At 41.5% G+C, this 144,179-nt stretch overlaps 1 protein-coding gene across 1 annotated transcript; it reads left to right on the forward strand.

Moving 5' to 3' along the window:
• The first annotated feature begins 39,056 nt into the window (after nt 1-39,056).
• Nucleotides 39,057-110,669, forward strand: PDLIM4 (PDZ and LIM domain 4). Its single transcript, XM_083600166.1, has 7 exons — nt 39,057-39,534; nt 53,795-53,946; nt 66,879-66,963; nt 101,086-101,264; nt 102,824-102,981; nt 106,083-106,203; nt 107,295-110,669. The coding sequence occupies exons 1-7, from the start codon at nt 39,442-39,444 to the stop codon at nt 107,497-107,499; spliced, it is 993 nt and encodes a 330-aa protein (XP_083456292.1). The 5' UTR covers nt 39,057-39,441; the 3' UTR covers nt 107,500-110,669.
• Nucleotides 110,670-144,179: the final 33,510 nt, after the last annotated feature.

A 144,179-nucleotide genomic window follows, 5' to 3' on the forward strand; every position in this document is an offset into this window, starting at 1 on the left:
CAACTCGGGTTCCCGTGGCATGGCCCTAGCCCAGCCCCAGACTTCGGACAAGATCCACACCCCTGGATTCCTTTAATGGAATACCCTTAAGCTTGGAGGGGCAGGTGATGGCCACACCTCCCCTCCCCCATCATAAGATCAACCAATGCCTAACCACCAAACCTGACAAAGCTGTGACGATTGCTACAAGGTAGGCGAAAGCCAAATGGCCCATCCCAATTTGCCAAGTGGAAAAATTCCTACCAGAAAATATCCAGGGGCAGAGAACATCCCAACTGAAAATACTAAGGTGGAAGCCAGTACAGTGCAACCTGAACAGCAGGAAAAGCTGGATGGAGGGAAATACATATTGAAAGCAAATCCCCTATTAGAATTGTTAAAAACTAGCTGCACACACAGTGCTGGACCCCTTCAGGTAGCTATGACTTTAGGCATGATAGTAGAGGTCCAAGAGCATTTTGCCATGCATGGCTTTCTGAATGTTCCCCTTGGTTAGCCTTCGCTGTTGTTTTGAAAGCACCTGTATGCTGTTATTGCATTTTATGCAATATTTTATGTTATTGCATTGCATTTTGGTACATTTAATACCAAAGTCTGTACAAAGTACAAAGAGCGCTCACAAAGTAGATGGCATAAGGTTTCACATGAAGATGCTTTTATCTTCCTTTCTATCACGAACAGGAAAAAAGTGTCATTTGGCTTAATAAATCAAATGCAAGAGCTATCGAGGAAAATAAACAGAAGCTGTATTCTAGATAATATCAACCATTGTGTATTGTGGATGACTTGACTTTGTTCTCTCTTGGAAAACCAGTACAACAGGTAACAGGATAGACTTTTTGAGTTCTTGTTGAGGAATGGGATAGAATATTAAAAAAAAATTTGAAAACAGGCAGGAAATACTAAGCACACATCTGCAAGAAGGCACAGAATGAGTTAATAAATTTGTGTGGCCAAATTTTGAGGGAGACTCTCAGTTTTAGCAGATGAAGCAGCATACATTTCTAGCATAGGACTGTCTCTTGGTATGAGGTCTGTGGTTGACAGTGATGGGAATGCATATGTACATGCTGAATTCTTTGGGTTCATTTCAATCTCAGACCAAACTATGGTAGGCATATAGGCAATGCAATTTGATATACTTTCTGATTTTGGACTGGTGGAGGCGGAGTGGTCCCTTGTAAGGGACCGTAAATACAATAAACACCAATACATCCATCTTAATTCACACATACGGATTGATTGTATGCCACCCAGAGGTGCCTTTTATGCCTCTTTTCCAACTCTGCAACAACCTTAGTGAGAAGCAGTGAACAGAAACTTGTTGGTGTTGAAATACCTTTTTGTATGGAGGAGCATATAATTGTGTGAGCCCCCAGCACAAATAGAGTGGCTGGGGAAACCCAGCCAGATGGGCGGGGTACAAATAATAAATTATTATTATTATTATTATTATTATTATTATTATTATTATTATTATTATAGAACAGCCCAGACATATTTTTACTATTTTGGTGCCCAGCTCTAATTGTTGACACAAGCCTCCAGGGTGCAAGCCAAACTAACAGTTAAAGGATTTGTTTGTTTTTTGCTCCATTGCCTCCTGCTGTACACTGTAAATTATTCAAAAAAGGCTCCCTGCCAGCTTTTTTTTTTTAAAGTCTCTTCATTTAAGCATTATTTATTATCAAGGTTTATAAGCACAGCTGGGCCTACCGGTATCTCCAGTGGCACCCACAAAAGGTTTCAGTAACTGTTTCCTCAGAAATCCACAGCACACAAGAGACTGTTTGCTTTTCCTGCTCAGTTCTTGTCTGCACTGCCTCAGTTGCTCTTATGTTGAACGCGTCTGATTAACATGCCTATGTTTCATTGGATGCCAGGATTGAATGCTCACCCTCCCATCTGTTCTGAACAAAGAGCTTATCTCTGTGGGCCTGCACAGTGGTGGCTGATGCAGGTACCTCCCCACCCCCACCCCGCCACCGACATTGATGGGGTGGCTGATGTGGGGTTAAGGGTTGGTGAGGTATCCTTTTCTGCTCTTGTAGACCCATTATCCCATGGCAACCATTTTCTCTCATGCCACATGCTCCACATCAGCCATTTTGTGCTATGCAATTCCCCCATGGCAGCCATTTTGTGATCTATCTGGCCTGGTGCCCATGGCAGTCATTTGTAACTAAAACTAGAACTTTTTCAATACTCCTCTGGCTCAAAAAGGTTGGCAACTCCTGGCACATATGATTCCCTTACCATCACTGTTATGTATTGGGTTTAACACTTTTTATGTTACGAGGTGCGTTCTAACCAATTGTATAAGTGTTGGGAGACGAACGTTCTAATGGCAAGTAAGCGCATGCACTTTCAACTGTCAACTGTCAACTGTCAACGGTCAGTTCATGTTGGGGCTTTTATTGTGTAGTCCTGTGAGTTCGGGTTTTGTTTTCCTATGAGTGAGCCATTGTCACTGACAATGTTGAATAAACGTAGTTGAGGAACTTATACTGCCTTGGGCTTCTGACTTTTCCAAACATTTAACATTGGCAATGAGGATGGGATGTATGAGCTCCCACCGACTGCCAGAGGCCCAAGACTGCACCGCAGCACCGCCGCCTGCCACCTCGCAGTAAGCGCGACCTCACCGCCCCGCTGGACTCACCAAATAGTCCCGGAAACAAGACTGCACCTGCTGCGTCTTCGCAACCACCCACAAATGCACAAGTGACTGCTCCAGGTCTGAGGATGGCCACCAGTCATAGTCTTCGATATGAGCCATCCTGCAGAATGGCTGCAGTGGCTCCGCTGAATAAGGAGCTATGTCCGACTACAAGGCTTCACTAGGGCGGCAGACAAGGTGGAAGTGCTACTGACAGTGCTGGGAAGTTCCACCATCACTCTACTGGAAGGTCTGATGGCACCCAGGGACATAGAGGCATGCACTTTCAATGAGCTGACACAGGCTATGACAAGACACCTCGCGCCCCAGCCAACTAAGAACCACCGCCACTATGACTTTGCTCACAGAGAACAACAAGCGCAAGAGTCAGTGAGTGAATACATCACAGCGCTCCAGGCGATTGTGATGTATTCAAGAGAGCAAATTCAGAAGGATCCCTACCTGCCAAAATCCTGTTGTTGTTTTTTATTTGATGGGGGAATCTTCAACAGCAGCAACCCTATTGTAAATAAACCATTGACTCTGTGCTATGTGTATATCAGATATCACTTGTGCAGGAAAATTGAAGGGCTGGATGTATAGTAATTAAATATATTCTAAAAAGTGGCAGTTTTTTTATTTTAAAAAATCAGCCGTGCCAAGGAATTCCACATTTTCTAATGTCATTGCAAGCTAAAATGACACAATGCTCTTAAGTGTGCCTGTGTTTATCAGGTTCCTGTTCCAAGTTTCCAACTTTATTTTCTGGGAAAGGGCACTATTTCATAGAAGACACACCAGAGAAAGACAAAATAAAAGTGAAGGCAGCATAGTGTATGTTGTCTTGCTTATAAACAGAGGGGTAACTGTAAATATGCAGACTGCAGGTCAAACGTCTGCCAGAAGTTGATGAGAGCAGCAATTTATATGGAAAAGGTCAGAGTGAATTAAGAGACTAGCAAGTGAATGAAAGTGGTAATTAGTCATTCATATTTAGCTTCTTAGTTACTTTGTTTTCCAAGACCAGAGCTCACTATGTGGCCGGCTCAAGATGTCAGCCTTCTTCACTGTAACCCTTTGATATTTTTGGTGTTCCCACAGCAACAGACGTTGGGCCATTATTGTTTTTTTCCATCTGCTCACACAGTTTCCACTAAGCTTTGGAATGGAAACCTATGTCACCATGTCTGTGAGAGAAGCAGCATGCCTGCGTACAGGATCTGAAATGCTTGCACAAAGAAAGGAGCTCAGGAGGAAGCTGAGTCAGACCCTCACCAGGTATAAACTGCTGGAACTCATTTGAATACTCAGATGCTAAATTTGATTTCTAGCACCTTGGTTTGGTTCCTATTCAATGTGACAGCAATGAAATATGGAAGCTAAAGACAATACTAAATGGAATAAGTTTTTCAAGAGCTTGCTTAGGTATTGGCCAGATCATGAAGGGATGCAGATCAGTGCATGAAAAGGTCTGGGAGAGACACTTATCCAGAATCATGGATAGTCGCTGCAAGTCAGCGTGGACCAGCTTCACCCTTATGTTGTTGAACTCCAGATCCAGATCATGAGGAATGATGGGAGCTGTAATCCAAGAACATTTGGAGGATACCAGAGTGCTGTAGACAACATTGAGTTTGTGGTCCTTCTGTACCATTTCCCCTGATTGTGGGATTGGCTGGGTATCTTTAGAGCTTGTTTTGTTCCTGAATCGTATACTTGCTTACATCTTGACAACTTATAACTTGATCAGTCAGTAGAGCATGAGATTCTTAATCTTAGGGCATACTGGGCAAAAGATTCCTGCATTAAGGGTAGTTGACTTGATGACCCTCACAATTTCTTCAGATTCTACAGATTTTATTATTCCCTCTCTTCACTGCAACATGCAAGAAATAAAGATCAGGTATCTGATGCCCAGAAGTCCATGTCTGAAATGATAGCTCCAAGGTAGTTGCTAGTTTCTTCAGGATTCTGAAGGAGAAAAGTACACCCAGTGCAGTCCAGCTAATTGGGTATGCCCACATTATGAATAGCTTAGAAGTAGACAACTTGCCAACTGAGAAGAGTTAGAACCAATCAGCAACTCTCCCCTCTTCTACTTCCCCACTGAGCTCAGACTGCTCCAGAGACAGCTAATGAGTGCTTCACACAGTCCCAGGAAGATAGTTCCCTAACACCAGAGGCATTTTCAGGGAATAATGTTGAAATATGAGATGAGCCAAAGGCAATTTATTGTGGTCCGAGGCCGTTGCAATCCTTTCGTTGAGCATGCTTATTCTACACAAAGGCAGTTAATATGGAAACTGGCCCACGGCCAAAAAGGAACAGGAATCAGAAATAGACTTTCTGGTCCAACAACATGTTTATGTTTGGGGATTTGGGGTTTTTTTTGGCGGGGTGGTTTCAGATGCTGTGAATCCCTTGACACTACATATCACTGTCTGCTGAGTTAAAGCTGAAGTCATTCTAAGGTAGGAGGATGTCAAAGACTGTTGGGAAGATGACTATTAGAGTTAGGAGCTAACAGTCATTCACAATGCATTCAGTGATTTTTCAATTAGGGCATTTGTTATAGGGGGGAGGCAGAAGGTGAGGAGGCAGAAGAGTTGGGTTTATTTGAGGGCAAGGGGGTTGGAAGGAAGGCTATTGACAGTGTTTGTCTGTTTTTACACTGCCATCCTTTTCTACACAATTGTAGCATAGAATTCTTAGGCCGAGTTGTCTCCTGAAAACTAATGACACCATGCCAAATAGTTCAGAGCAGCTGAAACCATATTTTGTGTGATCAACCTTCTGCAGGAACAGACTGCCAAAACAGCTAGCAGCAGGCATGCAAGCAATGCTGTGGTTGTTTCACACAATAATCAGATCTGATCCACTCAAACATGCTTTAATTTCAGAGAGCAACTGTTGTAGCACTGTGGCAAGTCAGATGGTTCACATCAGCACAAAATCAGCAAAGCAGCATTGCCATTGCTAACTTCATTCCCATGGTTTAGATTTGGACCTGGTCCTGCCATCGCTGCCAATATGTTTAATACCTGCCAGAACCACCACTGATGCACTGACATCCAGGCTGGTGGAACCTCTGTGATGTGGTTGCAGAAAGTGCTATATGCTGCTGAGTCCTTTAATTGGGATGGGAATGAGATTCTAGAGAAAGTCACTCAAATATATGCAATCTCCTTTCAAAGAGACACATATGCACCAGAGAGTATATGGACAAAGTGATGGGGAAGTGCATATGTCTATTAGAACACAGAAAACTGCCTTATACGGAGTCAAACCAATGGTCCATCTCACTTAGCATTATAAACAGTGGCTCTACAGAATCTGAGACAGGAATATTTTACATCCCTCTACTGAAGATATTAATGAGTGGGAAAGTACATACAGGCAGCAATACAAGTATCTTGGTCCAGAGCCATAAAGGGTTTTGCATTGGGCTCAAAACCAGTATAACTGGTATAATATGAAAATAGCACCCGGGCAGCAATCTAGCTATCATGTTCTGAACTACAATTTATTGTACCAGCTTCAAAGACAGCCCCACATAGTGTGAATTATAGCAATCTGTTATGGACTGGTTGGGTGCAGAGTAATGGTGGGAGGAACCCTCTGGGGAACCCCCAAGGGAAGAAGGCTCAGAGTCAGGGCATTGGTGGTGGGACAACAACGAGTGGTCAGAAGAAGAAGAGGGAGCAGACTATCAGAGGCAGAAGCTGAAGGAGAACAGGAGGGAGGCCAAGAGGCAGAGATGTGTCTGGGTGGTGAAGAGGCACAGGTGTCGCCTCCCTGCTGGTCTCCCAAAACCAGAAGAGACATGAAGCTGGAGGAGCAAAGATTGACATGCAGGTGTAGTCTCAGATTGCTTGGGGACAAACCCTGAAGAGGAGGGGACTTAGACAGCTATGAGGAGGTGAGGACCTTCAGTCTCCACAACTGCTTCATAGGGGCCTACCGAAGAAGAGTTGCTGTGTTTGTTAGGGATGACACTCCTGTGCAGATCCTGTTTTCTTTTTTTTCTAATAAAGAGTTAACTCCACTTACTTTGTGTGATTCACTGCTGGCTGGCTTGCTCCTGGCACAATCTAACCTGGAGGTTATCAGAGCATGGATCACTGAGGGATGGAAGTCTCTGCCCAGGGAGTATTGCATATGGCACACCAGCATAGACTGTTAAAGGGTATTCCATATCACAAAAGCAAAATGTGCCTCCGGTGTCAAAGATGGATCATGGAGCACCCTCAAGGGCCAACCTGTTGCTTTAGGGAAACTGTGGCACCTTCTGATAGAGGATGAACACACTCCTTGGGGAAAACGAACCAACATCCCATAGTGCCGCCTTCTTTCTTTTTTAAAAATTGAGGTTCAGTTTAGTTGTCTCCAGCCCACCAGTTACTGCAGTTAGGCACTGATTTAGCACTTTCAATATTTCATTAGAATATGATTTTTGGGGTTGTTGTGTTTGTTTGTTTCTAGGTCTTTTTTCCTTTTATTGCATTTTGATATTTTTATTGTAATTCACCATGCTGCTAATTTACGAAAGGTGGTATAAAATAAAGGATGCCCATATAAACAAATACACATACACACAAGTAAATGTGGGCTTTTCTTAAAGTTGGGCCTCGGTTTCCTGCTGTGAGAAGGCTAAATTAGTATCTGCCCCTGCTTTTTCTGCTTTTGTATATGTAACATGAGGTCCTGGAAGTCTTTACGTTGTCTCTGTTTTCCAATTGGAACATTCCTGTCATTTTGCATCATTCCTGGATCATGTTTTCCATTAATATAAATTAACATAGCAACACACTGGCTTCAAAACTGGCTTTCCCCGGCTGAACATCTGTTTCCTTATGCACAATTCATTTTTGTCTTCAGGAACCTGGTAAAAGAAATGCCACAAGATTTCTAATCTTAAACAAATCCAGGCAACAGATTTTTATACCCACCTAAAAGCTTGCCTCTCAACCCTCTCAGTATGCAGAAATGGATACAAGTGTTTATTTCAGAATGTATGCCTATATTGTTTCAGGCCTATCTAATGTGTGAAGTTGGAAAGACTTCTTCTTCCCAACAAGCCTGATGTTCTTGTAGTTTAGAAAGCAGCTTTGCTTGGAAGAGATGCGCATTTTTTATTTTCTCTGCTCAGAGGCGGTTTTATGGTAGTGCGACCGATTATAATAAATAATAATAATAATTTATTATTTGTATCCTGCCTATTTGGCTGGGTTTCCCCAGCCACTCTGGGCAGCTCCCAACATAATATTAAAAACTTGATAAAACACTGAACATTAAAAACATCCCTAAACAGAGCTGCCTTCTGCCTAGTTCTGCTTCTCGCAGTGAGGGAACCACCATAAGGCCCTTGGTGCTGGACCTCAGTGGCTGAATGATGGTGATGGACACACTCCTTCAGGTGTACTGGGCTGAGGCTGTTTAGGGCTTTAAAGGTCAGCACCAACACTTTGAATTGTGCTCGGAAACGTACTGGGAATCAATCAGGACCAGTGTTATATGGTCTCAGCAGCTACTCCCAGTCACCAGTCTAGCTGCCACATTCTGGATTAATTGTAGTTTCCAGGTCACCTTCAAAGGTAGCCCCACGCAGAGTGCATTGCAGTAGTGCAATTCCCTCACACTGGGCACTGAGTCGTGTCTGGTAAGCACTTTCCTACCTGGCTACGGGGAAGGAGGCATGAGGGCTCTGACAGGGTCCTAGAGTCCATCTTCCCCCTTCCCAAAGCCTATTTCAGGCTTCCTCAACCTCACCCTTCCAGATGTTTTTGGCCTACAACTCCCATGTTCCCTAGCTAGCTGGACGAGTGGTCAGGGATGATGGGAATTGTAGTCTCAAAACATCTGGAGGGCCAAGGTTGAGGTAGCCTGGCCTAGTTAATACTTGCCCAACTTTGGGAAGGAGATGGGAAGGCTCTAGGACCCTGCCAGAGCTGTCAGACCTCCTTCCCAACACCTGACATGGTGTAAGAGGCTGGGCAGGGTGGGAAGCAAATATTGTCCTAGCTCAAGGAGCCATAGTATCAAAGTCCACCCCTGCTCTGCTATTGTCCAGTATCTGTCCAGTTGCATGCCTTCCTGGCTACTACTCATTATGGCTGTACCCTACTAACCCAATATGTGTGAGCCAAGACATTGAGATAATCGGATCACTGGATCATCACACTTTTCCACACAACTTGTTACAAATTGAAAGGCAGTCTCCTAAAGTGGGGAGCCTTATCTACTTCTGAAGGCTCCCTGCATTATTTCTTTAAAAAGTTAGAAGAGGAATCCATTGGATTTGAACTAACGTGCTGGGTAGGGTTTTATAATCCACTCCCTGCTGTTATTTTTGCAGTAAAAAAAAACCCCACCAGAAGCTATTTTCTCCATAAGGGAAAAGTTCCAAGTAGTATAGGAGAAGGAAAAACCTTTGCTTTGAACAACACTATATGGATTCCTTAACAAAAAAGCCACTATAGGTAAATAAGCACCTTTTAAAGGTGATTTCGATTGGGGAAATAGCATATGCTGAAGAGGCTGGGAAACCAAAGGAAAGTGTGGCTATATGGAGGTTAAGTTGTAATTAAGCAATCACAATATGACATGAGGAGAAGTTTCCTATTTATACTGCAGGAAGGAAATTAAATCCGGCATTTTAACTTGCTATTTCTATGTTTTTGGATGCAGGAGTGAATTTGCAAGCACCTTAATTGTTAGAGAATTTTAGAATTGTATTACATCTGTTTCTTTAGCTGTAAGGTAAAAGGACCCCTGACCATTAGATCCAGTCGCGGACAACTCTGGGATTGCAGCACTCATCTCGCTTTATTGACCAAGGGAGCCGGTGTACAGCTTCCGGGTCATGTGGCCAGCATGACTAAGCCGCTTCTGGTGAACCAGAGCAGTGCACGGAAACGCCTTTTACCTTCCCACCGGAGCGGTACCTATTTATCTACTTGCACTTTGACATGCTTTCGAACTGCTAGGTTGGCAGGAGCAGGGACCAAACAACGGGAGCTCAGCCCGTCACAGGGATTCAAACTGCTGACCTTCTGATCAACAAGCCCTAGGCTCAGTGGTTTAACCCACAGCACCACCCACGTTCCCACAGCGTCACCCACGTCATTAGCTGTAGAGATACCTATAATTGCTAGGCCCAGGTGCTAATATCTATAATTTGGCACTTATCAATGGAATAGCATGGAAAGCCCCAGTTTAAGCTGGGGAGGGAAACCAACGGACTCCAGCCTTTGTTTCGGGTCCAGATACTTGTGTTTAGTTTCCTGTTTAGTTGCTTGGTTATAGATATGTGATACAAAGGCAACACTTCTCCTTATAATTAAAAAGAGAGCTCATATAAATAATACGCTGGGAGAGAAGCCTAAGAAGGTGTTACAAGAGATTTACTATGGAAGAGAGTTCTAATGATCCATCCCAAGCTAAATCCTTGTCCTCTGAGTGCACGTAACTCCCATTAGCATTCCTGGGAACTTTGCCAATGCACCAGGAAAAAATGGAATAAACAGTGCTGTTTGCACTTGAAAATAGTGTTGCTTAGAGAGTGCGGCATAATCCTTTAAAACAGCTGGAGCACGTGTGCAATCGATCTCCCTACCACCATGACACTCTTTGTTTATGCTGAACATCAGGCTTTCCTTGTCAGCCCGCCAGGGTTGGACCAGACCTCTTTGAGCAGATACTCAGAGCTAAAGTAGTCAAATATGCATGTGAGGCACAGCAGATCTCAACTTATTGTTGGCTATACAGATATTTGACAGCTGCCATTTGCCACAATTGTGCTTCAAGGAACGTCAAAACCCAAATTCTGCATGACTTTCATTTGTTTCATGGAACAAAGTCCGGTGGCCTTTCCGTCAAGAAATTGCCAGCCTTGGCAGCTTGAATTAGGGCGCACAATCCAAATGGTATAAGAAACACTGGTAGGGAAGATCCATCTTTACTAGATAGGTAAAGAGGTAAAGTAGTGCCTTCCAGATGTTGTGAACCACAACCCCAGCGAGCAGGGTCCACAACATCTGGAGGGCAGCAAATTGCAGGCTCTGGTATAGAATCATCTCAAGGCACATTCATGAGTATTTCACCAATAAGGTTTATTAAATCAGAGCATTATGCAACCACCTTTCTATATCTCACATGCAGGTTTTTATTTCAGGGACGAATTTGCAGAGAACTTCTAAGAAAGAGCTGTCAGCCTGACACTAGACTCAACTTCTGCTCCTAGATGCTTCTTGTAGAAGCAATATGCTTTCGTATTGACAGCACAACATTTTTCATGTGAATATTCCTCTCTGCTGGGAGAAACAAAATTTTCATCAGAATCAACATATTTTAATTTTCTTTAAAAGGGGGTTTCCCCTGAGGTAATTCAAAACGACGGTGCACTATGTTATCCAGAAGTCCGTAAGATTCTTCTGCCTGATTTATGTTGGGAGGGCCAAATTCCTCTTAATGCCACGGGATGTTTCTGTGCTTTGCACCTCCAGAATTGACATGGGAAGCTTTTCACCTTATTACAACACTGATACAGCAAAGATAGCGCAGCTGCCTGTGATGGGAGAGGCAAAGCAGGCAAGGCGGTACCTTTTCCTGGAGCAAGAATGTGCAAGTTCCAAGGAGGTCATCTTCAAACAGAAAAAGAAGTTGGATGCAAGGAGAGTAAGCAGGTTTAGACTGCAATGAGGAGTAAGCCTTGTTGAACACAATGGGCCTCACTTTGAAATATGCATGCCTAGGACTGAGTGGTCAGGAAGCAATGGAGTGTTCGAACAAATGGCTGAAATTCTGGACCACCACTGCAGTCCCAAGGAAGTCATAGGCTGTGCACACATGACAATGGCATCTTTCCTCCAGAGAGGTCAAGGTGGCATACATGGTTCTCTCCCCACCCCCATTTTATCATCACAACAACCCTGTGAGGTAGGTTGGGCTGGTCACCCAGTGAACCTCATGATTGAGTGGGGACTTAGTGCACTCATTAAACAGTTCCAGCAACTCCTCCAAGCTAAATTCACACACTCCACACAGTGTGCTGCCTTACACCAGATGAGAATTTATGCCACAGAAAAAGACCACTTGACAGTTTATAGTCAATGAGGCAGAAACTGATTTAGAGGACAGCTTCCAAATGCCTTAAGAAAAACCTAATAAAAAATGCTGTGTCTCCTAATCCATGTCTACTCATTTTTTGGGAAAGAGTTGAGAAGATCCAAAGCCAAACCTCCCAGCTGCAGTCACTGTGAGAAGACAGGCCAGAGCTCATGGTCTTCCATCTGAGAGATGTATGGACATGTTTTCTTTAATTCTAGGGTGCAGCGTCAGCAGGCCTGAAAAAAAGAACAGCTGGAAAGACACATCATGCTAGCAGCTGAAAATAAAATGCCATTTCAGCTGTCTGAATGTAGCCCAATAGCAATGGAGTTGTGTTATAACAGTCTTCATCAGCTAACCCCATTCGTAACCCACACCATCCCTACCTGGGCAAACGGGTGCAGTATTCTGCTCCAACAGCAAGCACTAACTCATAAAAAGTTGCTGTCCAAGATCTGAAATGGGTTTTTCTACCAAGTGAGCAGAGGCAATGGTTAGGAAACTGCAGGCTACATCTGGATAATTTGGCTTCTTTTCTTTCAAGAAACAGAACCCCGGAAGCCATTTGCTATGGCAGCACTACAGTTTTTCTGTTGGTATCTTGTAAATATCTGGCAAAACAAGTGGAACCATTCTTTACTGCTACATGCATGTTATTATTTCCTCCCTCCGGGATGGAAAAATTATGGCACAACACGCGATCAACTTCTTGCTTTCCTTAATTGCACAAGTAGATATAGTATGAACTTGGAGACCAGAATTATTGATCAGTATCACCTCAACTGGAAACTTAATAGCATTCTGATTGCATACTTCACAAATTCCTTATTGTTTTACACACACCTATGATGGTCTGGAACACACCATTCAGCAAAGGCAGAGGACAGCCATCTTCTGTGTATTCAAGGAGCATCTAATTAGTCATTTCTTTGGGAACACACAATGCTAGTTATGATGAAAGAATCACGAAACATGGTCTTCAACTGTTTTATGTAATCAGTTTTTTTGTTTTTTGCTTGTTTGTTGTTTGCCTGCAGCCTCAACAAAAATTTCTTTGCCCCCCAGCCTGAAACGGCACCTCAGATTAGAGCATGAAATCTGATGAAGTCTAGCCAAGACGGCAATCTCTGTAGGGGGAGAACTACAAAACACAGACCCCAAGAAGCTGATGACACATCCATGAAGTGGTAATGACAGAGAGACATGATACTCTGTTGTAATTGCTGCAAAATATTTAGGAAGCCCGAGCAGCATTTACATGGAGTTGAAAGGTCAAAGGTCAACACGCGTGAGAGCGCACATAGATCCCACTGGACTAACACATTGCTATAGCATAAACCATTCCAGATGTCCAGAAGAACCTCCGGCGGATATTCATTTGTGTCTGGGATCTGTACAGCTGAATTCCTTGATAACATCTGCCCATTGGTGGTCCAGGAAGACTATTTCCTATAAAAACAAAGAAATAAGAGGCAAGACCTAGACTTTTACAGGTCATTTCATGGCTATCTTTGACAGTCTGCACAACTAGAAAAACAAAGGCATGACTCGGCATGCTTAAAAGCACAAAGATTATGATCTAATTATGATCTAAAACACCACTATGTTTGTTTACTTTGTTTCCAGTAAAGAAGTTCATGAAGCAAACCATGCACAGTCTAATATGAAACTGAAAAAAAATCCAAAATGGTTATAAATAATAGCTGTGTTCAGGATTACCTTTCAGTGTTCAGCAAACAAGTGAGGGGCAAGAAGTGGGAATGGACGTACTCCCTCCCTCCCACTCATCATCATTTCATTCATCCTCCCTCTCAGTGAGGGCAACTTTCTGAAGCCAGGAGCCTCCTAAACCTTGGGAAAGCAGGGTTCAACTAAAAGGTGTGGGTTACCTTCATTAGTTAAGAGTGCTTCCACTTCTGCAATGGTTTCCCTCCATTAGTTGGAGAGCAGCAGAAAGCATAATTGAAGGGGTCGAAGGAGACTGGGAATGGAGGATGAGAGGGCAAGGGGTCAAGGCCTGACATTTCTTATTCAACATTCAGCTCTCAGTGGGAATGAAGAGCTGAGACAGTACTACCTCCAAACTCCCAGCTTTCTTAATGCACTGTGCCAAGCTAATCTCAGTGAGGATAGCTTTTGCATATCAGATAAGTTGATGGTGATTTTATTCAGTGATATTTATTACAAGGGCATGCAAAATGGGTGTTCTAGCTATGGATATCCTTTTTCAAGCAGGGGATTGGATTTAGATGAGCTACAAGGCCTTCTCCAACTCTGTGAGACTATAAAGATTCATGGTTGTGTCCAAAAGCTTCACCCCACACCTCCCACCCTCCTCTTTCATTGGAAAGATGTGGTAGAACAAAATACGTCAGATCTGATGTCATATTACATCCTTTGTTTGAATGCATATTATGAGGAGATAAGAAGAAGAGACACAAGACTGTGGCTTTTGGTGGCAGCCACACAGTTCCAGCAAAACCAGGTCTTTGCACCCAGAAATCATCACTAATCTTCAATTAGAAAGTGATTTGATTGCATCACACTGTTCAATGAGTAGGATAGCATATGAGGCAGATTCTTGTTCATTTAACTTTTTTTTTTATAAAAAAAAGGTTTTTTAGCAGCTAATAGTGGAGAAGTTAGAGGTTATCCCTTTTGAAATAACAGTATATAAGGATAGAAGGTCAAGCAGTACAAATACAGCTTCAGTGAATCTAACAAAGTCACTACTGAGAATCTGATATTTTTAAGTAGTCTCCCAGCTGGAAAACTGCATATAAACCTAGCACTTAAGGAGTTATTTGGGGGGTACAAAATGAGCCTCCTAACTTGACTGGATTATCATAAAAATTTTCTCTCATCTCTAACAGCCACAAAGTAATGCAATATCCGTGCTGAAGTAAACGAACTCCATAAATGGAAATATTAGCAAGAGTTCAAATTCAGACCAAAATCAGCTCTGTGGTTTTGCATAGGCTTTGTGCCCTGAATATTTCATCCCGTGATTAAGTACCAGAGAGCAGCTCTCTTGCTCCAGAAAGTTCTAACCCTCAGAATTCTTGCTGAGATATTATGTTCTGTGTCTTTCATACACATTTATAGAAAATAATTAACAGAGTAGCAGCATAAACAAAAAGGAAATAGCTTATGACAGACTGGCAAATAGGCAGTCACCAAGTAAAAGAAATATCACTTTGATCCATCTTGGTATATCTTAGAAAGTAATGTTTCCTAGTAGGAAATTCCTACCTTTATTTCAACTACTTGCAGCTACTACATAAGTGCATGTCGTTTCAAGATATCTGTGAAGCCTGAAACAGTGCACTTTTGGAAGCATTGAATTAGGCTAATGTATGGAACAGTGCCTCAGGGACGCGGGTGGCGCTGTGGGTAAAACCTCAGTGCCTAGGACTTGCCGATCGTATGGTCGGCGGTTCAAATCCCCGTGGCGGGGTGAGCTCCCGTTGTTCAGTCCCAGCTCCTGCCCACCTAGCAGTTCAAAAGCACTCTTAAGTGCAAGTAGATAAATAGGGAAGGTAAACGGTGTTTCCGTGTGCTGCGCTGGTGCTGGCTCGCCAGCTGCAGCTTTGTCACGCTGGCCACGTGACCCGGAAGTGTCTTCGGACGGCGCCGGCTCACGGCCTCTAGAGTGAGATGAGCACGCAACCCTAGAGTCGGACACGACTGGCCCGTACGGGCAGGGGTACCTTATGGAACAGTGCAGGAGTGGGCAAATTTCAGGCTTGCAGGATCTGCTTTCTTTTTCACTAGAATCTGAAGATCCACCAGCTGGAGCCCAATGCAAAAGACATAGACTTAGAATTAAAGAATTCTGAGCCAAAGATTTTTTATTATTATTCAAGTGCCAGAACTAAACAAGAGTCAACAGGCCTTCCACACAAAAATCAAATTATTGTTACCATCTTCCAGCTTTCTTTATTTCAGGAAGGTATATAATTTAGGGGAGGAGAATCACTCTGCTGCTACCATTGTTAAACACTGGTAATGATAAATCCTTGATGATTTCATATCACCCAGAGATCTGATTTACTTCCTGCCCACCCTTGCTTTAGGAAGCAGGGCTTTGCATCCCCAAAAAATGCTTATATCCAAGAAAACTCATGGAAAAAATTGACTTGCAGCATCCAGTGAACTTTTACAAGAGCCAACTATCCAAAATATCCAGCACAGAGGATGATTTTAAGCCAAGCCAGAACCAAACCTATATTTAAGACTGGACATGGACTGCACCAAAGCAAAAGTTTGGTTGAAGTACTGAGCCACAGAGACATCTGTCTATCCCATAAGGCCAGAGGGCATTTTATTCAAACTGACGAAAGCAAAGCATCCTTTTTCTGGTTCTAATACAAGAGAAAAGTGCAGGCAATGAAGAAACAACAGAGAAGGACTAAATGAGTTGTAGAACACGAGGGAATAGGGTGATAAAGAACAGGACCAGAGAAATAAGGAGCTTTTGAAGAAGTTCAGAAGATGAGGCATTTCCTAAATTTAGAGTAGTCGGATCCCAGAAACAGTTGAAAAGTTGACCTTGAAGGGTAAGTATTGACTAGAAACTTTCACACCAGGTAATATTTAAAGAGTGCTGATGTGTTTGGTGTTTCCTTTGTGTGCCTAATAAAAAGTTACATCTTATTTGCAAAACTGGCCAAAATCAAATATTGTCATTGGAAGTACACATGATTATCACCTGGCCTGTTCCTGCACTTTGCCATTTGATTTAACACAACCAACAAGTCCCACTTAACAGGAGGAGCTAAACATTACCACCCACTAATTGTTGTTCTTCATGAAGCTGTGAAACGTTGTGTTAAGTCTGCACTTGTTTAAGCATGTATGACGGCCGTCTCAAATGTTCACTCTCTTCCAAAGTATGAAGTGAATGTGGCTTCGGTTTTCTAGCTGGACTGAAGCTGGTTTGAGAGGGGTGCAACAAATAGCAGTATTTGCCAAGAAGCTACAAGATCACTATGGATTGTGGCCAACATTGTGTGAACGTGGCTTCAAAAACTGGCAATTGGAACACAATGGATGCAGAGTAAGCAGTAATTTATTTGTTTTTAAAGGCATATATATATATATATATGTGTGTGTGTGTGTGTGTGTGTGTGGATCAATAAGCTGGAAAACATCCTCCTACATATGTTTCAAAGGCTTACTCTTTTTCCTGAGATGTTCAGAGCATGCATACTCTCATAACAAAAGCAAATGACATTATCTGCCTATCTCTCCCTCTCTCTCTCGCTCTTTCTCTCTGTCAATGTGTAGCAAAATTGATACCTATCAAAGTAGTTGTGAAATGAAGCCTCACTGAGAAATATGATGCTCATTATTTGGGGTGTCTCTTTAGAATTCCAGATAGAATACCAGGCCACTGGTAAAATGGGAAATTGCCAAGTTCTTTGATGTTGCAGCATTCATAGCACATGCAATGACAAAATATGGTAGTTTACTAGCATTTTACTCTCAAGAAACATTCCAGCCAGTGGTACACTGACATAAACCTTCTGGAAAGTGGGGGGGGGGGGAGGGAGGTAACCTGATCGTTAAAAGAACATTAAAGCCAAGCTGAAACTTTAATCTTCAAAGCTTCCGAGATGAATTAAGTACCTAACTTATTCGAGCTTGCCATTTTATGAGACACAAAATTACTAGCTTTTGCTTGATCTTTGTAACACCCCCCTTGCCTTACCATTCATAAGCACCATAAAAAGCAATATTCCTTAGCAATCTTCTCCTATGTTCCATATCTTAATGATATAATGCAATATTTATTTTGATGAATTAAGATCCCTTCAAGTACTGCAAATTAGTGGCTTTCTGTGTAGGTCATGTCAGGGAAAAAACACTTGGCATATAACCTTTGATGTGCATTACACTCTGCTTCAACGAAAGATGAAAGCTAATAGAGATGTGTTCCTTAGCCTTAGAACTTATAAAGAAAGCTTTTACTTAGTTTTGTACAACACTGGAGTTCTTTTAAAGACCTTTAAAGTGAGTTTGGATTAATTTGTTTTGTGGGGCATGTTTTGATTAATTCCCAGAGAAGTGAAACACTGTGGAGGTAACTGTCTGGCCCTTGACCATATCTGGTCCCAGTTCTCTTCTCTGCTGCAAATATTCCTCCTGGAACTTACACAGGGTGACCAGGGGAAGAGCTAGCACACTCATCCACACGCCTCTCCTCATATGTTCATTTAAGCCCCTGTATCATGTGTGCAAAACCTTGCTTGCCTGGATGAAAGAAGGAGGAGAAGTGTGTGTGTGTGTGTGTGTGTGTGTGTGTGTGTGTGAGAGAGAGAGAGAGAGAGAGAGAGAGAGAGAGAGAGAACACCTCTACTCTCTGCCTGTTTGGAATCCACCCTACTATACAAGGGTAAGAATCATAGAATTGTAGGGTGGGAACAGATAATGACAGTCATGTAGTCCAACCCCCTGCCCAACATGGGGCTTGAAACCACAACCTTGAGATTAAGAGTCTTGTACTCCTGTCTGTAACAGATTATAGCGAGTGGCTGGAAAAATGAAGAAGAGGAGCTAGGGGTGAACCAGTGGAGGAAAAAACTGAATAATATTATAATTTTAGAATACCTAACTGTGAAGATACATAAAATGAAAGGGTTTAAGGTCAGTGAGAAAGAGGAGGATTGGTTTGAGAAGATACTGAATTATTTGAGTAGGTTTGAACAATCTGGGATAATTAAAATGTTAAAACCTTGTGGAAGGAGGAGTGTAAAGGTATATAGAAGTGTACATATGGTTGATTTGAATATGTTATTATTGAATATTACTGAATATGTATATTATTGAATATTGTATACCTAATGTATCAGCTGCCTGGAGGGTTTCACTGTTTGTGTTTTGATGGTTGATAAAAAATATATATTAAATATTAAAAAAAGAAAGAAAGAAAAAGAGTCTTGTACTCTACTGACCAAGTCTCCTCTGTTGCTGCTTTACTTACTTTTTGCTTCAGGCCACTGACATGGGGTATTAATTACCAGGCTCCGTAGTCAGCACAGCCCATATTCACAATTTAAAAACAAGGTAAATCTCTATCCCTTCTACGAAAATAGTTAAGAAACAAAATGTGCAGGTACAATGGAAAAGGGCTTCCATGAAGTGCTCGCTTTCTATGTATAGGACTATGGAGGAGGAAGAGCAGCAGCAGCAGCATTCAGTTATGGAAACCGGGGGTGGGGCACCTGTAGCCTTTCAGATATCAACGGACTCCAGCACTGGAGCCCCAGCCAGCATGGCCAAGAGACAGGGAGGATGGGGGTTTATAACATCCAGCAACATCTAAAGGTCCCCCAGCCTGATGTAATTTCTGAAGACTGAAGTGGTACCTGTGGGACTCAGGATTGCCAACTTAGTGTGCTACGTGAGACTTATGCCCGAGTATAAGTTATTTTATATAAACTCTTTAAAAATACTGCTTATATTCTACAGTCCCTGGATATACAGTGCAATGTTAAAACATTTCACTTTCACAGTTCAATTTTTAGAAAATCTATATACACAAAAGCCAAATATAAAATGCTTAAAATATTAGGATTTATATGAGGCATGAGGGACTGGAGTTACAGCTGGATAAACCTAAGTCTTTCCTCTGTTGCCTCGAGTGAGAAATAATATAAACATTTAGACAATTCTCCAAAGCATAAGTTGCTCATTTAATAAGAGACAGAATTCTTTATGTTCTAACATCTCTCCTAATTTATTAACAATTCTCACCTTTAATGCATTAAACATGTTGTCATTTTCAGGATCAGCATGTGCCTCAAAAGCCCTTAATCCAACTTTAAACTAGAAACAAGGAAGAGTAACATGGAATACGTGCAAGGAAATTAATATATTACAAACTAGATTTCTTTGAATCCCTGCCAAAATGGAAAGCAACACTTAATTACAATTTTTCCTCGATTTCATGGCTATGAAAGGCAGTCATATTGAAAACTGATTTGTGACTATTTGATTCCAAGCATCTTCAACACAAAGTTAACTTAGAATTGCTTATCTTTAGACTGGACGCATCTGTGTTTTTTTATTATTTTTCTCCAAGAATGACTCACTGTTGATTTAGATTTCTTTTTTATCTCCAATTTGATGGAAGAGTCTAAATCAACTAATAAAAGCTGTGAAACTAAAGATCTAGAGCAGCCTTTGCCAACTTGCTTCCCTCAGTCTAGCTGTTTTTGGATGAACACTCCCATCAGCCCAAGCCAGGTTGGAAAAGGTTTGCCTAGTGAGAGGTATGGGAGTGGTAAGGTGGTGATTTCCGTGGGATGGCCAGCTAAGGTTGCAAAATGTTTCTGAAAGTCAATCAAAGCAAAAACAGTCTGGAAGTATTTGAAGCAGGGAAGAAAATAACATGGGAAAGAGTAAAAGCTCCTACTCGCTCACTCCCAATCACAGCCTCTGGAAGCAGAATTTCCTCTTCTAAAGAGCTGTCAAGGTATCAAACATTTTGAGGTAACATTTAAAGGGTAAAAGTAAAGGGACCCCTGACCATTAGGTCCAGTCGCGGACGACTCTGGGATTGCAGCACTCATCTTGCTTTATTGGCCAAGGGAGCCGGTGTACAGCTTCCGGGTCATGTGGCCAGCATGACTAAGCCGCTTCTGGCAAACCAGAGCAGCCCATGGAAACGCCGTTTACCTTCCCACCAGAGCAGTACCTATTTTTCTACTTGCACTTTGATGTGCTTTCGAACTGCTAGGTTGGCAGGAGCAGGGACCAAGCAATGGGAGCTCACCCTGTTGCGGGGATTCGAACCGCCGACCTTCTGATCAGCAAGCCCTAGGCTCTGTGGTTTAACCCACAACGCCACCCACGTGGGTTTAGCCCTATTTAGGTTAGCCCTAAACCAGAAGACACACAAGACTGATTACAGAAGGACTATTTGACCTGGTAGCTCTAGATTTGTACTTAGGTCACTCTATATCTGTGTGAACATTCACATGCATGCCCACACACGTCCAAACACACTTGTGTTTATCTTTATTTCTCCAGTCCTGGAGCACTCAAATCCCCAAGGCTGGGATCCTCAGACATGTATGAAGTGTGGCTAACACAGCAGAGAAACAAAATGCTTCCTGAGGTTTAGAAAATTTCTCACTTACAAAATACAACAGTAATGCATGTGTCTGAAACAGAAATAGAACAAAACAGGACAGAGAACCATTGTTCAGCACAATACTATCCTGCAATTTATATCACATCAGACTTTTGACTTTCCTCACCCAACTACTGTTTCTTACAGGAAATGGATCAGTTTAATCCCATAATAAGAGTAATTAATGTTTCCAGAAAACCCGCCACTGGCATAATTATATTGTCAACTTTGAAAATTACAATAGCATTTTCTTGGCCTGTTTTGCATGTGTGCAATCATTTGGTTAGCTGCATAATTTATGGAAGCTGTGCCCTTATTTGTCAAACTGACCTTCCTATGGTAACTCATGACCTGGTGACCCCAAAGCCGAGTTCCCTGTAATTACCTCCTGTGTCTGTTTCTCGGACTTGTTCAGAATGTGCCAGCATTGTTACTACTTTTCCAGGCATCCACGACCAGCTTATAAATTATGCCCATCCTGGATGTCAACAAGCAAAGTCAATAGGAGCTTAGACCAGAGTGGGGAGTCTGTGGCCCTCCAAACCTTATTGGACTCCAACTCCCCAAAGACCTAACCAGCATTCCCAATAGCCAGATATGTTGGGAGTTGTAGAGCTATAGATTCCCCATTCTGGGCTCAGGATAAGAACACAGATCATCTGATTTGTAATGTGCTGCAAAACTAGAAAATAATAAATGGGTAGAAGTGAGAATTTTGTCAGGTGGCAACACTAATGGACCTTTCCTTAATATCTGACCACAGGCAGTAGATGATAGATATAATTAAACAGCACCAATGTTTTAAATGATCATTTACCCTCTCATTTCAATATCTCAGGAATGCGAGAAGAGGCAGGACAAGGTGGAAACCTGTAAACAGTAACTCCCTATCCACATCTTTATTCAGTTCAGTGACCTTTTAGCCAAAAAAGAGCAAAAACTGACCAGACAATTCATTCTACATCCTAAATAGGTAGTAGTGCCGTATCAGCTAGGAACCTCTGGGAAATTAGGATGAAAATTAAAATTATGTACAGTAAAATAAACTTGCTACACTGTAAATGGTTTCTCCTTTGAGAGACTCAAGAGAGATATACACACCATTGACCGAAGTGAGGTGGTGTGAGTAAACATGCATAAGATTGTTCTGTATGCCTTCTTTTACCAGCCTTGTTGACTTATCACACCTTGCCTGGTACTGCTGGTGTGAACATACACACACAATGAAATCTGCGACCATTTTTGACCCCTACATACACTCTGGTAGCCCAGTTTTGGGTTACAATCAATGATTAAGAAAGTATTTTGTGAAGGATTTGACTTTTTCTAATGACATTCAGAGGAATTTGTAAAAAATAAAAAAGTAAAAGCCCTTCAGCTTTAGTTCTAAGTACTACACAATGCAAAACATTGACTGACAGGTAGAAAAAAATGCTTGAGCAACTATACAAAGAATATCTTCAAAGTAACTGTCAAGTTAAGCATGTTTAATAACATACCTCTTTTTTTCCATTTTGCGTAAACACATAAATTTTCCTAACAAATGCCTGCTTCTCATTGCTTTGACTTGTTTTTGAAAATATGGTTCTGTAGGCAGATAGGTACGTGAAAATGTATTTGGTCACCTGTTTTAGATTTGTGTTCATTATATTTGTGTTCATTTTCATTTGACTTATATGTGTACTGTTTAAAATGCCTCAGGGGCCAGAGCAGTTTAGAAACTCAATAATATGAAACATTGCTATTCATCAAATTGAGGCTAGATAGGACCACATGTCCCTTTCCACCCCCACCGCCAGCCAGAAGCTAATTCATTTCCCAACCATTCATTTTCTCAAGTTCTTCAGCTGGGTCTGATGGCAATTTGGAAGAACCACAGTTGTTCCTTTTGTACGCCGCCAGATGTGTGGCCAATAAGTTTCTTGTCTGAAGGTTTGAAAGGCTTAAAGAGCACCACTGGGGCTGACACTGATCCTTTTGGTCATTACCTGGATATAAGAGCAGTTGGGTTTAGAACTAATGGGGGAGGGGTAGAGATTGTTGAGTATTGAAATGGAGAATAACTCTGTATGTGTATTGCTAAAGGGAACATGGAAAATTCCAGTGGAACTAAGTGGGGCTCTCTGAGTGCCTGATGGGTTGGTAATTAACTGAGAATGTATCTCTGCTGCTCCCTCACGTTGTGTTTAACTCAGATCACATGGGAGAGGTATTCAGTAGCAAATCTCCGTTTTGTGTCAGCTCGTTGTCTTTGTTCTCAAGCCACCAAAGAGAAAGGGTGTGCTAATGATGTCTCTCCTGGAGAGAAAACAGCCTCGGGCTGTAATGGAGTCTATGTGGAGAGAAAGAAATTTGATTTCAGTTCTGTTTGAAATAATTTTATATTTCTACGATGTTCAGACTGTGCTTGGATTATTTGGATGCATCAATACAGTTGAAAGTCTGTTTTGGAATAAGTTCTGTTCATAAAGCTTTGGTACCATATTTTTGGTCTGGATAATTTTTATCTCAAGAGGAGTCTGTTTTTATTCATCCTGTTGCTTCCATATGTACAATATGAATAACCACATGGACAAATATGTTGACCTACCTGCTCAGCCCCAAACCTATTGCTGGGCCTGCCCTGGATATATCTCATTTCTGTTAACTATAGCTCAAATGTAAGCCACATAATTAGAAGCATATCCTATTCTGGGACAGGGCATGACTAACCAACAAGCAAAGTTCTGGTGTCCTGAGAAGGCCTAGACATTCCCCAAGGATGTTTTCCTCCAACGTTTTGATCAAGTCCCTCAAAACCTGCAGCTTGTCACATGACAATCATGAATTCCCTACATGTTCCAGCTCCACTGGCAGGAAGTAAGCCTGGTTACAGCTGCTCCATATTTTCATGGGTTACAAGAACGCTTGACTCCTCTGCTGATTGATGGCATGCCTCCAACATGTTTGCACAGACACCCGTTCCCTTTTGCCCTGGAAGTAAGACAATGTCCAAGTAACATGTACCTGCCTAATTGCCTGTTTTCATCCTTGGGCACCATTCCAAAAACATACTAAAGCATTTAAAGGCTGGTGAAACAGCACATCAGCATGGATTTGTCAGTATAACAAGCCTGAGCCCTTCAAAACTGAACTTCAGCAGATGCATGGGCAGGAGCCTCTGTATATAACTGGGCCAGTAAGACCCTAGGTCAAAGGGCACATTTGACCCAACAAGTATTCAATTATGTTTTATTTAGAGTAGATGTGTGGGTTAAACCACAGAGCCTAGGGCTTGCCGATCAGAAGGTCGGCAGTTCAAATCCCCGCGACGGGGTGAGCTCCCGTTGCTCGGTCCCTGCTCCTGCCCACCTAGCAGTTCGAAAGCACATCAAACTGCAAGTAGATAAATAGGTACTGCTCTGGCGGGAAGGTAAACAGCATTTCTGCGCGCTGCTCTGGTTCGCCAGAAGTGGCTTAGTCATGCTGGCCACATGACCCGGAAGCTGTACGCCGGCTCCCTCGGCCAGTAAAGCGAGATGAACGCCGCAACCCCAGAGTCGGTCATGACTGGACCTAATGGTCAGGGGTCCCTTTACCTTTATTGACATTAATTAGCATGACTAAGTTAAATTCATTAATTTCAACATGTCTACTCTGAGTCAAACTTACCGGTACCTGAATACCACCTGGAGTACTGAATCAATAGCATAATTCACTGAAGCCCATCAAGGATGTGACAAGATATTTTCCAACCTGTATTCCCAAAGGACTTTCCTTGGCTCCACCCCAAATGGGGATAGGCACAAATTTTGTATTTGCAGGCCTATTTATGCAGGCCTAAGACCCTCCCCCTCCTTGAGGTCCTTAGTAACCTGCTACGTTTCTTATTAATTGATTTAAGGAAATTATACCTTGCTTTTCACTATAGCATCACATCTTGCCTGTGGGCCAGAAGTTCTCCACTCCTAGTTTATAGCATAAGAAATTCTAATGTGATATATAAGTGTTTAAAGTTATTTAATCTTTTACATTACATTATAAACATTTTATAAATGTTTTAAACACACATGTGCAGCCACAGCTCTCGGCACATGAGGATGTTCCAAAAACCTTTCAAACGGCAAAATAACTCTAAGCTGAAAGCTTCTGCAGAGCCAAGCCTATAAATTAAGTAATCCTTTTCAAATCTCAAGTAAATTCTGCCTTAGGGTTCAGGTTTGCTGGGACATAGTCCAAACAATGAGATTCAAAGATTTGTCTATAAACTCTCTTGCAAAGATGCCATAATTTGAAAGAGTTATTATCAGGCTGTTCATTTAGGTTGAATTATTGTCAAACTGCTGAGTTTGGGACTGGGTCACTGAAGTATATGGGGATGAACTGAATTATACTAAGTAATCAAAGCATTATTGTTGGTCAGACAGTGGACATAATCTAAAAAGAAAAGACCACCAACTAACAAAGAATTAAAAATACTGTACGAAAGGAAGAAGGATGGTTGAACCGGAAGCTTAAGTTGGTGTAAAATGTGATGGCTTGACTGCTCATCGGAACACAATATTGCCCACTTTACCCCACTGTTGAAAGAATTGCACTGGCTTCCTATTTTATTTTATTTTATTGATTTTATATACCGCCCTATACCTGGAGCTCTCAGGGCAGTTCACAGAACAAAATCAAAATATAAAACTACAAAATATATAATCAAAATGAAAACAACAACCCAATTACCCCCCCAAAAAACCCACATTTTAAAAGGGCATAGGATGTCAATCAAATCAATATTATGTATTGGCTAGCAGACTAATTTTGTAGCACTGGCAGGGCTTTTTTTTCTAGAAAAAGAGGTGCTAGAACCAAAGCCGTTGAGCTTACCTCCTCCTCCACATAGTCCCAAGCGCAATGCCGGGGAATGGCTATGCAACATTGCAGAGGTGCTGGAATGCATAAAAGAGATGCTGGAACTCAGTTCCTGTGAGTTCCAGCTGAAAAAAGCCCTGCAGCTTGGGACCAGGGTACCTGAAAGATTCTGTGACCCCTTATATACTAAATCCGTCACTTCCTGCTGTTGTTGGTTGGCATCTGTCTGTCTCGAGAGATAATGGAAAAGTGTGCCTTCAGGGATGATGTCAAACCATTGGCGAGTTACAGTGCCTGTTGTGGCTGTAGAGATCAATACGGGAGAGGCTGGTTGTGTTATTGTTGTTGTTGATGATGATTTAATGCAGGTGTACCATGGCGTTACTTCTTTCTGAACCCCTCCCAGTGGTCATTCCTCCTCTGGTCACTGCTGTGGATACATAACCTGACTGTCTCCAGGCGCTTTGGTCTTCTGCAAGGGATTCCCACATGGCAGGCCTGATGTGTGACAGCTGTCACATTTGCAGACATCTTTGTAATGCAGAGTTGGAGTTCCAATGGGCCTGATGTCGGAAGCCAGCTCCTCACAGTGCACGTCCCTGGGGATCCTGCCACCTTCCATTCTGGTGACCAAGCCGGCGTAGACGTTGCTGAAACAGGAGTGTGAACAGGCTGGGAATGTGGACTTAGGACAGCACATCTTTTGTGGGATGTGAAACACAAGAGCAGTCAAGTACAACATCCCTAGAGTGGACATAAAAGAGGATGTCTGGACCAGCCAGTCGGAACTTCCTGTTTCTCCTAGGCTGGGACAGACTTCCTCTGCATGTGACTAGAGGTGGGTGTGACCTCACCTGCCCAGGTAACAAAAGAGCAGGACTGGTCAGCCATCTCTCTCTCTCTGACGACATTCGTCGACGAAGCAACATCTGCTTAGGACAAAGGGACTGTCTCCTTATGGGATAGTTTCCAGGTGTATATTACTTTTGTAACTTAAAGTCTGCCTTCTGGGATCCATTTGTGAACAGAATGTGTGAGTAAACTCATTTTATACTTTTATAGAAGACTGTGTCGCATCTAGTTTTTTATGAGGGACTAAAGGGGAAATTCTCCTGCCAACCTAGCACTTCGAAAGCACATCAAAGTGCAAGTAGATAAATAGGTACCGCTTCGGCGGGAAGGTAAACGGTGTTTCCGTGCGCTGCTCTGGTTCGCCACAAGCGGCTTAGTCATGCTGGCCACATGACCCGGAAGCTGTACGCCAGCTCCCTCGGCCAATAAAGCGAGATGAGTGCCGCAACCCCAGAGTCGGTCATGACTGGACCTAATGGTCAGGGGTCCCTTTACCTTTAAAGGAGAAATTATAAACGAAACGTATTTTATTTTATTTTTTAAAAATAATTTTTTATTCAAGATTTTTATAACAACACAAACATATAACACATACATAAACAAACAAAAAACAAAAACAAAACATAAAACATGTACCATTTCATATCTTAGTTTCTTATACCTTTCTTCCCCGACTTCCTCATGCCTCCCTTTTCTGTATTCCAAATTCTTATCGATTACTCAGCAAATCTTCCCTTATTTTAAATTAAATTTAAACTAATCTTCCTTATTTTCCTTGTCTTAACCATTGCTAATAGTAACCATTTACTTTCCAGTCCAACATCATTCTAACTTTCGTTAATTTTGTAATATTTCTTTAAATAGTCCTTGAACTTTTTCCATTCTTCTTGCGCTGCTTCTCTTCCCTGGTTTCGGATTCTGCTCGTCATTTCTGCCAGGCCCATGTAGTCTATCACCTTCATCTGCCATTCTTCCAGTGTGGGTAGTTCTTGTGTCTTCCAGTACTTCGCAATAAGTATTCTAGCTGCTGTTGTAGCGTACAAAAAGAAAGTTATATCCATCTTTAACACCCCCTGTCCGACAATACCCAAGAGAAAGGCCTCTGGTTTCTTAGGGAAAGTATATTTAAATACCTTTTTAAGTTCATTATAGATCATTTCCCAGAATGCCTTAATCTTTGGGCACGTCCACCAAAGGTGAAAGAATGTACCCTCCTTTTCTTTACATTTCCAACATTTATTATCAGGCAAATGGTAAATCTTTGCAAGCTTGACTGGGGTTATGTACCACCTATATATCATTTTCATAATGTTTTCTCTTAAAGCATTACATGCCGTAAATCTCATCCCGGTGGTCCACAACTTTTCCCAATCAGCAAACAAAATATTATGACCAATGTCCTGAGCCCATTTAATCATAGCTGATTTAACCGTTTCATCTTGTGTATTCCATTTCAGCAGCAAATTGTACATTTTTGACAAATTCTTAGTACTGGGTTCTAACAATTCTGTCTCCAATTTTGATTTTTCCACCTGGAAGCCAATTTTACTGTCCAATTTAAACGCTTCATTTATTTGATGATAGTGCAGCCAATCTCTCACCTTCCCTTTTAATTTCTCAAAACTCTGCAATCTCAATTTGTCCCCTTCCTTTTCCAAAATTTCCCAGTATCTTGGCCACTTCGACTCCATGTTTAACTTTTTAACTGCCTTAGCTTCCATTGGCGACAACCACCTTGGAGTTTTATTTTCCAGCAAATCTTTATATCTGATCCAAACATTTAATAGTGCTTTTCTGACAATATGGTTTTTGAAACTTTTGTGTGCTTTAACCTTGTCATACCACAAATATGCATGCCACCCAAAAATGTTATTAAAACCTTCCAAATCCAAAATGTCTGTATTTTCAAGAAGCAGCCATTCTTTCAGCCAGCAGAAAGCTGCCGCTTCATAGTATAGTTTAAAGTCTGGCAGGGCAAACCCCCCTCTTTCCTCTGAATCCGTTAATATCTTAAATTTAATTCTGGGCTTCTTACCCTGCCAGACAAATTTAGATATATCCTTTTGCCACTTCTTGAAACAATCCATTTTATCCATTATTTGCAATGCTTGGAACAAAAACAACATTCTTGGCAATACATTCATTTTTATAACTGCAATTCGACCTAACAAGGAAAGCTTTAAGTTTGACCAAATCTCCAAATCTTTTTTCACTTCAGTCCAAGTTTTTTCATAATTATCTTTAAATAAATTCACATTCTTAGCTGTCATGTTTATACCCAAATATTTCACTTTTTTAACCACATTCAACCCTGTCTCATTCTGAAACCTTTCTTTTTCAACCTGTGTTAAATTTTTCTCCAATACCTTTGTCTTTAGCTTATTCAATTTAAATCCTGCCAATTGACCAAACTCTTGGATTATTTCCAAAACTCTTTTCGTACTAGCTTCTGGCTCTTGCAATGTAAGTACTAAGTCATCTGCAAATGCTCTCAATTTGTATTGTTTAGCTCCGACCTGAATCCCTTTAACCAACTGGTCCCTCCTAATCATATTAAGCAAAACCTCCAGGACCGATATAAAAAGTAGTGGGGAGATAGGGCACCCCTGACGTGTCCCTTTTTTAATCTTAAATTCTTCTGTAACCATATTATTTACAATTAATTTTGCTTTCTGTTCAGAGTATATTGCACCTATACCATTCTCAAACCCTTGGCCTACCCCCATCCCCCGGAGGTTCTTCAACATAAAACTCCAAGAAATGTTGTCAAAGGCTTTCTCGGCATCCACAAATATCAAAACAGCCTTGGTGTTTATATTCACTTCCAACTTTTCCAAAATGTCAATTATATTCCTTACATTGTCCGACAAATGCCTTTTCGGAAGAAAGCCCGCTTGGTCCCCGTGAATCTCCTCCATCAAAACTCTTTTCAGTCTCTTTGCTAAAATGTCAGCAAAGATTTTGTAATCCACATTCAATAACGAGATGGGTCGGTAGTTTTTAAGTTGGGTCTTTTCAGTCTCTGTCTTTGGTATAAGTGTAATGTAGGCCTCTCTCCACGTATCGGGTGCCCTTCTCCCCTCCATAATCTCATTGCAGACTTCCTTCAAAGGTTGTATCAGCTCTTCCTTCAAAACTTTGTAATATTTGGAAGTCAGTCCATCCGGTCCGGGGGATTTGCCCAGCGTCAAGCCTTGAATGGCATCTTCTATTTCTCGTGCTGATATCTCCTGGTTCAAAATTGTCTTACTTTCCTGCGAAACCTTTTTCAGTCCATTTTCCTCGAGGAATTGTTGTATATCCATTTCTTTCTGCGGCCCTTGTGTGTATAGTTGTCTAAAGTAGCTCTGAAAACAGTTCCTAATTTCCGCTGGGTTACTTATGTTCTTTCCTTCCACTTCTATATTTGTTACCGTGTTGAGTTTTTGTCTCTTCTTTATTTGCCAGGCCAGTAACTTGCCACATTTATCAGCAGATTCAAAGGTCTTTTGTCTCATTTGCTTAATTTTCCACTCTAATTCTTGATTCATCAGTTCCATATATTGTGTTTGATAAAATTTAATTTCTCTTAGGATCTCTTGCGATTTTGGCTTCAATCTTAATTTCTTTTCCCCTTCTTTTATCTTTTCCAGGATTTTTTCCTTCCTCTCATTTTGCTTTCTTTTCTTTAATGTATTTTGTTGTATCAAAAACCCTCTCATCACGGCTTTACTTGCGTCCCAGACTATTCTTTTTTCTACTTTAGTCCTTAAGTTAATTTCAAAATAGTCTTTCAAAGCTTTTTGGGCCTTCTTGCAAATCTCCTCGTCTCTGAATAAGGTGTCATTCATTCTCCATCTGAAGGACCCAGTTGTTGTTTGCCTCATCACCATCTTTACTGCATTGTGGTCGGAGAAAGTTTTTGGGCAGATTTCCACTTTCTTTATGTTCGGCGCCATACTGCTAGTCACCCAAATTTGGTCAATCCTTGTCCATGTCATTTTGGCTTCAGAAAAGAAGGTTCCCTCTCTTTCTAATGGATGTTTTGTTCTCCAAATGTCAATCAAGTCCATATTGTCAGTCATTTCAAAAAAAGTCTTTGGTAATCTTCCATCTTTTGTCACTACCTGTCTTTGTGCTTTGTCCATATTTGTTGAAACTACTCCATTCATATCTCCCATCATGATTAAATTGTAATCCATATAGTCCATCAAGGTCTCATGCAACTTCTTAAAAAATTCAGCTTTCCCTTCATTTGGTGCGTAGATTCCCACTATCAGATACTTTTCTCCTTGAGATTGAATTTCAATTGCCAAATATCTTCCTTGTTCATCTTTAAAAATTTGTTTCGGTTGCAACTTTTCCTTTGCATAAATCACCACTCCTCTCTTTTTTACTCTGTCTGAGGATATAAATTCTTGTCCCAATCTTTTGTTTATTAATAATTTTCTATGTGCTCTTGTCACATGGGTCTCTTGTAAACAAATCAAGTCCAATTGGTCTTTCTTTAAGGCATGAAATATATTTTTTCTTTTTCTGGGAATATTCAAACCATTACAATTCCAGGTTAAAAGTTGCAGAGCCATGATGGGATTATTTACTCTTTCCTCCTACAGCTCCCAATTTTTGTTCCTCGTTTGTCGGTGGTTCCGTATCCGTATCTAATGAAGGATGCCCTTGTCCTGGAAACGTCTCTTTCTGTAGGTCTTCTTCGTGTTCTCCTAAGAACTTGTCTTTATCACTCACTGTCTTTATTCTTCTTTTCTTCCCCTTGTATTTAAAAGACAAGCCTTGGGGAAACTCCCACCTGAATGGTATGTAGTTCCTTTTCAGCAGTGTCACCAAGTCCTTGTAGAGTCTTCTTGCGTCCAAAATACTTTTGGGAATGTCTTTAAAAATCTCAATATGAAAATCTTCAATTCGAAGGGTTGTTTGGTAATGCAGGTTCAATATTTTGTCTCGCTCCTCCTTTGATCTTAGAGTTATTAAGCAATCTCTGGGTCTGTTCTTCCTCTGCCTTGTTCCCAGTCTAAATGCACTTTCTATCTTAAATTCTTCCTTATCCAACTCCTGCTTCCAAAATTCAGAAAATTCTTTTGTCAAATAGTCCACCAGGTTGTCACCTTCCTTTTCTGGCACAAGTCTGATCCTTAAGTTCCTCTCCTTACGTTGCATATCCTGCATAGAGAGTGCCAGCTCATACTCATCTAGTTTCCTGTACACTGGTGGAAACTTTTCCTCAGCAGCAGTTGCAATTTCTTTAGCTTCCTCAGCTATCTTTCGTGTTGTAGATGAGTCTTCCAATAATTTCCCAATTGCTTCTGCATTTGAGTTCACTTTGTTCCCAAGGTCAGTTATGCTTTTTGTATTTAAGTCAATTTTCCCAGAGATTTCTTCAATTTTCTTATTTGTTTCAGCAACTTGTACTTTAGTTTCTGCGCCTTGCTTTTTTAGTTCCTCCAAAGAGTCATTTATCTTCCCCAATACCTTAGCAAATGATTCTTCTGAAGACATTGTTTTCACTTTTGCCTTTGAGACAATTGTAGTTCCAGAGGCTCCTGATACAGAAGCCCTTCTTTGCGTGGAAAGATCCACTTTGTATTGTCTGCCAGATCTCAAGGTTGTTTCTTGTGAATCCTCTTTCTCTTTACCATCTGCCATAACAAAGACTTTTGCTCAAGGTCATTCCCACACTCTTGAGCTGTCAGACAAAAGTTCTCAAATTTTAAGCTCCACTTGTTGCTGAAACAATTCAATTATTCTTTTCTCTTTCTGAAGAATCCAAGTCAATAATGTCCTGCAAGTAACTTTACTGTGCAACAAAATAGATGTTTCAAGTTGAGAGTAACCAAAGTCAATTACGGATACTTTTTTACCTTCCTATAGCGACAGTTCTTAGCCGGTTCCTTTTCTCCGGCAGTCCGGACCCCAGGTATAAGAGCAGCGGTAAATAGCTCAATTTCTTTTTAAACTGGCAGGAAAACACTTTCGAGTCTTCTTCCCCCCCCCCTCCTGCCTTCGGGGAGGGAGTTCTTTGCTTGGTGGTGGATTTCTTAGTTCCCACAACTCTCCTTTCAAACAGTTACAGCTTAAATGCCTTTCGCTTTGATCTTGCTACAGAACGGAAAGCAGACTTCCTTTTTGGTGCTTGTCCGTCTCGGTGCCCAATTTCTTTAATTTTAGTGTCCAATTATATTTTAGCGTTCAATCCTACTCACGGATAGTTGCTCTTTTTAATCCAAATTCACCGGAAGAAATCAGCGCTCTCCGCTAATGGCGACGCGGCTTCGCTTCGCAGGCTGGGTGAAAGCGACTCTCAGCACCACTCCATACACCCTCCGCTGGTCCGCAGCCTTTAAAAAGGCTATTTCGCAACGTCGGGGGGGCGCAAAGGTGCCCGCCGAGTCTCCAGTTCACAGGCTACGTGTCTGTGATTTTTGAGGGTCCCCGCTCCGCCGTAGCTGCAGGACCCGAACCCACGAAGCAGACCTCTCCCGGAGCTCCGGGAGAGATCCGCCTTTAAGCGCTGGCGCTAACCGGAAGTCGTAAACGAAACGTATTTTAGAGGCTTTCGCGAGCCTGAGCAAACGCATCAACTGTGCAAGTTTTAAAGGGGGAATTTTACTCTGCTAAATTGTAGAACTTGTTAACACAAGTTGGAAAGGATATAATCAAAGGATATCCTCTCCTGTATCCCTGAACATTCCCACATCTTTGAGACTCTGTCCTGTCATGTGATGCCCGAAATCTTCCTGACACAGCACATGTGGTGTTTCTCCTGGTGAGTGCAAGTTGCCCACATATCACTACCATAAAACAGAGTGCTCAGTGTACAAGCCTGGCTGTACATTGGTGCTGGCTGTATCCTGCAAATGCAGGAGACCTGTTCTACACAATGTAAGAATTGGGCCTTTTATGTTGTGGCACCTTCTGTTGAATATCAGGCAGGCACCATCTCCATTTCTTTTCAGTGTCTACCAAAGACTTTCCTCTTTCAACAAGGCTTTCAACAAAGCTCTTTCCCAATCCCCATCTGTACTTGGAATTGTTTTAAAGTGGTTTGTATCATTTTATTGCTTGTTATTTTGCCTCCCTGAGCTCCCTTGGAAGGGAAGGATATAATTTTTTAAAATATATAATGAACTCAGTTATAATAGTGAGCTAGTTAGTGTAGTGGTTGTCATGTTAGAATTTCGCTGAAGATACTTACCTTCACATCCCGCATGTGGCAAAACTGAAATCCTGTGCATAGTTACCTGGGAATAAATTCCATTGAACTCTGTGATCCCTACATCTGACTGCATAGGTTCAACTTGTATAAAACACATTGTGGTTTTCATGAGAGTTCTTCCGCCATCTGAAATGCAGCCATTACCTTTTAATTAGAAATGCAAACCTGCAAATAAATATTACCATTTAAACTGCTCCCATGAACCAGGAAAAAGTATCCAGCCTCTGCTTGATCCTTTTCCTTGTTCTCCCATATCCTCTACTAAGCTGTTACAAACAACAGTAAAAACATGAAAAGCTTTGTTATCACCTCATTCACTTATCAGAGCAAGGAGGGTCCATTAATTACCCTGGTGGACCAAGTGGCCATGTCATCACTCCTGCTCTGAAAATGTCCCAGTGGCCTCCACACCACTAGCTTTGAAAGGACCTGCAGACCATGTCTTTATTTTCCAGTCCTAGTTCTGCCTATTGAATGATCTGAAATAGCAGCTTGCTTCCCACTGATGGGAAATGTGTCAGTGTTAAATGGAGCAAAGCAATATTAACACCACTAACAGCATAAAAGTAGCTGATAAATGTGCATGCTTAATTTTTTTGTGTAGTCAGCTGCTTCCCTTGAAGATATTTCCAACTTTTCAAATATGAAAATTGTGTTCTTATTAAAATATGCTCCATCATCCTTAATGATGCTTACATAATAACCACAAGTATACAAAATTGTTATTGCGATGGAAGAAGAAAAATCACACTCTTGTACCCAAAGGTAAGGCGTAAGGCAGCGGGGCTGTAAAAATATCCCCCTCCTATTCTCCTTTCCCCTTTGGCTTGCAAGCAGACTGTTTGAACTCTCAAGAGATAAAATTAAATATAGTTTGGTGTTTCATGTCTGCCACATTACATCTGAGTGCAATAAGAGCTCTTTCAGAAAACTCATTCAGCTGGAACCTTTGAGTGAAGTAACTATAACAAATGTTGCTGAACTTGATGGATGTCATTTTAAAAATGACTTTTCAGAGCCTGTTATTTTTCTTATTAAATAGGAAAGCACAGTTCTCTGAAATTTTGGAAGTTGCTATCTACTTGCGAAAGAAAACATGAAAGGGATATATGACAGATCCAGTTGGAAAGCTGCAATCATTTCATCCGTATGGAAGAAACAGGACTGTTTTACAGTGCTCAGAATCTTTTCTTTTTCAAGTTTATTATTTTTCCTGCTACTACAGTATAGGAACAATGATAGCCATGCACCTTCATAACAGCATGGCTGGGAAATTCCGGACATATGGCAACCCTACCAGAATGGTGTGCCAAATCGGAAAATAGGTTCCCGTACTTACCTCCAGCCCACTATGATACAGTTGGTTTAAGGAGATGGAGTGGAATTGCAATATAAAGGCCAGCGACTTTCTGTCTGTACTAATAATTATATGTACCAAATGATGTAGCTGTGATTTTCATAACATTATGAAATCAGTTAATCTTGATTAATCTCAGAACTCAGCGTGTTGCCTCAGACTTCATAGCTGACTTCCAATCCTGATGCCGATGAAGGAACGTTTTGAATATATGGAAGTGCCACCAATGGGGCAACATATTCTTGTTGTCAGGATGATAGCTGTCAGTTTGAGCTTCCATACTGAATCAACACCAACAGAGGAAATGGAGGGAAATGCTAGCTTAAGACTGGTCTTCAGCCATTTGCCTGAGAAAAAGAAAACCTTTACTTCAACATGTGGGTGGCAAATGGAAATAGTTCGCCTTAAAAATAGTAAATGAAGTTGGACTTTGTATTAAACACATGCCTTTTGTGGACAGATGAAGGGAGATATTTGCTTTAAAAGAAGACCAGAATGGAGCATTGAGATAAAGAGATGAAAGCCTTGCAGTAGAAAGAGGAATGGGAAACAAGCGTTTATCAAAATTCTGGGGAGGCAAGAGGTGTGGGGGGGGACACCCATCTGCTGTCAGAATTGTTAATAAATTCTATATTTTGTTTTAATGGCAAATATAAACATGAATGAGCAAATGTGTAAGCTTTGCCTGCAGTTTCTACATCGAGGCAGCACGCAATAGGGCTAAACTAGTAATAAAGGAGAATTATATTTCAGTAAAGTCTCTAACAGCCTATCATTTCACACTCTGTTGATGCTTCTCAAGTAAGACAGGTGTTACTTTTCAAAAGGGACTCAGACTTCAATTACTTATTTTAATGACTTGCACTCCCATACAAAGAGTGACATAGACAAGGAACTACTACCATAAAAGAAATCATTGGGGGAGGCTGCTGCTCAGTCTATGCAGGATGTACGGTATGTTCAATCCCCAGCATCTCCTGGGAGGCTGAAGATCTTGGCTGCGGTTCTGGAAAGCTGCTACTAATCAGTGTAGATTAGGGGTTGCTAATTTGGTGACTGTGGATGCACAGGCACTCATAGAGACCTTCCGAGGTGCCCAAAGGGTCCTATCTTGTTTCCAGCTGAAACTGGGATTGAATAAAGAATTTATTGAGGCCAATAATATAGGATGTGGCTTGTGCTTGTTTGCAGTGTGGGTGTGGTTGCCCGTGAGTTTCTTCAGTTTGCAAATGTGCCCCCAGGCCCCCAGAGATTGGCAAACCCTGCTGCAGACAATACTGGGCTAGATGAACCAATGGTGTGACTCAGTATAAGGTTTCTTACTATTCTACTGCGAGGTAAATGGCTATGGGTCCCGCCCCCCCTGCCCATAGTCTTGTCCACTTTGCTTAGCATTCTCTGTTCAGGATACGCAAAATTCTTGCAACATATGATAACTGCCAATGTCTCTTCTGCCGCATAATTACAATTCCTACAGATCCTGCCATCACAAATCCGTGGGCACATTTCATGCTGGTTTCATTCAATACACTGAGAAGCAGTGCATAGTATTGCATTTCTGCATGTGTCCCAGTATTGCTAAACCAGTGGTTATAGGAACTGTCATGCAAGTGGCAGTGATATATGGAGTTAATAAATCCCCTTGGGCAATCTGCACGTAAAATGTTGAAATGTGCATTGACAACACTAGGCGTACTATTGTGATTGCATCAGCAATCATATCTTAGTAATGAGGTTTGCCTAAGGTAGGCTAGAATAGTTAGTATACTGTTACCCAATATGGGCCTTTACAACAGGGTAGATTATAAATCCAGTCAATCAATCCGACTGCAATATCACTTGGGAAAGGTTTATTACTAGGCAGCTGCCTTTAAATATCCATGGTGTTAATTTTATGTGTAAGGACTTTTTTAAAGTGTTGTGTTATTTTGTTTTATTCTAATAATATGCTGTGCCCTATCTCATGTCAATGACAGAGTTGTCTTTAAAACTTCAGTAATGAAAGGAAATGTGATTGCCAGTGGGGCACTGTGGCTCACAAAAGCTGCAGAGGCTGGGAATTTTATAAGTTACTGCATTCCACTAGCCACAAGACCACAGCCACTTCTTTACAAAACTTGCACCTCTCTCTAGATGGGGGAGGAGTGATAGAAATGGAAAATGAAGTGGCATCAATTTAAAGCACTGTTTTACTTAAGTAGCACAACATATGAGGAAGCAGCTTTTTGCTTCTTTTTTTTTTACATCATTGTCTTGGAAAAGGTAATTTGATGTAAATGCACTAGTTGAAATTGGGTTGAATATCAAGCCACTAAAATCAATGAAATCAAGTTTGGTCATGGCAGGTTAATTTCAATGGAAACTTAAGTTCTACTGATTTCAATGGGCATTATCAGAGGGGTGAAAATGTGAGGGAGTTCAGGTGAAATTCCCAAATTATGTGAATTCCTAAACTAATTATGAGGTTCCTCAATGCATGACTATATATGTTTGGAAATTGCATTAAAACATTTGATACAAGCAAGCTGAAAGTGTGCAGAATCTGATAAAAATCAAATGAGCAGATATGAAGAAAGTCCAGTTTTGCACACCTGTGCCTGAACAAGTTCTCAGTAGTAGATCTCTTGGTATATCGGGTTCTCTGTGTGTGTCTGTGTCTCTCTCCGAGTCCATTTTCATAGAATCATGTTTCAAACAAAGGCAATTTTGTTTAGACTTCCTTGCAAGAATGACTTTCCTGTTCCTGCCTTTACTGGAAAATGAGGGGTTTTCCACTTCACTGGCATGCTGATGTATTTCCTTTCCATAATTTCCATGCAGGTTACTTCCATGATTCCTGCTAATTGTAGTTACAGGTGCCAGGAATTATTTAACTCACCAAGACAATGTTCAGAAGAAGGTAATCACGTATTCTATTTTATTCTCTCTCTCTCTGCCTTTGCTTTCTCACAGAGTTGGGTTGCAGGAGCATTTGGCACCTTATCAATTATTTGCACAACAGCCACCAGTGAAGACAAGCCTACAAGTCTATGTGCTTGCAGGGAACAGGTTTGCATGCATATTCTCCTGTCCACACATGCAATGTCAGCATGTGGTTGAAACAAGAGGGCATCTAAGGAATCTCCATGTCTTTGGGTTTTGGTTCTGTGCCCTAGACACGGTGATTCCCAACCTGCCAAAAATGTGCATGGTGCACTGGCATAGACTTTTCATGACCTTCTTCAATTATGCTACATTCCAAGAGGCAGGTGAAAAGGCATGTCACACAAAACTCCTTATTTTGCAAGTAGACAACTAATCAGAAATAGGTCTTTGCACACAAGTGGGGGAAGTGACGCTATTGTTTTTAGAAGTCTATGATATGGCTAATTTGGGGGTGCTGGTTAGGGGATGGGGCTTGTGGATTTTATTACTTTATCCAAGTACCTCCTTTAGCAGAGGTGCTTTATGTATTCACAAAGCAGATGGGGACACCTGTGGGGTTTAGGCCTTGGCTTTAGGACCCAGCCCCTATTATAATCTCTCTCTCTCTTTTGACAGCAGGTGAGCTACTGTTTGCCAAGTTATTTTAGAAGCCCTTTTCGTTAGAATTTTCCCTGGCTCTGCTCCTTCGTTTTATGTTTTTAGTCCGACACTCCCTCACTGTATGCTTTCGGGTGGTTTTATCCAGCATTTATCTGTCCTGAAGATAGTTTTAATCACACTTTTGTAGGCCCCTGGGGAATGTTTTCCATGAAAGGTGAAGCTAAGAAATGTTCTATATACATAGCCCAGGCTGCTCATTTCTTCTTCTGTGTAATTCGAGAACTGGTGAGCAACCCACTAGTCCTTGGTGAGAAAACAACAGGTAGGAAGGGCTTGTGTGTGTTGCTATCTAACTCCTACAGTTAGCTCTTTCTAGCTCTGACTAGAAAGCCTGAGAGAGAGAAGTTCTCCAGCTTCTCCAACAGGGCTCCTTGGAGCGGGAGGGTCATCCTGAGGACACCTGAGAGCGACCCATCGGACTCCGAAGCCCCGACCGCCCTGCGCGCCAAGCGACCCGCCTCTCCCCGCCTCTCCTCTCCCGCCTCCTCCTCCTCCTCCTCTTCTCCCCGAGGTGGAGGAACAGAGAGACGTCAGGCCGGACCGGAGATTAGCAGTCGCTTTAAGTGGATTAGAAAGCAGCCGAGTTTGGGAGAAGCGAGCGGAGAGTGAGCGGAGCAGGCGCCGCTTTCCCCTCTCAGGCTTCAGCCTCTCTCTCGCTCGCTTTCTCTCTCGAACTGAGGCGCCCCGCCATGCCCCAGACAGTGGCTCTGAGCGGCCCTTCGCCGTGGGGCTTCCGGCTGGTCGGGGGCAAGGACTTCAGCACCCCGCTGACCATTTCCAGGGTAAGTCTCCCGAGGGAGAAACCGCCTCCCTTTCGTTTTCTTCGCGGGGGGGGGGGGGGGGGCTGGCTGGCTGCTGTCTTGAGAAGCGCCTCAGGCACCGGCCGGCGTGAGGCTGTCACCATGCCCTGACCCGCGCTGGGCTCGGCTGGGCTGCTTTCTGAGAGGACGACGACCTGCGCGCCGCGAGGCGAGGAACTCGGTCAGTTTGGGCAGCGCGTGAGGAAAGGGAAAGCAGCAAGCCTTTTGCGCCATTGGGCTCTCAACCGACGCGGGGTGGGGAGACGACGGTGCCCCGAAGCCTCTGAGGCAACTGGGTCGCGGTGGGGAGTAGCAGCAGCAACAAAGGCGGCATTCCAGGGACGCCAAGCGCTCCGCGGAGCATCGCTCCCCGCCGAGGCACTTGTTGCGCGCCTCGAGTTCCGCTCGTAGCTGCTGGATGCGGGAGGGTGGCATGGCTTGTGAAAACTTAAGACGACGGAGGAGGCAGGATCAAGACCCGCCTTCAGGGGTGCTGAGGCAGGAGGCTGGTTTTGCCCAGCTGCTTTGGTTTCAAAACTCAGGAGTTTCCTCTCCGGTGCTGTAAGTGGAGAAGAGGGATATTATCTGGGATCGGAGTGTGTGCTAAGCAAAGCTGCGTAGCGACTTAGATTTAAAGGAGAAGGAGAACCTGGAACCGTGGATCTTTAAAAACAAGAGCGGGCTGCTGAGCGGACCAGAAAAAGATGTTCTCCTTTAACAGCGATGGGCTGCTTCTTCTAACTAGCGGGCTGTTCCAGGGAAGCAAGTGAAAGAGTTTGCACCAAGTGGTCTGACTGGGTGTTGTGTTTGGCCCACCAATGAATGCGGAGCGTCAGCGCGGAGCAGGGAACCTCCAGCCTTTGAAGCGATTGGGTTTATCTGCTGTTTATCTCTTTTCTGCTTGGGTCTCAGCATTTTCGAGCGCTGTGTAGGCAAGGCAATCCTTGGACCAGTCATTTATCAGGAATGGCTCTCCTGAAATTATACCTGGGGTGCATGATTTCATATCTGGTTTAAACAAGCTGATCCCATTCATGTTGACTGGGAAGAACCGTAAGTTTTCCTGACAGTCGTGGGTCTTAGCTATGAAGTTAACTTGTTTTGGGTTGGACTGTTCACCTCAGCTTACAGTCCTAAGCATGCAACAGTGCAGCGTCCTAAAATGTCTGAGAAACAAGCTTAGGATAATTCTGGACTCATATGTATAATAACCATTACTAACTATTAACCACCCAAAGAATATGATTGAAGGGTGGCTTGAAATGCCAATAAAGCGCCTACTGATCAGAATGTTTGATTTCTAGAAGTGTTTCAGAAAAACGCAGGTCTGACATTGTATAATGTAAAAACGGGTAGGGATAGTTATTTCACCATTTAATTTTATTTATCCCAAGGCAGCATTACACTTCAGTCAGTTTGGCCACTGTGAAAACATCCACATCTGGGTACTGTAGATAGCATGGCCCTATTCCTACTATGTTCTGTTCTGGCACAGCTGCTCCTGAGCTATCAATGTAATACTTACCTTTAGGATTGTGGCATTATATATTGGAGATCCTGTCCTGAAGTATTCCTGGTTCTTTTGCTCCATACAAGATCTCTGGATTTCCTTGTGAAAATGGCATTTATTTTAATTTTTTTGCTTTGTTATAATGAAAAATGTCCTGTGTTTGGCCCACAGTTCAGTAAATCAAAAATCCCTCTCCCAGATATGGATATATGTACACTTATTGATCTTCATGAAGCAAGAGAATGTACCACAGGGAAACAGTGGTTTTAAGAAATGAGGAAACTGTTTCCAACAGGAGTCCAGTAACTGGCAAGGTGTCCTACTCTCTTGGAATTTTTGAAGTGCCTACTTCAAAACATGCCTCTAACAGAAACCATATATTTAGATACTAGAGAGCATCTGATTCTTTCCCTCTCCCCCGTCCCCCACACAATGACTGCAATCCTATACACACTTTCTTGGAAGTAAACCCCTTTAAACAGAGTTAAATACATTTCTGAGTAAACAATGCATAGGCTCTGGATGCAAATGTCAATTCAAAATGCTGTAAATATTTTCAGTGGTTCAAATTTGAAATACATAAATAGAGACCCATGCAAATTTGTGGATGTAGTTTTCTCTTTTGCTCTTACATTTGTCCTTTTCACATATACACCACTCACAAACCAAATGGCCTGCTTGCATGTTTTCTTATAGCCATCTGGTTGGCCTCTGTGACACTAGGATGCTGGACTGGGTGGGCCTGATCCATCAGGCTCTACTTATGTTCCTACATAAAAATGCAAAGTGTAACCCCCCCTTCAACCAGCATCCTTCACGCACTCCTCCCACCCACTCCAGCTAATTAATTCCCTGTTTGACTCTTTCTGCAAGCCATTCCTGGTGCCTACTATAATGGTATTTTAAAAGCAGTGAATATGTATTTGTTGTCAGTTTTCAAGGGGAAAATGTAACAGGGCTTGCTGGGAGAAGAAAGAAAAGGTACAGCCAGGCTAACCAATACCTGTCAGACTGAGTTTTCCACAGATATTAAGGAAGCTAAAAAGTAAGATATGAATTGCTAGATCAGACCAGGGTTCATATAAATCTGTGATATGAAAATTTGCAAGCTGATGGGGGATATCTATCATTTCTGCCCAGGATCCAGCATTCCGTACTTCTAAATATGAAGTTTCTATTGAGCTACTGTAGTTGCCAGCCACTGACCAACTTTTGCCTCCTGAACTGAACTGTTGTGATGTTACAGAAGTATGGGGGTCATAGGTGCCAGAAATATTCCTTAGTTTTATTGTTGAGGCCACATGTGAGTCCAGCATCCTAGTGTCACAGAGGCCAACCAGATGTTCCTAGGCATATTGGCCTGAAGATGAGATGAGAGAGGAACAGAATATGAATGAAATTTCTGAGAGCTGAAGATTTCAGGTAGGAGGAGACTGAAGCTGGTTCTCAGCCAGATCTAATGAGAAGAAAAGCTCAAGGGAGGCCTTCAAAGCAAGAAGCTTTTAGACACCTGAACTTATCTCAAAGGTGATTTCGCTGTGCTGGAGGATAGAAATTCATGTGATAAGACCAGCAGCAGGTGATGTCAAAAGAGCTGGGGCTAATGAGAACAAAAGGGCAGCTTGGAGCACTTTGAAACGGAATGAGCCATAGAATACAGTGGTACCTCTGGATGCAAATGGGATCTGTTCCGGAGCCCCGTTCACATCCAGAGCGGAATGCAATCTGCGTTTGCAGGTCGCAATTCACCGCTTCTGCACATGCGCGTGACATCATTTTGAGCGTCTGTGCATGCGCGAGCGGCAAAACCTGGAAGTAATGCATTCCATTACTTCTGGGTCTCTGCAGAGCATAACCTGAAAACGCTCAACCTGAAGCAACTTTAACCTGAAGTATGACTGCAATAGAATTGTAGAGATGGAAGATATCATGAGGGTCATCTAGTCCAATCCCCTGCAATGCCAGAATCTTTTGTCAAACATGGAGCTCAAACCCATGACCCAGAGATTAAGAGCCTCCTGCTCTACTGACCGAGCTATCCATCATGAGCCATCTTGCCAGTCAGTGATCAACAGGACCTGCCAGTCCTGTTAATCAGATCAAAGCTTGTTCAACTTCTGTTAAGCATGGAGGGATGCTCCCTTACTATTTAGGAGGGTGCCAAATGGTTGGGTAGTTGTAAAGATTTTTCTTGTAGGCCTACTGCAAGCTATGCAAGGAACCTGGGCAGACTTTACATTGTGGTGGCTATAGTCATGGCTGGAGTCATGCCATCTTTTTCAAATCCTAGCACTCTTTTTTTTCCCCTAAGGAGAAAAACAACAGTGCTTTGGAATACAAAACAAATCATCTGTTTAAAATAACCGAGCTTTATATTTGAAAGTCTCTTCCCCACCTCAGCTTGAGAAAGGGAATCAGTACAATAATCTCATGTGATAAGAAAACAATTGAGGTACTATTTCTTATTCACCTGGAAACACAAAGCACATGACATGTGACCACCTGGCCAGCAGCTTTCCAGTGTCGCACTAGATTCCGCCTGCAGCAACACTTTTGAAATCTTGTTTTCATAAACTGAGTTTCAGGGAGAGGAGACAGTGCAGAATTTGGCACGTTGTGTGGTACAGGCTTGTTAATACAAAGTTAACCTTGCTATGATTTAACCCAATGGTTAGTAATTAAAGAGTAGGGCTGCATTTTGCCTTTCAGAGAGGCCTTTTGAAGCAACTTCACCGGAGATTATGACCATTTTAGTAGTTAATAAAAATTAACTTTGAATCCTCCTCCCCCAACAACAAAATGTTTACACTGCTAAAGCTAAGCTATTCAACACATCCCAAGCTCTTTTCCTAATATAGAGCATCAGCTACTGTCCCAGAGACATAGGGAACATTTAATCTCAAATTGAAATATAAAGTAATCCTACAATAAGTTGTTACCCATTTCTTCTTCAGGCTGCCTTGAAAAATGGATATGTAAAAGTCTTATATATATTACAAAGCAGTGAGGATTTTTTTTTTAGTATTAAAACAGCATTTTATCACAAAAATACAGAACTTGGTAAATGAGTTAGCAAACATGGTACTATGCTATTTAGACCATTCCATTTTGGGTATTTGTTGTGTCAAAAATACTGACCTCCTTTGTCTTTTCATTGCAAAAGTTTGTGAACTTTGAATCTTGGGTGTGTCTTAAAGGACTGAACATTTTTCTTTGAAGTCAAATAGATAACTTGCCTTTTTTATACCACTTTTGTAGCCATTTTGTGTTTGGGATAGGTATACATAATGGCTCATAAAGCTGTCACATACATTGCAAGGAGAAACAGCTGCTAAAAGGTGTTTCCCCCAATGCAGCCTGCAAAATTCATTCTCTGTAGCTGCATTCAGTCTGGAAGAAGTCGCTGCAGTAAATGGGAATCACATCCAGCAATCCTAAAACAAAATGTCAAAGACAGGCAAATGAATAATTTTTCAAAACTATTCTATTTGTAATTGTTACAGTCAATTTGAATATATTTGGCTGCAAAACTCTATATATTCTTCTTAATTTAGATAGGTTTTCCCCAAATCCCATTATTTTAATGGGGGGATTTTAATAACACAGACCTTGAGTAGTAGCAGGCAAGGAACATGTGACAAGGTACTGATGAGGAGTGAGTAAAATAATACAGACATCTGTTAAACAAGCACATAATAGATATGCCCAGAGGGAAAGCAATTGGTCTCTAGGCATCAACACTTTTTGTTTATTTAAAAAATGTTTGCTAGCTCTCTGCCACCCTTTGGTCTTAATGGAATTTATCATATCCAGAGAACCACCAGATAACCTATTCTTAAGCCGTTTTAAGTGTGATCCTGTTCAGGTTCACTCAGAAATCAGTCTCACTGTGTTGTGAGGTTTATTCCCCAACAAATGTGCATTGGACCACAGCCTTACAGAGCAATCCTATAAATGTTTACTCAGAATTAAGCCCCACTAACCAGGCACTGTGAAAATTTTGGGCCAGTGGGCACATCTGGAATTTGGACAAAGGGCTAGTCACAAAGTTGCTGCCATTGGGGGATGGTGTCAGGGGCGTAGAGTGGGTAGCTGGAGCCTGGGGCGGGGCAAGTGTTGCATCCCCCTGTGTTAAGAACTGGCTGGATGAGGAAGAGTGGTGGAATCCACTCAACCAAGAGCCTCACAGGGAAGGCACAGAGGAAGAGGATTTCGAGCCTGCAGACTAGTAGTGGGACTCTGGTCTCACCTCAGAGGAGAGGACAGGCAGGGATCTGCTAGAAGCAGAGTGCTTGAGGGATAGCAAAGAGACAGGACAGGGTGAGGAGGTTCCCAGTTTTGATGTAGGTGCTGATAGTGATGACAGAGAGAAGATGGAACCTGCAGTTCTCCCTCAAGGCCACTCTGGCAGTTTCTCCGCTGACAGCTTGCTGTGCCCCACTGAACAACTGCTTCGTTAGGACAGAATTGCCTTCTGTGTGTTCTTTGTTCAAGTGTTTCTCTTTCTCTGACTTATGAACAACCTGCTCTCGCTGTCGGCTCCCTGACACCCTGGTGGACTGGGCAGCAATCAGTCCATTTGCTGGCCAGCATCTAATCAAGGGAGCCTCTCCTTGCAAACTAGCCCCAACCTGGGAGCAGAAATAAGGCAGAAAACGCGAAGCCAATAGCAATGCTGTGTCGCCTTGACCTCCTGTCCTTGCAGCTAGGTGCTCTGGGCAACACACGTGGCTCTGGCATAGCTTTCCCGCCTTCCTCTTCCTTCCTGCCTCTTCTGTGGTTGGTGGTGGCACACATGCAGTTGTCCCTCTGCCAGCCATGAGGAGGCACTGCCACTGCCCAGCACCAAAGGCCTGGCCCAGGTGTGGCTTGCCTCCCTACAGCTCTGGCCTCAATGTGGGAGCCTGTTGTGGAGGTGCCTGGTTGCGCCCCTCATAAATTTGCGCCCGGGGCCGTGGCCTCCCTGGTCCCACCCCCACTACATGACATAGCACAAACATGGCTGTCATGGCGGCATAGTGTAATGGCTGCTTCATCAAAGAAAGCACAAAAAGAGACAGAACCATAAAATAATGCAGGTTTGCCCTTCGCCATCATTGGGGAAAATGTGCCTACATCAGCCACTGCCAGAGGAGATGGTAGGATGAATGTTCAAACCTGGCAGCCATGAAATGTGATCATGTTTAAGGGAGCTGAACTAATGCAAACAGGAGCTGAGCAGGAAGTCCAAGCATGTGGATTTTTGAGGGAATGTTTATTGAAACCTTTCATGGGTATCATAGGAGGTATTGGTGGGCACACTGATGCCCATGAGCACCACATTGGCAACCCCTGTGTTAAAGGGAGATGTTTCCAGCTCATGAATATCACAGTCATTTGTGTTTAGGTTGGGAACATGTGCCAACAACTATCAATGTCATAAAACGTTACAGATATATACACCAGAGCAAATGTAGTTTTTGAGTGTTAATTTGAAGCAAGGAAAATATTGGTTGGCTGGCATCCATCTGTCTTGGGGGAGAATGGAAAAGTGCCCTTTCAGGGGGAAGTCAAACTGTTGGAGAGTTACAGCGCCTGCTATGGTTGTAGAGATCACAAAAGAAGCCTTTGTGTCTTATGGCTGGAATATGCTTATAGATCTACTTGTGCACTATCATGTAATCCATGTGTATAATTTAATCATGCAATACAGCATGGGTGGTGTTTCTCAACAAAAATGGTGTAGCTGCATTAGTGGTTATTATTTCCTCTATTTAACAGTGGTTGGCTCCTGATAAATTACTAGTTTTTGGATTTACTGTAGAAAATTCAGTTCTATTTCTTAAGTAGCAACGTGCGGGTCTTTATGACTCAGTTTTAAATTTCCCTGCTTTTGAACATCATTATGAACTACCCTTACCTTATGCACTTGATAGTGCTTTCCACCCACAGAAAACTAAGATAATCTTGACTTTGTGCATAAAATGAATTACTTTAATTAATCAGTCCCACTGATAATCTGGGATAGGAAATCAGACGGAAGGAATGATTCATGTTGTTCCATTCCTTCAAGGTTTGACCTTGGTGGAAGCTTAACAAAATAAACCTCACACACCCTAAACATTCAAGCTTTGCCAAGCTGGACAAAACAAAACACATTCAGCCTAGTGGAGGGGATTTACAGAACTTTTACAATGTTAATGTAATGACATCAGTTTTTTAAACTATTGTTCTCCTGACGCAGGTGCTCCAAGTTTCTGTGGAAATAATATGCAAACATCAAGGTTCCCACTTTGAACCAAGGCCTGAAACCATTTCATCCATTTCTCAAGTAGACTGTCATGATTTGACATTTTCAACAGAAAAACAACCCAAAACATTTTAAAATAGAAAGTGTCACTGAGTCCAAACCTTGTACCTGAAATAAAATGGGAATAGGATCAGGTTCCCAGTTTATAACAGGGATGCTGCTAACACATAAGTATATTTACAATATGTAAATTTAATAGCTTGGTATAGTAATCAGATCAGTCCAGCTATTGTGCTTATATTTATTCAAAAGAAGCAAAAACGACAACATCCAGTTTTAAAAGGATTGTTTTCATACTCAACCATTTGGTGTGCAAAAGCTCTAAAAGGGAATAAACAGAGGGCAGTGAACTGAATTACAGAAATTGCACTAAGAGATAAAAAATATATATATTATTGCCAGTGATAAATTGATACACAAAGAATATAAATATATTTATATTGTTAGAGATATCTGAGTGAGTGCATCAAGAGGTCCTAATTTTATGATTCACAAATGAGAGAGATTTGTTTATTTTAATTAGATAAGCACAATGGCTTTATTGGGCTGGGTGCATGTGGTACCTCTTGGGCTCTCTTTAAAAAATATTTTTTCAGCACTGGGTGGCTACGTCATGCACCCACCTTGACAAAGGGTAGACACTCCAATAGGAATAGAGATTCCTGTAAGTAAGGGTCCCCTGCTTTGGCTTTTGAGCTTGGCAGATGGGTTTGAAAAGTTCTTGTAACAAGTTCTCAGCTACATTGAACTCCTGGTCCCCTTGGTTCATGATCTTTTTGCTCCTAGAACAGACTCATTCCTGCTAGGCTCATTTGTCTTGTGGGAGCTCTTGGGCTGCATTAGCAACTTTGCTTCTGCTGAGTCTGTACTGTTACTCTGCTTTACTAAAGGTCACCTCCTTACTTGAAAGTGTGAGCATCTGTGGTTGAGTTGGGGGGGGGGGAGCCAGGAGACTTTGTGCTGATTAGAACAGATAAAGCACTCCTGGTGCCGTTGTTGTCTGTTGTCACAGTCACCAGATAGGCCCACTAGGTCTCATCCTTGAATAGGAGAAGGCCCACTGAGAAAGGAAAATGCTCTACGTTTGTGCATTCCCTAACAGTCAGGGGCGGCCAATGCATGGAGCCAAGTGAGGCGATTGTCTCAGGTGGCAAGGTACCCAGGGCCAGTAGATCCCAATGTTGATCATCCTCTCTTTCCCCCAATCCGTTCCTAATGTTGACCTTCACTCACTCCTTCTTCACTGGCAGGGAGAGGGGTAGCTCTCTTCTGGGGTTGCCTGAGGTGCTGAAATGTCTTGGGCCAGCCCTGGTTACAGCCCTCATACTTGCCACTAGCCCTCAAAAACACCAGCCCTATGTCTCCACTTCCTATCTTTCCCATAACCTTTGGTACAAAATGTGTGACATGATGTCACTGAGCTGAGAGTCTCTTTATCCATTCTCCAATTGATTCCCTTGGCTTTCGAGGGTTGGGATTGGCACATTATATGCTTTGTACTGTTAAATGTTTGCGGGGGAGGAGGGAGAAAGAGCTGTAAGGTTGCTGCTTTTGGCAACAGCCATATGATTCCTGTAACCGAAACATATAATTCTACCATTAGAAGATGACATGGATGGGGGAAGCCAAGCACTGTGGTGCCCTGCTTCCCTTTTCCTCACTCATGAGATAACTCAGCTCTTCTTGGCTGGCAACAAGATTCATAACTAAAGCCATACATTTTAGCAGCAGGCTCTTGCAATCTCTGGAGAGGGATAGCTTTATACTGTGAATGTGAAGGAAATGTGTCAGTCTCCAGGGGACAGAGCTGAACACTCCACACATCAGCAGATGGAAGCAGCCCTCACAAAGGCACTCATTGATCCTGTTCTCCCACATTCATGGCTAGAAGAGAAGTTGTGGGTAGTAGCGTTCAGAAGGTTGGAGGGATAATGGGATTACAAGACCTTATGAAAAAAATCAAAAACACAACCCTAACTCTTGCCTTTCCTTTACCAAGCTCGCACAATTAACTGGAAATATTTAGTGTTCCTTTGCCACTCATTGGGTTGGATTCAAAGAAGAGCAAGCAGAACTCCACTCATGCAGTAAGGCTTTCCTGGCTCCTTCCACCATTGTACCCTCATGCACCCCGCAAAAAGACATTCTTGGGAGTTGAGGGACCCTTTGGAACAGCATAGGGTGTTTGCAAACAAACCAGTATAAAATACCACCCATGCATTGTACTGAAATAGGATTTACTCAGGACTCTTTTCTATATTTTGCAAGGACAAAAAGCAGAGAGAAAATTTACAGCAATAATTAGCACAGAAAATCGTATTATCATTGGCAGCCAAACTACATACAGCACCATTTTAACAGTAAATAGCATGTTTAGGAGGGTTTGATCTATGCTGGAACCCTAATGGGGTAGTAGGTGGCTCTAACCTTTTGCCCCTCATTGTGGTTACAATCCAGATTGGGTACCCTTTGCCCCTCATTGTGGTTACAATCCAGATTGGGTACCCTTTGTCAGCTAGACTGTCAGCTAGACTGTAAGCTCTTTCTGATTCATAGTTCAGTCTCTAACACTATGCTAAACCAGAGAAAATGCAAACAGTATATCTTACCTTCGGAGGTCATGACTTCATTTCCCTCATGTGTCAACCCAACCAAAGTAATCACGCAAACAGATGAAAAGCAAGGAACTAGGCTGGAGGATGCCTGGCATCCCTTTCAGTCCTGCAATGAAAGCAGAAATGAAGGTACCATTGTCTGTTAAATAGCCCTGCTTTGCTTGGCTCTCTGCAAAATACAATAGAGAACTTTCAAGTTCAGAAACTTTTCTAGTCTAGACAAAACAAATAACAAACTGAAACATCTAAAGGAAGGTGTCTGTCATGCACTGACTCACTTCATTCAGAATTATGTAAGTTCATCTTAAGTCTTCCTTTGGCTTGCATACGTTTTCCACCCCCATACCAAGAGAGTTAAACTTGCATGATTGTCAGTTGCAACTCATCTGCTTCTTGCCAAAACTGCCTGTGGCAATTGTAATCAATAACAGTCAGTGATATTTGCAATCCACTAAAACAAACTCTTCTGTGTTGTTTTAATGAAACCCAGTTAATGAATCTTCTTTAAAGCATATGCTTATTTTAATACAGTGGTACCTCAGGTTAAGAGCTTAATTCATTCCGGAGGTCCGTTCTTAACCTGAAACTGTTCTTAACCTGAAGCACCACTGTAGCTAATGGGGCCTCCCGCTGCCGCTGTGCCGCCGGAGCACGATTTCTGTTCTCATCCTGAAGCAAAGTTCTTAACCTGAGGTACTATTTCTGGGTTAGCGGAGTCTGTAACTTGAAGCGTCTGTAACCTGAAGCGTCTGTAACCCGAGGTACCACTGTACAGTTTTTGTCTGGTTTCCTTCTTAAGGAACTGCTAGTTAGGGACAATTCTAAACTTAAACCATTTTATGGGACATTTTAGTGTTTGTGCTTTGGTTAATAAAAATATGTTGCTACACAGGTGTTCTTTTTTATGCTTTTTAAAAATCTAATCCTTTAAAAGTCAGCAATAAGCTATTTCATCAACTTCCTCTCACCACCATCTCAGTTCTGAAAGAAACTAGCCTATAAGGGGTTTAATAAAAGGCAATGGCTAGAAGGGGCAGATTGAATGTTTAGGTTTCATGACACAGCATCTGTGTAATATTGTTAAGTTATGTAATACAGCATCTGAATAGAAAAGTGACTCTGTCAGTACATACTTCCAGGGTTGCTGCATGGGAGTGTTTTTTATGAAATAGAAAGCTTGAGAAGCTGAATAAATACCAGCTGCTGAGGTGTATATAAAGTAGGAATATAACAGACAACCCAAAACTATAGCAGATTAGATAGCAGCCGAATTAGCTTGGGGAGTTCCAAAGCCTGATTTATTTATTTTTTTAAAAAAGCATTAAGTGCCTTCCTAAATGTAAGGAGTGAGGGAGCTATTAAAGAGGGGAGAGTTCCAGAGGTGGTGGGCCATCACAGAAAAGGACCTGTAGAGTATTGTCAGTTTAGGAGTACCTGAAGGTATGGTTAGAAAGGCTTTTTAATCTTGGGCAGGATTATAGTCCTAACCTGACACAGTTCCAATGGACAATTCTGCAGTGCCAATCTTGCACACGTTTGGGTGCTGATGTTAATGGGGGAGGGAAAGAAAGAGAGATGAGGGGAATGGCCTGAAGGACAAGGAAGGAGCTTGCCTTCTGTGGATTGAGGGGTTTGCTAAATTCAAACAGAAAACGCTGGGTTTTTGCTTTGTGGCTCGGACCCTACCTCTGTTTTATACTTAATTTTGTTTTGTGATGGCACCCTCAATCATTTGTAAAAAAAACAACAACCACTCATCTAACCTAAAGAAAACAGGTTTCCAATCTTACATCATTCATGTGCTATGCAATTCGTTTCTGAAAAGCCTGCTTCAGAGAATTCTGCTCTTTTATTGTTTGTTGTTTATTTGTTCTGTTACTTTAAATTATTGCTGGCTTTCTGTGAATTAACAGAAAAGTCATATATAGTTACAGCAAGCTATTAACTAAAAACGACTGTGGTGAAAGTTTTTTCATCTATGATCCATATTAAGCAGCAAGTGCTTATTTATTTGTAAGAAAATCATTCTCAGCTTATTTAAAAGAAGCTACACATCTCTTCAGGAAACAGAATTATGGTCATTGCAATAAGAATGATCTCTTAACGCAGCAAGATATAATTAACCAAAACTCCAGAGAAATGTGTCATTAGATAACACTGGGGAAACCCAGCCAGATGGGTGGGGTATAAATAATAAAATTCTTCTTATTATTATTATTATTACCATAGTAGTCTAGCTTTACATGGCAATTGTGCTTGGAAGCAATAACAGATGCTGTGAATGACTGTGGAGAAAGCTAGAGGGTAAACATGGAGTTAAATTATTCACAAATTCATTGGCCACTAATCTACTTCCATTATATCATAATAGATTAATCTTGGGCACGAAGACTATTTGTTCTGATACCCAGTGGTTCAAGGAAAACTTCATTTCATTTTGGAGTGTGGAATCCACTCCCCATTTTTCTTTCAAATTCAAACTACAAATTCAAATTACAGGATGTGTCATTAGCCTCCCTCAAAGGGAGTTACAAGATTTGCAAGATTTTGGCATTAATACAAAAACAGCAGGAGGGGAAGCGATAAAGATTTAATAAACAGCATGATATTTCATGCATGACTGGAACAGCAGTCAGGGAAAGTTGTTGTGGAAGATAACACCCTGGCAGAAGGCTATTAGAATAGTTGCCACCATGTTGACTGTTTCTTTCAATTATAGAAACAATTTCTCATTTGTCCCTTGAACTGAATGAGCTGATCCGAAGCATGTGACAAAACAGTGAACCTTGGTAATAAAAATGGGGGTTTCCAAGGGCCAAATGCATTTGCAGTCTGCTCACAGTATAAAATTCAGCTTGGATTTATCTAGCTTCTGAATGAGTCTCAATTGTAACATTTCCCCCCAGAATATCACTAATAAGTTAGCAAGGTGCAAGTTATATCCCTGTGGCTGTTGTCTGGTGCTGGAATGCCCAACCTGAACATCTACATACTCTGTCTTCAGCTACATATCGGACAGAAAATATGCTTTATCACCTCTCTGCTAGTACACACCTCCCCCATAATGCAACATTGGCTTCCCACTACTCTATGGTCCTTATTCACCAGGCCATGGAACTGTGTGGAAGTACAATTGCTGCACTGGTGGACTCTTGTATGGCAACTGCTGGATGCTCTCGCAAACAAGGAGCATGAATACATGGTGCTGGAAGTCTCTACAGGATCAAAGAGCATGAGAACATTGTTGGGTGAAACCTAATTCAGTACAGTAAAATCTCAAAAATCCAGCAGACGCAGATTCCATAAGCATCCTTAACACTCTTTATTGACTCCAGTGATTCTCCAGTGATACTTGGCCATACAATTATGGCCTGGGTTTCAAGCTTCTAACCTGAACTATTGTCAATGGAGATTAAGTTCACCAAGCTGTTTAACTTGAAATAGGCATGATGCTGGCCACATAACATATGGTACTCTAAAGAGAAAGAAATAAGCCCATACATTTTAACCTTAGTTACAATCCTTATGAGCTGGAAATCATTGCAGAGAGACTTTGGCCGTTTGTAATGGATCAGCAGTTTTCCTGTGGGTTTCTCTGTTCTTTTCTGCTGGCTCTCTCAGTTCAAAGCTGCTTGCTCAGGGAAGCTCTAAAAACAGTGTGCTACCAGTTTCTACTCTGCTTTCTTTACTCTCACAACCCCAACAAGAATAAAAGTCAATAAATTTCCTGCATCTGCTTTTTCTCCACATGCAGTTTATGTTGAGGAACAAATCTGAGTCGCTCGCTATTAAAACTTCATAGTAATTAAACTTTTCTTTCTCATGCAGATTAATCCTGGAAGTAAAGCTGCCCTTGCCAGCCTTTGCCCAGGTGATGTCATCTTGTCAATTAATGGTGAGAGCACAGAAAACATGACACATCTAGAAGCACAAAACAAGATCAAAGCTTGCCTGGATCAGCTGACCCTATCTGTGAACAGGTAAACTATCTGTGCTTGCCTCTTCATGCTGATGCACTACGTCTGTGCACACATTCACCAAAATGTATGTACTGAACCTGTGGCTGGACAGTGGGATTATGCATCTGCTTGCACCTCACTCACAAATGTGCCAAGTGTAGTACCCTAAATGTTGGAGAGTACATTCCTACATCCATTGAGTGGTATTCAAGCAGGTTTTACTCAAGAGTAGACCCATTAAAATAAATGAACATGATAGGCCCATTAATTTTAATGGTTCCACTCTGAGTAAGACTTAGTTGAATACTGCCCATTCTCTCAAAATGTTCAACTTTTTACTTTCTAGGAGTAAATATAACCCTTTAAAAAAAGTCAACATGCATAGGGATGTGTGCATAGACATATCAGAATGTATGAAGCAACTGACAGAGCACAATCAGTTGGTCATTTCCTACCTAATGTTCACGATACACACTTGTGGGTTGTATAATGGATTTTTATCACACTACATTTTCAAGTGCAACCTGTCCTTCTCTCACCCTGAGGAGTAGCCCTCAAGGCAAATGAGCAACCTGCCCCAACAAGGGTTGGAAGTAAAGCTGAGGCCTTTTGAGCCTCTGCCTCCTAGACTCTTCCCACCTTTGGAGAACTAGAGCAGATCCACACCATACTTTTAAAGTACATTCAATGCACATTTTAAAGCGCATGAATTCTAGCAAAGAATCATGGGAACTGTCAGGGCTTTTTTTTCTAGAAAGAGGTGTTGGAACTTGCTGAGCACCCACACAAAGCTGTTGAGCTTTTTTTTAGGGGGAACAGCCACCTTTGGCAACCCTGCTGCTGACTTCCACCTCCAGCACGCAGCCACAATTACAATCACTGTGCCAACACGATCACCGCAGCAACCCAATTGTCACACTGCACAGCCACAACCCTAAAGGGCTGCTGGAACGCACCTAAGAGGTGCTGGAACTCAGTTCCGTTGAGTTCCAGCTGAAAAAAGCCCTGGAAAATGTAGTCTTTTAAGGATGATAGGAACTGTAGCTCTGTGAGGGGGAAACTACACTTGCCAGAATTCTTTGGGGGATGCCATGTGTTTTAAATGTATGTTGAATGTGCTTTAAATGTACAGTGTGGATCTGCTCCAAGTCTTTTAAAGCAACAACCCTCCTGAAGATAGGTACTTCTCCTGAGCTCCATGTCATCCTACTTGATATATTCCATGGTGGTGTGTATAGCACTCAATTCTTCAAGTTCAAGGGAAACCATCCTCCACTGCACCGCACCCCAGAGGCAGTGGCTTAGTTTAATGGGTGCAGGACGGGTTGCATAGCGTGTGTGTGTGTGCGCGCGCGCACGCGCACACACACATACACACAGATCTCCACTTGCTGCCCTTAAATATTTGCCACCTGAGGCATCTACCTCACTCTGCCTCTTGGCAGGGCTGGCTCTGTAGAAATGTAGAAAAGATCAGAGCGGTAGTAGACAGAGGATATTATAGGGAAGCGTCTCAACTCTAATGATAGCTTAGCAATAGAACATACTCAATAGAGAAGCTTTAAAATGCAAACTGAATTATCATCAGTTTCAGTGAATTTGAGTATTGCAAGTCTACAGATACGCCAGATGATATCTGGGGCCCTGTTTCTTGCTATCATTCTCATATTGTAAGACAATGAGCTATGTGGGGGTGTTTATCTCTAGTGCAGCAGGTCTCCAATAACTGTGATTGAATGAGACCACATTGTTCAGAGACAACATGATGTAATGCTTTCAACACCACATGTGTTTTCACATAACTAACTAGCATATTTCTGCACCGAAATAAACTCTATTGTGGCTAAAGTAGATTTCTGCCATTTTGATAAAAGCTTAGCTGAACCAGGGAAATGAGTTTTGTAAACATTTGTGCACCCCTCAGAAACTGCCTCCCATTTTGGCTTCATCCCAACACCACCACCAGGATATCAAAGCATTTGCCCTGGGGGAGGAATAACCCTTGCAATATCTGAGAACTGGGAGGGCAGCTTCTAACATCTTTGCTCCATCTGCCTTCAGAACCAGTGAGAAAGTCTTGGCCTGTGAGGAACTAAAATCTAGCTGCTTACGCAGCCATGTTTTCTAGGAGACCTCCAGCCGATTGGTAACCAGAACATCTGACATTTTTGCTACCCAATGCCTCCTGCATTTGCACTGACCAGATGCCACTGAGTAGCTAAATCAGGTTGGCTCTATGGCCCCAAGAAGTCATCACAATAATTACATGGTCTCTGAAAATTTTATAAATTATTGAAGGAGAAATTCATGGAGGACAAGCCTATCAATGGCTACTAGCCAAGATGGCTATGTTCTGCCTCCACTCTTGGAGGCGGTATGCCTCTGAAAGCCAGTTGCTAGGAATTATGAGTGGGGAAAGTGCTGTTGTGCTCAGGTCCTTCTTTGGAGCTTTTCATAGGCATCTAGTTGGCCACTGTGAGAACAGGATGCTGTACTTCATGGGCCATTGGCCTGATCCAGCAGACTCTTACGTATTTAGGAAGACAAAGCCCAGTTAAAGTATTTTTTTAAAGTGCCAAAGCAACCAAAGTTTGAGGGAACAATGACTGCAAACGTAATTAAAACTGGAAAGTAGAGTTTGGGGGAGTGCACACATTCTCAAAAATGTGTGAGAATGAAAATTCAACATAGTTCTAATTTTAATCACAAATCTTTTGCTCTGTAATGCTCCAATCTGTTGCAGAATAGAGCTGTTACTTTTCCGCAGTTCCTCACCATTGTACTCTGCTCTTTCTTGTAAGGATTTGATTACTGTCCAGGACCTACTAACATTACTGGATGATACAGGAGTTGGGGTTTCTTTTGTTCCTTTCACTTCTCCATGTCAGGTCATTATTGCATTTATGAATGCTTTATAAAGAATTTAAATCTAAAATATATTTGCCTCCAAAACTGAACAACTGCCTCTTTGTAAAAAGCAAGGTCTTTCCTAATGGGGAAACTCAATTTGTTTATTTTGTGCTTCAGCTAAAGCAACTACAGTAACATTTTTATTGATTCTGTTTTTAGACTGGACCAAATTAAACATAGGGGTAACGTGGATTTTTTTATTTCTCCACTCAGCATTTAGCAGTTTGTTGAATTCCTAACCATTCTGTCTGGCCAATAAAAGTTAGTCACTATTCAAGCCACATCCAGGTCTGTTTTGTCACTGAGAATGAGTCATCCTTGCATAGCAACGCTTCTCAAAAGAAATGGGAAGCTACCCTTCTGATAATTAATCTAGACCTCCCATATCCAAATACTTCTATAAAATCAGCATGTTTAACATCCATTCCTTACAAAAAAAAAATACATATGTGTTTTATGTCCACAAAACTCCTGCATTGTGATGTTCAGACATCAGAAGCACAGAATGCATTTGCTTTCATTTTCCTACTTTCAGAAAAAATATTGCATTCTATTACATAAAACTGATTTAGCATTTACACTGAGCTGACTTTCACTTGTTAGATGATTAGGAGAAATGTTCAGCTTACTTTTAGGAACTGGCGTAACCTACAAATACCTCGCATTTCCCTCCAAAGTAAGTCCTGTTGAGTTCAATTGGACTTCAGCCTTGGCTGCATCATTGTAAAAAAATAATTTAAGTCCCAGTCTTCAGAAACTCTATTCAGTTTGGACCTCACTGAAAGGAATAAAACTTGCAAGTACTTAAGAGTTCAGCGATACACATTCCACAGCTTATAAACTGGGGGCTACTGTTTTAAGAGCATTAACAGTTAGCTGTCATTTATATTCTGTGATTCAAAAAATGATTTTTGAAGGATTCCTGTTTATGTTTTAATATAATAGCCTTCTGGAACCTAGTGGATGCCTCTTAATGAAGTACGTTGTTCTTCTTAGTACTTCACAAAACAGATATCATAGCTTCTCATTTTATATTTTTTAAATTCTGTTATTTCTTACCTTGACAGACTTCAGGGACTTCAATGAGATTTGAGATATTAAGTTCCCATGCCAATTGGAAGTATGATGCTTTGGTTTTCCTTCAGGTTGGAAGGATGATTATATTTTTATATTTTTTTAAAAGGCCAGTCCTGTAGGCCAAATTCTCGGCTGGCATGTATTAGGATAGCTTAGTTGGTACTAAGATTTTCACTGATTGCATATGTACCCTTTAGGTTTGGATTCAAGCTAAACTTCTAAGAAAACACAGACAGGGAGGCTGGCTGTTCTTAATAGTTTGGATAAGTAGTTCCTGTAGTTTTGAGACACTGTGTTTTCACACACATGCATTCCTATCAATGAATTATGTTTCTGCTTTCCTGTTTGTGTCCTTGACATGTTCTACTTTGTTTTCTTAATTTATTTTCTACCAGACAGAAGGGAGGGAGGAAGGGAGAAGAGAAGTGAAATAATAATAAAAAAAACCACTTTACTTATTTTCCATTTAGTGAGAGTTAAGAAAAAGCGCTGGGGGGACTTCTGTAGACCAATTCAAATAGCCTAGTTGTTTATGATTTTGTTTCTCTTTATATATGCTGAGTGAATCCTCATGGAATTTGTTGCTGCTCACTCTTTGCCAAATAAGGTTCCATGGATACCCAGCTATGGCCATGTGATTAATGGTTGTGTCAAGAGAAAGGACATGTCTCAATGAACATCTTTCATCCTCTGGCAATTGTTTTTCCATCCACTATCCTTCATTAAATGAATTATTCCCATTGTGATATGTAAGAATCGCCCCTCCCGCGGCCCCTCTTCATACTATGTTCAGCCAATGCCCTTTCACTCCCATTGGAAAGTTCAGTAGGAAAATAGCAAAGTGACAGAATATTTCCATGTTACCAGTAAAATAAGGATTTTAGTTTTGAACAGTGGCTGAGTTAGACACCAGAATCATTGTTCTAATTTCAGAAGTGTGCCTTAGTTATCATTTTGATATATTATTTTCATATAATAAAATTCAATTGTATTTATTCATATATTCTGCTCTTCAAGGATTCTCAGAGAAGCGCTCTCTCTCTCTCTCTCTCTCTCTCTCTCTCTCTCTCTCTCTCTCCACCCAAACACACATTCATTTAAGTGTAAATGAAACTATAAACAATGAAACTATAAACATTAAAGTTAGGAATAATGAGAACAGCACTGCAGGGACAATGCAAGCATTAAACAGACGTCAGACTAACAAATCTCAGAGACCTGCTGTATTCATACATTATATTTAAAGGTGTACACTTAAAAGCATCCTTGGTGTACATCTGAATGTGTGAAGCGGCCACAGGTAGAACACCCACTGACTTCAAAGCATAAGGATTAAGCCATAGATATGTGAGACTACTGTGTTGACTGAATAAGGGTAAGACAGTAGCCCATTTGTTCAGATATGAGGCAGTGGAAAATTCTGACCAGTTCCAAACACATCCAGCTTATGGAAGTGATTCATTTGTGGTAACTGACATAGATGAGGAATTACCTAGACATCACCATGAAAGCTAGCAGATGGTATGTCTAAAGTCCTTTTAGACGCAGGGGCAAAACGTCAAGGCAATACAGTAGTAAGGTGAGCTAGGAGTAGCACACATCAACCATTTTATGTGGGAGAAAGTAAGTGATGGGGGTAGGTAAAGTTTTAGCAGAGCAATTTAGGCTATAAATCAACTTATTTGCTTCTGTGTCTTCTTTGAGCCAGCATAGAACATAGTTTCATTTATTACTCTGATGTGGCCAAAAGAGACTAAAATGTCAAGTTTACAGCAGATGTTTAAGGAAAGTTTTCTAACACGATTCTCTATGAATTGTGGTTCACAGAAATGTAATGTAAAGATATTTGCTGTTTAGCTGTTAATGATGCATTCAGGGGACTTTAAGAAAACATTTTCTTTAATAATTCTTCTTGCATGTCAGCTTTATGGACAACTGAAGCTGTTTTCTTCAGTAAGTAAAGAAAAGCATTCCAAACCAGTAAAGAATGCATGATATAATGCAGAGAATTGAAACAATATGGGTTTAGGAATTGACCTTCCAAGTTTCCTTAGGCCAAAACTCTGAAGGGTACTACTGAGCACAGTGGTCACATAATAATGATGTGTAGTGCGCAGAAGGGGTGCAGTATGTGAGGGCAGTGATTTGTCATTGGGATGAGTAGAGGGAATGCCGCACTCTGTGCTGTGTGCCCTTGCCAGCCCACTTCCTGGCAGAAGGAGCACAGGAGGCAGGAGCCAATTCCACTTCATGGCAGCTGAAAACCACAGGCCCAATCCATTAATTTAGGCAGTGTGTTTGCAGCACATTTGGGTATAAAGCAAGGCTCCTTTGACAGGGATGCCCTATATATGTTTGTTCTGTGCCAAGTATGGAAAGTGTTACTATGCATGACAGTCTCAAGTTTCCAAAGAAGTGCCACTGAAAAAGTGAATCACACAATTTTCTTCTTGTAACTCCTCAAATAAACGTGTGTGTGTGTGTGTGTGTGTGTGTGTGTGTTAAAAGTATGCAACTAATGGTCCAAGGGCAATATAGGCAGCTATCAATCAACCATTTTAATTAAAACCTATTATTAGGAGAAAAAGAGATACTACCTTCTAAAAAGTTGATGGGCATTTCCAATAGTAAGCAGATTTGGACAAGCAATCTCAATAGTTCTGTGTATTCTTTTTAGCATGAAGGAACTCTCCCATATACATGTGGTTCTTCTCTGATGAGGACTAAGTTATGATGTGACCAATTTGCATCCCATTTTATACTAGACCAAGACTTAGGGTTTGTGAGTTGGACACCCCATATGTGAAGGTACAGCGTTGCAGATGTATGCCCCCCCCCATTTTTCCAGGGCTGCTAAAGTGGGCAGAAAGGATCTCCGTGTCCAGCCCCAATGATGTGCAGTTGCCAATAGCCAGACCTCATGATGGAATAGAATTAAGCTGAAGTAATGCATTTATCTGGTGATTCAGAAGTGTCTGGTTGGAAGAACTTTCATGGTTGTTCTCCAGTGCTTTTTTCACAGTGTTGTAAATCAGTAATATTTTTACCAAGAATTTTACAATCAAACTGAGATGAAGAATTGTCTCACTGTAGTTTGTTTCAGACAGCTGTAATGAAACTCAGAAGCATTGTCCTTGCTTTCCTTGAGCATTTTTGTATACCACTGAATCAGATTGTTTTCCAGTGCTTCTAAGTAGAAATTTTGATGGGGAGAAAATGTGTCAGCTTTGGCCCTGGCAGCAACATTCACAGCTATACAGATTCTTTGCAAGCCCAAAATCGAAATTTCTATAATACCCGTAATGTCTCTGCTGTTCTGGCTTTAAACCTAATTCAGAATACATTTACTGACTACATTTATTTGAAGTTCTCCTTGATCACAGTAGAACTTGCTTCCAAATACTGTATGTCTGTTTAGAACTCAGTTGTGGGCATAAATTCTTCATGCAGCTGTGGAAGAGTTTATTTGTGTGTTTCATTGTATCTTTCATTGTGTCTATTTCCTGTTCTGCTTACTAGCAAGATTTATTTAAGGATTTTGATTATTTAAAAAACCACTTACTTGCCATTTGATTGCAATCAGAACACAAACACTGATTCTTGCCACAAGCAAATATCAAACTAATTGGGCTCATTCTGATGTAGCCTGAAACCATGGACTTTATTTGGGGGTAAACAAGCTTTGAGTTTCTGTGTTCCACATTCTAGTCAAACTGGTTAGTTTTAGCTATGGTTTAGGGAAACAAGCCGACTTCAAATCATGGTTTATGATCCTGGTTTGCATTTCTAAACCGTTTGTTGTTGTCGTTTAGTCATGTCCGACTCTTTGTGACCCCATGGACCAGAGCACACCATAGTTAAGGTTAATCATGTCTTCAGGTTCATGCCTAACTATAAATCACAAATAATTGAAAATGGAAGTGAAAGCTTCTTACCTCCTCATGGCCGCACCAGAGAGGGAGGAGGGCACTAGACCAAGGGTTGTACATATGACACTGAACCATAGTTTAGCATTACATTTGAGCCAGATCAAATAGATGGATGGAAATATATACACACTGCCAGTCTAAAAGGAGAAAGTTACACACACACACACAATTGCTTACATACACCTACAAGGATACTTTCTTTTTGCAAATGTTGGCTAAAACCAAAACAGCAACTTGCAACTGATTATTTCAGTTTTAGATGCCAACAATGATAATGCACTTGGGCGGTTTCTGTTCAATAAGATACATAAATGTATCTTAGGCTTCACTCAAGAGGTTAGGCTTCACTCAAGAGGAGCTTAAAGCATCAGAACCCTTCACATGGGTTTCAGTGGCTCTTCTATTAGACTCAGCATTTTTCAGAGTTCTGAAGTTAAAGCAAAAATCACATTAGTTTTGAAATAGAAGCCCCTCGGTAAAATTTCCTTGCTTAAGTTGCACATGTGTCCTACAACCTTTCTGCTTAATAAATGCCATCAATTCATGCTAAATACAACTGTAGTGTTGGGCAGATTGGGACTGAAATCTAAATAAAAGATTATGGGCTACAACAGTAAAGCTATACCTACCAGGAACAAGAAGATCCATATTTTCCAAAGTGACATGCATAGGTCTCCTAAGGCTGAATGGAAAGTTACACGTTATACACAGAAAGATTCCAGTTTTTCCCTAGATTCACTTTCATGGCCAAAATGAGAAATACAGAGGCTTGGATCCAGACAAGTGCCAATGGAAGGAGGTGGGTGGGAGCTACTCACAGGAGATGCCTCAACCCAGTTTTCAATGTTCCCCATTTCCTACTCATCCCCCTTTCTCCTTAGCCTACCCTGAATTCAGGAAAGTCTTGGGGGGGGTATGTTGGCAGAAGTCTGAGATAAAGCTCTTTGATCCAGCGGTGACTTCCATCAGCAGAATGGGAAAGGAGACAATTATTACAGTATTATTATTAATAATAATACTACATATATATTTATACCCTGCTTTCCTCCCCCCCCCACAGGAGTCAAGATGGCTTACAGATAAAGACAAGAACCGCTAAAAATTAAACACTGATAGAATTAAAACCATATACATATAAAAGCCCAGTAAAACCATACAAGTATTTACAATACAATACAGCATGGCACCAGCCCTTTCATTACAGGGAATTCCAAAGTCTGGGAGCTGCCACCAAGAAGGCCCTCTCCTGCGTCCCTACCAAGCTTGCCTGTGAAGATAGCAGGACCGAGAAGGGCCTCCCCCAAAGATCTCAAAATCCAGGCAATTTCTGTTAATCCCTCTCTCCACCTCCTGCCACAGACCCCTTCCCATGTTCTTCTCAGGGGTTCACCAACCCTTTGTATCAGTTTCTCAGCAAAAGCTAGAGTTCCGTGGGCAGCAGCCTGGATGAGGGAATACGGCTGCTGCCCATGATCATACATCTATGTGATTGGTGTTTGTTGTATTATGGTTCTGTTCTGGGTATTTCATTTCCTGATCACACTAGGGGGGAAATGAAGCAGGAGGTATCCTCACATTCACAGTAAACCATTCTTTAAAAAAATATATATTTATTAAAGTTTCAAAGAAGTTACAAAAATGAAAAGAAGAAAGAAAAAAAAGGAAACAAAAAATACAAAATACAGAAAAATAAAAACAATTAAAAACAAATCAGTCTTTCCATGTCTTATCTTTCATTTGCTTGTTTCCCTGACCTCCTCACACCCCCCCTTTTTAGTATTCTAGTTCAATAGTTGTTTCAGCAAGTCCTTACCATTTTTGCTTTTATCTTAATATTTTATCTTGATATATTGTAACTTTACATTTTTACCTGTTAACAATCCATTTTTACATACCACTTTATAACATGATTGCTAAAACCACATATCTTCATTCCAGCATCCTTCTAACATTCCTTAATTTTCCAGTGTTTCTGTAGATAATCTTTAAATTTCTTCCAATCTTCTTCTACCGACTCTTCTCCCTGGTCTCGGATTCTGCCAGTCATTTCCGCCAGTTCCATGTAGTCCATCACCTTCATCTGCCATTCTTCCCGGGTGGGTAGATCTTGTGTCTTCCAGTACTTTGCAATAAGTATTCTTGCTGCTGTTGTTGCATACATAAAGAAAGTTCTATCCTTCTTTGGCACCAATTGGCCGACCATGCCCAGGAGAAAGGCCTCTGGTTTCTTCAGGAAGGTATATTTAAATACCTTTTTCATTTCATTATAGATCATCTCCCAGAAAGCCTTAATCCTTGGGCATGTCCACCAAAGGTGAAAGAATGTACCTTCATTTTCTTTACATTTCCAACATTTATTATCGGGCAAATGATAGATTTTTGCAAGCTTGACTGGTGTCATGTACCACCTGTACAGTGGTGCCTCGCAAGATGAAATTAATCTGTTCCTTGAGTGTCTTCGTCTTGCGGGTTTTTTCATCTTGCGAAGCACGGCTATTAGCGGCTTAGTGGCTTAACGGCTTAGCGGCTATTAACGGCTAAGCGGCTTAGCGGCTTTAAGAAAACAAGGAAACAAAGGAACAAAGGAAACAAACTCGCAAGAACTCGCAAGACGTTTCATCTTGCGAAGCAAGCCCATAGGGAAAATCGTCTAGCGAAGCGATGCAAAAACAGAAAAACCCTTTCGTCTTGCGCGTTTTTCGTTTTGCGAGGCATTCGTTTTGCGGGGCACCACTGTATATCATTTTCATAATATTCTCTCTTAAGGCATTACATGCAGTAAATTTCATACCTGTGGTCCATAACTGTTCCCAGTCAGCCAACATAATGTTATGTCCGACATCTTGTGCCCATTTTATCATAGCAGATTTCACCGTTTCATCCTGAGTATTCCATTTCAACAGCAAGTTATACATTCTTGATAATATCTTAGTTTTGGGATCTAACAGTTCTGTTTCCAATTTTGATTTTTCCACCTGGAAGCCAATTTTCTTGTCCAAATTGTAAGCCTCCCTTATTTGATAATAATGAAGCCAATCTCGCACTTTGTCTTTTAGTTTCTCAAAGCTCTGCAATTTCAATTTATCTCCTTCTTGTTCCAAAATCTCCCAATATTTCGGCCATTTGGCCTCCATATCGAGCTTTTTCTGAGCCTTCGCTTCCATCGGTGATAACCACCTTGGGGTTTTATTTTCAAGTAGGTCTTTATATCTTATCCAGACATTGAACAATGCTTTCCTGACAATATGGTTTTTAAATGCTTTATGTGCTTTGACCTTATCATACCACAAATATGCATGCCACCCAAATACATTATTGAAACCTTCTAAATCCAAAATGTCTGTGTTCTCAAGAAGCAGCCATTCTTTCAGCCAGCAGAATGCTGCTGATTCATAGTAAAGTTTAAGGTCTGGCAGGGCAAATCCACCTCTTTCTTTTGCATTGGTTAGTATTTTAAATTTTATTCTGGGCTTCTTGCCCTGCCAGACAAATCTGGAAATATCTCTCTGCCACTTCTTGAAACAGTCCATTTTATCCAAAATTTGCAATGATTGAAACAATGATTGGCAATATATTCATTTTTATAGCAGCAATACCGCCTAGCAAAGAAAGCTTCAAATTTGACCATATTTCTAAATCCTTTTTCACTTCTTTTCATAGTTATCTTTAAATAAATTCACGTTCTTAGCAGTCATATTAACCCCCAGGTATTTTACTTTCTTAACCAGTGTTAAACCTGTCTCCTTCTGAAACCTCTCTTTCTCAATCGGTGTTAGATTTTTCTCTAAAACCTTAGTTTTTAACTTGTTCAACTTGAATCCTGCAACCTGACCAAATTCTTGAATCAGTTCCAATACTCTTTTAGTACTAGATTCTGGCTCCTGTAATGTCAGTACTAGATCATCTGCAAATGCTTTCAATTTGTACTGTTTGGCTCCGACTTGTATATCTTTAACCAATTGGTCCCTTCTGATCATATTTAGGAGAACCTCCAGGACCGAAATAAAGAGCAATGGGGAAATTGGGCAACCTTGTCGTGTCCCTTTCTCTATCTTAAATTCCTCCGTCACCACATTATTAACAATTAGTTTGGCCTTTTGTTCTGAATAAATTGCACCTATACCATTTCCAAAACCTTGACCAACCCCCATCCCCTGGAGATTCTTCTTCATAAAACTCCAAGAAATGTTGTCAAAAGCTTTCTCCGCGTCTACAAATATCAAAACTGCTTTAGTATTAATATTCCCTTGTAATTTTTCTAAGATATTAATTATATTTCTCGTGTTATCAGACAGGTGTCTGCCCGGGAGAAAGCCTGCTTAATCTTTATATGTCTCTTCCACTAGTACTTTTTTTAATCTTTTAGCCAAAATATCTGCAAAAATTTTGTAATCCACATTAAGCAGAGATATGGGGCGGTAATTCTTAAGTTGTGTCTTCTCAGACTCAATTTTCGGTATAAGTGTAGTGTAGGCTTCCTTCCACCACTCTGGTGCTTTTTTCCCTTCCAAAATTCCATTACAAACTTCCTTTAATGGTTGTATTATCCAATCTTTCAAGGATCTATAATATCTTGAAGTTAAGCTGTCCGGCCCTGGAGATTTACCCAGTTGCATATTCTGTATGGCACCTTCTACCTCCTGTTCAGTTATTTTATAGTTCAGCATTAACTTATTTTCTTGAGAGATTTTTTGTAGTCCATTTAATTTCAAAAATTGATCTATATCAATTTCTTTCTGCGGCCCTTGTGTATATAATTGTTTAAAGTACCTCTGGAAACATTTTCTAATCTCCACTGGATTCTGTATAGTCTTTCCTTCCACCACAGTAAACCATTCTATGGCTTACTACAGCATGTAAACTGGACCAGTCTCCTCCAGGCTATTGATTTGACTTTTGGATGTGTATATATTTTCATTAGAAGAACACCAATATCTTAACTCTGCTCAACTTCAAGTTTACTGCAAAGTAACAAGCTATATTGTTATATAAATATATAAGTGATATAAATATATGACTTTGTATTTCTTATTGCAGAGCTGAAAGCAAGGCTTGGCCCCCTAATATTTTAGAAGATGGAAAAGCACAAGCTTATCGAGTCAATGTAGAACCAGAGCCACAGGTATGTGACCCTTTGACACTATACTATCTGTACCATTTTATAAGATAAAGCAGGAGACTACTTCCTTTCATCAATTAGCTGATCAACAAATAAATACACATGAGATGAAATTTTAAAAGATAACATTTTTAATGTACAAAGTGCTTTCACTCGTATCCCATATACAGTGGTACCTCGGGTTAAGAACTTAATTCGTTCTGGAGGTCCGTTCTTAACCTGAAACTGTTCTTAACCTGAGGTACCACTTTAGCTAATGGGGCCTCTCACTGCCACTGCACGATTTCTGATCTCATCCTGAAGCAAAGTTCTTAACCTGAGGTACTATTTCTGGGTTAGCGGAGTCTGTAACCTGAAGCGTCTGTAATCTGAAGTGTCTGTAACCTGAGGTACCACTGTAGTGCCAAGTGACTGTTCATCAGCACAAGGCTTTCTATTTATGCAACAGGACTCTCCCCCCCCCCCCCCGCTCTGGGTTCTGTTCTGGATTCCTCCAACCCTCTGGAGCAGATTTGGGGAGTGTGCAGTAGGAGGGGGGAGTCCTCTTGCACAAGCAGAAATCCTTGCCCTAACAGGGCAAGGGAGTTGAAAACATTTACTGTATTTCATTCATGTTTACTACAAGCCTTGGCTTAGCTACCATGCCACACTGAGCTAAAAATCTTGCTTTTCTCATGATGTGTGACTGGAATCAATTTGTGGTTCTCTCAAGCACATGTCACAACACACCATCAGTTCAGTGACTAATGGTACATTGTTCTATGAGGCTCTCCTCCAAGCCTCTGGCTGAAGTGAGGTGGGCAGCAAGGGGAGGCAGGGGCTTTTCCATTGTGAGACCTTGTCTTTGTAGTTCTGCCCAAGACAAACTTGCCTGGCATACTATCAGTTCTCTTTTTCAGCACCACTGGCATGCGCGCACACACACATACAAAGTCAAATCTTTTGTTCTTCATCAGGTTTGCTTCTCTGGTGATTTAACATGAGAAGCAAAGTGGCATTTAAAGATGTTGTGGTGGCTAGAGTAACACTGAAATTAATCCACCTAGTACCTGCATAGGAAATGGTGGTGATAAGAAATGATTTGTTCTTTAACAGTTTTCACTTTTTCACTGTAGTTCCTGGATTACTGGAGAATTTGACTGCTGGTGCCAAAATGGGGTTCTGAGTGCATCTTGTGCTAATTGCTATGAATGTCTGATAGCAAATTAGACTGAGTAGGAAGTTCAGTTTCAGTGACACTTTAGCCAAAGCAGCTCAACACTTCTGCCTGAACAGAGCTGCAGTAGAATACCAAAAGCCCAAGTGCACAAACAACCTTTTAACATAATATTTTGCCACTCAGTTAAATGAGCTCCTGCTGACCAAATGCGCAAGGGACTCAACAGAGAGAGAGGGTTAGTCACTAAATCAGATGGCCATTATGTACAAGGTGTTGAATGATGATGTGTACATGGGGTGTGTGTGCTTTAAGTCATTACATTTCTTGCTTTTCAGTTTACATTTTCCTCTTAGTATTTTTGGTGATATGTACAATGACTTTGTATGTGGAGCCAGCACAATCTGAAATGAGGAAGGGGGAGAGGAACAGCAAAGATGGGGAGGACTGTAAATCTCTGGATTTATGGGAGTTAATCCATCAGACAGATTGGAGTAACACCCTGGGGTAGGGTGGGGGGAACAAAGGCTGGTTATAAAGCAGGCAAAGGAAAGCCTGTCCACTTCTGGTCCTTATCGCATTTTTACCCATAACTGCATTCAATTTCTGCATTATTTTTAACAATCTAAAAAAAAAAGTTCCCAGAATACAAGAGGTGCGGATCAGGTCTTTCCAGATAGAAACTTGTAAGCATCAAATCCCTCAAGAATTCCTACTGAAGAATATTAGGTGATCTGACTGAACTCAGCGACACTTTGTTCTGAACAGACATGCACAGGATTGTGCCATAACAGACTGAGCTGTAAACCAGGGAGTATGTTGCTTCTGCTATGGATTTAGGAAAGCCACTATACTGTCAGCCACTATTCCCAACCTCCATATTCTGCAATACCGAGATGATCATACTGACCTACCCTGCAGGGTTCCTGTAATCATGTATAAAGTGCTTTCAGAATTCTAAAGCACTATACAGTGGTACCTTGGGTTACATACGCTTCAGGTTACATACGCTTCAGGTTACAGGATCTGCTAACCCAGAAATAGTACCTCGGGTTAAGAACTTTACTTCAGGATGAGAACAGAAATCGTGTTCCGGAGGTGCGGCAGCAGCAAGAGGCCCCATTAGCTAAAGTGGTGCTTCAGGTTAAGAACAGTTTCAGGTTAAGAACGGACCTCCAGAACGAATTAAGTTCTTAACCAGAGGTACCACTGTATATAAATGCTCCTAGTGTGGTGTGGTGGCTAGAGTGTTGGGCTAGGTCCTGAGAGACCAGGATTCAAATCCCCATTTTGCTCTGCCCTGAAGGTTACTGGGTGACCCTGAGTCCGTCGCTGTCTCTCAGCCATTACCTACCTTCTAGGGTGGTTGTGTGGATAAATTAGGGAGGAAATGTGGAATACGAATGTAACCATAACAACTATCCTTTAAAAACTACAATACCTATCTCTGTACCCGAACACAACCATTTTTCTCCTCTAAAATAGAAAGAATGCCTGTGCCACTGAGGAAAGGAAATCATTAGTATAAACTCTTCTGTGCTTTGTCTCTTATAGATTTTTTTTTAGTCAAAATACACCCACATGGTGCTAATAAAAGAATGGGTTGTTTGCTTTCTTGACCACTTGCATAGTGCCGGATTTGACAGCTTGCTGGCATAACAGAGATTGGAAACTCATGTTTCAAACTGTGAGGTCAGACTCTGTTCTTGTTAATTGACAGTAGTTGCTGATTCCTGGTCATTAGGGAGAAGTGAGGAGGGGGGAGATTGCTGAAAAATGGGCATTAGCTTTGTGGAAATTCACAAGGCTGAAACGGGAACAAGGAAACAAAGGGTTTGGCAATACATTGCAGAGCCTTTCACTGCAAAGTCACTGGTTCGTTTCCAGTCCAAAATAAAAGTGATCAAAAGGTTTTGGTGAATTTAGTCTTGGGTGCCTGTGGTCAAAGATCCCTGATAGTAATAATAAAAAAGTTAGCCAGCCAATGGAACCTATTATTTAACTATCCATTCCTCTTGATTACAGCTTTATCAGAAAGGCCTTGGGGTCTCAAAAACAGTACACAGAGCCCAGATTTGTTTGCTTAAAGTACACATCACTCTTGGCTTCCGGTGAAACAAACAGCTACTTTTTGTTAGGCCAGTCATACCACCCACATAAGTGTCTTTTCATTTGTCCTTTTGAGGTCCTACAGGACAATAGTTATAGCATTAGTGTCATTCTACTAGTCTAACATGCCACTTAGCTGTGTTTATTTCCTATGGAACAGAATTCTCTTAATGGAAGCACCATGAAACAATGAGTTAAATATTAATTATTTTTTAATAGATGTAGCTCCAGTTTCTCCTCTTGGACAGACAAAGAAGATAATGTTTCATTTAGAGATAATACTTAAAGCATGTTTTCAGTTGTTATTCTTAACATAGAGTAAAAAAGAGAGAGCTATAAATGAGCCATGACGTTTCTGAAATAAATGGCAGGTTGGGAGACGCCACTAAACCATTTTGAAAACAAATTCCTGCTTCACTCATGAAAATTGAGCAAGCCTAATTATCCCTGCATTTCATATGAAAACAAGCACTTACAATACTACATCTAACGTATGTTTCATTCTGCTGTGCTAACTGTAATTGGTTGCATATGTAGTAGATGTATTTTGAAAGCAAGGCTTTAAAACATAGCTGGGTTTAAAGAATTTATCATAGAACCTTAGGGATGATTTCCTTTACCACTTGAAGCTGCAATGCATATTTGGTTTATTTCAGTTCACACTAATGCCCCAGTTCTTTGCAGGTGCCACACACGTGGGACCAGATTTTCTGCATGACATTGGAAAAACCACCCTAAATCCATATTTAGATGGGATGGAATTCAGGGTGGGGAGCCATGGTCTCCCCACTTATTTGGGGCCTGCCTTTGTCTTGAGTTAAAATTCCATCCTGGGGTATGAATAGCTGTGTGCTAAAACTGGGTTCCTGTGCTTGATGGTTACTGCACAGAATCAGTGGGCACAGTAATTCCAAGTGGTCACCATGTGCCCATATGATTATGTGAATGGACTTTTACTCAGGATTGCTTCCTTGGTTATTCTTTTTGTTCTCTTACTTCCCAGTGATAGCAGACTTTTCATAATTTTCATTGCAGTTAATTTGGAGTAAGGCATAGAGGTTAATTGTCATTGTCATCCACATGTCTTGACTAAGGAGCTTTGGAACACATTTCTCTTATTAGCTGACAATTGGAATGAGAATGCCCCATCTGTATGGAGTGTTCTGTTCTGGCAACCTTCTAGTATTAGCTGATGTGGAAATGATCCCATGATATGGAAGTGGTGGTGGTCCCTTTGGGGATATACTTTATAGTGGTGGTATGGAGAAGATCCCACAGAGTCAAATTCAAGCAACATAGTGTTGCAGGCCACCCCAATCTCCGAGTGGTGTGAGATTCCAGGAGTTCCAGGGGTTTGTGTTTCCTTTGGAATGAGAAATAGTAGAGACTGTGGCATCTTTATATGCTTTATTTACCGTATTTATACATAAATACAACCTGACCCTACAATGGAGGAGTTCACAGCATAAACACTCCAAAGAGTCTTGTTTCTCCCATAGTCTTGGATTCAAACAGAAATCAAACATTGTTCCTACACTTTCTCCAGCTTGCTTTTCCTCTAGTTCATGTCACTCCAGACTCTGGTCTCAACTCTGCCTTTGTCTTTCTACCTATTTGCAAGTTGGGAGAGGGGCTGCACTCAATTGCCATCTCACACAGAGCCCCTTTGTTCCTCTTAATAGCCCATCACCCAGGTGATTGCCTTACCAGGAAGCTAGCACAGCATGTATTTTAACTCCTGCTGGATCCAGGGCTTAGAAGGGTCTTGGTATACAGCCTATTTCCCCCTGCCTAAACTCATAACATGGGACGCGGGTGGCGCTGTGGGTTAAACCACAGAGCCTAGGGCATGCCGATCAGAAGGTTGGCGGTTCGAATCCCCGCGACGGGGTGAGCTCCCGTTGCTCGGTCCCTGCTCCTGCCAACCTAGCAATTCGAAAGCACGTCAAAGTGCAAGTAGATAAATAGGTGCCGCTCCGGCGGGAAGGTAAACGGCGTTTCCGTGCACTGCTCTGGTTCACCAGAAGTGGCTTAGTCATGCTGGCCACATGACCAATAAAGCTGTACGCTGGCTCCCTCGGCCAATAAAGCGAGATGAGCGCCGCAACCCCAGAGTCGGTCACGACTGGACCTAATGGTCAGGGGTCCCTTTACCTTTACCTTTAAACTCATAACACTACATCAGTGGCTCCCAATCAGCTAATTACCCTTGTTTTTCAAAAGCTAAGCCTACCCCATACTTTTGAAAATCTCTATGATATCTCTATGTAGTTTTTGTTATGTGAATGGTGCCACGGACCCCCTGGGTGGGTTACGCCGACCCCGCAACTAGGAACCACTGCACTACATAATATGTGGGTCAGCATGGATGACAGGACTGCCTAACTACTGCGTACACTAGGAGCAGCTAACCTTTTTGAGCCCAAGAGCTATGTAGACCTCAGGTCAGCTCTCTAGGGCCCATATATAAGTATGCATGGCCATAGCCAATTTTTTTTTGAAATGAACTTAATTTCAACCACTGACACATTCTTCTTATTCCTCACCTATTTTGCAAATATAACAGGAGAGAAGGGAGATTTAAAAAATTCATTGGCAGCTGACATTGAGAATAAGAATATTCCACCAGTGGTAACTTAAATGGGATAAACAGTCCATATGTCCAAAAAGATATCTAAACAGGATTGGTGACTATAAACATAGAAAAGACTATGAAATTTTCAGTCCACTGAGTAGTACATGGTGGTTGTTTATAATTCCAGCCCTGCACTATATGGGTTGTATTCAACTAAGTCCTACTCTGAGTAGACCCATTAAACTTAATTGGAGGAATTCAACAACACACTAATTAAAGTCACTTAGCAGTGTACTGTTTACGCTGGAATGGCTTGCACCAGTAGAATGGCTTGTGGAATAAAAGGCACAAGAAGTCAGCATGGTCCTTGTGTCTGATTGCACAACCGATACTTTCTGTTGAGCAAAACGTCACACAACAAACCTCCGCTAGCACAACCACTGCACTGCATTTCATATTGTGCAACCTTTATTTTTGTCCTTATGCTAGGCTAGCACAACAACTTTTGCACTGACAGTTGGAGAATGTTGACGTTAGGTCAATAAACCTAAGTCATTTGTGCCCACTAACTTCAATGGGTCTACTCTGACTAGGCCTGGCACTGAATACAGTACCATCCATAGTTTCTTTGCAACCATAAGGCCTCACAGGATACACTTTGTTCATTAGTCATTACTAACATTAAATATTAAATTCAACAATTTATTAAGAAAGCACTAGCCACTAAACTAAGAGCGTCCCCAAACAAATAATTATTTTAATTCCACTTCATAGCTGGAAGCTGCTTTCCCTCTTACTCACTCACACAATTAATTTCATTTCAATTTACTTCTGAGCTATAAGCACCCTGTACCTCCCCCACCCACATAATTAAATTCATTTCACAAAGCACTGGCCTGTTTACTCATTTCACTTTACAAAGCAGTGACCTTAAATTACATTGAATTGTGCTATTTAAAAGTTGCTGTTCAGTGTCCCTTTGGGTGCCTCTGAATGCTTGTTCTCTACTTTGGTTAGCATCATCTGTCTCCAGTTGCTGATGGAGAGATATGATCTCTCCTGATTGTTCCTAAGGGGAGCCAATGCATGAAGCAGCAGGAAAAACAACATACTGAGGTTTCCAACTGCTGCAGAAGCCCTTGTCAATAAGGAAGTGACAGGCAACTTACTGGATATGCTGCTGCTATCACTTCTAACAACTTTAGGGGATTTTAGGGTGCTTTGGGACCCTATGAAAACTCACTGAACAACTAGATATGACAGTGGGAGACAGTAAGGAAAACGAAATGATACTTAAATAGATTTCAACAGAGCCACCTTGGAATGGCTTGGTGACATGGACTGGCTAAACACAGAAGAATGGTTTTTATTTGTTTTCATTATTTATGCTCTGTAAAATGTGTTCTTAATGTTGTACACCTCCCTGGGATATTATGGTAAAGGGCGGTATATAGATCTAATAAATAATAATTTTTAGTTGGAGTTGCCTCTCTGGAAATCGAAGGCAGGATCAGTGGATGTGCTACGTGTTGTAAGTGTCCATTCATTTCTACTACATTCTACCTATATAATTGTAAATAAAATAATGAAGATAATGTAAGTCTTAAGTGCTGTCCCATTCCAAGGAAACTGTGCCCTGAAGCACTGGCCCCAAGTCTCTTCAGCACTTCAGCAATTAGGAAACAATATTATTGCCAGCATGAATTGAGATATTAATTGTACCATTCTCCTGGACAAATATAGTTTTCTTAGTTATAGTGACCTTTCTATAAGATACAAGCTGGGGTGGGGGGGTGTAGTATTGTATATGAATCTTTTTGGGAATTATACAGTATCAAACAAAAACAGCATATACTGCATAAAATCTCCAAATGAATTCAGTTAAATGCATCACCAAAGAGAAAAAATAGTTTTCATACTTTTGAGAAAACAAAATATGAGATAATACCCTGGCACAGTCCTAGATTCCCAATCACACGGGAACTGCAGGCTTGACTGAGGGCTGATTTAATGGTAGAAACATGCAGAAGCATTACAGCTACTGTTATTCAAATCAACCATGAATGGAAGGAATTTGTACAGAGTTCTCTCCCCACCCCCCACCCCCCACCCCAATACCACAACCATTCAATGGCATTACTATTTTGGAGACAACTAATTCCTTCAGATCAAATTGCTAGAGTGAAAAAATGGCAACAAAAAAGATTAACAGTTTTTTGCTTCTTCATAAAGGTCACATTAAATATTGCATCAAAGCAGGATAAATAGTATAATATAATGATGTTCTTGCTAGTACTGGCAAGACCACTAAATTAATCTCAGTTATATAGCTTAGCCTGTTGACACTATTAGGAAAGTTTTATTTGTGTATTGTCAATAGAATCATAGAACTGTAGTGTTGGAAGAGACCCCGAGGATCATCTAGTCTAGCCCAACTCCCTACAATATAGGAATATGCAGGTGTCCCACATGGGGATCAAATCTGCAATCTTGGCATTATCAGCACTACACTCTAACCAACTAGGCTATTCTGCTTTTGCATCATGACCCGCATCCCATTGTTTTGCTATATTTGAGCATCGTATGAGCCATGAAGGGTTAAATAAGGAAATGGCCGGGGGCATGTATGCCCCCCAACTTCCTCAAGCTGCAAGTTTTTAAGTGAGTTGAGCTGAATTCCTTGGTTTAGTCTTGTTTTGGTCTCTGTGCAGGAGGCAAGGGGGAAGCTAGATATCCAGTACTGTACAGGTGGATAGCCAACTCCAGAGGATTGAGGAAGCAGTCCAGTATCAGGGCAACCCAGAAACAGAGGGCCTTAAGAAGAAGCCAAAGCCAAGTAGAGTGAAACAGTTTAAAAGTGGGCACGATGTAACAGCAGGGTTGTGAGACAATGCCAAAGTCAAACACAGCACAGCAGCCCGAGGTGTAGTAAAGATTCCAAGAGCAAGGTGCTAGCAGAGGTCAGTAGCACAGGATCAGTTAGGACAGGCATCAGAAACAAGAAGCTGGGTTGCACAGAGCTAAGGTCCTGCACTGGTCCAGCAGCTAACAAGTCTGCAGCTGTGGTCACCCAGGACCAGCTGCAACTGGTTACCGTATCTCAGACTTCCAGGTTCCTTGCTTCCAATGAGTCCTTTGCTCCCAAGGATGACTCTTACTCCTGAGGACCCTGGTTCTTTGGGGCCTTAAGGCATGCTCTCTGTTGAATGAGAAGTCAGTCCGGCTCCAGCAGGGCACCTCCTATAATGTGCTTGAAAGCTATCTTCAGACCTTTTTGCTAATCACTCAAAGATCTCAAGAGCATGGTCTGCTGCTGGATGTGGGGAATGGGGTTTGTGTGCCCACCCCTGCCCTTCCCCCTGATTTAATGCCTGCACATGGCTATTGTTACCAGCACATACCAAAAGTAGGGATGTTGCTAAAATAAATGGAAAAAAATCCAACAGCAGATTGTTGGGTTCAACTTGAAAATTTGGGGGAGTTCTTGGGTTTACATTTCTTGGGTTAAAATGCAGCTGCTGCCACCATGATCACAAATAAGAGGGGATGAGTGAGCAAGTAACTACTCCATGGGTTACAGCAGTAGCATCAATAGCAATGGTTTGCTGGCTCTCGCAAACCGATGCTTGTCATTGTCATTATTAACATGGTTGGCACCTCAAGGTGTCTAGTCCTAGAATAATCCATATCTCCTAGAGGATTTCCAGAGTTTCAGCAGATATTCTGATGAGCGTAGCCAAGGGAGGACAGCTGCCCCCCTAAATCAGTAAAAATCAATTAAAAAACATAGCTAACTGAGGTTCTGGCCCCCCTAACAAAAGGCCTGTCCCCACTAACAAAAATCCTGGCTACGCCCGTGGATATTCTTCATAATAAGCAGCAACACTATATTATTTTCAGACCTGGTTCAGTGGGGTTGACCATCACAAGTTTTTCCATCTTGTTTAACCATAACCCTCCCCAGATAAGGAAAATCTGGAGTGGCTGAATCTCATGAACGTTAGATTTTCAGTTACATTATAGTGAATTTGTATAAGCTGTCACTTAACCCATTTTTAATCTGCTACAACTGATATATATACAACAGTTTCTCTCAAATCAACCATCTTAATGCCAAATAATTACAGTATATGTTAAAAATGCAGCATTTAGATCAGGAAAGACTTGTTTCCAGCTGAAATGTCTTCGTAGTCAGTTCTTTTTCCTGGCTTCCATACCTTCTGCCCTGGCTGCAATAAGTAGGCAGGGCTGTGGATGTGGTCCTGGCTGTGCCACTTCATCAAGTATTACTGGCCTAGAATTGTAGGCAAACGTGCTGCTTGCAAATAGATTTGGGGAGAAGAGTTTCGTATGCTTTCTGTTGCTAAAATTGCTACAGTTGTGTAAAGTTCAGCTCCTTAGTTTTGCTGTGCTTTACCTATGTGGCCAAAGCCCATGGGAGACATAATGAAGGCCTTGGTTAATAATGTTTCTCTGTTTTCCACATAGTCACTTCCTGTGAATTAAGCACTGTGTAGTCATTTGTTACCATTTTCATACAGCTCCATTTGTAACCAAGCAACCAATTATTGTAGGTAAATAATTCTGATCACAGTGCAATACTTTGGTTGTTCTTCAGGGGAAAAAAATCTGCGATTTTTTTTCCTTCCCCTTTTTAATGTGGCGCTGAATCATTTGGAAAATCCTGTTTTTTCATAATAATATAAAAGGGTAATTTGTCCTGTGTCCCAGATAGGAAAAGTTGTTACTCAAAGTAGGCTATACATACAAATCATATGATTATTTACTAGATATGCATTTTAAATTATTATTTCAAATATCCAGTCATTAAGGTTACCATGTGTTCATGGGCTACATTTTAATTAATGTATTTTAAGACTTTAAAAAAACAACAACAACCACCACCTGGAGTCAAAGAGTCACTTGAAATAAAATATTAGTATAATGTATGTTATGGACCTAGGAAAATGCAAATAAATGTCTAGTAAAAACAGAGGTGGCTTATTTTTAAAACAGGATCATATACAAACTTGAAAGCTAACATTTAGGCCACTCTATTATCTTCTCTGACTGTTTGACACAATCTAGTTTAGAACTTTAGGTTCCTCACACCATAATTTTAAAACTTTATCAATATGAATATAGAGATTTTTCATTATTCCAGATTCATAGTTGAATTCTGAATAAAAAAGGCTTGTTGGCTATGGTATTCCATGCAATCTTGGTAAAGGAAGAAGAAATATAATTAAAACAACTTTTTCAGCAAAAGATGAACATGCAGATTTTAAGAAATTAATGCTATATTCAGTTTCATTTAAAATGACTACAAAACTGACCATCGGGCCAACAAGCAAACAGGGCCACAAATGATCTTTGTAACTCAGCCATTTCAGTCTAGCAGTTGTCAGAATTTTTTTATGTTAGTAAATTGGTAGATCCAGATGGACAATAGAAAGTGCTTGTGTTTAAAGATATACTCAGTGATATATACTCAGTGAAGTACAAGTAGAATGAAAACAGTTGAACAGAAACAGAATAGAAAAGTCCTTATAAAACTGAAAACTAAATATCTAGAACTAGGGACTGAAGTTGGTGGTGTGATACCATATATAGGGACCAGTAACTAAAGGCTTAGGGACACGGATGGTGCTGTGGGTTAAATCACAGAGCCTAGGACTTGCTGATCAGAAGGTCGGCAGTTCGAATCCCCGCGATGGGGTGAGCTCCCGTTGCTCGGTCCCTGCTCCTGCCAACCTGGCAGTTCAAAAGCATGTCAAAGTGCAAGCAGATAAATAGGTACCACTCCGGCGGAAAGGTAAACGACGTTTCCGTGTGCTGCTCTGGTTTGCCAGAAGTGGCTTAGTCATGCTGGCCACATGACCCGGAAGCTGTACGCCGGCTCCCTCGGCCAAAAAAGCGAGATGAGTGCCGCAACCCCAGAGTCTGTCACGATTGGACCTAATGGCCAAATTTGGACCTCAGAGGTATCCCACCTACAGGGGGACCCCTTCCTGTTTCACCACCTGAGATGTAATGGAAATATGTCCCCTTGTCCCCCACGCTGCCTCACCCCACCACTTCTGCCCCCACTGTAATGCTGCCCCCTTTTGCTGATCTGCAAGGCATTGCTGCTCCTCTTCCCCACCCTGGGGAGGGCAAGACGAGAGGCTGCACAGCATACCAAAAGACCTTCCTCTCACCAGTGAGAGGGGGTGCTCTGGCAGTGATAGGAAAGGTGGTGCTGCCGGCTACTACCTCTTGCACTTCCTCTGAGGTGGGTGATTTACCCTGCCTCATTGGTGGGCTGGCTCTGATCACCTGACAATACAGAGACAGTTGGTCCGTATTGCATTACATGTATGTGGGGAAGGCAATGACTGTAGGTGGCTGCAGAATGTTCCGCAAGTCTTCAATGGGAGTGGAGGTTAGGCCTAGATCACCACTGCCTTCATCTCCTCCTAAAACTCTTATATAAGTAGCTCTTGCAGTCTATGGGCTGATTGTGGTTAGAACCATTTCAATGCAGGAACAAATCTCTGAAGCATCCTGGTGACATGAAAGTTGCACCCAAGATTAAATGTTCTGTTAGTAAATAAATATTGAAAGTACAGCATTGGAAAAGTTACTGTTTTGTTTGTTTGGTGTCTTCGGGGTGACTTGGCATGTCATGTCCCATCTTGCAGAGGATAACCAGACCACATCCAGAGCAGTGCTTGCAGGGAATGCAGTATTTGGCACAACTCTGTGCATTTGGAAACTTACATATGAGTGCAGGCCTGCTTGCTTGGATTCTGTAACATTGATCCAAATGGCAGTATTTTCCTTTAGAAGTGATATATGCTAGATTTAAGAGCCAAATGAAGTGAGAACCTTATACTAATGCATGGTGTTTTGTATTCCTGATTTCACTGAGTACCTGGAGTTGAGTAGGAGGGACAGTTTAGGAGATATTCTCTTATTCAGCATGGTTGCAGAACCTAAACAATATTGAATTACTATCATGATTCTTACCATTTTTGGATTCCAGTCATTGATTAAAGGGATGGGACGGCCTTCATTCTCTTCCATAGAACATGTTCTGCAAAACTATTTAGATCAAACTTTTACATTATTTGCGGTATTTATTAATTCAAAGATAATTAATAGTTATCTTTGGACATAAGATGTATTGTTCTGTAAAGATTGTAGATTTGGGGTGAATTTTACCATAATTTTATCCATAGAAAGATACCCGTTACAATTACCATCTAGGTTTATTCTAAAATCATTCTAAACTTATTTTATACCTTGAGAATGAAATATTGCATATCAAAAATAATTTTAACCACTGGGATGTACAAAATAGAAAAATATAATATGAATGTTACTACAACTTGTTTGTGAAATATTTTAATGCAGTTTATTTTAATAAATAATTTTTAATAAAAAGGATATCAGTTTAAATCTTCCAGTCATCCACCACCCCACTTCAAAGCTTGTGAAACCTATTTTGCCTTTTTAAATCACAGTTCATTAAGCATTACAACCACACAAGCCCTACTGAAGTTAATGATGGTTAGGCAGGAGTAGCATTTGGTAGATTTGTCTCCTACGTTACGATAGCACTGGAGTTTTCTCAGCAGGAATTTGAGTACTGAAGATATATGAGGCGCAGTAACAGAGTACGATTGTTTAAGCACAGAAGAATGACTTTTCTTTCTAGACCGTTCTTTCACTAGAGATGTGGTGCAGATTTGTCTTAAAAAATAAAGTGCTGTACTAGGCAAATAACAGAATAAAAAAGACTTTTGTTATTAGTGGTGCAAGCAAAGGTTGGCTTCCTTTCAGAAACAAAAGGAGAGCACAGCAAATAGGAAAAATTATTGGTTGCCTTTCAACTTCATGGGGGGTGGGGAATGAACTGTATATACTAGTATCTTCAAACATGTTTTAGGAAAAAAAGGTTTATATATATTTATTGAAAAGCCTATGAGCTGACTTTGGTTGTTCCATTCCATACATCTATTTGAATGGAATGGAATGGAAAATTCTTTGTTAATTATGCTTTTCTAGGGTGTAGAGAGACACCACTAAAATTTTATCTCGTCATGGATCAAATACTTGTTTGAAAGCATTGCAAGCATACAGGGCAAAAAAGTTAGCCTAAATAAAACACTGTGTACTGTGTTACAGTTATTTGAAAACATGCCAGGCATATTCTTCTAGCACCCAAGGTGCCAACAGCCTAACATGTCAGAATTTGGTCCATTTTATTTTACTGTGAATGCTTGCATCTGAATAAGCGCTTATTCAGTTCAAAAACTTTGAATGCTTCCAGAAATGAGTTGGTGCAATGAAGTTGTTTGAGAAAAGGTGTTACTGTAATTCCTTTTCTCTTTGCTGTATAAGAGCCTAGTTCATATATACACTGAAGAATCCAAATGGACAACCATTTACATTATGTCAGTATAGAGGTAGCCCTGCCAAGTGAGTTCTGCAATGGTCTTCCAAATAGTTCAGCTGAGATTATTTCCAGTACTACACACAGTGGTTAACAGTGGGAAACTTGGTAACAATGGGAAATAATGACCAATGCATTCTACTGTTAGCATCTTATAATTTTCCAGCCACAGAATTTTCCTGTAGGCAACATGAAGAAGTTGTAAGGGCCTTCTCGGAAGTGGTGCCTGCCCTGTGGAACTCCCATCAGATGTCAAACAGATAATTAACTATATGACTTTTAGAAGACATCTGAAGCCCTGTACAGGGAAGTTTTTAATGGTTCCTGATTTATTGTGTTTTTACTATTTTCTTGGGAGCTGCCCAGAGTGGCTGGGGCAGCTCAGTCAGATGGGCGGCATATAAATAATAAAATTATTATTATTTCAATTTACAACAACATTAACATAAGTATTTTCAGCTTTTGTTAAAGATGAAAGATTATTCCCATTGTTACAGGGATTCAGACTGTAAACATCACTATTTGGTTCTTTGTTTCCAAAGTATTAGTTTCCTTTTTTTTCAATGATATTTTATTCAAATTTCCAATACAGATTACAAAAGTAATAAGATAATAAAAAAGAAAACAAACAATAAAGAATACAGAATAAATAATAATAAAAAAGATAATAGAAAGGACAGCAAAAAGAAAAAAAGTCCATCTTTCAATTTCTTACTTTTCATTTACTTGTTTCCCTGACCTCCTCACACCTCCCTTTTTTGTATTCCATTTCGAATGGTTAATTCAGCAAATCCTTTCCCTCTTTGTTTTTATCTTGGTTCTTTGTCTTAACATATTATAGCCTTATATTTTCATCTATTAACAAGCCATTTTTTCTTGGTCATCTTTCAAAGGATTTGTCAATGTTCCTATCAAGTATGGCAGACAAAAATGTTTACAAAAGTTGCATGAAAGGTGCAGGCAACTCTTGTGAATAATTATTTTTCTACCAGAAAGTGCATTCAAAATAAGACTGATTTATCACACACAATTCCCACCCAGATGTTTCATACATTGTAGCAGCTTCAAAGTTATTGAAAATATATGGGCATACTGTGTTGCCCCAACCATTTCAGCATATGGAAATGATGGGGAGGGGGGAGCTCAGCACCAGTGGAATTCCAGTTTCACCTACCCATGACAAGACAATTGCATACATGTGTTTGCAAGATGCTGAATTCAATCCAGACCAGCTTTTGTCATGCCACCACACATATTTCATTACGCTTGTGCTGGCAGGCTGAGGGCCAACTCATGCTCCGTTCCATGCAGGGCGGCAGTGTGCATGTGGCTGCCTTGTCACAAGCTGAACAAGGATGAAATCAGCATGGGTTGAACTGTTCCCTGACCATCACATAGTGAATGTAATTATCAGAACAGGCAGTATCTCGACTTAAGCAAAAGTGAAGACAGTCCTTATTTATGTAAAGCACAGCATCTTTTTTTGGGGGGGGGGGAATTGAGATTAGCTAGTTTCATTATGCTTCCACTTTCATGATGTATATGAAGACTGATCTCCTGACACAGCTTCCTCTCAAACTTTTACTTGACCTGCTAATATTCTGCTAACATGCAAGTATGCAGAAACCACTTTTGTTATAATCAAGCTGCTGAACAACACACATAAGGATTGCATTGCAGATTTCAGTTTCATGGGTGAAACCACACATCACTGAAAAATGTATTTCATAACTTTCACACCAGCCTAAACAGGGAAATCCCAGCATCCCAGATCAAATTCTTCAGCCAGGACTTAACTCACTCTGTTTATATATTCTTATTACAAAATGTAAGCCTGATGCATCTGGCTTTGCCGTTCAAGGTCCTATAAATGTATTTTGAAGCTCTTTCAGCTATGAATGTTTGATGTGGATATATCTGGAGCAGTTCAGTTTTCCATGTCCCCCCACCTCCAATAGCCCAATACATTTTGCTGCCTGAGGCAGATCGGTAAATTGCTTCCTACCCCCACAAAACTCAAGGTGCAGAGTTGCCAAGGCAAATCAAGTTATTTTAACACCGGAGGCTAAACATCCCAGGAGTGTTTTTTCCCTTTCCCTGGCAGCAGAAGCACAATAATAATAAATAAAATAAGTAGCCCTTTCATGAAAAATCACTTGCCTCACTCTTCCTAATGGCAGGGCTGGTTATAACAGCATCCTTCCTAACCCCATCAGCTTATTTTAACAATAATATTTTTAGATGGTCTGTGAACATTTTTTTCTCCTATACCCTGTCATATGGAAAAACTGAACCTTTTCTGATGTTCAGGCCATCAATTTTCTTTTTCTTTTCAGAATTCATTAGGCTGGGAACAGCTAAACATTTCTGATGGAGTAATGTTCACTGATGGCCAGGCCATTAAAATTTTGTTTCTCTCCCGACCTGTGTTTGCTACCAGCTGGTATTCAGAAGCACACTGCCTCTACTACTGGTGACAGTACACCGCCACCATGACTAATAACCATAGATAGCCTCATCATAGCTGTCAACTTTTCCCTTTTCTTGCGAGGAATCCTATTCGGAATAAGGGAATTTCCCTTTAAAAAATGGAAACATTGACAGCTATGAGCCTCATTCTCCATAAATTGATTTAATCCTCTTTTAAAGTTTATGGCTATCATTACCTTTAGAATAGAATGTTGAAGTCTGATAGGAAGTATAGGTGGGAAAAGGAAGCCAAGCTTCATTTTGTATTACTGGATTTGTTACATTGCACTTGAATATGCACAGTAGCATATAGTAAAGAAGTATGATAGGGTAAAGGAAAATGATATTACACTGATCCTGCTCGAACATAAAACATAAGATTCTGAATGTTGGATTCTAACTCCCACCAGCCCTAGCTGCCATGGGCAAAGGTCGGGGTGATGGTAGTCCAGCAACATATGGAGGGCCACAGGTTCCCCACCCCTGATGTAGAGAGAAAGCCAAGACTTCAGAAAAGCCTCCATATTAGAAGATTAAGTTTTAGAACAACTCAGTTTAAGCTTTGCCTTCTGGGTACAGTTGCTTTTTACCTATTTACATTTCAGCTGTTTTGGATTTATTTCCTTTTGAAAAATCCTACAGCTGAAGCACATTTATTTCAAAAGGCAAGAAGAAAAAGTTCTCTAAACCATATAGAAATTGCTTTTCTCTTGGTTACTTTTTCCTTTCTGTTTTAGGAATCAAACATTGCTGCAATTTGGGGGCATTTTTCGTTTTGTCTGTGCCTGAGGGAAAGCTTGTAAGGTTTCAATTCATCAGTGCAGAAGCATGGGGGAGTGTATATCATTTCAGTCCCTGCTCACATCATCGTGGTTTCCTTTCCCAAGTTTTGTCTCTTATAAGGATTTATTTTTCCTGAACAGAATATACACAGTTAATTCCCTGCAGGAGAATTAAATTGCACTAAGTCTTTATGAGCTAGGGTTTTGGAGCTGATTTCAAGTACCGCTATTCAAAATTGCTCAAAACCAGAGGTTGAAGGAGCAACCCTGGGAGCGAGAAGCAGTTTCCAAGCACTGCCCATTGGCTGATGGGTGGTGGGAACATGTCTTGCTACAGCAAAGAAACAACTGTGCGCTCAATTTATGATCAGGAGGTCCTGCATGTTCCTTTGAAGCCCGGTCCTTATCTGCCTGCATGGTGAACACGCATGGTTTGCCAAACATGGCCTTGCTGGCAAAATGGGGCGGCCAAGCAGACTAAGTTTGGAGGTTCTCCAGCCTTGGTATAATGTCTGCTTAGGACACATGTTAGCAACATGGCCGCAGGATGACTTATATCTGACAGGGAACTCAAGGGAAGGTAGAATGGAGGCTGATGCTTAAAGCAAGAATGCAGGTGGGTCAGTGGGCAAAAAGAATGGAATGTGCACACCATTTGTGCAAGGTCTACAATGGTATAGTCACACCACCAAGTAGCTAAGTTTGGATCCTCATCAGACCTCATCTCCACCCAAGCAAGCGACTGCCAAAGGTCCTCCCACCAGTGGCAGATAGCAGAAAGCCCAGAATGGGCCTTTCGAGGGCACTGGAAGCTTTGGACATGCAGGATCCTGAGGGATGTGACACATGAGCTGGTGCAGCAAAAATGGATGGAAAACAACCACCCCCAACCCACATCTTCTGCCCTGACATTCAGGAACCAGCTGGGCCCCAGATTAAGTTCTTCCAATTCAATGCCCCCTAGTCCCACTGAAGATGGCTTGACCTGCCAAACAAGGTGGCGGGTGGGGGGGGCAGGTAGCAGGGAAGTGTAAGCTCTATGAAAGAAGAAAAGTAACAGACAAGGCCTTCAAAAGACTATCCCATCTGCTAGCTATATGTGTACTGATAGAGATTTAGGAGGGCAAAAAAGCAAAGTGCTACTTATTCCAAATATTTTAGAAAAAGTTATCTGATTAAAAAGCCTTCCAAGCAAGGAGAACACATGCCAAATAGCACCGAAATAGTTCATGAACATGGTGAGATACAATGCTGGCACCCGCCACATCTCATTGTTAGTAATTTAACTAGGAAGACAGAGTAGCTCTGATTGCCAAGAAAAGGATTTCAAATGCAAATCCCTGACTTAAGATCTTTTGAAATTTTGAATCCAGCAGGATTCCCCCTAGGCAGACAGTCTTTCGGTCTCAGGCTCTCGATGTCAGATATTTTTAAACCTTAATATGTTTTATATTTGTGTTGATTCCACATAAATAAGTCTATAAAACATGACAAGTACTCCATTCTCAAAATGTGTATGAGAGAATACTTTTCTACTCCTTTTCCAAATTCCTTGCTGATGACCCCCCCCCCCCAATTATGGGACCCAGATATTAATATTAAAACTGTTCCGCTTGATGCAAATGCTTTGCTTAAAGATTGGATTTCATATGTTAATTAGGAATCATAGGGATTATTAAATATATATTTGCTTCATTCATTCAACTAGGTCAGAGGTCATTGTAAAACCTTAAATAGTCTAATAAAAAGCCGAACACACATTCCTCTTGGATGTGTGTTTCAAAATGTAATAAGAGCCAGAATATATTCTCTCATTGGGCATTTTAACCCTCTCCTGCCCCACTTAATTATTCTGGTATATTTCTCTATTACTTGGCCTATCCCTTCTGCTAAAATGGATGACTATGAAGATGCTATGAGTGAACAGCATTGGCACCTAAGCAGAGTGCTGAAGTTGAATACTTACAAAATAGTACAATAGTAATAGTAAAGTTCAACTGTGTCTGCGGCTAATTTTAAAATTCAGAACATAAAAATATGTCATCTCTCTGAAAAGTAAAATAAGACCATTCTGAGCATTTGTACAGCAACACTGTCTCTTCATTTGAGACTTTCCATTTGCTTCAGAAATGAGGTATTTTTTTTTTGTTGAGCCACCATTTCAGAAAGCTTTATGTTAACAAATAAAATTCTTGAGACTAAATGCTGCTACTAGAGCCAAAGTTCCTTTCTGGTTATTTGATTTTTCCATTGATCATCTGCAAAAACACATTTTGAATACACATTATTCAAGCTTTAGATTCTAAAAATTCTGAGAGACACAGCTGCCCTTATAGTTGTTCTTTTTGTGAATGTCTGCACACGAGATACCACACAGAATGAGAGACTGACTCTCCAGAATTGCCATCTGGGCTGGATCTGTGTGCTTTTCAGAGGGTGTGTTTCTTCTTGCTGGGGTGGGGAGTTGAGAGAGGAGGGAGATTCCATGACTATAAACACTGAACAGAGCAGAATTCCGAGCCACCTCCTGTATAATCTGATTTGCCTTTTATATGTGGTTAACTCATCTCATATGTGCTAGATTACTGAAAGAAGCTTCCAAAGCCTTTGTTTGCTCTTACATTTACTAGCTAAACTGGTTTGATTCAGCTGACCTTTTAACGAGTAATCAACACAATGAATAGTATTTCAGTTGACATTATATACACCTGCAGAAACTGCTGCTGAAAGACTACTAAGAAGTAGTCTTGATCTATTTATTTGTTTATAGGCAATATAAATACACATATATATTTAGTATATTCTCTTTCACTCGCAAATTACTTCTGCAGAATTAAAGGTTTTACGGGTGTAGCTCAATCCTATGCATGTCAACACAGAATGAATAGCCTTTTCAAATAATTGAACATTCATTCTGACTCGTTTACCCAAAACTTTGTGTATAGTTTATACAGCATTACTGTTTGTTGAACATTCATTCTGATTTGTTTGCAGGGAGGTTACTGGACATTGCTTGACATTGTTGCTATCCCATACATTCCAGTACAGCTTCCTGTCCCTTTTCGGTTTGTTTGTTTTTAATTCGTTCGTTGTGCAAAAGCACCAAATTCACTTTAGTGGTGCATCCTAAATTTGCTGGTATGCAATTGAATCGTACCCACAAATAGTGACTGTCTGGAAATGGCCTAAGTCCAACTAAATGTAAGTGAGCATAGAATTGCTGCCCAAAGCCACAAAGAAGAGGCTTCTTGCATTCACCCATATTTTTGAACCTTTTGAAACATCCCCTGCGTTAAAGTTGATTGAGTGAAAACAATTGATTCATTGTTTTCTTTCTTTCCTGAAGGTTTTTGTAATATGATGTCGGATGACCTCACTAACTCTAATAGGAAAGGAAATTGCATGTATACACCCAAAGCCTTTTTCAGTTCAAACAGAAATGAGGCCAAGTAATCATGAGCCTCTCCCCCCCCCCCCCCTTTGGAAGCCTACCACAGTTTCAAGTAAGATGCTGCTGAACATGTGTAAAATGTGCAGAACATAGACCTTAATGAATGGATTTATTGGAAGGAAATCCAGTAGCTTTGAATGCACCAGGCAATACAGTACCACTCCAGAGACAGCACTTAGGTCAGCCTGTGATACAAGTACAGTACCTGCCTGCTGCTAGTGTTGCTATTACTATAAAATGCATATACTTCGTGCACAGCCAAAAACAGTAGATGCACATTTTTGGTAGTCCCTGCTTTCTATAACTTTTAACAAAACTTTTTTAAAAAACAAAACACCTCCAGGATACACAGGTTTTATCACCCAAATGCAAACATATATGGTGAGTGAGTAATAAATCACAGCATGTATCTTAAAAAAGAAAACTGTGAACAAGTTTAAACGTTGCTTAAGGAGAAAACAATGACTATACAATATGTGGGACTTGAGCTGTAAACAGCAGTGGTAAAATTGATTTCTTTTTAAAAAATGTTTTGGTTGCTCTGGAACAGTTAGTTTGGGAAACTGGCACAATCTACCTATAAGCTGATGTGGAGGAATCTATTTTCCTATAAACATTCTCAGTGTCTTTGTCTTCCTACACAGAATAGTTTATACCTTCGGAGGTAAAGAAGTATGTGACTGTTTCTCAAACAATGGGGAGACAAAAATGATATGTAAAGGGTTAGCCTAGAGCTGTCTAGTGATGAATCATGAGAGCTAGTAGTGTTCATTTAATTCATTTGAAACACTATGAAATAACAATTGCTTTTTGCATTCATATGGGAAACTTCACTACTTCAGGAACATTGCATTTGAAACCACAACTTCTAAGTCTTGATTCTGCAGTAAGTTTACCTTTTAGTACGGATAACTACCATTTTATTTCCTTTCATTCATAGAGAGATAAAACTGCCAGTATCTCACACATTTGTCCCAATGCAGACTTTCCACTTCATATGTCTGACGGGAGAGGAAGATTTTCAGATGACACTGACAGGTGGAGAAATTGAGTGCCAGCCTTTCCCCAACTGGGTGGGACCCAATTGCAGAGAAGAACTTCTGGCAGGTCACAGGTCCTTTGGTGTCATTCAGAGATGGTATTAACCAGAGGCACAGAAATATCCAAGGCAAACGTGCCTCCTAGAAAGGGTGATCAAATGCTTATGGACAACAGCAACTCTTCCCCTGCCCCAGCCCTCTGGGCAATGCTGATGCTCTAATGAGTACCCCAAGGGCAACAGTGGAGGTCAGATTAACTTCACCACCAGCCCAGGTCTCTGTGTGGAACACCAAGTCCACCTCTTTATCATTAAACATTTTTCAATGAATTTTGATTTACTGCAGACAGGCTTGGGATTCAGCAACAGCTCCACCAGGTCAGAGGGCAACTGGCATGGCAACTTGGATCCTGAAAGCAAACAGCCAATACCGTGACATATTAATCCTTTTAAGAGGAATGGTTCCCATGTGTGAGTGAAGCATTCAGTAGCTTCATTAAATATGTGTGTGTTATAAGATGTCCATCCCTTTTCAGGTTAAATGTGAACAAGGCCTTAGTAGATCTCCTGACTATAGCTTGCTTTTACCGCAGCAGTAATACATATGTAAGGTATTGCTCAAGTACAGTGGTACCTCGGGTTACATATGCTTCAGGTTACATACGCTTCAGGTTACAGACTCTGCTAACCCAGAAATAGTACCTCGGGTTAAGAACTTTGCTTCAGGATGAGAACAGAAATCATGCTTCGGCGGCGCAGCAGCAGCATGAGGCCCCATTAGCTAAAGTGGTGCTTCAGGTTAAGAACAATTTCAGGTTAAGAACGGACCTCCGGAACAAATTAAGTACTTAACCCGAGGTACCACTGTATTATTGTTCCTGGAAAGTGTATTACCTGAGCTCCTCAGCACTCCTGTGTGTGACAAACACACACATTTCTCTAGCTGGGTTTGGTGGGTTGACCTCTCTGTGTATAAAAAGATTAATTTTAATTTGAAGAATGGCATTGCTAAGTTTCTTCTCAAAAGCATAAAAACAAAATAAATCAAGGCACAAACTCCTTTTTTAAAAAAGTTTTTTTTTTCTTTTTTAAAGGAAAGGGAAAAGGAAAATGCACCAGAAATTTTATACAGGTCAGATCAGTTAGTCTCCAGACTGAGGAAATGTCTGTAATTTTAAACTTTGAAAGCAAGAGAAGAATACATCTCAATATGTTGCAGCTACTTCATGGGAAGGGGGCAAGGGGACCACAATCCAAGAAGGAAGTCAGGAAGGAGAATAGGCGAAAGGCATGGATAAGAAAACCTGCAGGGCATCCTATTTCTGAAACATGGTTCCCTGGATATTTCGAAAGCCATTGTTTTCTTATTATCAGGTGCCTGCTATTTATTTATTGCCCATCCTTCACCGTTAAGGTCCCAGGGTGGGTGACAGCATTAAAAACAATTAAAAACAGCTTACCGTACTAATACTAATACAATTAAATAAATTTATTTTAAAGTTAAATTAATCCCAAACTTTGGATTATCAGGGACTCTCACCAAAAGGGTTTTTGCTTATGATGATGGCAAAGAAAAACTTGAAACAAAGATGCTGAATTTTGGCTGTGTAGTCAAGAAATGTTAACTTTCACTTGAGAAGCCAAGTATCTGGCAAAGCTATTACAGTTATAAAAGTGCTGCGTACTAGTTGACATGACTCAGCAGGAAATACGATAAAACATAAGAAAGGTTTTCTTCTGGGGGAATAAATCTAGTTTATAATGGTCAGTGAAGACAAAATGAATCATAAAAGAGACTCGTGAAGTCTACTTTGGTAACCAATATAATGAGGGGTAAGGGCTAACCAGTCTAGACTCCTAGGCAAATTGCCATGTACCAAACGTGATATCCCAAACATTTTAAAAACATAGATTTCTTAGTTGGTCTTTCTTGTACAAAGCTTTGTATTTAGGCATGACCAAAAGCCATATTTTCTGTCTCTTTCCATTTGCCTTCCCTGTTCCTCTGCTATATTAGAGGGGCAAAGAACAGGAAATATATGCAGACAAAGTTAAGTCGAAAGAGAGCCACAGGGACTGGGAAAATCTCAATGGGTTTGGAAGCTGGAACACATGGGGGAGAAAACATGAAGAAACTGGACACTTCCAATGGAAGGGACAAAAGTTGATATTGAAACCAGTAGCTCCAAGTCTGGCAGATAAATATGAAATCATATCACTTCTCATAAACCAGTTCTCATAGTTGCTTTTCCCACTACCTTTCTACAAAGTTAGTACCGTTGAGCAAACAGTAGTAGTAAAACTAAGATCTTTTATGTGATTGCTTATGATGGCTATTTGGTAGTGGGAACAAAATTAATTTATTAATCTGAAAATAATAAATCCTGCTCTTCAGCCAACAAGGCTCCCAGAGAGGCTCACATAAGATCAATAAACATAATAACAAATCATTAAACCATACAAACTGATGTATCCAGTGGTTTGTGACTTCACAAACTGCACATTGTCTTTAAATAACTTATTTAAAGAGGTGGCAATGATAATACTTCCCTTTGCTTGCTGCTGTTGGTCCTGAAGGTCTCTGTGGCAGACAAAGCTCTTTCAGCTGAGCCCCAAACCAATGGACAAGAAAGGTCCAATCTCTTTTACGGTATGCTTCCTTTTTCATAGTTTCACAAAGAGCAGGGTACGCTTCAAGAAACAGAGGAATTGTGTGATACCACACTGTGCTACTTTTACAAGAGAGAATAGATATTTTGAGGCATCAAATAGGGCAGGGGAACCAGTGGCCTTCCAGATGTTGAATGATCACTCCCATCATCCATGACCACTGGGTGGAGCTGATAGAATTTCGAGTCCCACAACATCTGTACGACCACAGGCGCCCAAGTCCTGAAATAGGGAATTATGTGAAATTGCTAACCATACCTGCTGAGATGAAATGCTCCATTGCTATTTATAGTAGGACTCTGGGATTGGAAGTGACACAAAGTTTAAAAGGTTGTTTTTCATGTTCAAATGATCCTGATTTGCTGTTGTCTGGCCACAAAAAAAGCCTACAACTGGTGAAGTCATCCCTTGTAAAGGTGTATAAAAAGACCTGGTATTTCTTTACAGATAAATGTTTTTTTAAATTTGCACAGTGTAGCATATTTGAGCAAAACTCCAAAATAATCTTAGCCAGTGCTTTTTTTTTCTAAAAAAAAAATGTTTAGGGGTATGTTCATTTTGACTCAAGAAAATCACCATTTTATAGTTCAAATCAGGGAAAATAAATACAGTAAATGGACAAAAGTACAAAGGATTCACAAATGTTTAGGGGTATGTGTACCCCCTGCGTCCCCCCAGGAAAAAAGCACTGATCTTAGCATCCTTATGCATATCAGTGAAGTTTTATGCCATCTGGAAAAAAATAGAGGCAATAATTATAGTTTTGTAGTTGTTCAGTGTGGATTCAGAACTCATTTTGTTTAATACTAGGTGGTTTACAAAATGCCTAGAATTAAAGTTAACCACAGAGAATGTGACTCTCTGGATTATTTACAACACAATTTATTTTAGTTTAATGTCATTGCAAGGTTTTTAAAAAAGTAATATCTCATTGAAAGAAAAAGCTGTGTGGTTGGGAGGTGTAGCAGGAACCCCCCCCCCCACCCCAATCACTCTGTTTGTACAAACTTCACACACACACACACTCACACACTACATTCGCCACATTTCTGTTATAAATTCATAGAAAATCAACCATACATCGGATTTGCACTGTTCCATTTTATTTTACTCCATATGACAAGAACTATCAAAGGGGGGTGGCTTGGTCCTGGTCAGCCATAATCCCTTCACCGTCTCAGCACATCCACAGGAGCCCTGCCCAGTTGCTATGACCCTGATGATCCCAGACAGAAGACAATCAAGATCACAAAGAAGTTGCATATGGGAGTGGATTCAGCATGAACAGAAACAAAGGACAATGATCAGATCTTCCCTCTGGGGGCAGGAAACTGCAAACTCCCCTTTGTCTCCTGGAAGTGACTCATGGGGAGGGGGGAAAGGAGGAACTAGCCAGGTGACAAGACACTCAGGTTACCACCAACTCCTCCCTCAACCCCTCCTTTCTGTAATGTATGCATGATGTTTCTGGGGGTGGGCTTGACCTAGAGGAGGGGAATTTCAAAAAGTTTTATAAGACCTTGCACACTATTTTTCGGGGTCTTTCCTCTCTCTTGCAAGTGAGGGGAACACCCTGTTGCAACAGTTCAATAAAGGCCAAGCCTACAGGCTGCTGTTTTGCTCCAAGTTATCCTGGTTGGTGTCTTTACTTTTTGTCCAAGGGAGCCCTCGGATATTTCCGGCAACAGTTTGGCGACCATGCTCAGGGACACTTGGTTCTCCTGCGAAGGTGAGGAGGGAGATAGAGGGGATCGGGCGCCACTGGGCAACCTTAGCCCAGGGATCCTTCTTCCTCTCCCTGCCTCCTCTTTGTGGGCGGTAATCAATCGTCACCAAAAGCCCAGCCAGGGGGAGCAAAGGCAAGGTCAAGCCGGCTAAAGGGAAAGGATCCCGGGATCTGCGGGGGACATCTTCGAATGTGAGTATGGTTTGAAGTAAATACATTGGGAGGGGGGTGGAAGAAGCAGCGTCCCCACGACAGCCAGACTTTCCTTCTTTCATTTCTGACGATTACCCCTCGGAGTCGTCCGGGTACGTCTTAAACTCTCCCCTTTTCTCCCCCGATTTTCCCCCTCGGAGTGTGGCCAGGGAGATCGCGGAACTTTACTGTCAGACGATTACCCCTCGGAGTCGTCCGGGTACGTCTAAAACTTTCCCTTTTCTCCCCCAATTTCTTTTTCGGAACGTGGCCGGGAAATTGTGGTACTTTTACTGTTTTCCGGCGTTACCTCTCGGAGTCGTCCAGGGACGTCTTATTCTGTCCCCTTTTCTCCCCCGTTTTCCATCTTGGAATTGAGTCCGGGAAAGCGTGGCTCTTTACTGTTTTCTCTGACGTCCCTCTCTCGGAGTCGTCCAGAGGCGTCTTTTCAAAAGTATTTTAACGCAAGGTCATTTGCTTCCTTTCAAACCTTGGGTGTTTTCTCGGACCCCGATCTGGCACGGCATTGCGCAGGCGTTCAGTAGGGGTCCGAACTTAGTCTCAAAGGCTAGGCAGGAGGCTGTCGTGGGTGGTAGAGGGGGAATTGGGGCCCCACACTAGGACTAGTTGTGTAAGCAGTACTGAGGCAGAATTTCAGGATCCGTGGTTGTGTAGCGGGTAGAGAGAGAGACCCGTGGTTTTAAGGCTGATGTTTGAGGTTTTATAGATGATAAGTTATTTGCGGTTCGTTGATAGGCAGGAATTGAGTTAAAGAGATCATCAAAGGTACCTTAAATACTGAAAGAATACTATTTTCTTCTTTCTACCCTTTCCCCCCTCTTTGTCTTCCCCTTGTGTGTCCATTCTTTCTGTCCTTTTCTGTCCTTTATACTAGAGGGAAATGGGAGCTCACTAAAACACCCTAGCTGGACTCCTCCTGGCAACAAAGCTTCCATGAAGCCTTTTTGCCCCAGAGAGGATTCTAATACGCCCCTCCAGCTTGTCATCTCCAGTTGGAAAAAAAAAATAAAATAAAGGGGCAAAATGGTCTTTCAAGTACAAAGTACGAGACCGTTGTAACTTTTAGTGGGTAGCTTAGGCCCACCACCTGGGCCACCTCAGGGATCCTTCAACACAATCAGGGTGTGAACCCTTAGGGAGAGCTGAACATATCAAATTTGTGTTGTTAAACTATAACCTAAAACTAAACATGAAACCGTAAACTTAATGGTGCTCAGAAGGCAGTAGATATAATAACAGCCCAGCCTGAGAGCCCACACATTAGAGAACTTAGTTTCTTAAAAAAAAAAAATGAATAAGAGATGTACTCAAAGATTTAGAAATATTTAAAGGGTTTGTGTTTACATTGGCTTCGGCATCCACAGACTGTTCTTAAATGCACATAGTTTTTAAAATAGCAAGCTTGCTTCAAAATTTTAAATCTAAGGAAGCCATGTTGGGCCTTGTCAACCTGAAACAAGACAAAATGGAGAATGAAGTATGCAAATGTTTGTTCTTTGAGAGAAGCTCTAAAAGAGAGTTTTCCTCCCAAGTGGTAAAATCCTGTATACATGCTACTTGTGTTCTGGAAGGAGGATTACCCCACCTCCTTCCTCTAGTTTAAGTGAGGAGGGTGATTTTAAGTCTAATGGTAAATGATGTTTTGTTGTAACTTTTGAGTTTGTGAGTACACCTGTGTTCCAGTCTATTTTGGAATGTGAAGTTAATCTAATGTTTCTGCTGCAAAAGCCTAGTTGAGCACAATTGCTCCCTCAAGCTAAAATGCAGTGTATGTATTTCACCAAGCATATGCCTATGAAAGTATGGTGTTCCTTCTAAGAAAAATATGTGAGTCCAGTTTTAACTTTGATTTGATTGGACAGAAGAGTTATTGTAAGGCTCCTGATATCAGTCTCTATAAGACTTCCTGGCCTCTTTTCTCAGAAAATGCCCCCCCTTGTTTCATTCTGTCTCAGTTTTTTTCCCTCCCTTCTTACTTCTGTGCCAGGTAAATTTACTCCCGAGCAAGCTTCCTTTAAAGGAAACTGCAAAGGGGGGGGAGCTATCTTTCCTAAGGTACCCTGCATCTCACTTTCCTATGTGTGGTTATTTAAAAAAAAAAAAAATCTAAATTAGGCTTACTATTCCTCTGCAAGTTCAAAAAAAAAAAAAATTGTTCACTTTTGTATTCCCTTTAAATCAAATCTATGGCTGTTTTAACTATGCTTAATAAAAGATCCTCTCCCTATCATAGAAAAAAACACACAAAAAACTGTTCACTTCAATCTTCCTTTAAATATCATTTCACTAGGAACTTGCATTCTTTAGTCTAAGGAAGTAAACTCCCTCAAATTATCTCAAGATCTGCTAAAAGGGTTCTGTGTAAAGTTGGGTACTTTTATTTTCCTCTTCCTTAGTACATGATAGGAGCATAGATGTTTCCTTTCTCAGTTGTAAAATCTGTACTTAAATGGGTATGTCTCTTTGATAGTACAAATCTTGCTGTGAAATCTTGCTGTAAACCCTATATTTTGGAGGGTTGGACTAGATGACCCCAGGGTCTCTTTCAACTCTCCCAATTTGTGGCTGTGTGGAAGGGACATGTGTCTGCAAGCATTGGAGGGTAATTCTTAAATTCTGGTGTGGTGATGTAGTTGAAATTCAGCCTAGCTTTGTTCTTTAGTTTTAAAAGGTGAGAGGGGAAGCCTTGATGTTTTTGAAGCACAACTGGTAATATCAAGCATTTGAGTGATTACAGTGTTTATCATTTTGTCTACTATTTAAAAATCAGACTTCAAAGTCAATTCAAAGTTTAAGCACATAAAAATACATATGCGCCTTGACCAATCCTGTAAATAAAGGGCAGAAAATATATATATATATATATTGTCTGCAAATGGTAAGGCTGAAATGACTGAGAATATTAAAAAAAAAATAATAAAATAAAATAAATCCTATGAATTTTGACTCTCTGGCCATTTTCCCCCATATATAAGGGCGTGGCATTGTTCCGCGAATGGCCAGAGGGATATTAGCCCTTTCCTGTACATAAAGGAAGCAGTCCCTTTGCTTGGGCTACAATTGCTAGCTTTGGTGAATACTTGAATTGCTGAGTTTCTCTTTTTTGTTTTAAAATCTAACCCTATTTTAAAATCTACTCCTTACCCTCACCTTCCCTTATTCAAATGGTAATTTAGCCAAAAGATTCAACATTTTCAATAGTATAAAAGGTTTACTGAGACATGAACTCTGTACATGCACAGAGGCTAGATCAGCTTTAAAAAAAACACACACACACACACACACCAAAGAGAGAGAGGAAGAAGGGGGGAACTGTAAGGGGGAAGAGGAGGTTTCGAGAGCTTGGGCTGCAGGGAGAAACTTATCCAAATTTCCTTATGTAAAACTTGGAACCATTGAGGGAAATTACCCTTAATGTGTCTTTTGCTCCAGGGGCTACGGAAGACAAAAGGGTAAAAAAAAAAAAAAAAAAACCAACAACAACAACAACAACAAAACAAAAACCTAGCCCATCAAAAGTCAAGAGCTTTCCAGGTTCCAAATCTTAACATGCCAAATTCTTTTCACAGGTAAACATCCAAACGCTCCCACTGTGAGTTCCACTCTTGACTAGTTCCCCCCCCCCCACGGGATTTAACTTTTACAACAGGCTTTGTGTGCATTATAGGAACAGCATTCCTGACAGAGATTTTCAAAGAAAGAAAGAAAAAAATTTTGTTTCCCCCTTTAAAACAGGATACGTGAACTCGGACCCACATAAGCAAAAAGTTTAATAACTTGCCAATTGTGTTCAAATTAACAAAGGTTTTGTCCCTTCGTTTCTTCCACAGCCAAACTAAGTGAAGGAAACCAAACAAACTTGGCAGATAATAACAGTAATTATATGGAAATGTGATAATAATATTGGAATGAATGAAATGCTTAATCCGCTAAGATTTTTATTATTTGCAGCTTCCCACGTAAATTGAAGGACATCCTTTTTTGCCTTTTGCCCCTTCTAACTCTGTCTTTAAGTCCTGCCCCTTACAGGATATCACTTCTACAGATGTGTTACTACAGATCCAATGAAAAGCTTCGCCACCACAAGACTATTACCTGCAGCAACAACAACAGACACCACAGTTTTCAAAGTGGCCACAGCAATTCCTTTCAAAGGGGAAGTGGGGCTGACAAAGGGGGGTGGAGTAGAATTCTAAGGACATCTTCTCACTTTTGAACCTCAAGACTGTGCTCCAGGATTCAAAAGATACATACATAAAATATCACAATTGTCTCAAGATATGCAACTGATACTTAATTAGTTTGTTTTGTATTATGTGTTATTATGTAGGAATGTTGAAATGTGTCTGACAGTGTGTTATTTCCACAAATGGGGGGGGCTATTTTTGTGGCTATTTTTGTATGTAATTGTTTTTATGTTTAATGTCTTATTCCTTACAACCCAGTGGAGGATTCTCATACACTTTATGCTTTTTAACAGACCAGGCTATTATGTAGTCCAATGTTTAGAACTAGATAAATTTATAACCACATTTAGTTGTTTCACCTGGCACTCTGCCAACTTCCCTACCCATTTTAAAATGTGCCAAAAACTCGCTTAACCAAAGAGAAGCTGATAAGATACATGAAAGTGCATATGCTTTGGTTTAGCAGGAATAATCCCTTATAGAGTTAAATTGACTTATTTGGACAAATGCCCTTTAACAGATTGGTTTGAGAAGTTGGGAACCATGGGGCAAGATAAATTCAAATTGGACTCATTTTGAATTGGGCAAGTGTATCCAGGCTGCAATTAGCTTTTTGGTCCTTAAAGTGCAAGTGAGCAACTTCCCATGACTGCAAGACCAGAGCCTATAATAATAAAATCCCATAGAATGGCCAAGGCAAGGACATTTCCCTCATGACGTGCCCAAACCTGTGCCAGCTGGGGTGAGTGCCAGGCAACATGGTTAATATGAAAGCCCTAAGTGGATTCACCAGGGATTGCCACTACTGTGACACCAGGCCGGTGTGAGACCACAGAAGAGCTACCTTGACACCTGAGAACACAAAAATGGCGGGGGACAAAGCAAACTGCATTTTTCAGTCATTAGTGGACCTTCCTGCTAAATGTAAAGCATACGCCACTATTGAGAAAATATTTCTTCCAAGGTACTAGAATGCCACAAGTAACTGAACAACAAAAATATTAATTTTACGTGATATCCTAAGTCTAATTATGTGCACTGTTACACCATTATATTTCTATGCAAATATCCTTAAGAAGCATGACATCCGAGTCCCTTTCAGGTACACATGGAGACACGCATCTGGGACGGAGAATAGCAGGTTAATATTTACCACCTTAAATTGTGCGGAGAAAAGGATTGCAAAGTAGCCACCTTTGCAATCTTATCTCCGAAGGGGGGAACTGTAGCAGGAACCCCCCCCACCCCAATCACTCTGTTTGTACAAACTTCACACACACACACACTCACACACTACATTCGCCACATTTCTGTTATAAATTCATAGAAAATCAACCATACATCGGATTTGCACTGTTCCATTTTATTTTACTCCATATGACAAGAACTATCAAAGGGGGGTGGCTTGGTCCTGGTCAGCCATAATCCCTTCACCGTCTCAGCACATCCACAGGAGCCCTGCCCAGTTGCTATGACCCTGATGATCCCAGACAGAAGACAATCAAGATCACAAAGAAGTTGCATATGGGAGTGGATTCAGCATGAACAGAAACAAAGGACAATGATCAGATCTTCCCTCTGGGGGCAGGAAACTGCAAACTCCCCTTTGTCTCCTGGAAGTGACTCATGGGGAGGGGGAAAAGGAGGAACTAGCCAGGTGACAAGACACTCAGGTTACCACCAACTCCTCCCTCAACCCCTCCTTTCTGTAATGTATGCATGATGTTTCTGGGGGTGGGCTTGACCTAGAGGAGGGGAATTTCAAAAAGTTTTATAAGACCTTGCACACTATTTTTCGGGGTCTTTCCTCTCTCTTGCAAGTGAGGGGAACACCCTGTTGCAACAGTTCAATAAAGGCCAAGCCTACAGGCTGCTGTTTTGCTCCAAGTTATCCTGGTTGGTGTCTTTACTTTTTGTCCAAGGGAGCCCTCGGATATTTCCGGCAACAGAGGCAAATGAAAATGTAAAAATGGATGAGGATCAATTGTGGGGTTTCTTTATTCCTCCAGAAGGTATGGAGGTTTGTCAGATTTGTTTTAATGTGAGGAAATGCTGTATGTACATCAGCTGTAAAAATAATAATAATTCAGCAGTTTTCTGTAACCATGTCTGTTCTATTATTGTGCAGTGTTGGGCTCCTTTGGGCATGATGCTATCAGTGACCACCACCACCCCTAACATGAGTAAAGCCACCTCTTTGCCTCTGTCACCACCATTGCCCTACATTCCCTCTCCCTCTGACCCCAGTCAGCAGCACTGCTCTGGTGAAAAGGGGAAGCCTAATGCTGGCTCCTCCTCCTGCTTTTCACCACTTACACTGGGAGAGGCCAGGTCAACAAGTAGCAACAGCAAGGAAGAGAAAGAGAGTCAGGAGGCTCTGGGAGTCTGCAGCGGGTTCCCTGTTGGGGTGCGGGCCTTGAAAAAGTGCCTCAGTATCCAACCTCCTCGCACTGGTCCTGATTGTGTACTTTCAAGAATGGCTGAAAACACAGCCACTCTGTTTAATAAGCTATAGTTAACAAGTATTTTTAAAGCTTGTGTTCTAAGTTCTGATTGCAACCATAAACACCCATAAGCAATGCCCACTCTGTTATCCCTTTTGCTGTTTATCTTTTGCTTGTAGTATTTTTTTCTTTGATGCATTAACAGGCCTTAGAAGTTGGTGCAGAGGGATGGGTGTGGAGAGCTGGCCTCTGAAACTGAGTTGAGTAGAAGGAAGAGAGGGAATTGGGACATTCAAGGGGGAGGTATGTTAGAATGGGAGTGATGAATTGAAGAATTTCTCTACACTCCACCCATAAAATCTGACAGGCACTAGCTAGCACTGTTCAAGAACACAATGTTTCCTCAAAATATAGCAAGATAAAATTGTCTCTCATATACATACTTAATGTCCCACATCAACAATGGCTTGTGTTGGCTTCCCAGTGTTTATGAAGCTCAGCTAATCCCACATGGGTCTGCTCACATTAATCAAGGACCAAGACACTTCTTCAGATACAAACTTGCTGTTAAAACTTGAGTATTGCGGCCAAAGCCTAACTAAATGCAATACCTCAACAAAACCGCAGCAGTCATTCCACAAGAGCTACTAAATGCAACAAACATTTATTTCCTCCTCTTTTCTCTCTGTATATTCTTTATCTACCAATAGCAGGCTGCATAATACTAAAGCAGTATTGTTAGCAGTTGAGAGGCTCTATGCACAAACTACTGTTGCAGACAGGCGTGGCATTTAGCGGAAGAGGTTGCTTAATATTGGCAATGACAACTAGTGTTACAAAACCTCTGCTTCTTTCCCTGTTTAGGATAATGGACCTGTTCCAAATAGGAGACCAGCAACATTTTCACCCGGAGGAAGTCCAACAGACAACAAACAGATATCGAATGTGCAGTACAATAACCCCACGCGGCTATATACAAACAACAATGCAGATTCCAGTTTACCATCACAGATGAGTAGTCTGCATATCACATCTCCCCACAGGTATGAGACTCAAACAAGACATGGTGATGCAGATTATTTTTATGAATAGCTGCTGTGGGTGGGGAGACGGCTACACTGTGGCAGCAGGGAGGTTAATCCCTTCTCTTGGACTATTCTTTCAATGAAAATTGCATGCAGGCACCTCAAAGCCGCTATTTGCTTCAACTGAAAAGCATGTGGAGCAACAAAGAGGCTGACATACTTATACAATACAGTGGTACCTCGGGTTAAGTACTTAATTCGTTCCAGAGGTCCGTTCTTAATCTGAAACTGTTCTTAACCTGAAGCACCACTTTAGCTAATGGGGCCTCCCGCTGCCGCTGCGCCGCTGGAGCACAATTTCTGTTCTCATCCTGAAGCAAAGTTCTTAACCCAAGGTACTATTTCTGGGTTAGTGGAGTCTGTAACCTGAAGCGTATGTAACCCGAGGCACCACTGTATAAATATACCAAATTATTAGGACCAAATTATTAGGACCAAAACACTGTCACAAAAGGGACCCATTCATGCAAAACCATACCCATTTCATTTGAAGAAAACAGCTTGTTTAATTTGCTAGAACATACTGTTAAAATGGAATTTTAAACCTTTTTTTTTAAAAAAAAAAGGCTGCTTAGGGACAAACAGATGAAATTCACACTGGAAAGACAAATCTGAGCACTAAAGAATCATCATAAAGTAGGATTGCCAATCAAAGTGCTAAATCTCATGTTTAGGGGCCTTCAAAGCAAATTTGCCCTAAGGCTGCTTTGTACATTTTAAGAATGAGCACAGGAAGCTGTTCAGAGATGGCAGAGCACATACATTGGAATTACCCCCCTCTCCTCCCCTGCACACAGTTCTGGGAGTTCTCCCGACCCACACAAGCCAATTTCAGGGGGCCTGGAGGGGAAGAAGAGGTTACGTGAATCCCACCCCTAGTATTTTAGCATTGTTTAAATCTTGAGGCTTTTTAATAAATATATATTATGGGTACTTTAGAAAATGTGGACTAATCCAGGAGGAAATGTGCTACGAGGAAGTATTTTAAGATTTTTTTAAAATTACCCTTGAGACCATGTTTGGCAAAAAAACACATAATGCCCTAACTGCCAGATATTTTTCAATGGTTGGGTGGCTTCCAGGTTCTTCAGTAATTTAATTTAATGCATTAAAAAAAAAAGATCCATGTGTGGCATAGTAATTCACAATGAATAGCAGCAGCTGGCCTGTCTGTGGTGCGTATGTTCACAGGTCACTCAAACCGCACTGCACAGGGGCAAGTAGAGTATGGCTACAAAGATTGTCCTTCATAGTCTCTACAATGATCTCTACATTAATAAAAAGCTAGTTCAGGAAAAGGAAGCATTGTTAACTAAATCCCCATTAAAATAAGCATAGGGTTTGCTTATGGGTGACCTGTTGCCGTGCACTGTTGCCTTGTGATGCAAGAAGCACTAGAAAATTTTGTTTAAATAACCCCTCATAGTTCACAAGGAATTAACTCCCCCCCCCCAAAGAACTGATTTTATTTCTCTAGTGTACAACAATCCTTTGACCTTCATTTTGTATTTAAATAGTGCTGACCCTTTGAGGTCCCTACCAAGAAGCAGAAATGGAATTGACATGGACTCAGATGTGTACAAAATGCTGCAGGATTATGAAAGACCAGTTTCAGAACCCAAGCAGTCAGGATCTTTCCGATATCTGCAAGGCATGTTGGAAGCAGGGGAAAATGGTAAGGAACACAACATGTTCATTTCAAAAAAAATTGTTTAATATCCCCCCCATACTTTATTTTAAATTTCAAAGGTGCTTACAAGGAGTAACTGTGCCCATGAAGGACCAGGTGCACAGCCTGGCACATGGGCAGCTGCCCAGGGCCGCTGTCTACCAGCTCCATCTGGTATGCAGGCTGAGACCCTATCTGCCCGCGGACTGTCTTGCCAGAGTGGTGCATGCTCTAGTTATCTCCCCCTTGGACTACTGCAATGCGCTGTATGTGGGGCTACCTTTGAAGGTGACCCGGAAACTACAACTAATCCAGAATGCGGCAACTAGCCTGGTGACTGGGAGTGGCTGCTGGGACCATATAACACCAGTCCTAAATGATCTTCACTGGCTCCCAGTATGTTTCCGAGTACAATTCAAAGTGTTGGTGCTGACCTTTAAAGCCCTAAATGGCCTCAGCCCAGTATATCTGAAGGAGTGTCTGCACCTCCATCATTCAGCCTGGACACTGAGGTCCAGCTCCGAGAGCCTTCTGGCGGTTCCCTCCCTGCGAGACGTAAGGTTACAGGGAACCAGGCAGAGGACCTTCTTGGTGGTGGCACCCTCTCTGTGGAACACCCTCGCATCACATGTCTAGGAAATAAACAACTATCTGACTTTTAGAAGACATATGAAGGCAACCCTGTATCAGGAAATTTTTAATGGCTAATATTTTACAATTTTTATGTGCTGTAAGCCACCCAGAGTGGCTGGGGAAACCCAGCCAGATGGGTGGGGTACAAATAATATTTTACTACTACTACTACTACTACTACTTATTATTATTATTATTATTATTAAGTGGCTAAGATTCCATGGCTGCTCTTTGGGGCACAGCTAAAAGCAAATGGGATGGAGGAGAGAGACAAGGAAAGAAAAGGTGAATGTGATCAGACACATATTTAGACTTTGCTCTTCTGTTGCCCTTTCTATACTGCCAGTGTATTTCTGAATGTGTCTTACAAGTCCTACAAGCAGTTTCAAATTGTGCTGAACTGATTAAAAAGAAGATTTTTAAATTTTTATGAGAGAGACAGAAAATTACTCTCACAAAAAAACCCAGGGAAACTAATAGTATCAATAATTCAACAAATGCAACACTGTTAAAGTCACAAATACACATTAAAATGCAATGCAACAGTCATTGATAAAATAGGCAAATAGAGCCACTATGTTCTGAAGGTCTGCATAAATAAATGAGGTTTTAGCTAACACCTGAATGAAACCAATGTGCAGGACAGCCAAGTCTCCCTTGGGAGAGGGTTCCATCTGCTTTATAAATACGATGGAAGGGACGCTTTCTGGAATGATGACACCCCATGCATTGTTTGTCCTTAAATGATTCAGTTTTAATTTATCAGTTTTCTTACATGGATTTCCATTTCTGTTGCTTTAAAACTAAATCTTCCATTCGTCTAACCTCTCTGATGCAAAGCCACTTATGAAGTACCTATGCACAATCCCAAAGAAGTTAAGAAACTCCTTAGAATGTTATTTTTCTCTCCCAGGAGCTCTAGGGTCTTTTCTTTTCTTTTTTTAATGAGCAGCAACACACTGTGTCTCTAATAAGAAATGTTTCCTGCAGGGAATCAGACAGGATTTGTAAGGCAACATAACAGTTACCTCGGTAGGTGCCCCTTAGCCGTGAAAGATGAGCCCTCAAACCACAAAGCAGAGAAAAGAATGTTTGGGGTTGTTCGATCACTTTTTACAGAGTTTTGTAGCTGCCTAGTTGAGAAGTTGAGGGACATAAATTTGGGGGCGAGAAGCGTGGGCATGCAGAAACAAAGGAGAAAAACAGCCATGAATGCAGCAAAGTTCAGCATTAAACTTCTTCCTCACTCCCTAAGCTGGTGAAAAGGAGACTTTTCACTAAGTGCTCTGTAAATTGCCTGCCATTTTGAAGCCTTTATCATTGACTAGAGCTTCTGGGAACCTTTGCAGTAAATGTATCAAGAAGCTACAGTCACCTAAAGCAAATTAGTTGAGTGAATTTACTTCAAAAAAGGAGGCAGCAGGGATTGTGTGGCAGATGTTGGAGTCCCATCAGTCCTAGTCTGCACGGCTAATAGTCATGAAGGGAGTTGTAGTTCAGCAACAGCTGGAGGGCTACATTTCTTTAAACCATATTTAATGTTACAATGCAGCTATCATAGTGCTGCATCATTATTTCTTTTTAAATGAAAGTTTAATGTAAGTGTCCTATTTTGAGTTTATTCCCTACCAGTGAAAATTCCCTTTTTAAAAAAGCACTGCAGTGAATTTCCAAATATACGCACTTGTGTGAATATATACATGAGCATTACAGGATGCATTAATAGCTTGCCAACATACCCCTTTGTACATAAAGTTTTCATTGCTTCCCTTTTTCTGATTGTTTTTGAACACATATGAAGCAAAACCGAAGGCCAAGAAAAGAGCCAGCGTCTAACATGCTGCCTTACTTTTGTTACAGACTCTTAAAGGTCTTCCTGAGTCATGACATTCAATAAAACAAATAAATCTCTCAAGTAGTAAAAGTGCACTTTAGCAGTGTTATTGCTGGGCTTTTTCCCCCTTGCACAGCAAAAGGTTTTAAGCTTTTTTCCATGGGGTTGAGCATATATCAAAATCTTACTAAGTTAGACAATGTCTTTTGTTCTTCTATGGTTTCATGTATGTGCCTCTTTTGTACCAGCTCTCATTCTTTTTCCTTGGCACGCTTCCCATTGAAAGGTCAATCTCTGGTTTATCCATTTAAATCAGAGCTCATATGTTTGCATGCCTTTTTATTATTCTTATGGTCATTCCATCATTCCATTTTCTCAAGTACTGTTGTTAGCATATGGAGCCTGCTTACCTAACACTACTAGGATCAGAGCACTTACAGCCCCAGCCTAACCATGCTCACTCAGAAATAAATCTCACTGATTCCAAGAAAATTTACTTCCAGGTAATGATACTGTGGAGTGCATCCTTTGTCAGAGTTTAAGCATAAATCACCCCTTCAGTTGAGAAGCTTGTGTGTTAGCAACATTCCACATCCCTTAAACAGATAACTCCAAAAACGCCGTCTTAAATTCTTGGCAGGTGAAAAACATGACAGGCTGACGAGTCCAAGACATGTTAAATCTCCAGTATCCAAATTGGGTGGAGCTATGCCTGGCTTACAGATGCTCCCCGAGTGCACCAGATGTGGCAATGGAATTGTGTAAGTACATGAATCTCCCCAATAGCCTTGACGTTTAATATACCATACTTTTCCATGTATAAGACAAGGGGGGGTTAAAGTTGAATTAATGAGTAAAAATTGGGGTCGTCTTATACATGGGTAGTGCCCTGTTGGAATGGGGGAATGGTTGCTGCCACGAGCAGGAGATTGTCAGCGGTGGCTGTGTGAGTGATTGACGGCTGCGGCATGGGCTTGGATTGATGGGCTGCTGCTGGCAGCAAGCAGTCGAACGTTTAGTGTTTTTTGCGTTGCGTGCAATAGGAAGCGTTGTTCAAGCAGGTGAGTGGTTTTCAGCAATTCCTCCCCCCATAAGAAGCTCAACAACTCTGGGCAATCCCCCCCCCCCAAAAGCTCAAGAACTCTGGGCAATCTCCCTGCATTTTCTATATTTTGAGTCCCCCAAAATAGGGGCGTCTTATACATGGGGACGTCTTATACACGGAAAAGTACGGTACTTTTTGGTAAAGCTAAATAAGGAACACACCACCTTCTTAACTGTAAAATCTTGTTATAATGTAATTCCATAAGGCAATGTTACTTGAAAGGGGGGGGGAGAGAGACATACGCATGTAACATGGCATTTGTGCTGCATGTTACAAAGAGCTTTTAATATTAATCAATGTTATCCTCTTGATCCAAAGCCACTTGGTTGCTCCAAAGTGCACATGGAAGCTCCATACAAGAAAGAACTGTCCTGCTCGCTTACATGTCTGGCCGTGCTTCACACACAGCATTTTATTCTATGGCATTCAGAATGGAACAGCTCCTACTTATGCGGCACTGCATTGTGTGCAGCAAAGCCCCATAGATTTTGCAAAAGAAAAGAAGAGTGCCTGGCTGAAATACAATTAAAAGAGTGGGAATATATATATTCTGCACCAGATCCCTTTAAGGCAGGTTATACAATACAGGAGAAACAATACTGTGTTGCTAATGGAGGAAAGGGAAGAGATTTGTGTATACAGTCCCTTCTATGGGACCCGTAAAAGACAAGCCACTAATAAAACCTGAAATGAATAGTAATCGTTTGAAATGTTTGCATTCTAATCTTATCTTCTTTCCTGCGACAGTGGCACAATAGTGAAAGCCCGTGACAAGCTCTACCATCCAGAATGTTTCATGTGTGATGACTGCGGCCTCAACTTGAAGCAAAGGGGCTACTTCTTCATTGAGGAACAGCTGTACTGTGAAATGCATGCCAAGGAAAGGGTTAAGCCGCCAGAAGGATATGATGTGGTTGCTGTTTATCCCAATGCTAAAGTTGAACTTGTCTAAATAGATACTCTTATTTCCTGGAGAGGTCAAGAGGTGGCACACCCACCCACAGGCACAGGCACTGTTTTAAAGCATGGCTGTAATCAACTCTGATTATTCAAGTCTCAGTAAAATGTCTTTTCAGAGATAAAATGGTTTGCACTTGGGATCTCAAGGGGCTAGTGCTGAAAGGCCTCTCAAAAGGATTTCTCTCTCCTTTTGACACTTGCTTTTGGGTTGCTGTGTTGCTGTTTGGGTGGGTTCTGTTTTGTTTCATTTTTTACTGCACATAGTTTCCATCATACCCCAGTCCAAAACCTGTGTAAATATGGGTGCTTTTTAAAACACTGTTTCATATAAAACCAGTATTTCTTTTATCCTGGACTCAGCTCGACTGCTAAAGAAAAGGCGATTTATATGCGTTGTATGTGTGATATAACATTGTGTCACAAGGTGGCGACGTGGAGTCCAGTTTTTCTCTATCTGTTTTCCCTGTTTAAATTTACAACGTTTTTAAACTGAAATGCTTCTTTGATGTGTCTAGATCCAGACTCTGTCTCATTATGAAAGATAAAGAAGACTGCATGAAAGCTCCATGAAAAGAAGGCACTTTAAGAAATGACATTGACATTTTACATGTTAAAGCGTTGCATCACATTTACTTTTGTCAGTAATAGAGATATGCCACAAAGATTGCTTTGTGGCTTTCAGAGTGATAGAAAACTGAGGCCACGTGTAATGAGAATTTTAAATATGAAGCTGGCTGCATGAGTTTCACCAAGAAACTTGGGAATGAACAGGTAAAGGACTCGTAAGAACACAGATATATATATAAAAGGTAATGTCCTGGTTGCCACTTCCAAACAATACTATTTATTACATGTAAGACTAATCATTAACATTTATCATTCTGGTGATATCTGTCAGTAGCAGCTAGAGCTATCCACTGGGGCTTGTGCTCCAATACTGCCTTTCTTGTTATACCAGAGAAAATATCCTGGGAAACCCAATGGATGGTCCCCCATTGACTGGTAGTAATGAACAGGTTGGAGACCCTGTTAAGTTTCCTCAGGTCTTTCCAGATCAAGGGGACCCTAATATAATTTCCATTGTGGCACCAAACTATAACTGTGTAAACCACTGTTGTGCCCTGCATAAAAATGTTTAAGAAAGACTTCACATATATATATATTGTACATGTGGTTTTCTCTTTCTCATCTTTGAGAAAGCATGGCTTCTTTTGCAGATATTCTTGGTTACTGAATCATCTAGGCACCTGCATTTATTCTTTCTTTCTTTCTTTTTTTTATAAAACTTTGAACAAAGGGCTTTACATGCCAGCCATAAACACTTTACTTAAAACTGCTTTCAGATACAATGAAGTTGACCTGGTCAACACTATGTGCAGAACATCTACATCCAGCCTAGGATGAAAAGAAAAATAATTCATTCCAGATTCTGTTTTTAGGGCAAGGCATCAGACCTAAGTATCACAGACATTTAGGAGCTTTCAAGACAATCATTGTGTAGCACAACAATTGCACATTTGTTATTCATTTGTTACATTTGAAATTGTCATGATAGACACAAATTGTTCATTTCTTGAGAGGAATTATGTCATCACCAATCCTGATTACAGAGCTATTGAGGGAGGGAACCCCTGCAGTTTTTGAATAGAAGGATTTGACCGAGACCTTACAGAAGTCAACTCCTGAACTCAAGTATAAACAATCCAGATGTGAAAATGAGGGTGGAGTGCTCAATGGCCCTTGTGCTCTCCGAAACAGTGATTGTCCTGGGCAACTGCTAATCCTAAATGTAAAGGGGGGGGGGAATAAACTTTCTATGTCTAAATGTTTAAGCCTCAACTGCATTTTGGCAACAGCTTATACACCATTTTTTAAAAAGACAGAATGCATTACATCTTAGGCAATACGGTCACTTTATGGAAGCGGATCCAGTATGATGATGTTGTTCAGAGTTGGGAGGCCAGGATTAAAATCCCCACTCAGCCATGCAGCTTGCTCTGTGACCATGTGACAGTCGCTCACAGCATTATTATCCAAGGCTTCCACTATGTGGCTTGCAGGTATAAATTTTTAAAAAATATAATAAGCAATTAAGGTTTTGTGCAAACAGAACAGTTCCATTTGTTTTAGGAACGATAAACTCCTACACCAAAGGGAAAGACATGTACTTTGCTTAGAAACACTATTGCTTATCCATTTCACAAACACCATTGCTAGTAAGAACCAGTGTGAATCCACGTTGCTCTGTGTGAACAGGTATAATATAACTTAATTAAGAGGAAAAAATGTGGCACCAAGCTAAAAAATAATTGCGTGCTGTTAGTTAATCCATATTGCTCTTTACAGTGAATACAGTTCTGTGTTTTCTACCTAGTTACCTTAGTTAATTAAACAGATGAGGTTCAACTCATTAATTGATTGATTAAATATGCACAAAGTTGTACAGTATATGCAAAATATTAGATCTAAAAAAGCATACCGTCATTGCCTTTGGATGATTTATACATCTGCCACAACAGGGATAACTTTCAAAGAAGTCATTCTTCCTCCCCAAAGGGACTCCTCTTATGGTGAAACTTGTCATCTGCAGTTGTTATACAGTGCTTCTATTAAAAATAATTTCAGTTTTTAGAATTCTTTTGACCCATTAATTGGTGATTCCTTTTTAGTCGGTCAACATTTTTGTCGATTAATCTAACTGATTTACTAAGCATTGGAACCATTAATATTTTCACATTATGTCTGAGCAAATCTAACGTCAGGTTAAAATTCTACTTTGAAATTCTTGTAACCACATTGAAGGCAGCTTTGCCACCAATGAAGTTTAAGTTTGCTGGTCTAGGGGTTTTTTGTTGTTGATGATGGATCCGTATCAGTACAAATGAACTGAAAAATTATAAATGTTTATCATTTATTAATAGCATAAAAATATTGTTGCTGTTTTATTTACTGGTTGCTAACAGAAACATGTTTCTTTGAGATAGTCATGAACATTCATTTTAATTTTGTTTATTAACATTGTTGGTCCTCAAGGACCCAAGCTATTTTTTTGTGGGTTTCTATATTAACTAGCACTGGAAAATGCATCTTATGAACCTCTGATTTTTCATACTGGTTATGTACATTTCTTTTCAATAACAAATACACAGTATATTCCCTTTGCGAGGTAACTGATCATTCATATGGCTAAGCAAACCTGTCCTTGAAGTTTATTTTCCATCTTTCACTCATTGCCATTAGAAAGTAAGCTCATTAATCTTGTATTGTAGGAGCTAGAATATATTGGGGGAAATTCATTGAAATTAATGTTACAAAGGTTGTGTGCCACCCCCAATCTCTGCTGAGTGGTAGCAAGATTCCAGGTGGTTCTAGGCCAGGGGTCAGCAAACCTTCAACAGGGGACCGCTCCACTGTCCCTCAGACCTTGTGGGGGGCCGGACTATATTTTGTAGGGGGGGGGGGAGAACGAATTCCTATGCCCCACAAATAACCCAGAGATGCATTTTAAATAAAAGGGCACATTCTACTCATATAAAAACATGCTGATTCCTGGACCATCCGCAGGCTGGATTTAGAAGGTGATTGGGCCGGATCTGGCCCCTGGGCCTTAGGTTGCCTACCCATGTTCTAGGCACTCACCCAGGGTTGCGTTTCAAATGGGAAATCAAGGCACAGTGGAGACTTTATTGTACCCATATTTACCCGTGGGTCTACTTTGGAGAGAGTTCAGAGCATTACATCTCTGAGGAGCTTGCTTTCCCAGCAGTGCAGCAGTGGATTCCCAAGGCAGTCTGACCTCCATCTCCATGCCTCTGTCCCAGCCTGCCAAGATGGCTCTGCCTTCACAGCAGCTCATGGAGTCCTCTCCCTTCTTCCCCAACCTCTACATTTCAAAAGGATGCATTTTTCCTGTGTAACCTCTCCCTCCCATCTTTGCTATTTACCCAGAGCTCAGGCAGAGGGTCAATTGTCCATTGATGGCCCTTGTCCCCAGGTGATTTCCTTGTTTAGCGTGCATTTTAAATCTAAGGTCTGGCACCCAGGAACTTTAGGCGATCCTTGCCCCCTGCAAACCCATGACAATAATATCAATGCTCTCATTCGTACAGCTAGGACTTTGCCTTCAGTTGTAATCCTGGAATCCTATTGAGTGACTGCCTCTGGCAAACTTTTTGCAACATCGACTTGTGGCATTCTCCCTATGATGGCAATAACATGATTTTATAGGAGTTGATGGGAGGCCCTGCCACCCATATGCCTTGCTATAATCTTTTACAGAAATGCAAAGTTTTCTTTTTAATCAAATCTGCTTCTCTTTCAGACCTCGAGTCCCTTCCTCTCACTTGAAACAATTCTTTCTTTCAGGAATTCACAGCATGGTCCCATACAATAAAAAGACACAACCATATGTTTCACCATGTTTGCTCGGACTATGAAGACCCTGTTTCTCCTTCTCCTTCTTACATATGTTTATTATCTGTTTAAAAGCTACAAACGCCAATCGTATATCTCATTTTCATCAGACTTATTTTCTCATTACTCAGCTATTTGCAGCAAGAGAACATGAGCGCTAAAAGGCCCCCATCTGATGCATGTGTAATAATACTCATATGGTTGCTTGACAGAAAATAGGAAATAGTAGAAGTTTGTAAACAAACGAATCCACCTACATCTCGGTCAGAGAATGTGTCACAAGCCTCATGCAACCAGCTTTTTCTCACATAATGTGAGACCTACATTTTTGACATGTCAGACCAGTGCCTTTTATTTCCTATTCAGCTCCATTTCTAAGGCCATTTTTTACCCAGCAGGTTCCACCGTCTACCTCACGTGTGTTACAATAGTACTAAAATATGTACCCATCTTAGAAATTCATAAGTGGTTCCATTACCCCTGAATCCAGAGATTATAAATCACAAAAACCTGTTTGTGTAGGTATTCTTTGGCGATCTTTCTCAGACTTCTTACAAATAACAGCACTGGCAAAGAAACAAAACATTCCTGGGCTCCCATCTGAACACACGTTCTTTTAGGAATCAGAATTTCCACACATTTTTCTCCTGGCTACGTGTTTTTTTTTTATGAGTTGACAATTCACCAGATTTTCCCAAGGCACATCAAGAGAGCCGCCTTGCACAGTAACATCCTGTAGCTAACTGGCTTCTTTCTAGATGTACCGTATTTTTTGCTCTATAAGACTCACTTTTCCCCTCCTAAAAGTAAGGGGAAATGTGTGTGCGTCTTATGGAGTGAATGCAGGCTGCACAGCTATCCCAGAAGCCAGAACAGCAAGAGGGATTGCGGCCTTCGCTGCGCAGCGATCCCTCTTGCTGTTCTGGCTTCTGAGATTCAGAATATTTTTTTTCTTGTTTTCCTCCTCCAAAAACTAGGTGCGTCTTGTGGTCTGGTGCGTCTTATAGAGCGAAAAATACAGTATTTTCTTGTGCTGTGTTGAACTTGTCACAAATTACAAAAATGAGAATGCAGCTTTACAAACCTCTGCCAGCACAACTGAGAAAGAATCTTTTTTTACTATTGTTAAGTGGCTGCTTAGTAATGCAGCAAATCATTTTTAGGGAGACAGTTCATAATAGGCTTTAAATGTATTACTAGTCCTTTGGGCTATCAAATTAATTGTGAATGGGCAATTAACTTCATCACAACTGCAGAGGCCATAACAATCTTTCAACAGTATATCATAGAATTTTATATTTGTACACTGATGAATGCTGCATGTGGTACATATCCGTATTTTTCGCTCTATAAGATGCACCAGACCACAGGACGCACCTAGTTTTTGGAGGAGGAAAACAAGAAAAAAAATATTCTGAATCTCAGAAGCCAGAACAGCAAGAGGGATCGCTGCGCAGTGAAAGCAGCAATCCTTCTTGCTGTTCTGGCTTCTGTAATAGCCGCGCAGCCTGCATTCTCTCCATAAGACACACACACATTTCCCCTTACTTTTTAGGAGGGAAAAAGTGAGTCTTAAAGAGCAAAAAATACGGTACATTCCAGTCCACCTGGGCCTTGCCACCATATTAATCTATTTTTCTTTGATTTTGAACACATATTTAAGTTCTATAACAGGAATTCATCTTGATTAATAGAAAAGCAAATAAAAACATGTAAACAGACCTGCAACATTCTGAATATATAGTGCAGATTGCTATCTAATGTATATATACCCTTTTAACATAATTGACTGGTTCTTCATAACTGTTAGGATTTTGCGGCAGGCAGCTGTTTTGAAGCACTGAATGAGCTTCATCCAGATGTTAACAGGCAAGTGCCCATATTACATTCAATCATATGTGAGGGGAAAGATCAGGAAGGAAATGGGTGTAAAGGCTATGTCCATAGCACAGTACAGTGGTACCTTGGTTCTCAAACTTAATCCGTTCCGGAAGTCTGCTTCAAAACCAAAGCATTCCAAAACCAAGACGTGCTTTCCCACACAAAGTAATGCAAAACGAATTAATCCATTCCAGACTTTTAAAAACAACCCCTAAAACAGCAATTTAACATGAATTTTACTATCTAGCTAGACCATTGATCCATAAAATGAAAGCAATAATCAGTGTACTGTACTATAAAATAAATAAGACAGTATTGTAGATGATAAAAATGAAAATTTAATTCTTTTCCTTCCCTGCACTGATGATAGTCATTGTTTGGATGGGGGGGCGGGGTATCCATTTCCGCAGTCACACAGTCAATCAGTAGCTGAACTGGGTTCCACAGTCACAAAAACATATTAACTGAAAAAGCCTCAAAAACAAAAACAGCAAACTTAATCCATTCTGGAAGTCCGTTTGACTTCCAAGATGTTTGAAAACCAAGACGCAGCTTCTGATTGGTGCAGGTGCCCCGGAAACAATAGCTGACAACCACATCAGATGTTCGGTTCCAAAAATCGTTCAAAAACCGGAACACTTACTTCTGGGTTTTCAGAGTTTGAGAACTAAAGCATTTGAGAACCAAGGCGTTTGAGAACCAAGGTACCACTGTACTTGCTGCTGCAGCATGTCTATGAGTGGAAGAAACAGGAATAGCTAGACTTGGCATCATGAAATGAAGACAATGGTTTATATATGCTCCTGAAAGCAGCAGACTTAGCAAAATAAAAACCATGAGGTGGGAATCACCTATTGTGTTAGGTTAGCAGGAAAACAGGCAAGGCTTAAGTAGGTCTTTGAAATGCAACTCTCTCTTATTGCTACATTTCATGTCTGGGCTAAACTCCACCTATGAACATGCATACTACAAGAGTTCAGAAGCTCCAATGAACACTAATACTGAATCACAGTGTCAGCATATATTCAGCAAGACCAACCCAAGTACAGCAACCTAAAATACTCAAGATGTGTAGGACAATCCAGTGCATATTTACTTAAAAGTAAGTTGCAGTGTGTTTACTGTTTGTGGACCCATGGAATTTACTGCCAGGTAAGTGTGGACAGGAAGAAACTGATTTAGGCTGCAATATCCTGGGAACGTGTACACAGCTTGTGTGTGTAACTAGCAGTATATTGAGAAGCCACCATCCACCAATGGCAGGAGGAAAGAAACCTGATCTGTTAGGGGAACCACAAAATTCACCAAATCATTATTTCAGACAGTATTTGCAACAGCAAAAGGCATTCTAGTTTGGGAGAAATTGTCAGTTTCTGAGCTCCTCCTGGGCTGAAAGAAACACTGTAACTGTGGCAGAGCAGCTATCTTGAGGGAAGATTTCAGAATCTTTGGAATGATAGTTGTAGATTTATTGTACTATAAACCGATGGTCTGGAAAAACTCCTAAAATGGGTTATGGGTTGAGCTTTTGAAACTGCACAGATTACGGGAGGATGGTGGCTACAGCAGAGTTCAACACAAGGCTTCCAGGTGAACACACATAACGATCACCACTGCAGCCCCTTCCACAAACTTCTTTATACAGTGGTACCTCGGGTTAAGTACTTAATTTGTTCCGAAGGTCCGTACTTAACCTGAAACTGTTCTTAACCTGAAGCACCACTTTAGCTAATGGGGCCTCCTGCTGCTGCTGTGCCGCTGGAGCACAATTTCTGTTCTCATCCTGAAGCAAAGTTCTTAACCTGAAGCACTATTTCTGGGCTAGTGGAGTCTGAAGCGTATGTAACCCGAGGCACCACTGTACTATGTATCTCGTTCACTGCTCATACAAATGTCTACACTGTGACAAAATATATTTTGAAAGTCAGGGGTGACCATCTTCCAACATATTTGCATGTTGCAGAGGAGCAGAAATCACAGGGTAAAGAGGAATTGCCACCAAATGCAGCTTTTATTCTTGAAATCAAAATAAACCCCCCACCAAGACAGTCCTCCAAATGGGCTTGAGGCAGATAGCATTTGTGCTGCATTGCTACCTTGGTCTCAGCCACACATGTACAGATATCTTCCTGCAGAATACATCCCCATTCATTGTCCAAAAAGTCACTTCATATTGGATGTGGTGATAAATGTTCAGCCATACACGGCATTTGCTATGTAGCCCTTGCCTAATTTTGGCCCACTGTGGAGAAAATTTCAGAATAGTACATCTCACCAAAATCTGAGCTCTCAAAATTAAAAATAGTAGAGCCTATCCCCTCCTGTCTCTCTTTGTGAATATTGTCAAAAGAAGATTATCCTCGGAGTTTCCAAGGAGAGGCTGCAGGGCATATCAGTGAGGCTAGAGCAGTGAATTTCATTCATCAGCAGGTGATTGAACTACATGGAGGTCCAACTCTATGATTACAGGTGTAGGAACCCCAAATGTGGTTCAGACAAGTCCTCTATGCTCTAATCTGGGCCAATTTATCTGGCAACTGAGAAATAGCATAGGAGAAGTGTGATGTGTCCAATCGATTTAACAAATGCAATGAGGCAAGAGCTGTACATAATGTTCCGAGTGTGGGTGTACCTGCCACACGACGTCTCATATGCCCTATGCAAGAAGGATTTGTGTGCTAATTAAGCAGGGCTATCACTCAAGTAAAGAGATGTTAATGAGTTTTAATAAATGATTCACTTAAATGTCTTTTTTCTATTAAAGGGAAGATTTATTTGTTTGTTTCTAGATAATGCACACATGTAGCATAGCAACCAAACAGAAATCATTAGGTCCACAGCTACATAAATATTAAAATGGAAAAAGTAAATTGCTAAGCATGTTGAGGGACTTTAAAGCAGATTGGGGGCCATTTTCGCCTGTGTGAACTGGAGCTTTTCACGTGGTGCCTGTGCCATGTGCAACGGTTGCGAAGGCAGAAGATAGCATGGTTGTACACTCCCACCGATATAGGTTTTTCCAATTCCATTACAGAAAGCGGCTGCCCCAAAAGCACATCAGCCACTCATGTGAAAATGCCCTTTGATTTAATGAGCTGTCTCCCTAATATAATAAGCCCCTGTTAACTGGAACAAGTTCATAAACTCCAGATAGCAACTGGCAGCTGGGAGCAGCGACACAAGACTGGCTCTTTGCCACTTTTTACCATGCCAGGACTGAGCGCCAAGGCCTGGTACAGACTGGTGAGTTTAGCCCACAGAAACAGTCCCGACTTGCTTCCCCTCTGATTTTGCTGGGAAAGGACAAGCTATTGTTTCCCTCAAAGCAATTCCCTGATGCAACTAATAAGCTTTCAAAGGGGATCAGTCACACTTGGCACTTCATGGCTACTTGCTGGGCCACGACAGTTGCGTTTTCCGCTCAAGATTGTTTGCAGTATCTTTTTCCCAGGGCCTCAAGGTAAGGCATACCAGATATGCTTCTGTGCTTTCTCTTCCACCCTAACCCCACTCTCATTCTGCGCACACCAAGTAAATGATCACAGCAGCTCCTTGATGACCAGGCTTGCCTTACATAAAGCTGGCTGGGTTTCTCAGAGGCCCTTCCACCGCTTCATGTTTGACTACACTGTGCTGCCTCAGTCTCTATTCCTGCCAGTTTACTTCTTTCTTTAATTGTTTCTGACTAAGAGGAATGTGGGACAACATCCGAGGCCAGCCAGGACAGGATGCCAAGAAAGGGAGGGGGGTATTAAAAGGTTAGACTACGCACTGCTTCTCTTGGGAGAAAATTCAAGCCTAAGGGATAAGGGGGTTTCCATTCGGCCTCACAGCCAGATTGCTCCAGCAAAAGAGTTTGAGTTCACTGAACTGACCGGGCCTGATATGGATTTGAGCAACCAGTGCAGAGTTTTGCCACATTCCAGGACCTCAGAACTGGGTGGCCTGGTCTGCATATCATGCAAAACATTTGCCGTTGATGCAAAACTTTTATTCCTATTTTGTATGGGAAATACACTTTATGAGTTTTTAACATTAAAAAATGAAATGCATCTGCGTGCCATTCAATCGAGCGTGAGGCTTCTGCCTTCAGTTAATTGCTGGATTTGGGCCTGGGGAAATTAAACTTTGCTGTGACCTCGGGTGAATTGGAGGTGGCAGTATTTGGGACTGGTAATTCAAAGCAACCATATAGAGCAAATGAACAGAAGGAGCGCGATGGGGATGATCAAAGAGAAAAACTGGCTGTCATAAACCAGTAACAAATATCCTGAGAAGAAGTGATCCTGCAGAGACTGTGTGGAGAATATCCACCCTGGGGGTTTCCATTTCACCCAGTTCTTTTCTCAACTGTATTGTCCCTTACACAGCACAAATGGATTGTAACAGCTAATATGATATTAGTAAAATATGTTGCCAGATTTTGTATTTAATGCTAGTAACCGTGATTCAGTTTGAATCATGCTTAGAAAGGTATTTCCATGACTAGTTGCATTAGACTGTGCATTCCAGATGGTAGTAATGTAAATGGGATAGTGCAGGCATGTCCAAAGTCCATTTCAGGGGCTTCATCTGGCCCGCTGGTCGGTTTAATCTGGTCCCTGTGGCAGTTTATTTCCTAGGGTAAAATCCTAAAAAAACCTCAACAACTTCAGTCCTAAAAATAGCTCAAAAATCCTTTAAAAAGGTCAACAACTTTGGTCAGCCCTCACTGCCCTCCACTTCATCAAATCTGGCCCTCTTTGAAAAAAGTTTGGACACCACTGGGATAATGGATAGATGGCACTTGGACTCAGATGTACAGTGTGATGCATATTTGAGCACACATCAGATTTACAGCATCTGATGCATAGCAGATGATAACCCCGTAGAGGCCTGCTTACATGAGCCGATAGCCTGATGCTGGATGAGGGCATTTGTTTTAGCTGGAATTATATAAGCATTATTTGTGCATGCCTTCAAAATATGTGTTTCCATTTTTCGTGGCAATAAAGAACAAAAGAAGGCCAGATGCGACCTGCTAGCTTCTGTTTCTTCCGCATGTTGCCATAACCGAAATAAGCATTCCGAAAACCACAAACACGGTCTGCAAAGAGCAGAGGACGGGACATTGTGCAGAGGAGCTATTAACAAGATAGGTGGTCCAAAGAGTATAAACAAGTACAAATCATGCTAGGTCACGCATAGCGAAGAGCATCTGGAACTTGGAAATGTTAGCTCTTTCTCTTTCCTAACATTTTTAGACAAGTTTCTCCAAAGAGTCTCACGCACCTGCCAGTCATTTGGCCGGACTTTGATTACTGCTAACAGTGAGTAGGAACAGAATAGCCTGTGTTTCATCTCTCACCAGAAAACCACTAGGCTCCAGGGGGAGAGAGAAACATGTGGGGAGGGATCCAGCAAGAGCCTGTTATAGGTACACAGCTAAAGGGCTTTCATAGATTTCTGTTTTGGCAGCAGCCCTTCCTCTCCTACCCTTGAATTCACAAAGAGAGAGAGGAGTCAAAATGAATTTGGAGGTTGGGGAGAATGGCTGTGGAATAAATGATGGGCCATGTCCAACTAAGTCACTGCAGGAGCAGAACAGAACTTATGCAATGAAACTGCTCTCCCTGCCATGCCCCCAAATCTGCTCTGCGTTTCTTCCCCACATCCCTCTGGAGTTTTGTATAAAGGAGGGATGTGCAGGGAGAGGAGATGGAGAGGAAGTTATGTTGCACCATGACTTTGTTGGATTCAACCCTTTATATATTTATGTACCTATATACTACCTTCTACATAACAACCTGAGGCACAGCACAACAAAAATAAAACAAGAAGTTGTTGTTGTTGTTGTTGTTGTTGTTGTTGTTTAGTCGTGTCCAACTCTTCGTGTCCCCATGGACCAGAGCACGCCAGGCACTCCTGTCTTCCACTGCCTCCCACAGTTTGGTCAAGCTCATGCTGGTAGCTCCGAGGACACTGTCCAACCATCTCGTCCTCTGTCGTCCCTTACTCCTTGTGCCCTCAATCTTTCCCAACATCAGGGTCTTTTCCAGGGAGTCTTCTCTTCTCATGAGGTGGCCAAAGTATTGGAGTCTCAGCTTCCGGATCTGTCCTTCCAGTGAGCACTCAGGGCTGATTTCCTTAAGAATGGAGAGGTTTGATCTTCTTGCAGTCCATGGGACTCTCAAGAGTCTCCTCCAGCACCATAATTCAAAAGCAACAATTCTTCGGCGATCAGCCTTCTTTATGGTCCAGCTCTCACTTCCATACTTTACTACTGGTAATGTACAAGAAGTTAACACAGTTTAAAACATCTAAACAGCAGTAACAACACAAGGAATAGTGACAATGCAAATCCTGAGGTGTCCATAGCAGTTCCACCCATTTGCAGCATATATACTTAATATTGGTCTTCCATCTGATATTTGATATAAACTGGTATCTATATGCCACAGACAACAGTTACTGCAACTACTGGACGCTACATCTATTCTCCTCCTACCCTTGATTTTTTTAAAACTGTTCATCCAGTGTGAAAGAGTAATGGCTGAAATGTAAAATACATGGTTTAATGTTCAAGTGGACTCATGTGCAGTCAGTGAAATACACACACACACACAGAGAGAGAGAGAGAGAGAGAGAGAGAGAGAGAGGGAGGGAGAGACTAAGGTTTACTCAACTATTTGAGAGATTTGGAATTGTGGGGTTTTGTTTTTTGTTTTGTTTTTAAAAAATCAGTTTGTGGTTTTTTAAAATTATGATTCTTTTCTGTTACAAATTATCAAAGAACAGTAAAACAAACAAAGCTATCCTTCCCTCGCCCTCCCCAGGAAATGAAATTACTAGATTACCGTGAAGCCAGCAACCATTAGACAAACACAATTCCAGTTACTTATCCAAATGAATAAACAAATTATAGAATTACACTAGCCAGAAAATTTTGTAGCATGAGGAAAGTTCCACTGCATCTTTTTTAGCTTTATACATAATAAAGGTGTAGCAAACCATTGTAAATGTGTCCTTTTGTATCAAACCCGTTGCAAGATTTAATTGGTTAGTAATTTTTCTACCCAAGTTAACTGCCATGCTTTCTTTCACCATGTGGCAACGGATGCTGCTTCCAGAAATTTCCAATACCTTGCTCCCAACAGTAACTGACCAATGAGATGTCTGAAATACAGGTTTGTGTTATCTCCCAAGAAGAGGTTTACACTTACACACACACACACACACACACACACACACACACACACACACCTTTCTTTATTCTCCACTCAAGTCATTAACAGGGTTCAAGGACACATTCCATCCTGGCAAAAACACTCAGGGTAAGGTAAAGGTAAAGGTAACAGTAAAGGACCCCTGGATGGTTAAGTCGAGTCAAAGGTGACTATGGGGTGCAGCACTCATCTCACTTTCAGGCTGAGGGAGTTGGCGATTGCCCGCACACAGCTTTCCTGCTCATGTGGCCAGTATGACTAAACTGCTTCTGGTGCAATGGAACACTGTGACAGAAACCAGAGTGTACAGAAATGCCGTTTACCTTCCCACTGCAGTGGTATCTATTTATCTACTCACACTGGCATGCTTTCCAGCTGCTAGGCTGGCAGGAGCTGGGACAGAGCAACAGGAGCTCACCCTGTCACATGGATTCAAACTGCCGACCTTCTGATCAGCAAGCCCAAGAGGCTCCATGGTTTAGACCACAGCGCGTCCGCATCCCTCTACTCAGGGTACAATGTAGTGTCAGTGAAAGGTGTGGCCTGGGAAGAGTTCAGAGGGCCAGGCAGAGAGGCCTGGAGGGCCTCATTCAGCGCTGGACCTGAGGCTCCCTTCCCCTGCCTTAGAAAAACGGGTCCCTCCCAAAGAGATAGCAGACCTCCAGCCTTCTGTTCTTCTGATGCACACCAAAGAATAAGTTGAAAATAAGCACCAGAAAAGTGAAAACATGCATGTACTTTCTTTTGCCTGGCCCATCAGCTCCTGCATTTGCTTTGTGTAGGACAGAGACTCTCACTCAGATTATAGAGCAGCAGCAGTGACATAATCAGCATGCTATCTGCAGATGTTGCTGGCTTTTCTGAAGAATATTTTCCTTTGACCACATCTGTAAAAATCTTTCTCAAAAAGCATGAAGTCACCCTCCTCGTTCAGTCACTGGAGCACATCATATATCCCAAGCCAATCTTCTATGATAACATGCTCTAAATTTAAACCTGAAGCTCAGGAATTAAATGGAGAGGCTTTTATTATTGGTCTCCATACTGTGTAATCTGGGTTCCACTGAGTACAAAGAAATATGAGCAGATAGCAGAGGCAGACGCACTAGAGGAAAGGGGCTTTTAAAACTAAGCAACTCGGTGTTGAGCAGGGCCCTTTTGCTTTCAACTTTAATAAAGGACTTGGGCTTGTAATGATTTCCATCTGGGGACACTTCTGCTTTGGAAAAGGCAATCAAGGATCTCCATCTCCAACTTGGTGAGCTGTAGGATCAGCAGAGTCCCTAAAATCAATGAAATGCTAGACCAGCTATATAAAAGTTTATCGATGTTCTGTCCACTAAAGGGTGTCACCCAGAAGAACCAAAAAGAGCTTGGCTGTTGGATCAGGTCAAAGACCCACCTAGTCTAGCATCCTGCTCTCACATGGCCAACCAGATGTCCATGGGATGCCCACAAGCAGCACCTGACTGCCACAGTGCTCTGCTCTCCCCAGCCACAATTTCCAACAACTGGTTTTCAAAGGCATACTGCCTCCCAGGGAGAACACAGCCCTCATAGCTGGTAGCCATCAACAGCCTAGTCCAAGCATAGACAAACTTGGCCTTCCAGGTGTTTTGGGACTACAGCTCCCACCATCCCTAGCTAACAGGACCAGTGGTCAGGGATGATGGGAGTTGTAGTCCCAAAACATCTGGAGGGCCGAGTCTTCCTGTGCCTGGCTTAGTCCTCTAATGATTTGTCAATTCGTAGCCAGTACTATGAGAGGGTGTTTGTACTCACAGCTGCAGCACCTGTCAGGTGTCAGGAGCTCTAACAGCCCTATTCAGGCATTCAGTCTGGTCATGGGAGTGATAAAGGTGTGCAGGGGGGCAACTCTGAGCATGATGGCCCTGCCCTCGATGCCTTCTGCATGCTGTGTGTGTGTGTAGCGCTAAGATCTGAAGATGGCTTCTGGACATGTTCAGCTGTTTCTAGATCAAACAGAGTCTTCTAACCACAACCAGCTGGACATGGTTAACAGCCCTCTTCAGACCTTTGTGCTAAATTCTCAATTTTTGTTGGAGGAGATGGAGCCAGCCCTCCCTACGCACACTTAGCCCATCAGCCCATCTCATCACCAGGCTAAGTGCCTGAAGAGGTTGTGTAGTATTTGCAAATATTTTCTAAATTATTCTGGGTAGGTTACTGTAAAAGTCATCAGAAGATGCACCATCCATTGGTCTTAATTACAGCTGGCATCCTTTAGCCCAAAGGGAGAGTTTTCCACTTGTAATGCCACATGCTATGAACTTGGCTCCAAGCAGATTCAGAATAATTTCAGCTATGTGGACTTCCATGTGACATGTTTCTTCCTCTGCCAACAATGCCTTAACAAAACTGACAAGGGATGGAAAGAATTAAGAAAGCAAGAGAAGCCATTCATGTGTGCTGATTGTCTGCTTGCCCATCTCTACCACTTTCATTCTTTTAAGGGTGTTTCATTTTCTGCTCTCCTTATAATTCTCACTTATCATGTTTATTTTCATAAGATATATAAGGCCAGGGCTGTCATTTTTCTAAAAGGACCATTTGCAAATATTTTATATTATTTTAAAATTTTGCTTCCCTTATGCAGGAAGCTAGGGTCATCTTTTCTTTAACAAAGACAATGTAGTATACAGTATATCCTGTAACTGGAAAGGAAGGCGAACGATATCTAGAGAACCCTGCTGGATTACTCCAGAGGTCCTTCTCGTTCAGCATTTTGCTCTCACGGAGCCCATAAGCAGGACATAAGCACAAAATTCTTCTCCTTGGGATTAGTTCCTTCATTTATAGTTAGCTGTAATATGAAAGGGAAATTTTATAGCAAAGGTCACAACCACCAGCACACTTACATCCATGCAACGTCCTTAGGACCACAACATTTGCATTCATGGTGGTGAGAAATGTGTTTTCGTCTTAATTTTATTTGTTTATTTATTTATTGAATTTCTATACCGCCCTATACCTGCAGGTCTCAGGGCAGTTCACAGAATAAAATCAAAATCTAAAACCACAGAATACATAATCAAAAGAAAAGCTACAACAACCCAATAACCCCTCCCCTTTTCAGTGAAATGTTTCTTGGTGCAGTTTCCTGTGTTATGCAGTCATGTTTTCTGAAAACCCACCTTTTCTGTAAAACCTTTGGCACAACGCCCTAGTTCCCATGCCCTGATGCAACTCAGCCTGACAGGGCCAGTGTTAATATCTGGCAGGGTGAGGCAAATGCGAGGGACCAGCTTTTTATTTTGAGGGGGGTGATGTTCTTATGACCTGACGCTGTGAAGATCTGCAGTGGGCTAGGTAGCTGTGCAGCCTCCGCCACCATTATCCCCAATGATAATTCTCTCCCCTTCCCAAGTACGCTAAAACAATTTTGTATTGCTCCCTGTGGAGCAGCATGGGTGGTGCTGCATTGCTCAACTGGTTTCAGAACACTGCAGCTCACTACTTCTTACTATGACGTCAGCAGGGAGGTCATCACAGTGCAGGTGCAGCAGCAGGAACGTCCGATTTGATTGACTCTGCTGCTACACTCACACTGGCTGCTCTCTCCAACGCCTCCTCTTGTGGTAAGCAGCAGTGGTGCAGGTGTTCAGAAGCAGGAGAGCAACAGTCTCTGCCCTCACCCCCAAGCCAGCCATTCCTCCCTTCCAGGGGCGTCTTACCCATAGAGGCTAGTGGCGCAGGGCGCCAGGGCACCAAGTTCTGGAGGGTGCCAGGGAAGAGGCAGAGGCTGGACGCGGCGCCTCCCGGCATCAGCTCGCCGCCCTTGCCCATCTCCACCATGCTGCACTGAAGCAGCGCAGCACCACACCCAGAGCCTTTGTCTGCCGTGGCTACCACGGCATGAAGCGGCCAGCTGAGCTGGGAGTCCAGTCTCCTCCTCTTCCCCGCCAGAGGAGCCACCCTCCAGCCACTGCCCGCCTCCTCCAGCCCCGCTGGCAGCGCTGTCCTCCCTAAAAAAAGGTTGACAGCTCTGGGAAACAGGGTGGGGGCGCACTGGAGGGAGCTTTGCACCACAGCACTGGATATGCTTAAGACAGCCCTGCTCCCTTCCTCTCTCGTTTCCCAGATGCCATGTTATGTACTGAAGTTCTCACCCTGGGCCAGCAGGGGGATACTGTAGATAGTTATGCAAATGAAGGATCAAAAAGTGACGTTCAGTGATTGGATAGTTTTGTATGCAAATGAAGGATCGAAAAGTGACGTTCAGTGATTGGATAGTTTTAGAACGTTGCAACAGTTACAATTGTTCTGTAGCTCTATATAAGCAGGCTGACTGAGCTCCTCAGTTTAGTTCTGTTCCAGCTTACAAAATAAAGAGCTGCTTTGGAGAAATCGCTGTGTCGTCTGCTATGTCAACCCACAACTTAACATGCCAAATTTTAGTTTGCAAAGTTTTCAGAGCAGGGCCCTGACCTCTTTGTACTTGTAAGTGCAATGAAAACTGATGGCCCTGTAAATAAGTAAAATTGAAACCTGCATCTGCTGTTGGATTCAGGAAATATTTTAAAAGCCTTTGGGGTGTATTCACCTAACCAGCCCCAACAGTGGAAGCCCTGTGCAATGACCTCCACTTGTGCAACAAGGCTTTCCCCCATCCCTCCTCCCAACACACCCCAAAATTGGGTTGGGAGGGAAGGGGTCAGGAGAACCTCCAGAACAGCATGCAAGGATAGGAGAGTGGGGGGACAAACTGAAATAATTGTACAAATGGAATGACTGGAAGAGCACATCATTTAATTCCTCCTGATATATGTTGCAAATTTTTTGCAAAGGTTAGTTGGATCTGTGCTGTCAGTTCCACTGAGCATGCAGTGAGAAATATGTTGTGCTATTTTTCTAGAAAAAGATGCCAAAACTCACCATAGAGACCTCTCTCGTTTTCTTAGAATGGCAATGGCGCCTGTCTGAGAGGTGCCGGAACTGAGTTCTGGTGAGTTCTGGCTGAAAAAAAAGTCCTGATGTTGAGGCATTATGAGCTAATCAATGTGGACACACACCAGTCACATAATGTATCAGCCAGGATGCAATCTTAAAACTGCAATCTTACATGCACTTACTTTGGCCATACTAAGCTCAGCAGGACTTCCAAGCAAACCTGCATAGGATTAAGCTGCGTAGTAAAGTTTCAGTGAAGTGAATAGGACTCTCCCCTGCGTCCAATTATATACTCAAGGCATTTGCAGCAGTAAGTCTTTATGAGACTACTACAATATTTCAAGTCATTAAAATGAAATGTTTCCAAGGGTATCAGGGCAACTGAAAGGCACATTTTGTTTTGAAACACTAATGTTGCAAAACGTTAGGCCCATCCCAAGTTGTTCCTAGTTATAAATGAGGGTATTACTTAGAAAGGCGGGGCTGGGGACCTGGGGAAACCTGGTTGTGATAAAGAAACATTTTCTTACACTGATAAATCACTATTTTTGCATTAGCTAATACTTGGAAAGTAGTTTTAGAGTTCAGGCATCAGTGTAGCTTAATGTTACTGCAATAGATTTAAGAATCAATTACCTGTCACGAGGTCAGAAAAACTTGTAGCCCTGCAGCTGGGATGTTTAGGACAGTGAATGCAGCTTGTGAGCCAGCTGTGCACCTAACATTGTTTAGATGTCCACCTAAGGGGTTTTGGGTGCAGGTAAAAATGTAAAATGTGAATGTGATCAAACAAACAGGGACATTATACAGTATCAAACAGTGACGCTTATCAGAAAATCATGCTGGGCAGCTCTCAGCTGAGTCTACTTTGAAATCATAGCAATTCCGTACTTCAAAAATAAATGGATTATATCTAATGGTAGCTTTGAAGCAGCAGAAAACACTGATTCTCATAAAAAAGGGATACTCCCTTGTCTACTGCAGTCCTTTGTGCCTTGTCCCATACAGTTCTGGAGGAGCCAACCCATAGAAGCAACTTTGAAGAGGGTGGCATGGTGGGTAAGGGGGAAATCAAGGACAGTAGAAAGCTACTGCAAAGCCAGTGTGTGTATCTCATGAGTAATGCAACTTGCCACCTTTAATGGACAAATACTTTGAACCAAAAGCAAGTATATTGGGCTAGTCTTGTAACAGAAGCGTTGTGTAGCCATCTTAGTTGGACTATAGATTGAGGGTGATTCCCCCCCCCCCCCCGTGGATATCTCTCACATCAGTATATTATGATGGGGAAAGTGTTGGATTTCATATGGAACATACATTAAAACACATGCGGCCAGCTCAGAGCCGATAGCTGGGTGCTGTGAGAAATAGCCTTCTGCTCATGTGCTCCTCATTTCTCTTCTTCTTCCCCTTGTATACTCAGTTTGTTACTTCCTCTGCTGCTGTTATGTCTGAAGCTATTCCAGTCCTACAAACCAGGACGGCTAACTAGCTTTGCATGGCTTGCGATCATACTTTGGAGGAAAACTACAAGCCTAGGTTGCTGCTATGGAATGGAAAAATTGTGCTTTGTACTAAATCAGAAATAGCTAGAAGTATGCCAAAGGAGGGGGCTGAGAGAATGTGTGATCACAACATTTGCTCCCATAATGCAGCCTTTGCCTGCCAGGTGCCTTCCAGATGTTTTGTACTCCGACTTCCATCAGCCAGCAAGGGAGTTGTGGTTCAAAATATCTGTAAGGTGCTAGATTGGTGAAGGCTGCCATTGTGATGAAGCCTGGCTTGGCAATGCAGCTGAACAGAGCCACAGCCACTTTGAGGTGGCCAATCCCAGTTTCCACATACCAGCTGTAAATATGGATTAAATGAAAAGACAGGCCGGCATTTTGATTGCAATAACATCATGCAGAGACTGGGGGGGACACCTGTGTGCATGAGAATAAACACCCATCTGGAAGCATCCTCAATATTGTAAGGTTCAACACTGATTGAAGCTCCTTACCGAAAGTAGTAAAATATTAACAAGCAAGTCTTATTATATTGTTGGAATCCACTGCCCATCTCTGAGCAGTGAGAGAATCCAGGGGTTCCCGTGTCCTTGGAATGAGGTCAACGGGGACTGTGATGTCCTTAGGATATATGGCTTTATTTACACTTATACAGTGGTACCTCGGGTTACATACGCTTCAGGTTACATACGCTTCAGGTTACAGACTCCGCTAACCCAGAAATAGTACCTCAGGTTAAGAACTTTGCTTCAGGATGAGAACAGAAATCACGTGGTGGCGGCGCGGCGGCAGCAGGAGGCCCCCAATTAGCTAAAGTGGTGCTTCAGGTTAAGAATAGTTTCAGGCTAAGAACAGACCTCCAGAAGGAATTAAGAACTTAACCCGAGGTACCACTGTATACAGACTGTGCATAGGGCTCATAGTATTAACACCTCACCAGATCTTGCTTCCTCACTCTGTTGCCAGCAAGCCCCAAATTCCAGCACAAAGCAGCACAGAGCTAACCATATCTTTCGATCCTCAGCTTCACAGTGTCTCCTCCTCTCCTCTCCTCTCCTCCACTTCATTTACACAGCAATACTTTCCAGCCCCGCTTTGCTTCTTTGTCATCTAGATGCTACAAACTGAAACCCAGCCTACCCCCTTTTGAGTGAAGCAGAGCACTAAAAGTGACCATCTGGTCTTCATCTGCAAAGGAACCTGCTTGGCCAATTCCTTAACCTCCCCCAAACTCATAATACGATCAAAGAACTTCAAGACATTTTCCACATATGTATGTATTACAAAAAATATAATTAGTTTTGTGGAAAGTTCTTTACTTTCTGATGACATGGAAGATCAGGAAGGGTGTGTCCACCATCCCAAAATACACCGTCCAGCCAATTTTGGTAGAGGCTATTGGAGTGTGGTTTTAATTTAGCTGGCTGTTTATACCACTGCTGAGCCCAGCTCACCTGGAGTCAATTGTCACCATTTCAAAACACAACAAAATGGAAGAAATGTGTACTAAAACACCCTTCCCCTGTAAAGGCTGTAACCATGGTACAGAATGGCCCAAGTTAAAACTCCAGCTGTGTAAACTGTTTTAATTCTGGACGAAACTTAATTATAGCAAGAGCCGAAATCTGATCCTCTGCCCTTCGCCATATATATTCCTCCTTTTTAAAGGTTTAGATTCCCTGATTCTGATTTCTTGAACTGGGCAGGTCTGCAATATAAATAGATTAAAGGCTTTCTAAAAAGAGGACGTGGGTTGCATTTTGCTCTCGTGCGAAGACGCACAGAGGCGCACACAGTACATTTTATGTTTTCTATCCCGACTCTGTGCTTTCCCTGGTCAATTCTGTAAGCCAGCAAATTACCTGTTCCATTGTGGAAGGTTCTCTCTCCAGGGCTTTTCTAATGCTGAATCTATAAACCCTGAAATATCCCTTTCCAAATCTCTTTCCCAGGAGTAAACATTTGTATATCAGCCCAAGACCAAGATGACATAATGTGACTGGACGGATTTCAAGGACTTCCACTTTTAAATTACGTATTGCATGGATCTGCCTGATCTGTGTGCCTGAAGCACAGTTGCAGAAAGACAGCAGTCCATTTCCCCACCTGGAATATAAACAGGCCTTATAACTTTGTAGTATAAGTGCTTTGTATTTCAGAGCTATATTGCGTATTGGAAGCCTTTCAAAACCGAGATGTTGATGTATTGTACTAATTGAGCTGCCAGGGGAGTGGGGATCGACGGAGTAAACACTTCTTAATTGTTTACATTTTCCCATTAATCATTAAAAGTTTCCTGCATAACAAAGCCCGGAGCTCAATGTCCATCCCTTTCTGATTTCTTTTCTTAAAAATTGTTTTAACTTTTTCTGTTGTTGGATGCCTGCCACATCGGGGCATGAACAAGACTGAGACTGTTTCATTCCTATTCAAATAAACTGCTGGTGCCATCCTTAGTTGACAGATGATAAAGAAAGATAAGTGGGAGAATGGCTCAATGCTAAAATAATGCAAAATGATCCCTCTTGCTGTTTTATTTTAAAAGAATATCAGGGCTAAAAATAAAAAAGGGACACAATTGTTATGGAATACTGACAAAGCCTTCCTGCATATCTTTTCAGTAGACATAACAAAGATTGTCTTTGCTCATAACCATTTAGAGAACTGTTATGTACTGAAGTTCTCACCCTGGGCCAGCAGGGGGATACTGTAGATAGTTTTCACTCAGGTCCACATATGCAAATAAGGGATTGAAAGTGATGTTCAGTGATTGCATAGTTACAGAAAGTGGTTACTGTTGCGTTCTAGTGGAGCTCTATATAAGCAGGCTGGCTGAACCCTTCAGTTCAGTTCAGATCTGAACTTGAAGTGGGATTCTCAGCTGAGAGAAGGAACTGTGTGTTCTCAGGATTTGCAGTTGTGCAGAATAATCCAAGTATGTTCAAATACAAGTAAGAGTCCATCTTCAGACCTTCCTAGGCATTGAGAAACAAATTCTGACATGCTGCCTTGCTGCCCTCTACACTTTTCTCAGCAATTGCCTGAAGAGGGCTTGTGTCAAATCCCTTTTTATGGTGTATCTACATGACTTGGGGGGGGGTGTCATGAAAACTCCCAGAAAAAGAACAAGGGGAGGAGGATCAATGCATCTGACAAGCCAAAATGTTGTGCACACTGAACATGCAACATAGTGTAACATTGAATTCCACTCTGTGTGCCCAGAGAGTATGATGATAGGGGGTTTCTGGCTGATAGGTCTTTTCTAAGCCAACATATCTCAGCTATAAGGTTTTCTTTTTTAAAATAATAATAATAAACCCTGACTCAAGATATTTATCAGAGAAGACTGAGGTAAGAACTGCAGACAGGTAAGGCTCTCAGAAACCTACATATCATACTATGCCACGTTTGAATCAACAAGGGAAGTAGTATTCCAGAGTGTCTAAGGTGCAGCATAAAACCCCATTTTGTTACTGCTGAGCTGTGCCTTGAAATCAGATTCAAAAAGCCATGAAAATACGTTCACTGTGATGAAATTCATGGTGCTGCAATTTCAGTGAGACAGATAATGTTTCTCTAAATGGGTGCAAACCTTTCCAGGGCCTCATTAGTTTAGTCTGCAAATCTAGGACTGTAACAGAAGTTCAGGGACACACACAAAATTAGATATGACCTGAGCATTTCCTGAATGCTCTGAATCTCAAAGTATTCTTCCTCTTGTTAGATAAATAAATAAATAAATATAAATAATTTGTTTCCCCCCCCACCCATCTGGCTGAGTTTCCCCGGCCTATAAGCAGAAACAGGTGCAATATCTTTTCTTGGGAAGAAAAGCACTCTTTGGGGAACAGTCAGGTAGTGCAGACATCACCAAAGCTTCAGAATGCAAGCAGCAGGGAGGGATGAGATCTTTCTTGGGATGACTCTGAGTTTGTTTCATTGGAACCCCCCTTTCCCTTTCAAAAGTGAAGGGCAGCAGCGATTTGTTCCTAGACACTCTCCCATCTGAGCAACTTACAAGGTGAGCATGAGACCCACTTAGCTTCAACTGTAGTAATAACATGACATGCCTTTTACTCTATTCTCCAAGTTCAATACCAGAGAATAGATTTCAAAAGCTATCTTAAATCAGGCTTTGCTGTACCAAGTCCAATCTTACATCTCATAATAAGCTGTACACCAAGCATGGTTTTCCGTTTTGTAAGATATTTATTAGCATTTTCCATTTTTTACAAACAATAAAAAAAAATTTAAAACAAAAACAAAAACACATAACGTTCAAAACTTATTTTTCAATCACATCTTTCACTGACCTCCTCATACCTCCCCTTCTTGTATTCCAGTTCAAATTGTTTATCCAGCAAATCCTTGTCTCCCAGCATTACAATTAAACCCCTTATTTTCTAACCATCCTCTTATATTATTGTATCTTAAAGTCTTGATTATATACCAAGAAAAAAGGGACTATTTTTTCATAATCTTATTACCATTACAGCTAGAAACCAATTAATTTCGATCCTGCATCATTCAACATTCATTAATATTGCAATATTTTTGTAGATAGTCCTTGAATTTCTTCCATTCTTCTTCTGTCGACTCTTCTCCCTGGTCACGGATTCTGCCAGTCATTTCTGCCAATCCCATAAAGTCAATCAATTTCGTTTGCGGTTTTCCTACTATATTAGCAATGACGCAGTGTAACTCCACGGGAGTCAAGGGCAGGTTTTCCTGGATCTGCCATTGAAGCAGGATTTGGCTAACTTACATAAACTTCAGCTCTGGAGGCTCAGCACCTCTGGAAGTCAGCCCAGTATGCTTTTGTCATGTTTTCATAGGCACACAATAATTCAGACATCCCAAAGAGCTCAAAGTCAGCGGGCAGGATTAAAAGCGGGATTCTAACCTCTTCTGAAAATGTAAGTCCTCAGTTACAAAAGCTGAGATCTTTTGAAAATAATTGCAAGGTCACTTGGCACTGAGATCAGATCACACACTGTGCCTCTATCCTGATAGGAACTGAGATGAAAGACATTCTGATAAGGATGGAATGAAAATGCTTAACAGCCTTTGTGATTTTATTGAACTAGACTAGTTCATCCCATTCCATTTATATTACATCATAACCATTCTTTGGGGTGGGCTATGCAGACAATGTACCAAGGTAACATGGCTTTGACTGTTCTATTCAATTAGAAATAATTGCCTCCTCAATGCAGCTGCCCAACAAACATAAAAAATCACTCTCTCTCTCTTTTGCAACAACATATTGTTAAATTTACCAAGAAGTGTGGTCACACGCACAGGCTGTAATTCTACGTGTACTACCTTGGGAGTAAGCCCTGATGAACCTAGCTGGGCTTACTTCTGAGTAAACATGGCTAGGATTGCACTAGCAGCAATCCTATCGTGTTTACTCAGAAGTAAACCCTTTTGTATTCACTGGCTTACTCCCAAATAATTAGTCATAGGACTGTAACCTTGGCGTCTCTTCTGCAGCTAAAGACTTGGGTTTGGGTGGTTTTATGATTTGTAGGTTCCAAACTGCGGGAGGCAGTGGAAGACACAAGTGCCTGGCATGCTCTGGTCCATGGGGTCACAAAGAGTCGGACACGACTAAACAACAACAAACAACAAACTCAAAAAAATAATAATGGGCCCACCATCCTCATACTAGTCAGGGCATGATGACTAGTTCCTGCTCCAGCAGCATCACATGTCACAATTTTGAAGTTACACCCTTCACTGAAAACTGGATGCTTGGCAGGAGATAGGGTTGATACACAACAAAGGCCTTTGCTTCCTTACTCTGTTTCGCCTGGATACAAATCAGTTCCATCTCCCCTATGCAGATTCCCTCTCTTCAGGCTCAGCCTTGGTGTTAGGGTCACAACATAGGGCAAGCACTGGGTGATGGGAGTACTGTGGCTTCAGCGATATCAGGGGGTCATGCCTTTTGTGCAACTATACTCCAGTCAGCACTCCAAACGGCTTGCTGAGCAAAGAATTCTATTTTCTCAGCAGAAATATATAGCTGTTTGCTGGGGAAATGAGATATTCCTAGAACAAAAATTCTGCCATGAATGGAAGATGTTTTGATCCTGTGCAATAAATGGACTTTTGTTGCTGGCCAAGTGGTGGGAGCGTCCTGCGTTTCACTTTCAGTCTCACATGAAATAGGTTTCCTGAAATCAGATGTTTGCGGTTTTCAAATTACTCCAACAGTGAAAGCCTAGGCATACGTACTCCGAAGTAAGTCCCACTGTATTCAATAGAGCTTACTTCCAGGATCATGGGTTTGTGATTGCAGCCTAAAGTGAACATTTCAATTGAGAGAGTCTTAGCCTGGGGCAAATAAAGTTACGGGGGTATACGCTTTAGTCATGATCCAAGGAACAAACTATGTCCTGTGTTCTATAGCCCTGTGTGTAATTTTCTACTGATTTTTTAAAGAAGAGGCTATGATTGAGGGGTGGCATGAAGAGATAGTGGCATACCAAATGTGTTTCATGGCTGTGCAGGAATTTGAACCTGGGTTTCCTCAGGTCTACAGGCCAAACTAGATGTTAGACAAGAGATAAGCTGAACAGGCTCCTGATTTTTTGTTTTAAATGTGAAGCAGTCATGGGAGTATATCAGTTTGACTGGAGGAAGGGCTGGAAACTTGCAACCATCCAGACCAGAGCAGCCCAACTTTTCATACCAAGTGGGCTGCAAGAGTCTTTCAACATGGAATCCGCAGGCTGAATACTAAGTTATTACATGGGGGGGGGGGTGAAATGAAGCCAAAATTTCTCACACACCCACACCCACACCCACACCCACACCCACACCCACACACCCAGCCCTCACACTGCCTTCCGAAATCCAGCTACACGTGAGGTGCTGGGCTTTGGGAATGAGGCACAAGGCTCTGGTAGGGTCCTAAAGCCTTCCCACCACCTTCCTAAAGCTGGGAATGTGCTAACTAGGAGGGTGGAGGACTCCAGGCCCCTGTCAAAGCCTTCACGCTTCCTCCCAAAGCCCAATGCCTCACTTATCCAGCTTGGGAAGGCAGCGCCAACAGCCACCAAAAAGGTCCTTGAGGGCTACATGTGGCCCTCAGGCCATGTATTGGACTACCCTGCTCCAGATGTTGCTGGACTACAATTCCCATCATCCCTCACCACTGACTATGCTTGTTGTGGCTTATGGGAGTTGTAGCCCAGGGCTAGTCCAGGCCGTTTCGCCACTTGTGGCATAATGCCTCCCCTCCGCAGATTCAGGCCATGGAGGAAGAAGAGGAGGAGAAGAAGGAGAGTGGTGTGGATTTGTTATGCTGGCCAGGGCTGATGGGAGTTTTCGTCCAACGAAATCTGGAGGGCACCACATTGGCAAAACCTGCCATAGGTTTCTGTACAAATTGCTTCCTGCAGTAGTTGACGTATTCACACAATCAGCAATAGTAACAGTTACAGTAATTGCTTCAAATAAGCTGGACCAGCTCAGTTAACACAAAGCAGGAACAGGCGAGACCCAGGAAAGGATTGGGATTGCAAGTTGGCAATACATCAGTACCAAGCAGAAAAAAGACATGAGCCCCAACAGTCTATGAGGCAGTGAAGTCTAGAGCAGGGTGAGGAGCCTGTGGCCCTCCAGATGATGCTGAATTCCACTTCCCATCAGCCCCAAGCAACATAGCAGGTGTTCAGGGAAGTTGTAGTCTAATAACATATATGGGGGCCACAGGTTCCCATCCTTGTTCTCTAGAGCAGGGCTGGTTGTTGAGCTTTTTTTAGGGAGGAGGAAAGCACCATTTTTGGGGGGTACAGGACTAAAATGTTGAGTTTTTTAGGGGACCCAAAGTTGTTGAGCTTCTTTGGGGGGAGCCAGTGATCTACCACTGACATCCAGTAATCTACCGGTAGATCACGATCTACCTGTTGGACGTGCCAGCTCTAAAGCATCTAGCAGGACAAACAGATTTCTTGTTCTGTTGGGGCTGTTTTTTCCTACTTTATGCTCACACTGTAATGCAGGGGAAACAGTCAGCTGTTCATATTTTTTTTAAGTAACTCAGATAAATATTGTTACACGAGAACCTTTTGGTGGTCTGCTTGAGAGTGTATTCGTTATGCTGACAAGCCTGCTTTTTTCTGTAGATCTAGTGGGGACTGGGCGCCCTCTGGTGGCTCTCCGTTGCTTGATACCTACATGGCTTTTACTCATCAGCAAGTTGCAACACAAGCATATTCTGTGTTAATTGTATTGCCGTCTTTTCCCCTTGGTGCAAAAAAGGAATCACTGTAATAAATGAATGCTTTGCTATGTGTGAGGGGAGCGTGCAAATATTTCATATTGGTTAGAAAGCCAAGTTAGGAGACACATCAATTGTTAGGTAAGCTGGGCTAGATGATAGTCAGAGGCATATCTATGCTCAACCTGTAGATTTATAAACTAAAATATAACAGCACACCATAAGCCTCCAATAACCTCCTTCCATAGGAAACCCAATCTGGATGAGTGTTCTACCTCTGGAACGTCTATGATTCTATCATTCTGTTTCTTCCCAAAGTAGGTCATGCAGAGTTGCGAGGTCTGTTCTGTTTGCACAATCTGCTGTTGTATACAGAGGATATCAGCATAGGCATATGAACACATACACCAGTGGCATGCAGTGATTTTTTTCATAGGGGAACAGTTAGGGTGAGGGGTGTGCAGGGGGCCGTTGACGTAACCCATGTGACATCCTAACGTTGTGCATGTGAGCATCGCACCTCCCTCCCTAAGCTGGACAGAAGCTTCCCAGGCTTTGTGAAGGGGGTGCCAGGGCTCCGACAGAATGCTGGAACTCTCTTGCCTCCTTCCAAAAGCCGGATGGGCTTTGTGAAGATGGCAGGACAGATCTTGGACCCATCTAAGCCTCGCGCCTTCCTCCCTAAGCCAGGCAGAAGCTTCCTGGGTTTTGGGAAGGAGACACCAGGGGAACATTTAGGGGACTAGCCTAGTCCCCTTAGTCCAATGAACACATACCCCTGACATACACACATATTGTGAGTGAACCAACTCCCAGATAAACTCCTTCATGTAACATTCTTAGCACGAGTAGCATGTGAAGCACCACTTTCTGCTTGGGTGTACCATCTGATATACCTTGCTGAACTTCTCTGAACAAGTTGTTGTGCTTCTCCAACTTGCGGTCTCAGGATGAAATAGGGTGGCCAGGAGAATAGTAGGGCAGGGCTTCGGCCTCTTTAACTGTTGTCATCTGCTGAAATTTCTTCTCCTATACAGCGATTCGAGGTGTAGGTGCCCTGCCCTCCTTTTCCATCTGGGCTCCTTGGCATGAAACCAACAGATTTGTGAATTCCAGGACATTCTTATAATTCAACAGGACCATAGTGATAATCACTTTTGCAAGATTTAATATGGATAATCTCTGCCTACATCAATCAGTATTGCACACTAAAACATCAGTTTATGTTGGCTGAAATGAATGGCCCACACTGTTAAAAAAAACTGTCATTAAACACAGCTTTTGGTTTACACCAGTGGAGGGGAACCTCCAGGTGTGCCCCAATCAGCCCCAAACTTCCATCAGCCCCAACAACCAGGGAAGGTGGGAGCTGCAGTCTAGCAACATTCCCCACCTCTGAATTACAGGTACAATTTTGATTCATTTATAGAATATCTCCATAAATATACAGTGGTACCTCGGGTTAAGAACTTAATTCATTCCGGAGGTCTGTTCTTAACCTGAAACTGTTCTTAACCTGAAGCACCACTTTAGCTAATGGGGCCTCCCGCTGCTGCTGCGCCACCGGAGCACGATTTCTGTTGTCATCCTGAAGCAAAGTTTGCAACCCGAGGTACTATTTCTGGGTTAGCGGAGTCTGTAACCTGAAGCGTATGTAACCTGAAGCGTATGTAACCTGAGGTACCACTGTACCTAAGCCCCATTGCTGCACTCCCTGGCCTTCCTTGAAGAAGCCATAAGCAGAACTTAGAAACAAATAAATGGAACATTTATAAAATATTAATCTTCTAGAAACTAATAATGAGTTGAGGGAATGGAGGACCTAATGGATCTGTCCCAGATAATAATAATAATAATAATAATAATAATAATAATAATAATAAGAAGAAGAAGAAGAAGAAGAAGAAGAAGAAGATACTCTCTTTGCCCTCCTGAGCTCTCCCCGTTTCCGAGTTTCACTCAGAAGCTCTGCATTCAGGACTATGCACAATTTGTGATTCAACAATCCAAGTTTTTCTGACTTAATTTATTTAAATAGGCAAATGGCAACTCCGTTCCCTAGAGTAAGAGTATATTTAGAAAGGCAAACATTACACTAGCAATTTCCACTCATCCAAGGATCAGATTTTCCACTAGTGAATGAGGAATTTATAAGAGTAGGCCTCCCTTTTAATGTCAATAAAAACTGTAAGCAAGGAAGGCCCCTGGACATTTGTGAAGCTGACAAGAGAACTTGCATTTGGGCTTCCCTCCAGTTTTTCCTGGGTATACTGCTCGCTCTAGCTTGCTCCAAAAATAAAGGGCCCCAGGTGGGATATTTAGAAATCTCTTAGAACAGGTAAAAGGTAAAAAAAATCCCATATATGCCTACTCAGACATAACCTCTATTCGTTCCAGGAAGTAGAATCTAAATATTGATGCCAGTAAATAGATTTTCTGGGAATAGGAGTATTACTGTAGGTTTGCCTTAAGGTGATTCCTGCCCAGACTTGGGCTTGACAAAGGAAAAACGAATCAAGGAGAAACTGTTTGGAGAAGGGAAGTGGAGGACGCATGATTCCATGCTTAAACTCTTTCATTATTCACACTTTCCTTGATGTAGGCCCCACTGAATCCAATGGCTCTGGCTTCTACTAGGGTGTTCATAGGACTGAATAGTTAATCAGCAAACATTTTCATTCATTGATAGCATATGCATATCTATATTAAGTCTGTGAAGCTTCTGTACTAGAAACAGTCCATATTTTTCCCTATCTGAGATTTTTTTTGCAATAAATGCCATTTTAGAAGTCATCTCTCTTTTCTTGAAAATGAACACTAGGGCTCTCCCAGTTTGTTTTGGGCCCTACTCATCAACCAGGCCACATGCTGGATTTGATCTTTGGTGCTGGCATAGATGTGATCATGCTCCCCCCGTGGAAGTGCCATGGTCTGATCACTACACTCTGAAAGCCAAGATTGACCTCCTGCTCCTCCCCTGCTCGGGTGGCGCGAGCCTTTTTGGGCTCACCCACAAAGGCTGATGGATCCTGATAGATTCCGTCAGGCCTTGTGGGACCCTGCTCCTCCTGGCGACTCATTAGATGACCTTGTCGAGGACTGGAATAACCAGCTCTTGAGACTTCCGGTTAGCGCCAGCGCTTAATGGCGGATCTCACCCGGAGCTCCGGGAGAGATCTGCTTCGTGGGTTCGGGTCCTGTCAGCTACGGCGAAGCGGGGACCCTCAAAAATCACAGGCGCGTTGCCTGTGAACCGGAGACTCGGCGGGCACCTTTGCGCCCCCCCGACGCTGTGAAATAGCCTTTTTAAAGGCTGCGGAGCAGCGGAGGGGTTTTGGAGCGGTGCTGAGAGTCGTCTTCACCCAGCCTGCGAAGCGAAGCCGCGTCGCCATTAGCGGAGAGCGCTGATTTCTTCCGGTGAAATTGGATTAAAAGAACAACTATCCGTGAGTAGGATTGACCGCTAAAATACAAATTGGACTCTAAAAGCAAAGAAATTGGGCACCGAGACGGACAAGCACTAAAAAGGAAGTCTGCTTTCCGTTCTGTAGCAAGATCAAAGCGAAAGGCACTCTAGCTGTAACTGCTTGAGAGGAAATTTGTGGGAATTAAGAAATCCACCACCAAAGCAAAGAACTCCCTCCCCGAAGGCAGGAGGGGGGGGGGAAGAAGATTTTAAAGTGTTTCCCTGCCAATTTAAAAGAATTGAATTAAGTACCACTGCTCTTTTACCTGGGATCGGACTGCCGGAGAAAAGGAACCGGCTAAGGACTGTTGCTATAAGAAGGCTAAAAAGTATCTTTAATTGACTTTGGCTACTTCCAACTTGAAACATTGATTTTGTTGCATTGCAAAGTTACTTACAGGACATTATTGATTGGGATCCCCTTGAAAGAGAAAAGAAAAATTGGAAGGGACTAGGAAACTTTTGTTATTTTTTTTGAAGAGTGTGGGACTATTTTGAGAAGTAAAGAATTGACTCTACGCCCTCTAGAGGACTTACAAATTATTTCAGCAACAAGTGGAGTTTAAAATCTGAGAACTTTTGTTTGATAGCTCAAAAGTGTGGGAATGACCTTGACTAAAAGACTTTGTTATGGCAGATGGTAAAGAGAAAGGGGATTTACAAGAAACAACCTTGAGATTTGGCAGACAATACAAAATTGACCCTTCCATGCAAAGAAGGGCTTCTGTAATAGGAGCCTCTGGAACTACAGTTGTTGCAAAGTCAAAAGTGAAAGCAATGTCTACAGAAGAATCATTTGCTAAGGTACTGGAGAAGATAAATGACTCTTTGGAGGAATTAAAAAAGCAAGGCGCAGAGACTAAACTACAAGTTGCTGAAACTAAAGTACAAGTTGCTGAAACAAATAAAAAAATTGAAGAAATCTCTGGGAAAATTGACTTAAATACAAAAAGTATAACTGACCTTGGGAACAAAGTGAACTCAAATGCAGAAGCAATTGGGAAATTATTGGAAGATTCATCTACAACACGAAAGATAGCCGAGGAAGCTAAGGAAATTGCAACTGCTGCGGAGGAAAAATTTCCACCAGTTTACAAGAAACTGGATGAGTATGAGTTGGCACTCTCTATGCAGGATATGCAACGTAAGGAGAGGAATTTAAGGATTAGACTTGTGCCGGAAAAGGAAGGAGACAACTTGGTGGACTATTTGACAAAAGAATTTTCTGATTTTTGGAAGCAGGAGTTGGAGAAAGAAGATTTTAAGATAGAAAGTGCATTTAGATTGGGAACAAGGCAGAAGAAGAATCGACCCAGAGATTGTCTTATAACTCTAAGATCAAAGGAGGAGCGAGATAAAATACTGAACCTGCATTACCAAACAACCCTTCGAATTGAAGATTTTTATATTGAGATCTTTAAAGACATCCCTAAGAGTATCTTGGACGCAAGAGGACACTATAAGGACCTGGTGATATTGCTGAAAAGGAACTACATACCATTCAGGTGGGAGTTTCCCCAAGGCTTGTCTTTTAAATACAAGGGGAAGAAGAGAAGAATAAAGACTGTGAGTGATAAAGACAAGTTCCTGGGAGAACACAAAGAAGACCTACAGAAAGAGACATTTCCAGGACAAGGGCATCCGTCACTGGACACGAACACGGTACCACCGACAGACGAGGAACAAAAACAGGGAGCTGTAGGAGGAAGGAGTAAATAATCCCATCATGGCTCTGCAACTTCTAACCTGGAATTGTAACGGTTTGAACATTCCCAGGAAGAGAAAAAATATATTTCATGCCTTAAAGAAAGACCAACTGGACTTGATTTGTCTACAAGAGACCCATGTGACAAGAGCACATAGAAAATTATTAATAAATAAAAGACTGGGACAGGAATTTATATCCTCAGACAGAGTAAAAAAGAGAGGAGTGGTGATCTATGCAAAAGAAAAGTTGCAACCGAAACAAATTTTTAAAGATGATCAAGGAAGATATTTGGCAATTGAAATTCAATCCCAAGGAGAGAAGTATTTGATAGTGGGAATCTACGCACCAAATGAAGGGAAAGCTGAATTCTTTAAGAAGTTGCATGAAATCTTGATGGACCATATGGATTACAACTTAATTTTGATGGGAGATATGAATGGAGTAGTTTCAACAAATATGGACAAAGCACAAAGACAGGTAATAACAAAAGATGGAAGACTACCAAAGACTTTTTTTGAAATGACTGACAATATGGACTTGATTGATATTTGGAGAACAAAACATCCATTAGAAAGAGAGGGAACCTTCTTTTCTGAAGCCAAAATGACATGGACAAGGATTGACCAAATTTGGGTGACTAGCAGTATGGCGCCGAACATAAAAAAAGTAGAAATCTGCCCAAAAACTTTCTCCGACCATAGTGCTGTAAAGATGGTGATGAGGCAAACAACAACTGGTTCCTTCAGATGGAGAATGAATGACACCTTATTCAGAGATGAGGAGATCTGCAAGAAGGCCCAAAAAACTTTGAAAGACTACTTTGAAATCAACTTAAGGTCTAAAGTAGAAAAAAGAATAGTATGGGACGCAAGCAAAGCCGTGATGAGAGGGTTTTTGATTCAGCAAAATACTTTAAAGAAAAGAAAGCAAAATGAGAAGAAGGAGAGAATTTTGGAAAAGATAAAAGAAGGGGAAAAACAATTAAGATCGAAGCCAAAATCCCAAGAGATTTTAAGAGAAATTAAATTTCATCAAACACAATATATGGAACTGACGAATCAAGAATTAGAGTGGAAAATTAAACAAATGAGACAAAAGACCTTTGAATCTGCTGATAAATGTGGCAAGTTACTGGCTTGGCAAATAAAGAAGAGACAAAAACTCAACACGGTAACAAATATAGAAGTGGAAGGAAAAAACATAAGCAACCCAGCGGAAATTAGGAATTGTTTTCAGAACTACTTTAGACAACTTTACACACAAGGGCCGCAGAAAGAAATGGACATACAACAGTTCCTCGAGGAAAATGGGCTGAAAAAGGTTTCATAAGAAAGTAAGACAATATTGAACCAGGAGATATCAGCACAAGAAATAGAAGATGCCATTCAAGGCATGACGCTGGGCAAATCCCCCGGACCGGATGGACTGACTTCCAAATATTACAAAGTTTTGAAGGAAGGGTTGATACAACCTCTGAAGGAAGTCTGCAATGAGATTATGGAGGGGAAAAGGGCACCCGATACGTGGAGAGAGGCCTACATTACACTTATACCAAAGACAGAGACTGAAAAGACCCAACTTAAAAACTACCGACCCATCTCGTTATTGAATGTGGATTACAAAATCTTTGCTGACATTTTAGCAAAGAGACTGAAAAGAGTTTTGATGGAGGAGATTCACGGGGACCAAGCGGGCTTTCTCCCAAAAAGGCATTTGTCGGATAACGTAAGGAATATAATTGACATTTTGGAAAAGCTGGAAGTGAATATAAACACTAAGGCTGTTTTGATATTTGTGGATGCCGAGAAAGCCTTTGATAACATTTCTTGGAGTTTTATGTTGAAGAACCTCCGGGGGATGGGGGTAGGCCAAGGGTTTGAGAATGGTATAGATGCAATATACTCTGAACAGAAGGCGAAACTAATTGTAAATAATGTGGTTACAGAAGAGTTCAAGATTGAAAAAGGGACACGTCAGGGGTGCCCTATCTCCCCACTACTTTTTATATCGGTCCTGGAGGTTTTGCTTAATATGATTAGGAGGGACCAGTTGGTTAAAGGGATTCAGGTCGGAGCTAAACAATATAAACTGAGAGCATTTGCAGATGATTTAGTACTTACATTGCAAGAGCCAGAAGCTAGCACGAAAAGAGTTTTGGAAATAATTCAAGAGTTTGGTCAAATGGCAGGATTTAAATTGAATAAGTCTAAGACAAAGGTTTTGGAGAAAAATTTGACACAGATAGAAAAAGAAAGGTTTCAGAACGAGACAGGGTTGACTGTGGTTAAAAAAGTGAAATATTTGGGTATAAATATGACAGCTAAAAATGTGAATTTGTTTAAAGATAATTATGAAAAAACTTGGAGAGAAGTGAAAAAAGATTTGGAGATTTGGTCCAATTTAAAGCTTTCCTTGTTAGGCCGTATTGCAGTTATAAAAATGAATGTATTGCCAAGAATGTTGTTTTTGTTCCAAGCATTGCAAATAATTGATAAAATGGATTGTTTCAAGAAGTGGCAAAAAGACATATCTAAATTTGTCTGGCAGGGCAAAAAGCCCAGAATTAAATTTAAGATATTAACGGATTCAAAGGAAAGAGGGGGGTTTGCCCTGCCAGACTTTAAATTGTACTATGAAGCGGCAGCTTTCTGCTGGCTGAAAGAATGGCTGCTTCTTGAAAACACAGACATTTTGGATTTGGAAGGTTTTAACAATATTTTTGGGTGGCATGCATATTTGTGGTATGACAAGGTTAAAGCACATAAAAGTTTTAAAAATCATATTGTCAGAAAAGCACTATTAAATGTCTGGGTTAGATATAAAGACTTGCTGGAAAATAAAACTCCAAGGTGGCTGTCGCCAATGGAAGCTAAGGCAGTTAAAAAGTTAAATATGGAGTCCAAGTGGCCAAGATACTGGGAAATTTTGGAAAAGGAAGGGGACAAACTGAGATTGCAGAGTTTTGAGAAATTAAAAGGGAAGGTGAGAGACTGGTTGCACTATCACCAAATAAATGAAGCGTTTAAACTGGACAGTAAAATTGGCTTCCAGGTGGAAAAATCAAAATTGGAGACAGAACTGTTAGAACCCAGTACTAAGAATTTGTCAAAAATGTACAATTTGCTGCTGAAATGGAATACACAAGATGAAACGGTTAAATCGGCCATGATTAAATGGGCTCAGGACATTGGTCATAATATTTTGTTTGCGGATTGGGAAAAGTTGTGGACCACCGGGATGAAATTTACGGCATGTAATGCCTTAAGAGAAAACATTATGAAAATGATATATAGGTGGTACATAACCCCAGTCAAGCTTGCAAAGATTTACCATTTGCCTGACAATAA

The sequence above is a fragment of the Podarcis filfolensis genome, assembly GCF_964270895.1.
Source record: "Podarcis filfolensis genome assembly, chromosome: 2".
NCBI lineage: Eukaryota > Metazoa > Chordata > Lepidosauria > Squamata > Lacertidae > Podarcis > Podarcis filfolensis.

Bases quoted from the DNA above. Each gene is read 5' to 3' on its own strand.
- PDLIM4 (XM_083600166.1), top strand. From the start codon at position 39,442: ATGCCCCAGACAGTGGCTCTGAGCGGCCCTTCGCCGTGGGGCTTCCGG. The intron at 53,947-66,878 runs GTAAACTATCTG...TTCTTATTGCAG, and splicing joins CTGACCCTATCTGTGAACAG to AGCTGAAAGCAAGGCTTGGC. The intron at 106,204-107,294 runs GTAAGTACATGA...TTCCTGCGACAG, and splicing joins AGATGTGGCAATGGAATTGT to TGGCACAATAGTGAAAGCCC.